Genomic DNA, 144179 nt, shown 5'->3' with positions numbered 1-144179 from the left:
GTTGTACTCAATGGCCCTTGCATCCAGTCCCAGCCCTTATGGGATGATCATATGGTACTGCTGGGGCAGACTTTGGATTTTGCACAGTGCTGCAAGAAACAGGCAATGCTGTCTGCAAAAATGGAAAACAAAAAACCAAAATGCCAACTTCGGACACTCCCCCTTCCCCAGCTCCTCCTCAAACTATAACTCAGTGGGGGTTGTGATGGGTTGCACCTGGACTTTTGGGGGATGGATATGGATGGCAACATAAAGGCTGTCTGAAACAGGGACCTAGATGTCTCGCTGGTATGCAAATATGACTATAGGTCAATCATCTTGTCCTATAAATAGTGGACAGACCAGTTGACCTGTTGAGGTCTCCTGCACGGCAGGGGGCTGCATGCTGGGATCTCCCCTTGAGCAGGGACGCCTCTCAAGGTTACTCCTCAAGGTTAAGAGATTCTTTGCTGCAGCAGATCATCAGTAAGAGGTTAATAGCATGCTCAAATTTTAAATATTAGCTAAGTGATATAAAGGATTGATTGCGCATATGCAATCCTTTAGACATAAACCGTTGACCAAGTCTGGGACTAGGTTTGGATCTGGCCACACCCAGGCTCCTCTCTGAGAAGGAGTTTAGAAAGCCAGGGGGTCCTTTCTGAACCTCGCCTCAATGGGACGGTCTCCCTCACAGTTGTCTGCCTTGTCCTCTATGCAGTGAATGACCCAGTGTGCCTCGCCATCGAATTTTGTTAAAACACTCTCGCATTTACTGTCAAACTTTGTTACATCCCTGTTGTATATCAATAAATATTTCACTGCTTCTCTCTTACAAGTGAAGTGAATCACTCAATCCTTGACACAGAAGAATATGCGTGTGGGGACAACAAGGAAAAGACCGGGAAAGAATTTGAAAAAAAAAAACAAAAAACAACAACAACAAAGAACGAACTGGGTGATGGGAACCTTAAACCGGATTCTGAGATCAGTGTCACACAGAGAGGGAAGGTGTTGGTGGGAGAGCTCCCCTTCCCCGTGGTTGTGGGGCATCTGCAGCTACCTGTAACATCACTATGGGTGCAGGCTGATGCTATTTATATTTCCTTGTCCTTCGGTTGATGACCTTATAGAACATTTCAGAGAGCTCTGGCTAACTGACAGACTGGAGAAGTCAGGAATGTGCTGGGATTTTTCTGACTTACCGTTTGGGCCAGCAGCAGCTCAATAAATAAGACGGGCACAGAAGTAAAAGTGGCATTCGAGGAAAAAAGGGAAATATCTGGAAAAGTGGAACTAGTAACCAACTCCCCTTATGCCCTGTCAGTAAATTTTCTCTGTAACTGAGTTAAAGTTATTTTCTCGTGTTTCATTTTGTACAAAAGTAACGGTGTGTTAGTAGACATGTCTATGTCACCGCTTCAGTTAAATGAAATTTACAGTGCTCCCCGGGAGGTGGGGAAGTTTTGGGGGTATAAATCTCCTTTTTGAAGCTGCTAAAAGGCAAATTGCCGATCTGAACCAAAGCCCAGTGGCAACCTGGCTTGCAAACCAGGATGCTCACAGCTTACACAAGGCTGCAAGAAAGCACTTTGAAAGAAACAAGGTGATTGTGGCAGAGATGAGTGCACAAAGGCAGGCAGAATTGGTGGATATGCAACAGTTTTCCAAACACAATGATGGTGTTAAGTATGTCTTAACGGTGCTAGACATTATCCAAGCATGCGTGGGACGTTGGTCTAAAAGACAAAACTAGTTCTGAAATCGTTTGGGCTTTTAAAGCAATTTTTAGCAGACTGACCACGGAAAAGAATTTTTAGACCAGCCTACTAAAGACAATGTTGAAGCAGTGTAATGTTCGCTGTTTTGTTACTAATAGTGAAAGCCTCTGACATTGAGAATTTTAATAGGATGCTCAAAACCAAGATATGGAGATATTTCACAGCACACAACACTTTTCACTACACTGATGTCTTGTAAAGGTTTATAAAGAGCTATAATGAGAGCTTCCACAGAGCTGTCAAGAGCCAGGCCTGCAGATACAAACATCTCGAACACCGCAAGGGTTCAGAAAACTGCATCTGGGGGTGTGTTTAAAGTTAATCTACTTCTGATACTCTGTCCCTTGGCCAACACCAGCAGCATATGCAGGATGCTGCCCACATTGCCCGTGTGAGGTAAGATTCTCTCAAGTCACACTGCCACTGTTGGAGCCAAGGGGTGACATGGCACTGACCTGCATTCAAAAGGCATTTGCTCAATTGGCTGTTGCTGCCAGGTGGCCTGGATACTAAGTGTATCTGGTCCGACAGCCATGGCATCGCTTATGACTCTGTGTTTGCTATTGGTGATCAGATGAGTCATGCCTATGCACGTCGTTTGTTGCATTAAAAGACTATTAGTTTTGTTTCTGTTTCAGAGCCCTGCGAAGGGCCTTCACCAAAACAGTTCTGTTTCAGAGCCAAGGGCTCCAAGACAGCTCAGTGTTTGCCTGTCTCAGATCCCTGCCGGAGGCTTTCATGAGACAGCATCACAAAGCTGTAAAGATAAATGATTTCCTGTCTCAGAGCCCTGCTAAGGGCCTTCGCTGAAGCAGTTCAACATTTGTCCGTTTCAGAATTCCGCAAAGGACTTTCACTGAGACAGTTTAGCAAAGTTGAAAAGATGAAACGATTTACTGAAGCAACAAGTATACCAGATTTGGAATTGCCATTGATAAATGCACTATCTGCAATAGCGCTAATATACTAGAATAATGCTAGCAAAATAAATGAACAAATGAATAAATGAGTAAATTAATAAATTAATAATGCTATCCTGGGAGTTCTTCACCAAGAGGTGAAGGCACAATGCTTACCAAGAAGGTGTCCCTCTCTTGGTAGAGGAATCAATATCCCGATACCCTCTGTATTGCCCCTCATATCCTAACCTTATCTGATCCCCTCCCTGGGGTGACATCTTAGCATGATTTGGCTGGAAAGTCAGGTGCTATAGTCTACGTGCTAAGTTTAGCATGTTCTTCTTTTTGCTCATTATCATACTTAGGGGTGTCAACTTCAACATTCATTTCACGGATAACTAAGCAAAAGGTCTCACTTGGCACCATGGCCTTCAAGATTCTGTGCTGAAGCTGTTTCTCTGCTTATTCCTTCACTCCTGCAACTTCGAGCCAAAACAGGGCTGCCCTTCTGCCACCAGACTCCCTCCTATGCTGCTTTTCACGATGACCTGTGGCTCTCCCCCAACGGGGTTCGCACAGGAAATAAGCAGTCATCAGGGTTGTTAACCTCTTATCTACCAAATTCCCACAGTCATTGCATGCCTTTCTTAGTGCCTCAATACAGCTTTGTTTTATAAAGGATTCTCAGACTCCGTTACTGTTCAGTCCACAGAGCCCATAGCAATTTCTTCTTGAGGGGTGGGCCCATGTCAACCCCATGAAGTACAACAGCTCGGGTTGGGGCAATCCCTAATATCAGTCCAGACTAAGGGATGAATGGATTGAGAGCAGTGCTGCAGAGAAGGACTTGGGGATACTGGTGGAAGAAAAATTGCATACGGGCTGGCAATGTGCGCCCAGAAAGCCAATCGTATCAGCGGCTGCCTAAAAAGAAGCACGGCCAGCAGGTCGAGGGAGCGGATTCTAGTCTGCTCTCATGAGACCCCACCTGTAGCACTACATCCAATACAAGAAAGATATGGACCTGTTAGAGCAGATCCAGAGGAGGGCCATGAAAAGGATCGGAGGATTGAAACACCTCTCTTGTGAAGAAAGGCTGAGAGAGCTGGGGCTGTTTCGGCTGGAGAAGAGAAGGCTCTGGGGAGACATTACTGCAGCTTTTCAATACTTAGAGGAGCTTATAAGACAGACAGAGAAAGACTTTTTACCAGGGCCTGTAGTGACAGGACAAGAGGCAATGGTTTTAAACCAAAAGAGGGTAGATTTAGATTGCTCATAAGAAGAAATGAGGGCAGTGAGACACTGGAACAGACTGTCCGGAGATATGGATGTCCCAAACCTGGAAGTCTTCAAGGGTGGGCTGGATGGGGCTTTAAGCAACCTAATTAGGGAAAGATTTGTAGAAAGCCAGTTACACTATTCACAACGAATTCTGGGCTCTTACAGGGCAACATTCATGGGTATCCTATCTCGGCTTGAGTTACTGTAGGCTGCCATTCTTGCTAGTGGCAAAGAATAGTGTTTCAGAAGGGTGGTCAGACTTGAGACGGACTGCACTCCATCTATAAATGCAGCTTTTGGCATGACTACTCAAATTCACTCATGTCTGTTAACTGTGAAATTTAAGCAAGGCGACAATACAGTTTAAGACAAACACGTCCTGGGCATGTGAAAGGGGAAGGTGGCCGGAGCCTTTGGGAATAAAAGTATCCAAATGGAAGGTGGAGTGCATGATGTCACTGCCTTTATGGTGGTACCTGTCATGTAGATGACTTGCACGTCTCCTTAGCACAGGAGGACCCTGGAAACTATAGGCCAGTCAGCCTCACCTCCATCCCTGGAAAGGTTGTGGAACAGCTCATTCTGGATGTCATCTCTAAGGATGTAGAGGAAAAGAAGGTTATCGGGAGCGGTCAACCAACATGGATTCACCAAGGGAAAAACATGCTTGAGCAATACGATAGCTTTCTATGATGGAATGACTGGCCGGGTGGATGAAGGGAGAGGAGTGGACATTGTCTACCTTGACTTCTGCAAGGCTTTTGACACCATCTCCCACAACATCCTCATAGGTAAGCTTAGGAAGTGTGGGTTAGATGAGTGGACAGTGAGGTGGAGTGAGAACTGGCTGAATGGCAGAGCACAGAAGGTTGTGATCAGCGGTGCAGAGTCCAGTTGTAGGCCTGTAGCCAGCGGTGTTCCCCAGGGGTCAGTACTGGGTCCAGTCTTGTTCAACATAGTCATCAATGACCTGGATGAAGGGATAGAATGTGCTCTCAGCAAGTTTGCTGATGACACAAAACTGGGAGGGGTGGCTGACACACCAGAAGGCTGTGTTGCCATTCAGTGAGACCTAGACAAACTAGAAGGTTGGGCGGTGAGGAACCTGATGAAATTCAACAAGGGCAAGTGTAGGGCCCTGCACCTCCGGAGGAATAGCCCCACACACCAGTACAGGTTGGGGGCTGACCTGCTGGAAAGCAGCTCTGCAGAGAGACACCTGGGAGTCCTGGTGGACAACAAGTTGACCATGAGGCAGTAATGTGCCCTTGTGGCCAAGAAGGCCAATGTTCTCCTGGAGTACTGTGTCCAGTTCTGAGCTCCCCAGTTCAAGGACAGGGAAACACTGGAGAGAGTCCAGTGAAGGCTACGAAGATGATCAAGGGAATGGAGCACCTCTCTTATGAGGAAAGGCTGAGAGACCTGGGTCTGTTTAGCTTGGAGGAGACTGAGAGACTTCATCAATGCTTATCAATATCTAAAGGGTGGTTGTGAAGAGGATGGGGCCACACTCTTCTCAGTGGTGCTCAGCAATAGGACAAGGGGCAACGGGCACAAACTGGAACACAAGAAATTCCACCTCAGCGTGAGGAAGAACTTCTTTACTTTGAGGGTGCCAGAGCACTGGAACAGGCTGCCCTTCTCCGGAGCGGAGTTTCCTTCTCTGGAGAGATTCAAAATCTGCCTGGATGCGTTCCTGTCCAACCTGCTCTAGGTGAACTCGTTTTGGCAGGGGGGTTGGATGAGATGATCTCCGAAGGTCCCTTCCAAACCCCTACCATTCTGTGATTTGGTCAGAGGTGAGCCATGTCACTCCAAAACCTAGAGCAATGGGACTGTTAGCTCTTTTTCAATCAGGCTCCCCACATCTGTTCAAAAAGCAGTATTTGGTTAATGTTCCTCTTCACATACATCACACTGTACTCATACATGTCATCATACACTTTCCTGTTTTTCTCCTTCAATCATACACTTGTCAGGCACATGTAATTGGCTAATTACTTTCTCCGTGAGTTAAGACACGTTCAAACCTCATTTCACCATCAGCAGCTGATGATGCAACTCATCACGCAGCCTAAGGCCTGTACAATACAGATGTCCTGTAAAGTCATCCTTTACACTTAGTGAAAAGAAACAGAAATTTCTAAGGCGTGGCTTCACCATGTCTGAAACAGGTTACCCAAATCATGTTCTAGCAGTTCTTATTCTTATTCCTCTTTGCTAAGAACTCTAGACAAGTATATGAGATACAGGCAGCTGGGGAGAAGTTCAGTTGCTTGAACATAAGGACCATTTTAGACACTTTGCAGTGTGGCAGTCATCTGCATGGGACTGGGAGGCAAAATACACGATCTGTGGGAGACCTTCATTGTAACGAAACAGAGCCACAGGCCAGGTGGGCTATCACAGGGTCTCACCGGCTTTGTTTCGTGCAATGGTGTTTCTTATCTTGAAGCAAGTCCTGAGGGGACTGAGGGGACTTTTATATATACTGACTGACTTCATATATATACTTTTATATATACTGATTTTTATATACTGAGGGGAATTTTATATTCCTGAGGGGAATATAAAAACCGTATGAACAGCAAATATATTCTTTCTTTTCTAGTGAAAAAGTTTTCTCTAGGATCACCAGGTTTTCTGTTAAAGAACACATCTATTTGTAAACTTCACCATTCCCAAAAAACGTAACTGGGTCATTCTTAGAGAACCCAACCCAGCAAAATATCAAGCGCCTAGCATACCATATAAATTCATAGGAAGCTTCCAAAACCAGTGATGGCATCACTAGGCCAGAGAGCCTGGCTGCAGAGAGCCCTGCTCAAAAAAATGTAGCATTTATTCCGTCTGGTCTTTTCTTCTCTCAGGGAGCTAACTTCTGTTGTGTTTCTTCATTTGATTATGATCTGATCCACCTGCGGAGAGAAGTAGAAAGAACGGTTTAATGGACCCCAAATATTGACTACTGCCTGACACCTGAGAGGACTGCACAACTAGAAACACATACCATTCCTACTTCACAGCATCATGCTCCTGAGCCTGCCAGACCCCAGTCTTGCTGTCATCCCCATTCCCCAGCTGCTGCTCTCACAGCCTAGAAGTATCACGTGGGGGATCAAAAAGCCTGGTCTGGTCTAAGGTTTTTTACTTCCATGAAGGCCCTTGACCAAGGGGCCTTCTTGTTCAGAGCACACAAATCCATTCAGCACACACTTAACTAAAAGTAATTCAGACCTAACTGTGTTTTGGTTAGAAGAAATAAGTGAGGTGCCCATCTTAGCTGCCTCCTCAGCTACAGAGCACAGTGTGGGACCTGTGGTCTTCAGAAAAGCACCTCACTAGACCAAGGAAATGGTCCAGCTCTCTACAGACCGTGGTCTCTGCAGGGTCTCCTTCAGCATGAGGGCCTTCTTTAGAAAACACTCCTTCCACTGAAAGGAGACAGAATCCACCAAAACCTGCAGCGTAAGGATCTCCAAGGCTTTAAGAGATGGAGTCCTAGCTCCTTGGAGGCTGTGAAGGAATAGCCATATAATTCTAACCCCAGATCTTATACCAGGAGAAAGCAAAGCAGTAATTCTAACCAGTTCAACTCCTCTGACATCGGCAACCTTGAGGAAAGGACTGATATCTGACTGGTAATTTTAGAAACGGGATATGATTCTCCAGAGAGGGCAGTAACAAGGCCTGAAGCAGATAGCTGGACAAAAGTAATGACAGAGATCAGAAAAGTTCATTAGGAATCAAGTGAGAATTCATCTTCTTCATAAGGTACAACTGGCACTTGGCCAGACTGTAGGACTCAAGGCTAGGAAAGAAGATGTTTGTAGGGGCATCCTTTTCACGGACTATTCTTGGCTCTCCAAGGAGGGCAGGCAGGGACCCAGTGCTGCAAACAAACCTTGCTTGCGGCCTCCTCTGAAAGAAGCAGCAACACAGTCTCAGTGACACACCCCATTGAGAATCACCCACAGGGCAGCTGGAAAAATGCCCCACGGGCCCCTGTGTCCTCACCGCAGTGTCTGCAGCTGCCAGTCAGGACGTTTCAGCTTCTCACACAGCAGCTGCACTCCAGAGTCTTCCAGCCTGTTAAAACTAAGGTCCAGGTCTCTCATGCTCAGATTGGTGCTGAGCGCCATGGCCAGGTACCCACAGCAGGCACTGGTGAGTAGGCAGCTCCTCAGCCTGCAGAAAATACATCAAAAAGAGGTGTGAGGCTCACCATAGCCATGATGACCAATGCACTCTCTCACAAGGCCCCTGACTGTAAGCCTACCCTATTCCACACCCCACCTGCACTGACAACTTGCCAACCACTTTGTCAGTGAGGAACCAGCACTGGAGCCACTACCCATTCTCAGTCCAGCCTGCAGTCAACCCTCAGCCAGCCCCTTCTCAGAGATGCACAGTGGAAGGATGAGAGTCAATGGGAACAAGCTGGGTAACACAGGAAACTCAGATTAGATTTCAGAAGAAGTTTCTTAGCCAGGAGTGTGTTCATCAAGGGTCCAGAGAGGCTCCAACCTAAATCATGTTACAATTCTGGGTATGGGCAATTCCCTGGTGGTTGACAGCCCTTCTAGCTGGGGAAACAAGTCTGTGCAGCCACTGCTACAGTCCTTCGAACCCTCCCTGCATTCATGATATCAACCCAAGGATGCACTCCTTCAGCAGAAAACATGGTAGCAGGAACTACACTTTTGCCAATCTAATCTTTATTGCGGAATCTGCTCATTCCTAGCAACATTTCAAATCTCTAGACAAAGACCTCCACTAGCTTCTGCCCTGCATCCTTCCACTGCCCAGCTACTCTCCTGGAGCAGGAGGGAGAGCTGACAAGACTGTTAATTGCCCAGTTCACCCATCTGTGTGTGTTTCAGGATCCACTTCCTCCTGCATCGCCTCCACATGTCTTTACATAATCCCTTCAAATTTCCACAGTATCGCTCCTGAATCCCCCTATAAAAGCAGCTTCCCAAAGGGGACATTTAGATAGCAATCTGGAGCTTGCAGACTAAACACAAGGCCAACACACAGGTAACTGGAGGCCTGTGTGAGAAAATCAAAACCCTAAAAAGAGAGCTGAGTAACCCAGCTTATACCGACTCACAAGCATGGCCGTAGTGAGCTAATGCAGACACTACATGCAGGGAGTCCAGGACTGATTCTCCAGCTCAGTTCGAAGGGACCAGTCCCAAAAGAGATCCTTACCTTTCAGCTGGTCACACAGAAGCCTCTGCAGTACTGCCAGATACCAAGACACCCCAAAAGGGTGCCACAGATTCACACGCACTGGAAGGAGGAGTCAGGCCTGACAGCAGAGACCTTTCAGGGATGCTCGGCCCTCTTCCACTGCTCGCTCACTTGAGCCTGTGCGCCCATGAGTCTGCAGAGACCAGGGCCAGAGCAGGAGCAGAGAGTACCTCTTTCGTACACTCTACTTCTTCTCCTGGAATGGCAGGCAGGGAGCATGGCATGAGCAGGGACGCAGTGCTGAAAATACCTGGGTTTTAGCACCTTCACATCTTTGCAGGAAGCAGCCACAAACCCCCAGTCCCATTGAGTGTAGCCCATGGTGCAGCCAAAGAAAAGCCCCGAGGAGCCCATGTCCCTCACCGCAGCGTCTGCAGCTGGCAGGAAGGATGTTTCAGCCCCTCACACAGCAGCTGCAGTCCAAGGTCTCCCAGCTCATTTCCACCAAGGTCCAGCTCCCTCAGGCTCTGGCTGGCGCCGAGCACTGCGGCCAGGTCCCCACAGACGGTGCTGGTGAGCTGACAGTGCCACAACCTGCAGAGGACAAAAATGGAGAAGATCCACCGAGTCGTCACAGCTACCAGCACAAATGCTCTTGCTCACCAGCCCATCACCAAGGCGGTGACCAACAGCTATGGCTACGAACCCTGCCCACACTCCACACCACGCGCCCGCCCATGGCCACTGAAGGGCCAGCACTGAAGGGCCACTGACTGCTGTCAGCCCAGCCCATGGCCACCCCCAGCCCATCCCCTCTCAGGAGGCTCCAGGCCCCTCGGCCCCATCACTCTTCCCCAGTCATGCCAGACCCACCCCGGGGAGGGCTCACCATGGCCCTCTCCACCCACTATCCCAGCCAGCCATGGCACCATGTTGCCCACCCAGTCCCACCCCCTCAGCACTGGGCAATGGCAGCAGCTGACACTGACAGGTCAGGGCCACCACTTGTTCCTTGGGAGTAGCTGGAAGCCTCGTTCCCTGATGGTGAGCCAAAGGGAAAGCACTCAAAAAAGATCCAGAGTGTGAAGGTCACACCCTCCACATCAGCACCTCTGCCCTGTGCATCTCGCCTCGTGGCTCAGCACTATTTACAAAGGTGAATAGAGCCTTTCAGTCCACCGACCTTCTTGATGAATTCCCACCAGTTCCTGTCCCTGACCCTCTTTCCCACTGCCCGGGTACCTCCAAAGGCCAGAGACAACAAGCGGGAATTTCTGTGAACTCTCTTTTCTCTGCAGACACAGTCACATCAGTGTGCACACGAGGCTCCCACTGCCCCATGAGGGTGCGCACAGCTGGATTGCACTGTCTGCCTGGAGGGTCCCAGTGCCGTGGGGCAGACCCCATACGACTCACACACCCACCTGGGGCTCACAGTGATGAGACAGCATCTAGGCAAGAAGCCTGACATGGGGAATGGTAGCTCAGATGGCCATGTGAGTAAAAGGGAAAGACTGGGATGGCAGCTGAGTGACCCAGGACACGTGTCGACACGTGGGCTGTGGGCACAGTGTGCAAAGGCAGACACTGTGCACCTGGGAGGTCAGGACTGACTCTCCAGCGCAGTCCCCCCCGAAAGGTCAAAAGGATAGCCCTGCCTTCCCACTGGTTACCCACAAGCCTCTCTACTGCAGTACAAGAGGGAAGCATGCCCAGAGAAGCATGCGTTCCCCTGTGGTACTACAGAGACCAGGGCTGGGGCAGAAGGCCCCTAGGCAAGACATCTGTCACAGCTATTACCGCTGTCCTGGCAGGGCACCACGGGGCGAGCAGGGACCTCACCGGTAGCCCGTTGCCATCCCTGCCCTGCCTCAGCCACAAGCTACACTGAGTGTTACCCATGGGGCAGCTGGGAAAAGCCCCATGTCCCTCACCGCAGCGTCTGCAGCTGGCAGGAAGGATGTTTCAGCCCCTCACACAGCAGCTGCAGTCCAAGGTCTCCCAGCTCATTTCCACCAAGGTCCAGCTCCCTCAGGCTCTGGCTGGCGCCGAGCACTGCGGCCAGGTCCCCACAGACGGTGCTGGTGAGCTGACAGTGCCACAACCTGCAGAGGACAAAAATGGAGAAGATCCACCGAGTCGTCACCGCTACCAGCACAAATGCTCTTGCTCACCAGCCCATCATTCTCTAAGCAATCCTGCTTCAGCAGGGGAGTTGGACTAGATGATCTATATGGTCCCTTCCAACTCTAAAAAAAAATTCAGTGAAATTCAGTGAAATCACCAAGGCGGTGACCAACAGCTATGGCTACGAACCCTGCCCACACTGACAACACGTCTGCCCCGTGCTCCTGACACCTGATCACAGGCCGCCTTGTCCATTTAGGCCCTTCGATTTTTGCTCAAGACCTTACAGGTACTGCTCGTAGCTTTTCAGAACAGGTCTTCTTGGTTAGGCTTTGGGATCTTACACATGTTTTTTTCCCCCACGAGCAAGAAAACCTTCCCTTGATAGGTCTGGGATAATTGCTGGAGGGGGTTTAGAAAATAGTTATATTCACATTTTAAGACATCGCATTTTTAAAACAAAAAGAGGTACAGAGTTGAAGAAAATTCCAGTGTGGAGTGCAGCTGATATGCAAGCAATGTATTCCACCGTAGCTCCCTAGGCTGCACAACCTCCAGTCTCCAAGAGTCAGCAGATTCTAAGGTGGAAAAACCTGGCATGGAGAGTGGGGCGGTGCGAAGATACCGTAGTCAAACTCTGTGCATCAGTGCAGGGAATGGGAACGTACGGTACTATGAACACTGATAAGCTGCACAGTTGTTACCCTGAGCCAACAGTTTCTTATTTTTTTGTAAAAACCCTGTCCCTAGGTTGAACTTTGCTCATTATAATGTTATTATAACACCAAAGCATACCTCCAACCTAAAAGCCACCTGCCTCCTAGGTGCGACCACCCCTCACTGAGTCTGCGCTCTGAATTCTTGTTAGCCTATACCTTTAAACAAAAAGCGAGGAAATTTTACACCACTCATAACAAATGTATGTATGGCTAAAGTCACTCAAGCTCCACCTGAAAGGTAAAAAATAATATAAAGATGGCTTGAGGATGAAGGGATGTTAGGGAAGATATCATCGCAGAGAAGGCAGGACGACACCATCACGGACTATCGCTGACTTCTGGAACCAGTCGACAGGCTTAAGCATCTCTTCCCCCCCATAGGGACGCCTCTTGGGTGAGATCCGTACACTCAGCCATACCGAGTGCTTCCCCAGGAAACGTAGAAATCTCTGTATAGAGATCTCTGTATGCTGCTAAATTACTCAAGTTATTTTATGCTGCTATATTACTTGCACGTGCTTTGCAGACAGTGTATTATCACCGGCAATCTAAAAGAACCTGCAATTCTGTTGCTCCAATGAACTGCACTATTCATTAATCTGGCCATGAGACTTCTCATCGAACGTGACCAAACTCCTTAAATTTGGCCGTGGCAGTTCACTGAACGCGACTAGACTGAAGGTGCATGTCCTGGTTTGAGGTAAAACAGAACTAATTTTCTGTTCAGTAATTTTTCCTTTTTAGCTGGGCCTCTTCTAACTAACTAAACTCTGAAATTAACAGCATATTGTTCAGAAACTGCTTGCTCTCATAGTGATAAGACCTGATAATACTAAGGAATGGTGTGCAGAGAGGCCCTTGCCTAGGCTTATTGCTATAACAACCAAGGTCAGGTAAATTTGTTATTTGCCCCATTGGAGGGTCGGAAGCGGAAAAGCGTAGAGGGATCACACCTGTGGGGAGGAGCGGACAGGACAGGTGACCCAGAACTGACCAACAGGGTATTCCATCCCATCTGCATCATGCTCAGTATAAAAGCTGAGGGATCAAAGGGTCATCTCTCTTCCTTCAATAGCCAACATCTGAGGAGGACCCTGTCTGTTCGTCTGCCTTTGATCCCAATCCGAGCAATCCTGACTCCAGCTCCTGTCCATCACCGAGTCCAGCCTGGGACTTTCTCCTGTGCCTGCTGGAGACGTGATCATCACCCTGGGAGCTTGATACGGTTTTGTATATACTGTATACTTTTCCCCCTTTTTTCCCCCCCTTTTTTTATTATTTATTATTTCATTATTTATTAATATTTTCATTAAAGTAGTTTAGTTTTTTCTAAACTCATAAATCTCTTCCTCTCCTCTCTTTTCCTTTCCTCTCCCCTTTTCCTTAGGGAGGGAGGGGCCATCTGTCATTCTGATTGGTTAATCTGGTCAAAACCACGACAGTGCATCACACTATTGTGTATCCGTAATCGTGATAGTTGAGTACACTGAACGCAACCAAACCTGTAGTGTTGAACTGGGCATCACTCAGAATCTAAGCCGAGCTGCCCTCAGCCCCTCTGACATCCGAGGACAAGCTGGAACACAAGGGGGTTTATTTTCTGCCAAATTCTTTTACCCCTTAACGCAAAAGTAGGGCCTTTCCCAACGCAATGCTCTGATCTAGGGAAAAGCAGGACTTCCCAGCTCAATTTACAGCCAGCTGCCCCCCATGTGTTTATAGAGTGGATAGGGAAATAACCCTCCATGTGGCTTAACAATGAAGCCATGAAATACAGCTTTCTTATTTCAACACCAAAACAAAACATTATGCAAATTACCTGAAAATTCAGAGAAATGTTGGTGAATGGGGCTGTGAGGTATACAATTTCAGGGAGGAACGCAGGAGAAAGCACAGCCCCAGCTAGGAGAAAGACAGAGCGCCCACTTCTGGTGCACTCTGTGGCATAAGGACACCCATGAGTAGTCACAGATGAGGGGCAAGTACAAGAGAGTTAGGAAAGGGAACTAGAGCTTTAGAGAGGGAAAAGCTAGAGAAGAAGTAAGGTAAGTTCTTGCTTAACTAAGTCTGAAAAGTAGAAGGGAGAGCAAATACCCTGAGCACCGAGGGAACACCGATAGCAGTTGGAAGAGACATCCTCAGTAATAATATCGCCTGGAAAGACAATGTGACCACGAAACATGGCATAATTCCACACAATAGGACAGGCAAGGCCGTAAGTACTTAGAAAGCAGATTAGCTTGGCAAAAGATGACCTAGGGTCTGGTTAACCACCCTTCTGCAAATGTGAAGAGCAATAGGCATTCTGGAAAACAGTTCTGTGGAGACCTTCAGACAATTCTTCAGACCCGCCCTGCATTCACAATTTAAACCCAAGAAAGCAGGATTTTGACAGAAAAATAGCATCAGTAACTACTATTCAGTCAATGTAATCTTTGCTACTCATTCCTGGAAGCATTTCAAAGTCTTCAAGCAAAGGCTGATGTAAAGATCTCTGCCTGTCTCTGCCCTGCATTGTTTTGCTGCCCAGCTGCTCTCCACATGCACAGGTGGGAGAGCAGGTGAGATCATTTTAATAGCCCAGTACAACCGCACATGTTTCACCATCCATTTCCTCCCGCATGGCTCCACAGATTCTTGCACAACCCTCCCAGCTCCCACAGTATTGCTCCTATGCTCTGGTGTAACAGGGGGGACGGCAAGCTTAGTACCACTTTCATCTGTACAATGACCTTGGAAAAGCAGAAACCACTCCCTCCCCTTCACAAATTCTGCCCAGCTTCTCCCTCTGATGAGTGCCATGTCCAGTATCAAAATTCCTTGGTTAGCCACCCAGGGCTTAAGAGACGAAAAAGGCTGACCAGAGCTGGATGCCAGGAGGACTCTGATGGTAAAGGGACTGACTGTATTACATAAGAAAAAGATGTAATGTAAAGATGGCTTAAAAAACACGCGCAACCAGAACTTGACTGACAGTGACCTTACCTATAAAAGTGAGTTTGCTCCTAGAATAAACCAGACACTGACTGAAAGCAGCAAAGTTGCAACAAAATCATGCAAACTCAGCTAATAATGATGCATTAAGCATGCTTGCAAAGGGAGGTCACGTGTACAAATACTCAAAACGAATCGCAACACATGATGGCCAAAGCCAACAGGTTACATAGAATGTAAAAATGAATATGTAAATAGTCTCAAGATTGCATATAAGGAATCAAGAGTCATAACTTGGTGTCCTTCTCATGCTACCCGCAAAGAGGTACCTTGATTGCTGGCAATAAAAAGGGATTCTAGCTAGTGCACATTTCTGTGGCCTTCTTTCTGCTACCCACACACTAAATAGAAGAAAAATACAACAAAATCCATTTCAGTAACAGTGCAAAGGGACCTGAGTGACCCAGGACACGTGTCGACACGTGGGCTGTGGGCACAGTGTGCAAAGGCAGACACTGTGCACCTGGGAGGTCAGGACTGACTCTCCAGCGCAGTCCCCCCCGAAAGGTCAAAAGGATAGCCCTGCCTTCCCACTGGTTACCCACAAGCCTCTCTACTGCAGTACAAGAGGGAAGCATGCCCAGAGAAGCATGCGTTCCCCTGTGGTACTACAGAGACCAGGGCTGGGGCAGAAGGCCCCTAGGCAAGACATCTGTCACAGCTATTACCGCTGTCCTGGCAGGGCACCACGGGGCGAGCAGGGACCTCACCGGTAGCCCGTTGCCATCCCTGCCCTGCCTCAGCCACAAGCTACACTGAGTGTTACCCATGGGGCAGCTGGGAAAAGCCCCATGTCCCTCACCGCAGCGTCTGCAGCTGGCAGGAAGGATGTTTCAGCCCCTCACACAGCAGCTGCAGTCCAAGGTCTCCCAGCTCATTTTCACCAAGGTCCAGCTCCCTCAGGCTCTGGCTGGCGCCGAGCACTGCGGCCAGGTCCCCACAGACGGTGCTGGTGAGCTGACAGTGCCACAACCTGCAGAGGACAAAAATGGAGAAGATCCACCGAGTCGTCACCGCTACCAGCACAAATGCTCTTGCTCACCAGCCCATCACCAAGGCGGTGACCAACAGCTATGGCTACGAACCCTGCCCACACTCCACACCACGCGCCCGCCCATGGCCACTGAAGGGCCAGCACTGAAGGGCCACTGACTGCTGTCAGCCCAGCCCATGGCCACCCCCAGCCCATCCCCTCTCAGGAGGCTCCAGGCCCCTCGGCCCCATCACTCTTCCCCAGTCATGCCAAACCCACCCCGGGGAGGGCTCACCATGGCCCTCTCCACCCACTATCCCAGCCAGCCATGGCACCATGTTGCCCACCCAGTCGCACCCCCTCAGCACTGGGCCAACGGCAGCAGCAGTGATGATGGAAGGATCCTCTGGCCCTCCAACCATTATCTTCTACTACTTTTCCTTGTGGGCACCAATTGTACAGAGAGGGCTGAACTACAAAGCGTCAAACATGATGCTGGGCGCAGCACTCAGGGCTTTGGGGGCCCAGGTGATCTTCTCCTTGATCCTTTAGTGTGGGGGAAGGATCAAGGAGCTGTGGAGGAATCCCATGGGTTGCACAACTGGTGTTGACAACACCGTTTTGGTTTTTATGATCACGGGGTCATCTTTGAGAACTGGTAATTGCTTTAATATAGATGGGATCCAGCTGCCTAAGTGGGAAAAGACACTCTTGCCAACAGGCTGCCCAAGGAGAGGTTTAAACTGGCATAATCAGGAATGGAGAGGACCATCAAAAACCAAGTGAGGAAGTTCTGGACAATTCTGGCAGGTAAAGTGTTCGGAATGAAGTAAACTCAGAGACCCTCTAATCAAGAACACATGGCTGAGGGCTTCCCACTCCAAGTGTATCCACATACATAAGGAACTGCCTACAAGACAGAACTATGGGGAAAGCTCTCACATCCTTTCTTGGAAATCAGCTTGTCTGTGCCCATCTCCAAAGTGCACATACACTAATGCATGACCACAGGGAACGAAAAAGATAAATTAGATGTGTGCATACAGTAGCAGGTCTATGATCTCAGTTGGAGTCAGTGAGACATGCTGGAATTCCTCACGTGACTGGACTGCTGCAATAGATGGATACAGGCTCTTTACGAACACAAAGCCTAGAAGGTGACAACGGGACCTATGCTTTATGTGAGAACCACAGAGATTCATGGAGTTTTGCCTGGAGATGGACAATGAGCCAGCTATAAGCTTATGGTTAAGGATTAAAAGGCAGACCAAGAGGGGTGAGACTGTGGTGGATGACCATCCGATCAGGAATTGGAAGCCCCTGGTCCTCATGAGGAACTTGAACAAACCTGGTATCTGCTAGAAGGAAACAAACAGCAGGAAACAAACAACATGAGAGGTTTCTGGAGAGCACTGACAACTTTCTGATACAAGTGACAGCATGGCTGACAAGGGGAGGCACTCTACTGGACTTCGTGCTTACAAACAAGGAAGAACTGATCAGGGATGTAAAGACTGGGGACAGCCTTGGCTGTAGCGACCGTGAGATGATAACCTTGACCTTCAAGTCAGAAACCTGAAAGGACTGGTTAAAAAAATAAAAAAATTAAAAAATTACAAAAAAACCCCCAAACCCCAAAAAGCAACATCATAACCTGAGACTTCAGGAGAGATGACTTTGGCCTGTTCGGAGATCTGCAAGGAAGAATTTTATGTCTTGGAATAGAACAGGATCCAGGAGATCTGCCTGATATTGAAGGATGACCTCCTTCAAGCTCAAGAATGTTCCATCCCAACAAGCAGGAAAGCAAACAAAGGTGGCAGGAGGCTTGCATTGATGAATGAGCTCTGTCAAAACTCAGTCATAAAAAGGAGGTGGAAGCAGGGACAAGAGACTTGGGAAGAATATAGAGACACTGTCCAAGTGTGCCAGGATGGAATTAGGAAAGCCAAAGGCAACCTGGAGTTGAATCTGGTAAGGGACATGAAGGATAACAAGAAAAGTTTCTACAGGTACATCAGCAGCAAAAGGAAGACTAGGGAAAATGTGGACCTACTGCTAAATGGCTAAATGGGAACAGGGACCTGGTCACAAAGAAGACAAGTACTGAATGCCTTCTTCACCTTGGTCTTCACTGATAAGACTGGTCTTCAGCAATCCCAGCTCCTTCAGACCAATGGAAAAGTCCAGGGCAAGGGCAGGCTCATCCTCTGTTGAAAGGATCACGTTACAGAATACTTAAACAAACTGGACATGAACAAGTCCATGGGGCCTGATGGGATGCATCCATGAGCACTGAGGGAGCTAGTCGTTGCAAGGCTTCTCTCTCAACTATCTTTGAAAGGTCAAGGTTATCAAGCTTTCTTCCTGTGCACAGGAAGAAAGCAAATGTCACTGTGAACTTCCAGAAACCCAAGAAGAAGGATCAAGGGAACTACAGGCTGGTCAGCCCCACCTCCACCCTGGGAAGGTGATGAAGAAAATCTTGGAAACCATTTCCAAACACACAAAGGACAAAAAGCTGACTGAGAGTAGTCAGCACAAATTTACGAAGGTCAAATCATGTCTGACCAACCTGTCAATGACGAAATGATTGGATGGATGGAGGGATGGATGGGGGGAGAGTAGTGGATGTTGTTTATCTCAGCTGGCTTTTGACATTGCCTCCCCTAACATCTTCATAGAAAAAATGATGAGTAGTATCTAGAAAAGCAGAGACCAAGGACTGAGAAGTGCTTGAACATCCGTGCTTGAAGAATTTTGATCAGTCACACAAAGTCCACCTGGAGGCCAGTAACTAGTGGTGTACCTTCAGGGTCGATCCTAGACAAATGCTGTTTAACATCTCCATTAACGTTCTGGACAATGGGACTGAACGCACTCTCAGTGAGATTCCACATGATACAAACTCAAAGGAGTGGTTGATAGACCAGGTGAGTGATCTGTGATTCAGAGACCTAGACAGGCTGGAGAAGTGAGTAAAGAGGAACCTCAAAGGCCAACAAGGGAAATCCAAAGTCCTTCATGTGAAGATGAATAACTCCATACATCAGCACAGATGGGGTCTCACTTGCTGGAAAACAGCCTGGCTGAAAAGGACCTGGGGGTCTTGGCGGACACCGAGCTGAACATACGCCAGAAATGTGCCCTTGTGGCAAAGGTGGACAAGATCATCCTCAGTAGCATTAGGAAGAGTGTTACAAGATGTTCAGAGGAGGCAAGTATTCACCCTTTACTCAGCACTGGTAAGGCAACATCTGGAGTGCTGTGTTCACTTCTGGGCTTCCTAGTGCAAGAAAGACAAGGACATATTGGAGAAAATTCAGAGAAAGACCACAGGCATGATTAGTGAATTGAAGGATCTGTCATACAAGGGGAAGCCACGTGAGCTGAGATTGTTTAGCCAGGAGAAGAGAAGGCTTAAGGGGATCTCATCACAGTAAAGAATAAAGTGCCAGACTGTTCTCGGTGATTTCCAGTGAACAGAGAATGGGCAATGGGCACAAACTGAAACACAGTAAATTCAATTTAAATATAAGAAAAAAACCCCTTTCTAGCGGTAAGGGTGGTGGAACCCCCTGGGTTTCTTTTTTGTCCACAGAGGTTGTGGAGTCTCCCTCTTTGGAGATACTGAAAACCTGATGAGGCACTGCCTGAAGAACCTGCCCTAGCAACCCCGCTTTGAGCAGAAAGACTAGACTACAACATGTTCAGAAATCCATTCCCAATTCAGCTACTCTGTCATTCTATGGAACAGAGGCAGAGACGGCTCTAGAAGGGAGGCTGAGTGAACCACCTTATGCGCAAATAGCAGCCAGTGAAGCAACCCTAAGGAGCCCCATGTCCCTCACCGCAGCATCTGCAGCTGGCAGGAAGGATGTTTCAGCCCTTCACACAGCAGCCGCACTCCAGGGTCTCCCAGCTCATTTTCTCCCAGATCCAGCTCCCTCAGGCTCTGGTTGATGCTCAGTGTTGTGGCCAGGTCCCCACAGCAGGCACTGGCAAGTTCGCACCGCACCACTCTGCAGGGGAGACACATTGATAAGTGCAGTGGAGCTCATCACAACCTTACTGGCAGATGCTGCTGCCCTCCAGTGCCTAACCAGGCAGATGACTGTAAGCCATGGCCAACAAACCCTTCCCACACTTGCCACATGTCCACCACTCGGCCAGTGAAGGACCAGGGCTGCAGCCACTGCCCAATCCAAGGACAGGCCAATGGCCTCCCCTCAGCCCACCCCGTCCCAGGAGGTACCGAAGAGCCCCTTGGCCACACAGCTCTGCCCCAGCCATGCAGGAGCCATCCTTGGGAAGGGATCCACACAGACATACAACCCGTCATTTGCTGCCTACAAAGATGCTGGAGGACATCCTCAAGAAGATCTGTGTCCCTCACCGCAGCATCTGCAGCTGGCAGGAAGGATGTTTCAGCCCCTCACACAGCAGCCGCAATCCAGGATCTTCCAGCTCATTTCCCTGTATGTCCAGCTCCCTCAGGCTCTGGCTGGTGCCGAGCACTGCAGCCAGGTCCCCACAGCAGGCACTGTCAAGTTGACACCACCGCAACCTGCAGAGGACACACATGTAGAAAAGAGCTGCAGGGCTCATCACTGCCAGGGTGACAGATGTAATGCCTGCCAGCCCCTTACCATGCCAACAACCATAAGCCATTGCCACAAATCCTACACTACGCTTCCCCAGCAGCAGGGTGCTGAGAAGACATGCACCAGGCAGGGACCCCAGTGACCAGGGTGCCTGAAAGAGCTGTGTGAGGAGCACCGTGGAGGGCACAGCCACCAGCTCCACCTGCACAGTGCTGCTTTCTCAGGATGAACAGGGACCCAACACCGCAGACTCACCTGGCTTACAGCCTCCCCTCATTCTTGCAAGAAGCAGCCTCCCAGCACCAGCCTCATTGAGCACTGCCCTGGGCAGCTGGGGAAAAAAACCAAGGAGCCTCCTGTCCCTCACCACAGTTTCTGCAGCTGGCAGGAAGGATGTTTCAGCTCCTCACACAGCAGCTGCAATCCAGGGTCTCGCAGGTCATCAATAAGGTCCAGCTCCCTCAGGCTCTGGTTCGTGCTGAGCACCACAGCCAAATCCCCATAGCAGGTGCTACTCAGTTTGCAACTCAGCAACCTGCAATGGAGACACACGGAGATGAGCCAAGAGGCTTGTTGCTGCTTTAGTAACAGACAGACCCACTCACCAAGCTCATACGAGCAATGGGCAGAAACACTGCCCCACACCGTCTAGGATACAAGCACCCATCATCATCCCTCTCTTCAGCTAAGGGGACCAAAAGATCTCAGAAACCTCAGAGGGTGACCTCCTCTGCCTCTCTCCGCAGCCCAGCAGAAAAGCCTGCAGAACTGCATCGTTACCCTTTCTCATGGCATAGAGAGGAACAGCTTCACCTAAAGGGGTGGGAAGTCATATTTACAAGCCAGGACACAGCAAACAGCAGGAAAGCCAACAGTGTCTTTGAGACGGTCCCTCACAACCAGGAACAGTCCCAGAGGGCACATATGGCTAAAAACCATTGGAACTGAATGGAGAGCATGTCAGACAGGACTACGAGGGCTGAGCATCGCTTGGCAGATGAAAACGGAGAGGAACCGAGACAGAGGCCCGGCAGCAGGAGGTCACCCTGGAACTGCACTCACTGCCAGCACTGAACTGCCACAATAGGCCTGCCCTGCATCCCTTCACCTGGCAGAGGCCTTGGCAAAGAGATTGAAGCAACATTACAACAAAGCCTCCAATGAGCTAAGCAGGGCTTGGCAATACCTGCCAATGTTATATCTTTCTGGATGTGTAGGTGCGTTGCAGAGAACTGCAGTATGTCTGCCTGTGTGCCCCCCACCCCTAGTGGAGGTTCGCACTGGCTGCAGTGGGGTCTAGAGAAAAGAGAACCAAAACAGAAGAGGGAAAGATTGCCCTCTCTGTTAAGTGAGACCTTTCTTCTGAGCTGGCTTTTGAAACTCCCCACACCAAAAGGTCACAAGAAACTATTCTTTCAGCAGCGACTCTGACAGAGAGGTGTATCAGGACATGAGGGCTTGAGTGCTTAAAGAGTTCTTAATTCCTGCTGAAGGTGCTGCTGTGTGTTTGGAGCCGGGACACTGAAACAAGGGGTCACATTTTGCCCTAAAGAGGACTTGGCAAGAACTGGAAGGAAATAGCAATAGCTAGGGCATTTTCTTAGGATATATACACAACACGTTCTCATCAGGATCATGCTTTTGAAGTAGACCCTTACAGAGTGCACCCAGTTATTGTGTGCTGGTCACACTGTGGAGAGGTCTCTTCTCAGTAGGTTTCTTTGAGATGACCTGAAGTTGCGCTCCAGAAGCAAAACTACTATGCAATAGGTGTCAGACGCTTACGCTCGAGGGAACCAAACCACAGGTGAGCCAAAGGGAAAGCACTCAAAAAAGATCCAGAGTGTGAAGGTCACACCCTCCACATCAGCACCTCTGCCCTGTGCATCTCGCCTCGTGGCTCAGCACTATTTACAAAGGTGAATAGAGCCTTTCAGTCCACCGACCTTCTTGATGAATTCCCACCAGTTCCTGTCCCTGACCCTCTTTCCCACTGCCCGGGTACCTCCAAAGGCCAGAGACAACAAGCGGGAATTTCTGTGAACTCTCTTTTCTCTGCAGACACAGTCACATCAGTGTGCACACGAGGCTCCCACTGCCCCATGAGGGTGCGCACAGCTGGATTGCACTGTCTGCCTGGAGGGTCCCAGTGCCGTGGGGCAGACCCCATACGACTCACACACCCACCTGGGGCTCACAGTGATGAGACAGCATCTAGGCAAGAAGCCTGACATGGGGAATGGTAGCTCAGATGGCCATGTGAGTAAAAGGGAAAGACTGGGATGGCAGCTGAGTGACCCAGGACACGTGTCGACACGTGGGCTGTGGGCACAGTGTGCAAAGGCAGACACTGTGCACCTGGGAGGTCAGGACTGACTCTCCAGCGCAGTCCCCCCCGAAAGGTCAAAAGGATAGCCCTGCCTTCCCACTGGTTACCCACAAGCCTCTCTACTGCAGTACAAGAGGGAAGCATGCCCAGAGAAGCATGCGTTCCCCTGTGGTACTACAGAGACCAGGGCTGGGGCAGAAGGCCCCTAGGCAAGACATCTGTCACAGCTATTACCGCTGTCCTGGCAGGGCACCACGGGGCGAGCAGGGACCTCACCGGTAGCCCGTTGCCATCCCTGCCCTGCCTCAGCCACAAGCTACACTGAGTGTTACCCATGGGGCAGCTGGGAAAAGCCCCATGTCCCTCACCGCAGCGTCTGCAGCTGGCAGGAAGGATGTTTCAGCCCCTCACACAGCAGCTGCAGTCCAAGGTCTCCCAGCAAATTTCCTTCCAGGTTCAGCTCCCTCAGGCTCTGGCTGGCGCCGAGCACTGCGGCCAGGTCCCCACAGACGGTGCTGGTGAGCTGACATCTCACCAATCTGAAAAAGATCCAGAGTTGTCACAGCCACCAGGCCATGGCCACACACCCCACCGATGCTCACCCCCCAACTAATCTCCTCCCAGGAGGTACCCCTCCACCCCACAGCTGTGTCCCAGCCAGTGGTCAGCTGCCAGGCCCTGCCTGAGCAGCCTCATTCCTGCCTCCCCCAGCAGTGGGGCCCAGTAGATGCACACCAGGCAGGGAGCCCTGTGACAGGGATTCCTGGAATAGCTGGGCGAGGAGCATAGCAAGGGCACAGCCACCAGCTCCGCCTGCACAGTGCTCTTCTCAGGGCTAGAGCCAGGAGCAGCTCCCACCTCCTCTGCCCTCTTCCTGATGGGACCTCTCCTTCAATATATCAGAACAAAGCCACCTTTAAAACACAACAGGCTCAGCTCATTGCAAACTGAAGTGGGAAGTGCTGCCTTCCCATAGAGCCACGAAAAGTTAAAGGAGAGCTTAGAGTGGAAAAGGCTCTGGGAAAACCCATGAGAAGCCCCATGTCCCTCACCGCAGCGTCTGCAGCTGGCAGGAAGGATGTTTCAGCCCCTCACACAGCAGCTGCAGTCCAAGGTCTCCCAGCTCATTTTCACCAAGGTCCAGCTCCCTCAGGCTCTGGCTGGTGCCGAGCACTGCGGCCAGGTCCCCACAGATGGAGCTGGTTAGTTGGCAGCACCATAACCTGCAGGGGAGACACAGGGAGAAGAGCTGTGGAGTCATCACAGCTACCAGGCCCTCACCAGGCCAAAGACCACAATCCCCACGACTAATGATGGGCCAGCACCATAGCCACTGCCTGCTCTCCTCAGTCAATTCCCTCCTGGGAGGCACCCAATGGCTCCTCAGCCCCACCACTCTGCTTTGGCCGCAGGGACCTAGCCCAGGGTCCTGCTGATGGAACAGGGATGGGGACGCACCCCATCCCAGCTGGCCGTGCCTGCAGGCAGCCACGGGGCTGCCCTGGCATCAGGCCTGGCTCCCCGCAGGCTGCTGGGCATCCAGCAGCCCCAATCCCACGCTCATTCTGCAGGACACACCAGCTCTCTCCTGCAGAGGCCAGCTCTGCCCGCAGGCCTGGGCAGGGGGAAGCTGCCAGGCCTTGCCCCAGCCACCACAGAATCACAGAATCTTCATGGCTGGAAGGGACCTTTGAGATCATCGAGACCAACCACAAAAAAAAAACCCACCACAAAACCAAAACCAAAACCAAACACCCACAATCAGACACAAACCAACAGTCTCGGCCACTAGAGCATGCCCTGAAGTGCCACGTCTACACGTTTCTTAAATACCTCCAGGGATGGCGACTCCACCACCTCCCGGGGCAGGCTGTTCCAGGGCCTGACCACTCTCTCAGTAAAGTAATTCTTCCTAATATCTAATCTAAACCTCCCCTGCCGCAACTTCAGACCATTTCCTCTGCTCCTGTCATTATTCCCTTGGGAGAAGAGCCCAACACCCACCTCTCTACACCCTCCTTTCAGGGAGTTGTAGAGGGCAATGAGGTCTCCCCTCAGCCTCCTCTTCTCCAAACTACACATGCCCAGTTGCCTCAGCCTCTCCTCGTATGACTTGTTCTCTCGACCCCTCACCAGCTTGGTGGCTCTCCTCTGGACAGGCTCCAGCAGCTCAATGTCCTTGTTGTAGTGAGGGGCCCAGAACTGAACACAGCACTCAAGCTGAGGGCTCACCAGTACCACAACCCTGTCTTTGGACTGTGCTCCTGGGGAGGAAGGGAAACCCACGAGAATCTGTCGGACTCACCAGAGCCTGATCTTGGGCCTAGGTTTTACTGAGTGCCCCTTCACAGATGTACAATTTGCGCTCTGCTATCCCCTTCTCTGGGGTGGGAAACCGCCTGGATCTCTCTAATACGGTTTCATCCTGTCTCTAATGAAATAACAACGAGCACAGGAAGAGCAAGTCTCCTCCTTGCTTCCTAAACACCTTGACTCCTGATCTGAAATCAAGGTCTATTTCTCCACCCCCTCCCCATCCTTAGCTGAAGTTCCCAGATGGACAGTGCCAGGTTCCAGCGGAGCCATGGAAAACCCCCCCTTCCCTAAATGCCTCATTGCAGGGCCCTTGGATATTACTCTATGGTATGAGGGTGATGAGCACGAGCTCTATGAGGCTGTGAAAGGACTCCACCTCTCCAACACCTGGTCACAGGCAATAGGCTTAACAGCCTCAAACGGAGGGATTTCTTCATCAGCAGGACTCAGGTAAACAGTGTGAGCTGCCAATTTGAGAGAAGGGTTGCCATTTTTGTCTGTTTGTCTCTAAGGAACAGAATCGTTTTCTCACTTGACTGTTCTTAATTTGCTCCTTGGATTTCCTAAAGCCTGACAGAGCAGGGACGCAGGTGGTGAAGTGGACCGGGGTGCATTCCTAGAAAAGTCAGAGAACACATCACCTGCATTAGAGGATGCAAGCTGAATTCATTACTAATTCACAAACATCAAGATAGCATGTTAGAGAGCATAACATTCCACTCAAAGCGCAATTGTTAAGTACTTCCAATTTACTGCAAAAAAAACCCCAAACCCACCAAAACCCAGATGTGTCTCATACTGTGCAATTCTAGGTCAGATTTACATAAAAATCTCAGTAATCACAAATTCTGTATGTTACATGTCTAGTTTTGCTGTCTGTGTACACAGATTGTTAGCTGTGGTCAAGTTTCTTAAGAAGCATTCCCAGGGAAGACGGGCTGGTGCTATTCACTCTCATCTGCAAACCTTTAAGGAGCAACGCACTGGACTGCCTCAACAGAGGTCTTCAAAACCGCCTCGGCTCTAATCAGATCAAATGACTCTGTTTCCTGAATTCCAGAGGAGATTCTTTGAGAACTCGGGGACTGAAGAAGAGAAACTGCCCCAGCTGTGAAAGCAAGAGAGAGCTAACAACATCCCCAAGCAGGAGAACGTTCACAGCCTCCGCTTCTGCTGCTAACTCCTTCTTATAAGCTTTGTTCCTTCTCTGCACATTAACCGATACTGTTTGGAAAAGGGTGACTGTAGTCCCCACTGAGCACTGAACTCCTAAAGACAGGAGCCAAGGGACCAAGTCCAGCTGGGCCCACTGGGTAATGCCAGCTGTACTATAAGCAGGAGCCCAGTGCCCCAGTATAAGAGAAAGAACCCACCTTGAGGCTGTAACTGCACAGATCTGGAAAGCAGTCAGACTCACAACTAGCCCAGGGTCCAGACAGACATCCTTTCTGGGGGTACCTCTGAGGAGTGGGCCCATGCGAACCTCATGAAGTTCAATGAGACCAAGTGCAAGATCCTGCTCCTGGGTGAGAGCAATCCCCAATATCAGTCCAGACTAAGGGATGAATGGATTGAGAGCAGTGCTGCAGAGAAGGACTTGGGGATACTGGTGGAAGAAAAATTGCATACGGGCTGGCAATGTGCGCCCAGAAAGCCAATTGTATCAGCGGCTGCCTAAAAAGAAGCACGGCCAGCAGGTCGAGGGAGCGGATTCTAGTCTGCTCTCATGAGACCCCACCTGTAGCACTACATCCAGTACAAGAAAGATATGGACCTGTTAGAGCAGATCCAGAGGAGGGCCATGAAAAGGATCGGAGGATTGAAACACCTCTCTTGTGAAGAAAGGCTGAGAGAGCTGGGGCTGTTTAGCCTGGAGAGACATTACTGCAGCTTTTCAATACTTAGAGGAGCTTATAAGACAGACAGAGAAAGACTTTTTACCAGGGCCTGTAGTGACAGGACAAGAGGCAACGGTTTTAAACTGAAAGAGGGTAGATTTAGATTGGTCATAAGAAATTTTTTTATGAGGGCAGTGAGACACTGGAACAGAGATGTTGTGGATGTCCCATCATTGGAGGTGTTCAAAGGCAGGCTGGATGGGGCTTTGAGCAACCTGATGCAGTGAAAAACGTCCCTGTCCTCAGCAGAGAGGATGGACTAGATGAGCTTTAAAAGGTCTCTTCCATCCCAAACTATTCTATGATTCTAACTGTTGGGCAGCCAGGGTCTTGATCAGCGTAATTTGGAGCTGGATAACAAACTTGCTCTTTCCACTCTACTTGTGCCAGACTTCTGCTGCCAGGAGCTTCTTCACATGTTTTCCTTAGTTGTGGTGAGGGAACGCCAGGAACTCTTTTCCTAGCATTGATGGGGAAACACCCAGAGGGCACCACCACCATCCCTTTCAAAATCCTTACCTGTCACACTACTGACAGTGGAAAAACAGATACAGAAAAGAGGCCCATGCACCACCCAAGTCACGGGTACAGGCTTGCTTTGCAAGATAAATGCAGGCTTCAGCCACCACAGCAGGCGTCCAGATGCCACTGGGGGGTCCTACAGCACAGATCAACTCTGGCACAGTCGCATTACCCATCAGAGCTTCTAGCGAGAAGACAGCACCCCTAGGGAGAAGTGGAGAGCATGTAATCACGGGATGCAGAAGGCCATATCTTGGGTTCTTGCATCCAAAGGGCAGGGAGTGATCTGGATACCGCTATACAGTGTCTTCTTGAGCCTGGGGATCTCTCCAGCACAGTCTGATTTTGCATGGCCTCTCACTTGAGCTTAGCTCTCACAGTGGGAGGAAGGGGTTTATGACAGGCAGAGGCAAGATAGGGGATAGGGCCTTTCTTTAAAAAGGCTGAGCATGGAAATAGAAAGCAAAGCTATGGGCTCTGCACCTCTTCCCCTGAGCCATGAGGTCCTGTGCAGTGCTGTCTCTCATAATAGTGCAGTGCACAGTACGTCCCTGTTCAGAATGAGGGTATGTGAGAAGCCCACAAGACAAGCAGGGCTCATCAATCTGGTTAAGACTGACTTAAAAACCTCATTGACAGGAGTCAATGCTGTAGCTCTGAGCAGGCAGCCTTTATGTCAAACAGTCTCAGGGTAAAAAGCCTTGGAAAGCTTATGAGGTCATCCTTTGCACAGAGCTTTCGTGCTGAATTCTGTTATTTATGCGAGCACTTCAGTTGCACAGAAGTTTACTTCTGAAGAAAAACTCCCCTCTGAGGCACTCTCTTCCAGTGGAGCAGTCCCAATGCCAGGCGGCAAATTACACCAGCTTCTCCCATCCAAGAGACACTTTTCACTGAAAGAAACCTTGAAAAGCAGCAAAAAACATCCACTGAAGACATGTAAGTTCGTGCACATACTATCAATTTGATGTCTAGCAGCTGGAACCTGGACGAAAGGATTGAAAACACCCTTGGAAGGCAGCCAGCATAGCTGAAAAGGCGTATCTGCAAGAGACTGCTTGCTGTTGGGCTTGCACTGCGATTTGCACTGCAAACTCAGCGCAAGATAGCCTGAGCCGAGTTTAGAAGGAAATGCCTTCAAAGACTTCAAAGGGCAGCTTTAGGACAGATCATTTGTTTCAGAAATGCATTAGCTTTAGCTATGCTTTGCAATACAAGACTTACTAGTTAGAATACGAGATCACTGAAGCACCCTGTTCCAGTGGAACACTCACAATGCCACACCTAAAGCTGCAGCAGCTTTTCCAGTTTAACAGATGCTTACCACTCTACTTCAAAAGAAATCTGCAACAGTAAATCGTCTTCACTGAATGCAATCTCGCACAATCAATCAAACTGATCCTCAAAGAACAGAGTGAGTGATAGGACCACACCTTTGTGGTGGAAGAGAACATCCTTGGGCGCTACCACAGATCTGCTGCAAAAGCAGATTTCAGCCAGAAGCAGGTGGTGGTGGAGAGACAGTGGGTCTCTGAAAGACCACAAATCATAGAATCACTACATGGTTGAGGCTGGAAGGGACTTCTGGAGGTCACCTGCTCCAAGCCCCCTGCTCAGGCCACCTTAAGCAGGTTGCCCAGGACCATGACCAGTAGCTTTTGAATATCACCAAGGATGGAGACTCCACAACCTCCCTGGGCAACCACGGGGCAGGCCAGTGCTCAGTCACACTCACAGTAAAAAAGGGTTTCCTGATGTTCAGAGAGAACTCCTGTGTGCCCATTGCCTCTGGTCCTGCCTCTGAGCACCACTGAAAAGAACCTAGCTTTGTCCTCTTTGCACCCTCCCTTCAGGTATTTATGTACATTGATGAGATTCCCCCTAAGTCTCCTCTTCTCCAGGCTGCACAGTCTCAGCTCTCTCAGCCTTTCCTCGTATGCAAGACGTTGAAAAACCAAAGTTGAAAAACTTCTCAGCACTTGTCTTCAGTATTGACACTGGGGTTGTGCAAGCCTAGGAAGGTGCGAGGCTTTCTCTATAACTGGCCTCAATACTAACTGTCCTTTAAAAAACAAAAAAAAACCCCAACCCTATTACTTGAAATAGCATACATCAAATAACTGTACTGCTCCTTCCTCTAACACAAGACATTACCTGCCTCTTTTCAGCTCTGTCTCAGTCCAAGTTCCATCTTTGGACAATTCTAAGCAAAGGTGTAATTTTCAAAGTTTCTCCCCCGACACCAGCACCGCTCCTCCTGGGCTGACAGCTCCACCGTCATACTCCTCTCTCCTTTCAAAGGATAGAGGATTGTGCTTTGACAGTCATCCAGTATCACAAGAAAAGCCTCTCCACAATGAGAAGGTTGCACCCCACAGATGAGAAGGGCATAAAGGAAAACTACACTTTTACAGTGATGTATTACCCAAGTCCTAACAAGCCCTCCACAGCATGAGCCAACTGGACAGGCAAATGAAAATTCCTTTGAAAAACTTTTCTGCAGAGGAGAATGGGTCCCTATAAAAGTAGTATGGGGGAGAGAGATGCTTGTATTTCCTGTGTAAAAACATCACTCCAGGCTGATATTTGCCTTCACCTAGAAGCAAAGGCTTTCAAGAGAAAAAGGACATCTGGATTCACTGCTCTCTTCCTCCTTTATGCAACTACTCACACAGCAGGTCCTGCCTCCTTACATGTTCTCCACAATAGGCTTAGTGAATCAGTAAAAAAATATGTAACATGGATAGGGAATGGAGGCAGGGGAATTTTGTTAGTATGAGAGCAGGAAGATTCTTTTCACCATAGCATTAGCTTCACAGAGGTTTTCACAATGGAAAACTTCCAACCACTTTTAGTTTTTAAAACGGGAGAAGACCAATATATGTAACCAAGAAACTCCACTCCTGTGGTGGCCAGCAACACTTACTGATGTGACCAATATGGAGGTCCTGGAACAAACTCGTTTTCACGGTCTTCCAGTGCAACTGAGCACCATTCAAGATGAAAGGAGTCCAGTCCAGTCCACCGTTTCACACAAAACGAAAGGACCATTTGATCATACTGGCTCAGGAGGCAGTCTTTCAGAACTATCCCAGTGAAATGTTCCAATGCATTGCTCACAAATGTTTCCTCTTGAATCTCAAACAAACAGTGAAATACATTCAGGTTGTGAATCACTCCACCAGAACATGAAGTTGTTCCTTGGCCTATTTGAATCCACTTCAGTAAGTCTTCCTTAACTCTAGGTGAGATTTTACACCCAGTTCTTTCTACCAGGTACTCGCCTGTTTCCTCATTTAACAAGCCAAACAGGAATCGTACCACTAATACCCAGTTTGTATCATACTCACTGTACTTTTCTAACACTTCCTTTATGTCCTTCCCCAGTATCCCTGTTTCTTTATCGTCCTCCAGTGCATAGAACAATGCTGCAAAAAACTCTTGAAAGCTCAGGTGAAGGAAGCTGTAGACACTCACACACTTCATACGGTTTCTTAGAACACTCTCATTGAGAAAAAGGGAGAGGAGGATTGGGTGATTTAAGCCATACACCTCAATCTCCTTTTCATGAAACAGGATCTTCCGCTTCCAGATTCCATCAGCAGCCATGCAGCAAAGTCTGCTCAGGAACTTCTTCATATCCTGCTTCAGATGGTCGCTCCCACACTTGATTAAGCTGGAAAGGTACAGCATGTACAGCTCTGTGGTTGTCCTAGAGGTCTGGGCAAGATCTTTCCCTTCATTAAGTTCTTGTTCAAGGACAGTGCAGATGGTCCAACACATGATGGGAACAAGGCACATGGCAAAGAGAGTGTCATTCCTTTTGACGAAGGTAATAGCTTTTATTGCTTTCTCTTCATCCCTGAAGAACTTGTGGAAATATTCATCCTTCTCAGCATCTGAAAAGCCAATTATTTCTGCATAACGCTCCTCCTTTAAACACAGTCCCAGCCTTTGAAGAGCTGTTGGTCTTGTAGTGATGAGCAAGGAGGACTGAGAGAGGAGAGTTTTCTGAAATAAACTGCTCAGAATGATTTCCACTGGCTTCCTTTCCCCACAGTCAGAACAGAGTTTATTTTTTGGCTGATCACAGGGAAACCTCAGTTCATCAAAGCCATCAATGATGAACAGGAGTTTTTCAGGACTAGCCAGGATTGCTTCAGGGGGTGCCTTTCCACAAGGACAGCAAGCTGAGATGAGATCCAGCAGACTCAGCATATCTGCCTCCTGGGAAAGGTTGATTTCTCTACAGCTTATGTAGAAAGCATAGTCAAATTGTGCATAAATGGCTCCTCTTGCCCAGTCTAGCATGATCTTTCTTGCCGTCACTGTCTTTCCAATCCCTGCGCCACCCACTAGCACAACGATCTGTGGCGTTTGACCTCTTTCATCAGGCTGAAAAAGTGTTTCTACAGTAACTGTAAAGGCAGTATCTTCCCTTTCAACTTCTGCATGTCTTTCTCTTAGACCCAGGACTTCATGTTCTTGTTCACCTCTCCCCAGAGGGTTCATAACCACCACCAGCTTTGTATATCTACTGCTTAGAGTCACATTCTCACCCAGACAAGCATCCATCTCTTTAAATGTATGGAACTCTCTTGCTACATGGTCCCTGTATTTCTGCCTGTAATCTAAAACAGTAAGAAAGAAACATAAGTGTCTAATAACTGTAGATTTCCCATTAGCTCCTTATCATTAAACACACTACCACTACACTGCGCTTGTTTTACATGACTTCCAAAGACCTTAACAACGGCTCATGCTAAACACCCATCTGAACAGGCATCTTAAGGAAGGTGTGCGGGGGGACACGACCCACTCCTCTTTACACATCTCCATTAGGGAGCATGGGACCCATTGGGGAAGAATGCCTTCATGGGAAAAACGGCTGAGGATTTAGTTGGAATAGAGCTGCTAAGCATACTCCTCTTTCTATAAAGCATTGTGGCATCTCTACTAAAGAAGGCTTCCAGTTTCATTTCTCTAATGGAGGATGAAAGGTTAACAGTGGTCTGGCCAATCTCCACTGCAATAAATAGGTAATAATGGAAGTTGCTTAGCTATCACCCATCAAATCACCTCTCCTCTCAGGCTCTGCAAGGGAAGGATAATCTGAAGTGTCCTCTGCATTCCTAATGTGGACAGATGATTGCACGCTGTTGCCTCCTGGCTGAGACAGCAGCACAGAGCGCAATGGTTTCTGCTGAAGTGGCACTTACGTTCAGCTGACGTTCCAGAACCCAGAGCTGAAACAGAAATTGAGTATGTGTATTAGCATTGTCATGCAGCAGCATCCTATGGGCAATACTCAGGGGCAGCAGACTCCTCCAGGGCCCAGTTCTTGCCTAAGCTTGCCTAAAATCCCAGAGGACACTGCAGTCAGTGATTTGCTCCTGACACTGGCACATCAGCACTGTGAATGCTCCTCACTCCCTGAAAATCCAGGCAGACCCCAGAGTTCTTCTTTCAACCTGCCAGTATTTCTCTCCAAGAAACATCAAGCCTGACCTCTGCTCCATGTTGCCTTTCCTGGAGGTCTCAGCTGAGACCTGCTCCAAGAGTTTGTTAGTTCCATGAGCCACTCTCCACTTTTGCTGGCTCAGCGTGAAGCCCCCCACGCTGGCTCATTCAACAGGGCTTTGTAAAAGGTGCCTACGCAGGTGCACCTGTGTGCTGGACACACAGTGGGTACCCAAACTGCTCTGCGATCGAAGGTCTGGGAACGTGTCTGGCCTCCAAGTCTCACACAGCGTGCAAGGCTGGCAGACGCAACAGAATCAAAAGCAAGGCCAGTAGAAGAGACACTCTGCAGTCATTTATGGAAAGGGGCAGGAAAAAACATTAAACTAAAATTCTTCCCTCTTCCGTTGCTTATGTCCTCCCTCCATGTCTTGGGCTGGGATTAGCCCCTAGACCTTCATTCTCCCTACTTGAGTTCTCTAGCTAAAACCAAGAGCACCAAATTCTGGTCTTTCAAAGAAAAACAAAAGCCTGAAAACATATTGCGTTGTCTTTCTACCTCACTCAGAACACAAAAGCCAGGGAACTGCTATTTCTCTCTTCCACAAGACTGGACTACTGAGACAGAGAGAGTTTAAGCAGCGCATGTTATCACAAGCCATTCACCTGAGACACCCCATGAGGAGCTCCCACAGGCGTCAGAGCCCTGGGCCTTAGGCCATAAAAGGTTATAAAGACCCAAAACCAGGAAGTCTGTTCCCTGTCTGCCTTGAAACTTTATCAGGATTCACACCTGTGCTGGGCACAACAGTCTGGGATCCCCTACAGCCTCTCTTTCCTCTCTATTCACATTCCCGGGGACAAAGGAATAATCTCTCGGCTCCTGCAGACTCCTGCAGCACAGGGCCCCAAGCAGGTACAACCAGAGCCTCCTCAGACACAACCAAAGGGAAAGCACATGGGTTCACGCCCTAACACCTACCGTCCATGCCATATCCCAGAACCTGTCTGACAGACAGGGGCGACGGCAGCAGACACCCACTGCAGTACGTTCACATCAGGAGGGAACTCCTCTCCTACTGAGGGACCCCAGCTCCCACATGGGGCCACGCTTCCTGCCTGGAGCAGGACAAGAGCCTGGGCTGTGGGCCGCAACCCATCCCATCTGATCAAGAGGTTCCCCTGCTCTTGAGGACAAACACTGTGGGTCAGGCATGGGGGACCCCAGGTGGAAAGAGAAGAATCAGAACAGCAGTCCCTGAAAGGGACATATAGAGCAGCATCAGGAAGAAGTCCCTGCAATTCTTCTCCCTAGGAAGGAACGCACTGAATTTCTCCTCCCGCTTCCCCGGGACTTGAAAATTGTTCTCTCTCTCAACTGCTTTTTCCAGGGACCAGTCACAGAGAAAGAAAAAAAAGTATGCATAACCTCGAGTTTCCTCACCTTGCTGACTCTTCTGTTTCAGTTGAGCTGCAGTGTCTCTTTGGTTGATCCCTTCCAGCACACAGATGGCTACCTCCACAGCACTGTCCGGTCCGTAGTGCTCACACATGCAGTCAGCAAGCCTGACTGCATCACTGCTTTCCTCAAGTAAACCTCTGGACAGATTGGGTGTGCCTTCATAATCAATATGAGATAATTTAAGCTTGAACTTCTTGAACACGTCCAACACAAGATCATCCAGTGCTTCCAAAAGGATGTTCCAGGAATTCATCTCTCCTGCCATCACTCTATGCTAAAAATTCCCTGGAAAAAAGCAGATACTTAAAGCTAAATTCTCTCCCTGAGACCACAGTGCTTCTCTCAGCCTCTCCCTGCAACTCCTGCCTCAGGTATAGGGCTAGGGCTGACAAACGAAGCCAGGCTATTGCAGTATCCCCATACGCACCCCACAGAAACAAAGACAGCAGCCAGGGCACCTGAGGGATGCCTGGGCTCCCTGCTGCACTAGTCATGGCAACAGGGCTGGGGCTGCACCCTCTTTATTTCTGGAGGCAGTGGCTAGCGTGGGTGGAGAGTGGCTATCTCTGCAGCAGTAAGACCTTCAGGAGATCATGCACCCACTCACACCAGCAGAGCCACCACAGCTCTCACTGCATCCATGGTGTTTGCCTGCTTGCAGCTCTGCATCTCACAGGAAAAAGAGTGGCATCCAGGGAATGCAAAGCCCATTCCTGCAGGTACAACGCAGAAGCCTTTCATCAGGAACTTGTAATGAAGGAACCTGACTAAACTGCACAAAAAGTGTTTGGTTTTTTTTTCCTTTAAAGACCAATTTTACATCTCATCTACCTATGAAGCCAATGAGAAGCCCCACATAGTCTTGTCCCAGGAACCTGCTATCTGCTGAGTGAAAGAGGCTTTCCAACGCATCGCCTCACTATAAGGCTCACATCCTTCGTTTTCTACAGGCTGCAAATATTTGGGTTTCTGCTCTTCAGCTCAGGCCTCTACTGCTACCCTTGCAGGCCTGTGTGTTGTGTAAGGAGCCCACAGGGGAAAACGAAGAGCCAGAGGCTCAGCAAGGCGCAGGGAGGGTGACAGCAGCCGTCCCCCTTGCAAGGGTCAGTTAACAGCCCCAGGGGACCACCTCTGACCCCCTCCCGAACCCACACGCACTTCCCTCGGGACCACGAGGAAGGGACGGAAGCTGCTTGCGCAGATGTGCCCCGGCACCGGGGCCGGCTTCCGCCCTAGTGCGGCTGCTCTACAGCCCCGTGCCTTCCCGGGCACCCCTCCAGCCAGCTGGGCAGCGCAGCGCCCCCCGGCCCGGCTCTGCCGCTCGCCTCCCTCCTCCACGAAAAGGCTGCCTCCTCCCCGCGGCGGCTGCCGGGGCTGCTGCCGGGGCACCCGGCCGCTGCTAAGGGCCGGGAAGACCGGCCGCAGGTGAAGCCCCGTTCTGCTCCCCCGCGTCCCGGTAGCCCCCCAGCCCCGCTTCCTCGAGCCCCGGAACACCACGCAGCCCCGCTCCGCCACCCCCGGGACCGCACCAGCCCCGCTCCCCGGGTCACATCCCCAGCCCGGCCCGCTACCGGCCCCCCGCCACCAGCTCTCGCTTCCCGCGGCGGCCCCGAGGGGCGGGGAGCTACGGCGGGCGGCTGGGGCCAGTCCCCGCGGAATCCGCGCCAGTGCCGCCGCCCGGGGCTGAGGCGCCGCCGCGGGTTTTGACTCCCTTCTGCGCTAACTGGCTCGTACGAGTGGAGAGTTACACTCCAGGGAATGGCGTGCAGGGGAAAAACGTGCCTCAGCACTATCAGCTGCAGTCTGTGGCACTGAGCTCTCCTGGAATCTTGTTCCAAAATGAGGCCTGGAGTCTTGCTGTGATGGAGGCACAGAAGGTGCACTCTACTGTCCTGGGCATCCTGTTGTGACCTGGACTCTCGGCACCCACCAGTAATGAAAAAAAGGAAAAGGCGCAAACCACTACCAGAATCAGCAGTTAATGTTACCTGTTATCATCATCACTCTCTTCCCCAAGGATCTCTCCCTCTGCAGAAGACTTAGCTCTTCTAGGTACTGCCTTAACCTCAAACCTGGACATGGGAGGAATGGGTTCCTTCGCTAGAGGCGTCTGTAAAGAGCCAGCTCCACAACCTAGGCCACTGATGGAACCACTGAGCAGTGCTGGCTTCAGAAGGAGCACACCCCACTAGACAGAGGCTTTGTAATTTTACCTCAATCCTCCTGTACCATGTTTATCTGAGATGACACTTCAGAGATTTTTTGTCTCGCTCAAGACGTGGAAGTACCACAGACAGGGGAGCTGCATCCATCTGGTCTTTCATCCGCCCTCTAAGAGATGCTTTTCAAGTTATATACAAAACAATGGAAATACTAAGATTTTATTAAATGTTTTGGCAATCTCCACCATAAGAATGTGATTGAGGTGAAACCCTATGAAAGATGCCTAAATTCTTCTGTATATAAAACTAGTCCCATCTAACTTGAATAATGGTAAAATGGAAAACAAAATCAGCAAATGAGCATGCATAAACCCAAAGCAAGCAAAACCAAGTATGAAATTAACTGGAAAATGTCAATTTGATACCAAGGATGAGCTAAGAAGGACGTGACCTCATCAGACAAGGACTGCAGAAGCTAATAGACTCACTTTGGAAACTGGTGGACACAGCCAGAATGGGCTGGAAGGATTTCTTTTTCCAATATGACCAATTTTCTCTGTGACAGAGACAGAAACTCTTGCTTTAGCCCCTTGCTAAAACAAGCTGCACAGTATATAATCTGTTAGGGCTAGTAACATTGCCAGCCTGTTTGCAGGTACGAGAATTAACAGACTCAGTCAGGAGACTTTACTAATGAAGAAATCAATGGAGGCAAAGACAAGGGAAGGCACATTATAAGCCTGGCTTTCTGGCTGCCGATTTCAGTGGAGTTGTTTTGCTTTGACTATCCCTGAGTGGAGAGCAAATTGTTCAGAGCTGGTTTCATCCCTAAATTCTTTTCTAGGAGTCGAATGGCCACACCTGCAGTGTGGAGGAACTCAGTGACCCTCCATTCGCTTTCCTTCAGGCAAACTACACTGACACCATGCGGGCAGCAAAAAGGGTCTGCTCTCAGCAATGCCTTTGTGTTTCTGCACGTCAGCTTCATGGCCAGAGCATGGGACGAACATTATCACCCCTGCCATTACTTTGGTCCTTTTCCTCTTTATGGCAATGCCCTTCAAGGACTATTCCTTGCCTAGTGGGAGCGTTACTATATATATTGCCAGCACCCCTGAGCAGTAGCAAATAACGATACAGAAAACTTGCACTGCTGCAGATCATATCTAATGGCTTGGCAGGTCACGGCAGGCCAGCAGGGCTCAGTTTGATAATCCTTAAAAGGGATTTAAAAGCAACTCTAAGTAGCACTGGAAGAACAATGAACTTACAGTGAGCTGTACTTGTACGACATATCTAGATTTGTTCAGATTTTGTAGAAAATTTTTGGAAAATTTCATTGTCATTTTTTTCTCTCAAAGAGCAAGAATGCCAAGATCCTTTAAAATAAAGTCATTCTCTATTCGTGATGATGCAAGAGAAATAGCACAGTAGCACACACTAGCACAGAAAGAACACAGCTCTTCACTATTTGCTGACAATACGGAATGTCCAACTGTATGTTCTCATAGTCCACTGCCACTTTCTTTATCTCACCTGGAAAAAAGGAGGAGCAATGTAACTCACACCACAACTGAGCAGACTCAAATGAGGTGCCAGAAATTTCCGAGTAATATGTTGCTGCAGAGCTCTCTCATCTAACCACGTGGTACAGCTTCTTAGAGGGGCTTATCTAGACCACTCCTAGAGTATGTTGGATGCACACCTGCCAACTGCTGTGCCACATGCACAGCCACAATTTCTTCAGTCGTGAAATAGGAAGAATCTGAGCCATCTGTGGTGACTAATACACAGGGCAGCTGGACAAGGTGGGGAGAACAGGGGCAGGCTCCATGAGAAGATTGGAGCGTGCCAAGCCATGGAACTGAGCCCACATTCGGTGCACTCTTGGTTTGAGGAGATTTAGCCATGCCACAGAGGTAAGGAAGGCACTAAGCCACGTCACAGAGATAAGGAAGAAGCAAAGCACAAGTACTGCACAAGAACTCTTTAGAGTATTCTGGACACTCCTCGTGACCCTCAAACTTGAGGAACAGCTGTCCTGCCCCAAAGGGATGCTTGATAGATGTTCCCATCAAGAAGAAGGCATCATTGGAAAGTTGAGAACCACCTCAAACAAATCATCGTGTTGGATAGAGGTACTGCTTCTTCTCTTGTCAGTGAATGACAGTGACAATGCTTTTAGACCACAAGCAACAGGTCTTGTTATCCCAGCCTATGGTTGTGCTTTGGCCTTCTGCACTATGCACCTGGGTTCTTTTCTTCTCAAAGGTGACAGAGGCCAAAGCTGAGAAATACAGAATCACACAAGGTTTAGGAACAGTTTTATGGCCTTATTTGGACATGGCAACGTTTTCTCATCCAAAACTTTGGTTAAGTATCGCACTTGCACAGAGGTAGGACAAGAGGTAACAGATGTAAGTTGGACTGTGGATAATTCCAATCAGATATGTGGAAACCTGTTTTTCACTATAAGTGGTCAGATAATGGATCCAGAGGTCCTCTCAGACCTGAATTATCCAATTATTTTATGAGTTCTCTCAGCCTGTCCTTTTACATGAGGTTCCTGATAGCACAATTCACTAGCCAATTGAAGTCTGTTTGAAGAGCAACCCCGCCCTCTGCTGTGTCAGCAGATCCGTCCGCACCTCTCCCCAATTCAGTGAGCATGCACTCCATTCTTCATCCAGATTGCTAATGAAGATTTTAAATAACATTGGTCCCAGTACTGATCACTGAAAGGAAGTGGCTAGTCAATGTCTGCCAGATGGATTTTAGACGTATCTGTTTCCTTTGCTTGGACATTGGTTTGATGTGCCTCAGCTGGTAACCCTAGAATTCCTTCATAGTCGGTAGAAAGAAACAGGCATTTCATGGCCAAAATGGATCTCATCCCAAAGCCCATGGAGTAGGTCAGAAAAATCACATCCCAGCAGCAGTTATTTCTCTTCATGTAACTGAAGGCAACCCTACGGAGCCCTGGGAGCAGTGGTAAAGGACTCTGGAGCGCAGGCAGTTCTTTCATTGGTCTTCTTGGTCAAAGGGAAGGGGGCCAGTTGAATCTGTTGAGTCAGGAAAGGTTACAGGACTGGTGCCACAACCAGGGGTTCTGGGCTACTTAGACCATAGTTCCCGCTTTGAGAAACAAGATCTGATGCTGATGGGGTCCATCTGTCAGAGCAGGGGAAGAGCATCTGCAGTCTAAGCCTTGCCAAGCTTGTGAAGATGGTATTAAACTAAAGTTGCCAGGGGAGGGGAACCCTGTGCTATGCTGGACCTTGTTCTCACAAACAAGGAGGGGCTGGTGGGGAATATGAAGCTCAAGGGCAGCCTTGGCTACAGTGACCATGAGATGGTGCAGTTCAAGATCCTTAGGGCAGCGAGGAAGGTGCACAGCAAGGTCGCTACCCTGGATTTTGGGAGAGCAGACTTTGGCCTCTTCAGGGATCTGCTTAGCAGAGTACCATGGGATAAAGCCCTGGAAGTAAGAGGGGCCCATGAAAGCTGGTTAAGGTTCAAGGATCGCCTCCTCCAAGCTCAGGAGCGATGCATACCAACAAAGAGGAAGTCAGGCAAAACCACCAGGAGGGCTGCATGCATGAACAAGGCCCTCCTGGACAACCTCAGACAGAAAAAGGAAGCCTAGAGAGAGTGGCAGCAAGGACAGGTAGCCTGGGAGGAATACAGAGAAATTGTCCGAGCAGTTGTGGATCAGGTTAAGAAAGCTAAAGCCCAGATAGAGTTAAGTCTGGCCAGGGATGTCAAGGACAACAAGAAAACAGAAAACTTCTACGTATATGTCAATGATAAAAGGAAGACCAGGGAAAACGTGGGACCTGTGAACAAGGTCCAGTGTAGCACCTCTCCTCATTGGCTTCTCCATCACTTGGAGAAGGAAGGCATCATCAAGGCACTCCAGGAACCTCCTAGATAGCTTATTCCCTGCTGTATTGTCCCTCCAACAGATACTGAGGTGGGTGAAGTCTCCCATGAGGACCAGGGCTTGTGAACATGAGGCTCGGGGCTTGTGAACATGAGGCTGCCTGTGTTTGCCTATGTGTGTTTGAGTCTGCCTCTGTCTATAGAGGGCCTCATCTGCTCAGACTGCCTGGTTGGGTGACCTGGAGCAGCCTCCCACTGTAACATCGCCTGTCCCTGCCCTCCCTTTAATCCTGACCCGTAAGCTCTTGGTTGGTTCCTCACGCATCCCCAGGTGGAGTTCCATGCACTCCAGCTGGTCATTGACATAGAGGGCGACACCCCCTCCCCATCTCCCCTGCGTGCTCTTCCTGAAGAGCCTGTATCCTTCCATTCCAACACTCCAGTCATAGGAGCCATCCCACCATGTCTCTGTGATGCCAATAAGATCATAACCCTGCAAGCGTGCTTACGTCTCTAACTCCGTGTTTGTTCCCCATGCTACATGCGTTTGCATAGAGACATTTAAGTTGGGCTCCTGATGAAGCTGACTTAAGGGCTGGAGTGGCTGGAATTCCTTTGTGCTTTACTCCAGGTGCTCTCCTGCTGACCTGTGATCCTTCTCCAGGCTCTGGGCATCTGTTGCTGGCACTGGCAATGAGGTAGGAGTGGGATGGATTGAGGTTTCCCTCAGTCAAACATTTTTTCAACAGGATGCCAAGTCATGGGATACAGAGATATGGGGCATGACACAATGATTCTCACCTCTACGGGGACATTCAGTCATTAGCAGTGGAAGCCTTGTGTTGTGAGAGCTTTTAAAGGATAATGTAAAATTGGAAATGGTATCGTTCAGAAGAATGCAGGACAAATGACGGTGGAGGATCATATCTGGGGTGGAGAAAGTTGTTAGCCTCGGCCTTGTAAAGCCAGGATATAGCCAAACCCTGCATAATGACCAAACTGCATTTGTGGCAGCTGCAGTGCATGACAGCCTGGCCCCAGGGGTATGTCTAGCATTATGCTCCAAGGACGTGAAGCTGACACCATGGAATGAGCTGAAAACCCAGAGAGGAGAAGCAAGAGCAGTCAGGATAAAAATAATCAATGTTAAACAAGATGGAAAGCTGGAGTGACTTAGAGATTATAAAAGGAAAAGTGGCAAGTGAAGAGTTTGAGGTAAAAGAGAACTAATTTTCTGTTCAGTAATCTTACTTTTCAGCTAAACTTCTTCTAACTAACTGAACTCTCTAAAATTAAGAGCATATTTTTCAGACAGTATCTGCTTCCAGAGTGATAAGACCTATGTTTATAGTTTATGCCAAGGAATGCTTATACTTATTTCTAAAGCAACCAAGCTCAGCTCACTTTGTTACATGCCCCATCGGAGGGTGAGAAGCAGAGAAGCGTAGAGGGGTCGCACCTGCAGGGAGGAGCGGAAGGGACAGGTGACCCAAACCTGACCAACATGGTTGTCGTGCTTTAGCCTCAGACAGCAACGACGATAGCACTGAGAGAGGAATATACAAACATGGTTATGATACCACCGCTCACTGACCAGACCCGGGACACTCCAGCCCTCTCCCAAGATATGACTTCCTGCTCCCGCTACAGGCTGGGCATGGCTCACCTGGGATGGAATACCTGTGTCTCTGTGAGATCTTAGGGAGGGTTAACCCCATGCCTGCCAGAGCCAGGACAATGGTATTTCATCCCATCTGCCCCATGCTCAGTTTAAAAGCTGAGGGAGCAAAGGGTCAGCCTCTTTCTTCAATGGCCAGCGTCCGTGGAGGACTCTGTCTGTTCATCTGCCTTTGATCCCAATCCATGTGTTCCTGATTCCAGATCCAGAATCCAGTTCCTGTCCATCGCCAGGTCCAGTCTGGGACTTTCCCAGTGCTGCCAGTGATGTGATCATCATCCTGAGAGCTTGATACTGGTTTTGTATATAATGTATATATTTCATTATTTTCTTTTTATTATGTTATTAATATTTTCATTTAAGTAGTTTAGTTTCCTTTTAAACTCCTCTCTTTCTCTTCCTGCTCTCCCTTCAAGGGAGAGGCGGGGGAGAGCATCCACCGTTCGTTTAACTGGCCAGTCCAGCTCAAACCACGACAGATTTACTGGCACCCAATGTGGGGCATGACCGGGGCCCTGACAGATTGCCTGAATAGGTAGAATTCCAGCCTGCTCAGAAATTAAAACAGACAGCTCACATCATGCCGTTTTAAAGCAAAATGTTATATCATTTCTTTAGAGAGGTTTGTTTAAAGTTAATTGGTGCAACACTGCTTAACCTGCCAAATATGTTGCATGGTTTAGTTGCTCTTTGTGTTTGTATGCGGTGGTTTAAATGTGCTATTCTGCTGTGGTTTGGAATTGATGCCGTGAAAGGCCGAAAACAGGACTTAGTAGTTGGGATGACTATTAAGCAGGTATTCTTTATTGCAGCGTTGGACGCACAGGGGATCGCTCCTCCAAATGTGCGTGCCAGGCAGAGTTAGTTTCACAACGTATATACACTATACATACATATTTATGCGATTTCCAAGAATTAATTAACATATTAATTATATTTCCAAGAACTCATTGTTATCGTGACTGGTTTGGTCATTGGTGACTCATTGGTCTTGGGGCCCACTGTTCTCAGAGATAAGTTCTTCCTGCAAGGTTACATTGTCCTATAGCATCCTGTTCTCAGGGACAATTTCCTCTTACAAAGTTACATTTGTGCTGACCGATACAATGGCTACATGCATACATGCCTAAAAAACAAAACACTCACAGTATTTGCTAACTCATGTTTATGCTAAGAGTGGCTTAGTTATGTCAAGCAAACCTTCAAGCCACACTCAGCCCTATTCCTTAATTCAGGATACAGATCTATAGTATGATAAATTGGATAATGGTTTTACCTGCATATCTCGGGCATCATGTAATGGATTCTATTACTAATTACGCTTTTGATTTTACCTGAGGAAAGTTTACTTCACCCTTTAATGTTTATGCCAAATTGACACCATCAGAGCTAGGGGATGGAAACCTTTTGGATTTCGAAATGAATGTTACTTCCTTGAAATCATTATTTTATTGTCAATATTCCTGTATGTGTTGCAGGGGTGGTTTCTTATTAAAATCGGTGCAGGAGTTGGTATTATATGACATACACTGCTGCTACTCAAATCCCACAAGCCGCTTTGCTACTGTACCAGCACAAGCCATTCCATCGCCTATGCTGGCATGAGCTACTCCAGCTTTGACAATGAACACAGCAGGAACAGGCAGGGTTTCTCCTCCAAGTGGCACTGCCATTGACCACACAGTGGCAAGACCAACCCTGAAGGCTTTGACACACTCCCCACAGCTGTACAGCTGTTCACCAGCATGCACACAGTGTTGCGTAGCCAGATCTGTGACAGGTCAAAAGCCCTTCCCTCACTGTAGACACCAGTGCAGCCTCTGCTTCTTGTGCACCAGGTGATGTTTACCCAGCATGGAAGCACCAGTAAGGCATATGCCATGTGACCTGTAGCCACATGATTATTCCCCATCGACCATCTGCACAGCTGAGCATCCTGCCTCAGTCCACACATGTGTGCAGCCACTTGCCTGCATGGACTGTGCTGGCAATGGAGCTACGGTCAGAGAAATTGTAGAAGCTCCCGCATGTACACAGCTGCTCACCACTGTGAATATGCTCAAGGAAAACCAGGTGGGTTGGCTACTTGAACTGCTTGCTGCAGTCCGGACGTGTAGCCATTCTCCCGTCCGCTCTATAGCCTCCCTCTCTGTTTCTTCACCACCAGCCTCACTGCTCCTCAGCTCTGCTCAAGCGACCAACAACAGCAGGGGCAGGAGAGGAGAAACATCCAGATAGCTATGGCTGGTGAAGCTGGAACGAGACAGGGTTACTGGGGCAAAACACGCAATGCTGGCCAGCGAGGCCTTTCTCCCAGTCTTTTCAGCAGGTCTTCATTGCTCCCAGGACAAACCCAGGGATGCAGCAGCCCACTCACGAGCTTTTGGCAGTCCCATGCCTTTTTACAAATACATACAGACACTGCGCACACAGACTCCCAAAGTGCACGTACACAAACACACAACAAACAAACCAATCCTGTGCCCATACACTCTGCCCAAATAATGCAGGTTCACGCAAACAAATGCAATACACAGATGTAATGCGCACAAGACAAACACACACAACTCAGTTCATTCACACGCATGGTGTACACTCCCATAATGCATGCAGAGGATACAAATACATAAACACAGTGTCACCACACACAGTGCACACACACAGAGTACATGAGTGCACTCACAATGCACATCATCAGCAGTGCACCCACCCCTCTAATGTGTGCACACACAGGTGATACATGCACACTCGATGCATAAAAGTAAACAGTGCATACATGTGCTTGTAGGCAATACACACCCCCCACATAAGTGTAATGTATAGGATCAAGAATCATAGAATGGTTAGAGTTGGAAGGGACCTAAGAGATCATCTAGTTCCAACCACCCTGCTGTGGGCTGGGATACCTCCCACTAGACCAGGTTGCTCAAAGCCCCATCCAGACTGGTCCTGAACACTTCCAGGGACAGGACATCCACAGCTTCTCTGGTCAACCTGTTTCAGTGGCTCATCACCCTCACAGTAAAGAATTTCTTCCTAAGATCTAATATTAATCTCCCCTCTTTCAGTTTAAAATCATTGCCCCTTGTCCTATCACTACACTCCCTGATAAAGAGTCCCTCCCCAGCTTTCCTGTAGGCCCCCTTTAAGTCCTGGAAGGCTGCTATAAGGTCTCCCTGGAGCCTTCTCTTCTCCAGGCAGAACAACCCAAACTCTCTCAGCCTGTCCTCACAGCAGAGGTGCTCCAGCCCTCTGATCATCTTTGTGGCCCTCCTCTGGACTCACTCCAACATGTTCATGTCCTTTGAATGTGTTGTGGGCCCCAGAGCTGGATGCAGTACTTCAGGTGGTGTCTCACAAGAGCAGAGTAGAAGAATCATCTCCCTTGATCTGCTGTCCATGCTTTTTTTGATGCAACAAGGGTACAGTTGGCTTTCTGGACCATTTTATGTTGACCACGAATCTTTGAGTGTGACGGTCCAGCCAGCTCCTTATGCACCGAGTGGTCCATCAAATCCATGTCTCTCCAATTTAGAGACTAGGATGTCATGTGGGACAGTGCCAAATGCTTTGCTTCAGTCCAGGTAGATGACATCTGTTGCTCCCCCTTATCCAACAACGCTGTAATGCCATTGTAGAAGGCCATAAAATTTGTCAGGTACGATTTCCCCTTAGTGAAGCCATGTTGCCCATCACCAATCACCTCCTTATTTCCATGTGCCTTAGCAGAGTTTCCAGGAGGATCTGCTCCATGATCTTGCCAGGCACAGAGGTGAGACTGACTGGCCTGTAGTTCCCCAGGTCTTCCTTTTTTCCCCTTTTTAAAAACGGGGGTTATGTTTCCCCTTTTCCAGTTAGCGGGAAATTCACCAGACTGCTATGACTTATCAAACATGATGGATAGTGGCCTGGCAACTTCATTCACTGGTTCCCTTAAGATCTGTGGATGAATCCCATCTGTTCCCATGGACTTGTGCATCTTCAGGTTCCTTATGTGGTCTTGAACCTGGTCTTCTCCTACAGTGGGTGGTTCCTCATTCTCTCAGTGCCTGCCCTTGCCCTCTGTGACTTGGGCGGTTTGGCTAGGGCACTTGCCAGTGAAGGCGAAAAAGTCAGTGATTACCTCAGCCTTGTCCATATCCCAGGTGACCAGGTCTCCCACTTCCCTCCGGAGAGGGCCTGCATTTTCTCTAGTCTTCCTTTTTTTCTCAGTCTCTGGCTGCTCCTCCCAGGGCTTTGTAATCTTTCTTAGTCTTCAGGCTGCTCCAATCTGCATCACTGGTGCCCACGTGGAAGAGCAGCAGTGGATAATAGCCTGAGGACTGCACAAGGTTTGGTAATTGCTTGGTGACATCCCTGATACGGCAAGCACCACACATCCCTAGAGAGTGCACCAGGCTGGAAAATGGGTGCCTCTGTACCTCTCAGAAGAGAGTTGCCTACAAGCATCACTCATTGCCTTTTCTTAGTTGCACTGGTTGTTATATGTGGAGCAGATTGGGTAGTCTTAGTCAGCTCCAGCACCTCTCCTGATACAGTAGGTTTTGCTTCTTCACTCTGCAAAGCAGTTAAGTGGTTCTGCAAGGGCACTTCAGTTTTTGGAGGAAGTCTTTTCCTCCTGCTACTCTTTGCAGTTACAAGCTTCTATTCTGTGTAACTGGCCTCCCTTCCTTCTGTGTGTGCCAGCATGGAAGTTTTTAATGCAGTTACATTAGCCTCTGTGCTGGTATCACTTCTGCTGAAGAGTCCCTCTGAGTATTTGCCTAACTGAGCTCTGTGCACCCTCAGAGCTTTAAAAGATGTGAGTTCTGTTTACCATCCTTTTAATGCAGCACATTTTTCTTGTTTAGCTGATTATGGCTCTTATCCCACCAACCTTTCATCTCACTTCATCCCACCAGCCATCCTGGGCAGTAGCATTCATTGTAAACTTTTTTATAGTTTTAAAAAAGCTAGAAAATTCTGTGGTCATGCTGCTTTTGTCTTTCCTTCTAAAATTGCGAACCAGAACTCTTAAGACAGGTCTGGAGCCCTGCTGCAGCTGCGTAACTGCATGAATCTGGGTTCAGCACAAAGGATCAAAAGTTTGGTGCCGGCTTGTCTGTCTTCTTACTTTTAAATAAAATTATCCTAATTTATACAAGGTAATCAAGCAGGAGCATATTTTTTTATCTCAAATTAAATCTGAGAAAAATGATGCCTTTGTGGTCAGATTAGGTTTTTTTGTCTTTTATAAATATGTATGTATGCGTATGAACCTTAGGGATCCCTTCCAACTTGAGATACTCTATGATTCTAGGTATGTATGCATGCATGTATGTGTGTATATCATTATATGTGTGCGTGTTTGTATATTTATCTATTTCTCCTCTACTCTGAAAGCTTCAATTGGTACCTTGTCTTGCACTTGCAATGTTTCCCAGGAACCGACCTTTCAATTAATCTAACATTCATGTGCCATAAGCTGCTTCAGGGCCTGCCTTTGCAATCCAGTGAGCCTGGAGTAGCGTTTCAAAGAACTTTGAGACTTCAGCTGACCTCAAGCGAAGTTCACAGGCAGGATTTAATTTTGGAAAAGCCCCTGAGCAATGCATTCAGGCTTGCTTTGTCACTTGCATGCTGCTGACTGTGAGAGTCTAACCTCCAGCAATCCCAACACAACAATCCTTGGCTGACTGATGTCCTGTGGCTTCTGAGGAGGGTGTGAGATTGTGTCAGTAGTTGCCTTTTAGGTGACCCCTGCAGATGCAGAAGTTGACACCACTGACAGCAGGTGGGAGCTTAGTTTCATCCAGGATGACCCCCCCCACCCGCTATGATGAAGGGAGATTTGACATACCATGTCTCCAGAAAGTCGGCATCAGAGGATTGGCCCTGTAAAGGCAGCAGAGACAAAGGGACAGGTTTTGTCCATAGATGCCCCCTTAGCAGAGTTCAGAGGCAAGAACTGATCAAAGAGTAAACCTGAGAAGCCCACAGAGAGAAGCACTAAACTCCAGTGATCATGAAGCTATGGTCTCAGCAAGGAGCTAATCATGGATCAGGGGTCCCTGGGCAGCAGCTGAGACTGGGATGACCTAAGACAGCTTCTTAGTACAGCTGATAGCTTTGGATCTCAAACATCCAAAATGCAATCTGGTGGATGATAAGTGAACCATTAGGACACCCGAGAGGAAAGACTTGGCCTCATGTGCTCTCAGCAGATATCAGAGACAGGATTTGGTATTGACCTCAGATTTGAAAAAGATACGAGGAACAGACCTAAGGGGACCCTGAGCATGGGATGAAGTAAGATTTGCCTTAGTTAACTGCTGAGGAGGCTTCAGAATGGTGCTTCCCACCTGGTGAACCCTACACTGCACTGTTGGGCTATTCTATGCCTTTTTATATGTCAAATACTATAGTAACTGCCACATATGTTTTTTCTTCACTCCTATGGAACTATGAAGATCAGGTCTGCTGCTGACTCATTTCAACATCTGTTCAATAGTACATCATAGATGTATTTTATGTGAGTTTTCACTTTCATTCTTCAAAAATGCTAATAAGGACACATGTTGCAGTGAATACTTGCTTTTGCTGATTCACTTCCACCACACCTACATCTTCTGGGTTTCTGGTGAGTTTTTATCTTCCTATCAGCCTGATGGAATTGGAAATAATTCTACACATGTAAAAAAGCATACCTGTCTAATGATAATTTTTCCCTACAGAACATTTGCATATGCCAAGGATTTTACCTCATAGTGAGCTCTTCAGTGCATGCCTATATAATTCATGGATATCATTACTATATCAAATATCTCTTCCCATTATTCTGTATTTGAGTATTTTCCGTAGCTGGATGAGGTTTTTACAGACACCAGAAAATGAAGAAAGCATTCAAGTCATTTTTTTGGCATGGACTGAGAGCTGCAGAATATGCCACAGTGCTGTTTAAAAGACATATGTGCTTGGCTGTCTTTGTCTGAAGTTGCCTTGCCTCCTGGGAACTTTTTTTTTTGGTTAGCTGTAACAGCAATTTTTGTAATGGCGTGACTATGCCTGATTTGTTTTAGTTCTGCTGAGGCTTACAGTATAGACATATTTTTATGCAGCTGCCACTAACAAGTAGTCACTCTCTGTAGAATTAAATATTGATAACTCCACTACCATGATGCTGGAGATATAGATAGATGTAGAGATATAGGTTCTTTTTCTGAATAAGTAGGATACAGAATAGATACGTAAATTATATTCTATGTGCAGAATATATAGAATAAAGGGTGATAGAGAGCATGTGCCTGTACTCTGCTCTAACTCCTGGTGTAGGAATACATGCCTAGAGGCATACATGCAATACATGCATAGAGGAGTATATGTATGGGATCAGAAAATGGGAAGGGGGGAACAGCAGATGCTTCTGGGCTCTAAACAATTCAGCAATAATCAGTTAAAGAAATGCAGACCTCCAAGTGCAGCAAAACCATTTCTACCAGTAAACAAAGTGAACACAGGAAAATAACTAACATTTTTAAATGTGCCATATAAGGTAAATTTTAATTTAGTGTGAAGTTGCAAACCACTGAAGAAAGAAGATGGTGTAAAGCACATTTGAGAATATATGACAAAATCTCTAAGTGGTCCCTAAGTGAGGAGGAAGAAACCGCCACCAGAACTGGCACTGCTGGCCACAGGTCAAGAGGGGCAGGTAATTTTCTGTAATAATTAGATCAGTGGGATTATTATTTTTTTTTGCTATATGCACAGAGTCAGTGCTGTAGAATAACATTTGCTGCAAGAAGCAGCTTCTCCAAGGTCTGTGAGGCTGATTACCCAGGACTGATATGGATGTGATCATGAGTGTGTCTGAGAGTGTTTTCTTCCTAATTGCAACACTTTTCTTCCCTCTGATTTAATCAGCTACTCTCAATATAAACTGCACTGAGCTGTGGTTTGTACCTGTTCAGCTATTCTATTGAATAATACTCTAATGTCATTTTGAAATAAATAAAGAATATTCTTAAAGTTTTTTGAGCAGTGAAATCCCTGAAGCACCATTACAGACCTTCTGAATAATGTCAGTATTCTGCATTTTTCTTAAATGTCCCCAGCTGAAAGAGTTACAAACTGTGGCTTGTTCTGAAAACTGAACTTACTTTCCAGAAGATTTTCCAGGGAGGATGTTCCAGATGCTGAGACCAACAGGTGCTTTTCTACAGCATGAGACACCACCATCTGGGAAGGTAAACAGAGTCTGCCTCTTGCCATCCTTCAATAAACCATACAATGGTTAAAAAATGAGACCAGCACTAACTTCCAAGCTCATGTATAGTGGATAAGCCTCATGTATACTGGTTCCTACACTTAATTGATATAGTGTGGAACTGAATTAAATCAGTGCAATTTTCATCAACGATATAGACAGTGGGATCAAGTGCACCCTCAGCAAGTTTGCGGATTACACCAAGCTGAGTGGTGCAGTCGGCATGCCAGAGGGAAAGGACGTTATCCAGAGGGACCTGAACAAGCTAGAGAGGTCGGCTGGTGCAAACCTCATGAGGTTCAACAGGTCAAGTGCAAGGTCCTGCACTTGGGTCGGGACAATCCTCATTATCAATACAGGCTGGGGGAGGATGTGATAGAGAGCAGCCCTGAAGAAAAGGAGTTGGGGGTACTGGTGGATGAAAAGCTGGACATGAACCGGCAATGCACATTCGCAGTCCAGAGGGCCAATTGCATCCTAGGTTGCATCAAAAGAAGCGTGGCCAGCAGATCAAGAGAGGCGATTCTCCCTCTCTACTCTGCTCACATGAGACCCGACCTGCAGTACTGCATCCAGCTCTGGAGCCTTTGGCACATGAAGGACATCGACCTGTTGGAGTGGGTCCAGAGGAGGGTCATGAGGATGATCAGAGGGCTGGAGCACCTCTCCTACAACGACAGGCTGAGAGAGTTGGGGTTGTTCAGCCTGGAGAAGAGAAGGTTCCGGGGAGACCTTATAGCAGCCTTCCAGTACCTGAAGGGGGTCTACAAGAAAGCTGGGGAGGGACTGTTTGCAAGGGCATGTAGCGATATGATGAGAGGTAATGGTTTCAAACTAGAGCAGGGTAGGTGTAAATTAGACATCAGGAAGAAGTTCTTTATAATAAGGGTGGTGAGACACTAGAACAAGTTGCCCAGAGAGGTGGTAGAGGCTCCATCCCTGGAGACATTCAAGGTCAGGCTTGATGAGGCTCTGAGCAATTTGATCTAGTTAAAGATGTCCCTGCTTGTGCAGGGGGCTGGACTAGATGACCTCTAAAGGTCCCTTCCAACCATTCTATGATTCATTCTATGATTCTAAACAACCCCTAGATACAGCATTGAAAGCACAGTGTGACACATGTCCAGTCCAGTAGCAAAGACCACCTCCCGATCTTCTAGCCAAGATAGAAATGGTTTATAAAATATTTGGAAGACAAAGGAAGAGGAGGTTAAGATCATCTTTTTTTCATAGAGTTTGGGAAAGGGGAGAGGTGCAGAGCACTGAAATCTTGAAGGAACTGAGACTTGGTTATACCATGGAAAAACACTATACTGCCAATATACAGGTTTTCTGTAGGTGCTGGTAGGTTATGAGAGAGACCAGAATTTGAAAACCATGAAAAAATTTTAAAGTCTCCTGATAGTAGAAAAAAAGTACAGTCTGATTGGTTATGACAAATTATGCAGAGTGAGAAATTATTTCTTTCCTTGAATCCATAAGAGGGAGTCTGTGAGCAAAAAATCCATCAGGGATATCAGGATTTATAACCAGCCAAAGCCTGTGCAGGGAACCACGACAGTGACTGAGACAATTCCAGGGCAAGGATGCTGTCTGGTCACATCAGAGTGTGAGAAACGTATTGTCTTGCAGCAGTGTGCAGATTTCTGCAGGTAGGATACAAAACTCCTTGTGCTCATTTGAAACTAGGCAGGGGAATGAAGACTAAAGTAAAATGATTATTTTCAAGGAAAGTAAAAGATAAATGATATGCAACTGTTATAAATTGGATAATTGTAGGGTAATTTTGGGGTGCAGAGTCTTGGTAGGGAACTCACTAATTATATCAGTAACACCTTATCAAGCTGAGATTGCCTAGGTAAGCAGATCAGAACCGCATAATTTGGATATGAATGTCATAGAACTAGGACCAATAAGCAAATGGTGGATTGTTTCTTTGGAAGGAGTTTTAGAAGAGAAAGGGAGATAGAATAGCTACAAAAATGTGGATTCAGAAGTAGAAAAAAGAAAAGGAAAAGAAAAGGGAGAATAACATATGAAATCAGGTAAGAGAAAAGATTAGACCTTCCAATAGCAAGAGTGCAGATGCCTATGGAAGGTAATGAAGCTGACTGCAGATCCAAGACCACCAGAAAACTGGAGGGAAACCTATTGATCAACCTGATAGAGTCTCCCTCACAAAAAAGGAGGGTAGGTTGACTATGTGTACATCTGTATTACTAAGGTGAACCCCAACTTCCCTTGTAATTTTTTATCAGGATGCTTGCCTTTCAGAGTATGTAGGAGAAACCATACCTGTATACTGTGGCACACCACAGCTGTGGATGTGTGAGAACACCAAATAAATAATTGCATGGAGTGAGGAGTGATTTTGACCCTGAGGAGGCAGTGTGTTAGTCTTGAACTAGATGTTCTGTTGACACTATGTTTCCGATCCATAGGTTTCTGGTTCTTGCATTGTGATCACAGGACTTTCCAAAGAGCAGTTTTTTAGTCTGAAATTGTTAAGATTTTTTTTTTTTTTTTTTACATTGAGAATGGAAATACTGTATGTATCTTCTGCCCCAGGACAAAACATCGTGCTGACTGCTTTTACAAGCAAGAATTTCTGTGCTTTCCAAGGCTTGCAAATATTAATTTATATATTACATATTGTATTACATATTGTATGTATTACAAATATAGGATGGGCTAATGATGCAAGTCAACACCAGGTCTATGAATAGTGGGGACCATTCACAGATGGTTATGACATAGGTATAAACACAGGAATTCTAGCAAATGCCAAAAGTATCTTTAAGCAGAAACTGTACTGTCAGTATGCTCAGTGATCTCAAAGCTACCAAAAGAGAATACAAGGAAAATCAATACAATAAGAATAGAAGGAAAAAGAAACAATGGCTGAGGGGGAAAAAAAAAGGTAAAATTCATCTAACTGAAGATAATGCAGTCACAGCAAATGCCCTACAATTTCACATGGTTGAGACAAATGGGGAACACAGGACTCACTACAGCCTACATGTTCTTTTACCAGGAGCATAAGAAGCACAGAACTAAAGCACTTCACCTGGATACTGCTAGTATTAAAAAATTATTCGACTTTGAGTGCTAGAGACACATACCCTCTCAAAGTATGTGAAAATTCATATGCCTTGCCATTTCTACTCAAAGGGAGAATTGTTTTCTTAGATGTTAGGCAGCAACTGTTGGAATGGGTCCAGCAGAGGGCCATGAAGATGATCAGAGGGATGGAGCACCTCCCCTATGAAGACAGGCTGAGAGAGCTGGGGTTGTTCAGCCTGGAGAAGAGAAGGCTCCGGGGAGACCTCATAGAAGCCTTCCAATATCTGAAGGGAGCCTACAGGAGAGCCGGAGAGGGACTCTTTGTCGGGAAGTGTAGTGACAGGACAAGGGGTAATGGTTTTAAACTGGAAGAGGGGAGATTTAGATTAGATATTAGGAGGAAATTCTTTCCTGTGAGGGTGGTGAGGCACTGGAACAGGTTGCCCAGAGAGTTGTGGATGCCCCATCCCTGGAAGTGTTTAAGGCCAGGCTGGATGGGGCTTTGAGCAACCTACTCTAGTGGGAGGTATCCCTGCCCATGGCAGGGGGGTTGGAACTAGATGATCTTTAAGGTCCCTTCCAACTCTAACCATTCTATGATTCTATGATTCTATGAACTGGTTAAAATAAAGAGCTATGCTATGGACGAGAATATGCCTGTGCTTAAGGAGTTCGCAACCCCCAGAAATGATAGCTGTAAAGTTAGAATCATCTTTTGGGGATGGATCTGGGTTTCTTCTTCCTGCCCCTAATCATTTCTTTAACACATTATAAAGTGTGTTAAACTTTTGTTTCCTCCAAGAAACAAACAAAACCACAACCAAAACCTTGAAGAACACACCCACCCACCCAGTGCTATGTCCAGCACTTCTGAACAATGTGAAATGTAAGTAATGTAAATGTATGTAAGTGCATGTTCATGCTCTCAGACATCCTTCTGGGTTGAGTAGTTCTGTGAATTAAGCCCTAGATCTCCATCCAATTTCGGGTTTGGACACACACTATTCAGCTCTGGTGTCATGTGGGACAGTTCCTGGAGCTCAGCTCTGGACAAAAGGGTTAGGAATGTAGAAGCTTTCAGAGCTAGCTGAGGGAGAGTGAGGCCCTCACTTTTGTTCAAGTTTCCCTGTAGATGACTTACCCTTTTTATGGGATCTACCCTCTGAAGCAATTTATAATTTTTCTTATTTCTCCGGTGTTTCCAATGGTGCTCTGTAGGTGGCAGTGCAGAATAAACTTCTCTGGTACTTCAACCGAGAGATTTGTGTGTTAGGAAAAATTTGGGTGCTTTGGTTATTGCAGTCACTGTATGTCTGTATTTTTCTGGATGACTCAAGCAGTCTTCTTTTACAATTGTTCGTTACTATCAATAGACATATTAGCACTTTATCTTTACGATCTTACACATTGTTGGTGATCTAGTTCTTTCAATTAACTTTTTCCTGTTCTTGCTCTTACATTATTTGTACCATTGCTCTGGTTCATTTGGGAACAAAGCAAACAAATCACTTTGAACTACTACAAATCCTCTCTCTTTAGTGTGTGCTTCTTTTTGATATTTAACCTTCACAGAAAAATGTTTCCAGAACCCTGAATAAATTGAACGAATAACACATGCTGTTGCATAAAAGGAACAAAGCAGCTTACTTATTGATAGGGAAATGCACATCTGTTTATTTAAAGCTGATGTTTTGAAAGTAAGTGATGATAGATGGGGCATTAGTGGTGATGGAAAATCAGATTTCCACTTTGGTTCTGCATGTGGCTTGGCATGACTTCTCAGCTCATTTGATTCACGTTTTTACACTCTCCTGTGGAAATTGATGGAAATTTCAGGACACCATGACCATTTTGCACTGGAAAATAAGTACTTTTTCATATCTGTCATTAACTATGAAATCTTTTTAGCTAGAAGTGCACACACAATATTTCAAGCATTGGCACATTTTATAATTATGTAGTTTGTGGTTCTTTGGCAGGCAACTTCAACTTTCACAGGCAGGAATATGCATCTTGATTCCCAATGTTGTCAGCTTCTAGAGCAAGTTAGGTTTACAAACTATGTCTAAAAGTCCCCTCCTACTCCCTCTTGAATAACCTTCTATACTTTTTCACTCATTGAAAGCTAACACTGTCCTGGTACCTGCAGACCTAACCATTAAGTCTTTGTTCCTTATTACAACATTCCAATATCAATGTCTTTCTATCATTTGTAGACTTACATTCTCTCATTTGAGATGAAAATTAGTTTAGATTACTAGTTACACAGGACGAACAGGAGTACTGAATCTGTTTGTCAAAACTTACAATTTTAAGACTGTGATGCAATTTTTTGAAACAGCAAAACAGGAATGATTTATTGTAAACCATTATTTTCCCTATAACCAAAAGGGCAACCCATAACTGTGATTGTCAGGCTAACAGATAATGTCTCTCTGCAGGCAATGTAAAAGTTAGAACACCTATCTAAAGGTCCTGAAATTGCTGGGAAGAAGGCACATCTGCTTTGCAGATACCAGGGGTGGAAATTCTGTGGCACCTGAAAGCACAGTACGTCAGCCTGGTCTGTGTTTCAGCGTTGACCTGCCTACAGCAGCTCTGTGTGATGCACTGGCTCCCAAGTCAACTAGCTCAAAGACCTTTTCCTGACACATATATATATCATTCATATTGCTGAACAGTGATTACTTCAAGTGGCTACTTCGTCATGGTACCTTTTTCTTGTTTACGACTACCTATTATTATCATGGAGTTTATAAAAAAAATATTTAATGTGTAAAGGTAATTGAAGGCCAACGACAAGAAATTGAGACAGTCCTATGAATAACTGCAACTGAAGACAGAAAGATAGGTGTTTCTTTGTACAGTTGAATTGATACTGTACTAAGAGCTTTTACATGACTGTCCAGCCTCTTCGACTAGATAGGTCAGGCATGCAAATCACACCGTAGATGCTATATTTACTTTTAAAGTATCTCTGTCACATGGCTATACATAGCCATTCCCATTCAGGGCAAGCAGCCTCAACAAATGCAATGCTCTATGAATTTGCCAAAGGAGTTTATCTAAACCAGTAATACAAAAATTCACAAAAATACAAAAGAATGTTTTATCTGTACCTGGAGTCTTCAAAGCCATAGTAAGTGATTCTATTTTCTCTATCTTTTAAACAGAAAATACTTGTATTATGTGTTTTATCTGAAATTAGGATTAAAAGCCTTTTATCTGTTTTCTTATAATAGCAACATAATTAAAAGTTTAGTGTTATATTTTAGCCTATGCTTTGCCTCAAGGCAGTATTTGTACTAAAATTCTAGTATGTTTTTGACAACATAGAGTAATTTTGAATAAAAGGAATCCAGATTTGGTTAGACCATGCAATGATGAGGAAAACAGACAAACAAACAATATTACCCTGTTCATTAAATAATAATATTGAGCCATTGACTGGAAAATAAGCTTCCCAATGCTTCAAGCCTTTGGCATGCTGGATTTTCTACATATCAAAACACTGCTTTTTTAGATATGAATAATGTGAAAAATAATGAATGCATATTATGATTACAGTTACTCTCATGGTCTTTTGTTTCCCACAGAGATGGGTATTCTTGCTCTACTTGCTCTACCATTGCTTCTCTTAGGGGTCAGTGGAATTATTTATATTTACCAGTCAGTCAGGTGGCTATTGGCCAAGTCAGCTGTGCAAAACAAGGTGGTGGTAATCACAGATGCCATCTCTGGACTGGGCAAAGGTGAGTCGTCTCATTTCTTCTTAGTGTCAGAGAAAAGAAACAGCCAGAGAACCAACCTCTAAGTGATAAAATGTGCATCCATTACCCTGCATATATTCATAACTGCCTGGATGGAGCAGAAGTTAAGAAATACATTTTTAAACAAACCCTATGACTTTTATATGTACATTTTTAGTCTCAGCCACAGGAACTGCTGGAAAAAAATTTAGGAACTGCAGAGCTTTGTATTTATTTAATTCAATAGAATAAGAGCTTTTGTAAGCACATTAAGAGTACTATTTTTAGCATGTTGCTACTATGAGATCTTATTACATAGGTTGTCACTGCAGGGTAGCAGCAAATCAGAATAAACAGGTGTCACCTTGCTCTTTACATGTTCCTTTTCAGCCCTTAAAGACTTCAACATTTCCTGCTCCCTGTAAATTACAGTTCTCACCCCTCTGTCCTGTTCATATCTCTGCCCCCTCTATCACCCATGTGACTCCTCTTCCCTTAATACCCTCCTCCCAGTGCCTCCAACTGGGTTTCCTGGCTATGTGTAATGGTGGGTTCAGTGGATGGAAGGAAAGAGTATGTGATAACTTACATGTTTATATAAGCTGATTGTCTGGGTGGCCAGTCACTTAGTGTATACTTCTTGGCTTGTATTTCCTGCTGGATTAATGGTACTGGGTCATATATTGGTTATGCACAATTGTGCTCTTGGCATCACTTGAGGGGCGATAGATGCAAGTGCCTCATAAGGCAAATGGAGCTTGAGGTTACATTTTGGCATTTTCAATGAAGACTTACTGTATGTTGGAAACCTTGCACGGCCAAGCAGAAAATAGATGGACAAAAGGAATGCTCTTGCAGATTTATTCCTTAGCAGAACAGAGCAGAGGCCTGCAACAGAAGTACACACTATTCTGGAAAGGAGTGCTCTTTATCAGAGCCTGTTAGGACAAGGTATGAAATAATTCTGACCTCCACATGCCAACTGGTCTTTCCCTGAGACACATTAGTTTCAGTTGAAGATATATTAGCATGCGTTTTCTCTAATTGGTTGTATTTCAGTATTTTTGTTTGGAGAGGCGTGATTTAGAGTTCTCCAGCTGAGACTGGGTGTTGCATAGAATCATAGGATGCCTGGAGATTTCTAGGCAAAAGTCCTGCTTCAAGCAGGAGCATCACCAGTGCTAGATCTGGTTGGGCATGGCTTCAAGCCAAATCTTGGAAACCACCAAGGATCAAGAACATGTATTGAACACTTCTTAACATTTCTTCAGGTATCTTGCTCCAGCACCGCATGACCCTGGGGAAGATTTTCCGAAGTTCAGTTTCCTTATTAACCTTTCTTCATGTTTTTTGCTTGTTTGTTTGTTTGTGACTACCTTCTGCCTGTCTCCTGAGGCTACAAAAGCAGTTGCATCCCGTGTCATCCCCCCACACACACCCTTTTTCACACAGATGAAAAAGGAACTAACTCAAAGCAATTTTATTTTATCGTCTTAAACATATCTACCGCCAGTATCCCATAGGCTGATACCGAGAAGTTATTTGCAGGCTTGAATGATTCCAAATAATGCAGAATTTACTGTGCAGTCCACTCATGCATGTGTGATGGCCATTCACTTTAAAATACCAGCTGTCTGGCCAGCTGCTGCATATTTGAACTCTTAGGCAGCAGCCAAATTCCTTTCCCACATGCCAGAATTTCCAGACTAAAGACGACATTCATCCAAGTTGAAAATGAGAAACAAACCCCATGATGATTGAAGATGTTTGCATTGATTTATGTTGTTTATTTAAGCCTGATTCCTGTTTCTTCTCAGTGCTGTAACTCAGAAAAGTCCAAGATAGTTGTAGAGGAGAACATTATTGGTTTCCCTTTTTCCTTTTTACCACTGTTCACAAATTACTCCTTTATTGCTGTTCACACATTTTGTTCACAAGGTTGCCCCAACTCTTATATTTATAGGAAAAATATTGGTGTAGTTGTCCTAGTACTGGCAAATAAACTTTAAATCAAAAAATCTTTCTATGCTAGAAAAAAAGAAAATGAAAGACATTCATAAAATTACTGTTGTAAATAATGAAAAAGATTACATAAATAAAACTCTCCAGCTGCACAGGTGTACAAAAATAGAAGAGTGGATCCTGAAGTGCTTTCATACAGATATTGAGTCTAACATGGGCATTTAAGAGATCTAAAATGGGCATCCTAGCATAACTAGATTTGCCTGTGGGTATTGAAATCTGAAGAAAATGCTTTTTGGAGGACAGACGGGGTTGTAGCACTAGGGTTGTACTGTTGCCCATTCAACAAAGGCCATAGGAGCTAGGACAAATTAAACAGGCTGGAAAGGCATAAGGCTAATTGTAAAACCATATTACTGTTCTTCCCATGCTGAATATGTAACTGTCATACAGATTTGATTTATGGATTAAATATGAGGGGTCCAAGGCTGAGAGCCTTTTGGAAGACCTAATCGGGAAAAAAAACAAAAACAAAAACAAAAACAAACAAAAAAAAACCCGAGAGGAAGAATAACTCTTGATTTCCAGTCCTATGAGCACACATAACCTACTGCCAACTAATTGTCTGGCTGCACAACGGACACATCATCAGGCTTCAGGCAATGTAACTGAACAAGAAATTGTTCAAGCTGGTCCCTGATGCCTCTGCTGACTACCAGGAAGGTCTAATACACAGGAGATAAAGGTCTTGGGATTGCATAGAGAGGGAAAGGTCTGTAAAAGAAAGTCCTCTCATTGGTGCTCCATCTGTGGGCCAGGGGGTGGTAAGTTTCTCTATATTGCTCTTTCTCAAAGTTGTAGACAACTTTCATATTGCCAAGAGTTTCATGAAGGTAGCATACAGACCCAGTTTTACTATTTACTGGGGTTGGTTGGGGCATTATACCATTACATTACATTTTGATTTATTACTCATATATATTTTATTGCCATTTAGTGCTTTCTTTTTTTCTCATATATATTTATTCTTTCAAAATTAATGAATTTTAAAGCATAAATTCAATATCATTATTAAAACCAGCATCCAATTTTAAACAAAATAAAGAAAATTTATTATTATTTCTTTTAACGCATTTCTCTCCTAGAATGTTCTCGGGTGTTTCACACAGGAGGAGCAAGGCTTGTGTTGTGCGGCAGGACATGGGAAAAGTTGGAAGCCTTGTATGATGCTTTAATTAGTGTGGCAGACCCCAGTATGGTAAGTATTTCCTCTCTCTGCTTTGAAAATTCAGAACATGAGGTAAACACCTTGTTCAGGTACACAAAGTGCATTTAAACCCAGTATAACATGAAACATGATTCACTTTTACTGGTGATTTTGATCACCCAGGTAACACACCCAACAATCCAGAGAGAGAAAGACAGACACCTCTGAAGGTCTTCAGATTATGATGCCAAAAGTATAGGTCAGAAATCCTGCTCTCTTGAGCTAATTCAAGGCAATTGCTGTAAAGAAACTGAATGGTCCTGCATTTTGAACAAGCCACCTAACTAGAAATTCTAGGCAGAGGAATTTGCCTGTTAATTTGGATGAAAGGGATCCAAAGTGCTTCATTTAATCACAGGAACTATCACCCATTTTTCACATAATTAGAGTCATCAAAGAGTAGGAGATGAGTGTAAAGACTGAATTAATTTTGAGTTTCTCCACTACTTTGGGAGAAAGCCCAGCTAGAAGGGTATGGGAACATATGAATAAGAACTCTCTTTCCTCTTTACCACTGACTGGATCACCATGCAACACCATGCAAATAGACATGCAAGGCTGACACTTCTTTGGAAGGTGTTTCTTTGATGCTTATGGGAAAGTTTTTTTCCTTCTGTGACCAACAGACAGCTGGCTTATTTTATTTCAGGGCACAGGTGTTTCTGAAGGCATCTCTCAAATTCTACAGCCATTGTTCCCCAGACCAACAAATATTTGCATTTGACCCTTTTTTTTTTTTTTTTTTTTCAGTGAGCTTGTCCTAGTTTGAGGTGGAGCAGAGCCAACTTTCTGTTCAGTGAGAGAGTCTCAGATCACTTGGTTGCTTACCCTGTGGAGGGTTTGCACCTGTGGGGAGAAGTGGACAGATCAGGTGACCCAAACTGACCAATAGGGTATTCCATCCCATCTGCTATGCTCAGTGTAAAAGGAATCAAAGGGGGACAGGTTGGCTCCTCTCCTTCAGCTCTTTTCCAATGGCTCTCTTTCTCCAATGGCTGATGTTTGAGCACAACCCTGTCAGTTCATCTACCTTCAACCCCCATCAGTGAGTTCTGGAATCCAGTTCCCATTCATTACAGAGTCTAGTCTGGCACTTTCCCAGTGCCTGCTGGTGACACGTCCCTGGGAGCTTGATGCTGTTTTGTATAAATTTTTATATATATATTTCATTATTTCCTTTTTATTTTATTATTAATATTTTATTAAAGTTCAGTTTTTCCTAAACTCATAAATATCTTTATCTATCTTCTTCCTCTCCTTGTAGTGAGAGGTCGGGGAGAGCATCTGTTGTCTTGTCATTGGCCAGCCCAGCCCAAACCGCGACAGAGCTTCATTCATCTGCATGAATAACCATAAAAGTACTGTGTTCTTGTTAGTCTGCGTGCACTAAACTAGGAAACAAATATTAAGTGACTAAGGCCTCTGCATTACATTGTTGTAATAGTATAGTAAGAGAAGATACTCAAAGTTCATTCCTCTGTCCCATAGCTGATAAAATCTATATCTTTGCAGAAATCATACAAATGTAAGCACTATTTGGATAACATATAGCTGAACATATTCCTACCTTCCAATTGCCCCCCAACCAATATAGATGGAAATTATCTATCTACACTATATCCTATCTACATTAAAACCATAGACTCTGTGGTCAGTGAAGTTCTCCAGTCACCCCCTGTGTCTATTATCTGTCTCTACTGATTGCAAGAGAGACAAAACTCGATAGGGTAGAGCTAGTCCAGCTTACCTTTCCTATGGCTCAGCTGAATTTCACAATATATGAATACACGTTGCTGAACTACCTTCTTTCTAGAGTGGGTTAAAAGAACAGATCAAAGTTTTTGTGAGAATGATAAAAGCATTTTCTTCAAATATCAAGGTACATTTATAAGACAAGTAAATAGAAATACATTTTTATATACCAAGTATCCTTGAAATAAGTCTTTTTTTTATTAGACATATGCACCAAAGCTCATACTTCTGGATATCTCAGACATAAACTGCATTCAAGATGTAGCTAAGGAAATCCTGAATTGCTATGGATGTGTGGATATACTGATCAACAATGCAAGTATGAAAGTGAAAGGAGCAGTCCAGAGCATTTCTTTGGAACTTGATAAAAAGATAATGGATGCCAACTATTTTGGACCTATCACTTTAACCAAAGGTATTTTAATTTTTTTTCCTGTTTTGGTGTTGACACTTACAGCTTGAGATCCAAGTTATTGGCATTACACTCTTTCATTTGCACTTATTTTTGCCTTCACTGTAATCAAAAGCAATTCTGTGAAAGTCAGTGGACTGAATTTGAGGTGAAGATGATCAAAATCAGAGTGCTGAGGTTTGGAAATAGATTGGTCAAGAAATATATAAACAGGTATTTGAAAGAGACATTTTTTTAAACGTCTACTTATTGTATTTTGCATATGGTGACTCCTTTATTTATGTGCCTTTGTTACATAGACAATTGTTTTCAAAACCCTTGCAAGGATACAGGCAGACTGACAATGAAACGTGATGATACTGCACCCAAATCTACATGTAGAATCCAAGTGAAGCCTAGCAGACATTCAATTTCCAGCTACTGGGGTTTTGTGATACTTTTGATTGCAGTATTGAGACAACCTTCATTGTGCTACCTACACTTCAGCTGTCACTTCTTTTCACTATATACGTTGAACTCTTTTACTTATGTGGCTCATTCTTTTCTTATTTTTCAGCCATTCTTCCCAACATGATCTCAAGAAGAACTGGCCAAATTGTTCTAATTAATAGTATCCAAGGAAAAATAGGAATGCCGTTTCGTGCAGCTTGTAAGTTACACAGAGCAAAAATGTACATTCTAATGCATAAGTTGTGATTATTCCATGACACTAATAAGAGGTTATTAAAAATGCTAATTTGCATTCTAATTCAGTAAACTATTAGCACAGTATTTGGCTGAAAAACTTTCAAAGAAGTGGAACTCAAGAAGAAATAATTAAAATACTATCTTTGAAGTATAACTACTGCCTAAGGTACTTGAGGACAAGAGGACATAAAATGTGATAGCAAGGTTTTCTTATGATTCATAGATTCATAGATTCATAGATTGGTCCAGGCCGGAAGGGACCTCCAAAGGTCATCTAGTCCGACCTCCCCGCAGTCAGCAGGGACACCCCCAACTAGACCAGGTTGCCCAGGGCCTCATCGAGCTTCACCTTGAATATCTCAAGGGAAGGGGCCTCAACCACCTCCCTGGGCAACCTGTTCCAGTGTTCCACCACCCTCATGGTAAAGAATTTTCTCCTAATATCCAATCTAAATCTCCCCTTCTCCAACTTAAAACCATTGCCCCTCATCCTGTCGCTGCAGGCCTTTGTAAACAGACCCTCCCCAGCCTTCCTGTAGGCCCCCCTCAGGTACTGGAAGGCCGCTATGAGGTCTCCCCGGAGCCTCCTTTTCTCCAAGCTGAACAACCCCAGCTCCCTCAGTCTGTCCTCATAGGAGAGGTGCTCCAGCCCCCTGATCATTTTGGTGGCCCTCCTCTGGACCCGCTCCATCAGGTCCATGTCCTTCCTATATTGAGGGCTCCAGACCTGCACACAGTACTCCAGGTGAGGTCTCACCAGAGCAGAGTAAAGTGGCAGAATCACCTCTCTGGATCTGCTGGCAACACTTCTTTTGATGCAGCCCAGGATGTGATTGGCCTTTTGGGCTGCGAGAGCACATTGCCTGCTCATGTCCAGCTTCTCGTCCATCAGCACCCCCAAGTCCCTTTCCTCAGGGCTGCTTTCTAATACCTCATCCCCCAGTCTGTATTTATACTGAGGATTGTTTCTTCCCAGGTGCAGAATCCTGCACTTGCTTTTGTTGAACCTCATGAGGTTCATCTGGGCCCACCTCTCCAGCCTGTCCAGGTCCCTCTGAATGACATCCCGTCCCTCTGGTGTATCGACAACACCACACAGCTTGGTGTCATCTGCAAACTTGCTGATGGTGCTCTCAATCCCTCTGTCTATGTCTTTGATAAAAATGTTAAACAGTACTGGTCCCAGGACGGACCCTTGAGGGACACCACTAATCACTGCTCTCCATCTGGACTTAAAGCCATTGAGTACCACCCTCTGGGTGCGACCGTTCAGCCAATTCCTTATCCACCGAACCGTCCACCCATCAAATCCGTATCCCTCCAATTTGGCAAGCAGGATGTTGTGAGGAACTGTGTCAAAGGCCTTACAGAAGTCCAGATAGATTACATCCATAGGTCGCCCCTTGTCTACTGACCTAGTCACTTCATCATAGAAGGCCACTAGGTTAGTCAGGCAGGACTTGCCCCTAGTAAAGCCATGTTGGCTGTCCTGAATCATCCCCCTGTCCTCCATGTGCCCAAGCATGGCGTCCAGAAGGATCTGCTCCATGATCTTCCCAGGCACAGAGGTGAGGCTGACAGGTCGGTAGTTCCCAGGGTCCTCCTTTCTTCCCTTTTTAAAAATGGGTGTGATGTTTCCTTTCTTCCAGTCTGCAGGGACTTCACCTGACTGCCATGACTTTTCAAATATCATGGAAAGTGGTTTTGCAACTTCATCAGCCAGTTCCTTCAGGACTCTGGGATGGATTTCATCAGGTCCCATGGACTTGTATATCTTTAGATTCCTTAGGTGATCACGTACCATGCCTTCAGTTATATTGGGATGGACTTTGTCACCTGGATCCTCAACTTGTGGGCCATCAATACAAGAGCTAGGAGGAGAGGGGTTGCCAGTGAAGACTGAGGCAAAAAAATTATTGAGAACTTCCGCCTTCTCTTCCTCCGTTGATACAAGTTCCCCATTGCTGCTCTTTAGGGGGGGTACATTTTCTTTAACCTTCCTTTTCTGGTTAATGTACCTGTAGAAGCCTTTCTTGTTTTTCTTTATGTCCCTTGCCAAGTCCAATTCTAGCTGTGCCTTGGCCTCCCTGACCTCATCCCTACACAGCCGGGCAACATCCCTATACTCTTCCCAGGTTGCCTGTCCCTTCTTCCATTTCCTGTGTAGCCCCATCTTACCCCTTAGTTTGACCAGCAGGTCCCGGCTCAACCATGGTGGTTTCTTGCCTTCCTTACCCGATTTCCTACATGTTGGGATTGAGATCTTTTGTGCTCTATGGAGAGCATCCTTAAAGATCTGCCAGCTTTGTTCTGCTCCCTTGTCCCTAAGGGCAGTTTCCCATGGGGTCCTATTTACTAACTCCTTGAAGAGTTGGAAGTTCGCTTTCTTAAAATTTAGCGTCCTGACGGTGTTCCTCTTGGGCTTCAAACTTCTTAAGAGAGTGAACTGCACTAGAGCATGATCACTGCAGCCCAGACTGCCTTCAACTTTGATATCCCTGATGGCCTCACTTGCATTTGTGACCAACAAGTCCAACAATACATCTCCTCGAGTAGGGCTGGTGATTTCTTGTCTCAAGAAGTTGTCGTCTAGGCACTCTAGAAGCTTCCTGGAGTGCCTGCAGCCAGCGGTGTTGCTTTTCCAACAGATGTCAGGGTGGTTAAAGTCACCCAGCAGGATGAGAGCCTGTGATCATGATGCCTCTTCCAGCTGGAGTAAGAAGGCATCATCGACAGGCTCTGCCTGGTCAGGGGGCCTGTAGTAGACTCCTACCACAAGGTTCCCTTTGTTGTCCCGATCTCTAATTCCTACCCACAAGCTTTCTACCTGCTCATGGCTATTCTTTAGCAACAACTCTTCACACTCTAGCCATTTCTTCACATAGAGGGCAACACCTCCACCCCTTCTTCCTCTCCTGTCCCTTCTGAATAGTTTGTAGCCATCAATGGCCACACTCCAGTCGTAGGACTCGTCCCACCAAGTTTCCGTAATTGCTACTATGTCGTAGCTTTCCTGTAGCAGGATGGCTTCCAACTCTTCCTGTTTGTTTCCCATGCTGCGTGCATTGGTGTAGAGACACTTTAGTCGGTCTGCTGGCTGTGTCTCCTTCTTAGAGGGGCACTCCACTGATCCCCCAACATGTTTTGTGCCAAATACACTTCTGTCCCCTATTGTCTCAGGGGATCTCGGTCCCTCTCTGCAAGACCATGCCTTTGTTACAGTATTTACAGCATCTCCCACTTCAAGTGAGATGGCAGGCTGAAGGCTCTCCTTAGGCTTATTTCTGCTGGACTTGTGTTTAACCCCTTCCCCCTTCGAGCCTAGTTTAAAGCCCTTTCAACAAGCCCTGCCAACTCACATGCCAGTATCTTTTTCCCCCTCTGAGACAGATGTATTCCATCCGTTGCTAGGAGACCTGGTGCCGTATAAAGTTCCCCAAGATTAAAAAACCCAACATTTTGTTGGTGGCACCAGTTTCTGAGCCACTTGTTAATCATGCATATTTTTTTATTCCTCTCGGTATTCCTACCTGCGACTAAGGGTACTGACGAGAAAATTATCTGTGCCCCTGATCCCTCAACCAGTTTCCCCAGTGTCTTAAAGTCCTTTTTGATTGTTTTTGAATTTCCAGTGTTGACTTCATCGCTACCCACCTGAATAACTACTAACGGATAGTAGTCAGAGGGCTGTACCAGACTTGGCAGCCTTCTGGTAACGTCTCTGACCCGGGCCCCAGGGAGGCAGCAGACTTCCCTGTGGGAAGGATCCGGCCGACATATGGGACCCTCTGTTCCCTTCAGAAGGGAGTCACCAATAACAATAACCTTCCTCTTTTTTTGTAGTGTAGAGGTTCTGATGCGAGGGGGAGACTGATTTGCTTTAGGTGACTCCCCAGATGGTGCTGCTTCTACCTTCTCATTTGCCTCACCCTCAACCTCCAGTGTCCCATACTTGTTGTGCAGGGGTAAATGGAGAGAAGAGGGGGGCTGTGAGGGTTTTCCCTTGCCTCTTCTAACAGGCACTTGTATCCATTCCTCCTTCTTCCTTGGGTCACCTCCCTCTGCTACAGGGGTCTGCAGTGCCTGATACCACACATCTAGTTCTTGTTCGCATTCCCTTATGGCTCTTAGTCTATTGACTTCTTCCCTTAGTTCAGCCACCATGTTAAGCAGGTCGCTGATCTGCTCACACCTAACACAGATGGTGTCTCTGCCACCCTCTGTTGCAAAGTTCCAGCACTCACTGCAGCCAGTTGCCTGGGTGCCTGCATGTTTGTGTAGGGCCTCAGTTTGGGTACCCACAGGTTTTTTAATAGCCTTTGGCCGAGTTCCAACCATGATTCAAAAAATCTCTTCTGCCAAGTGACTACTTTTTTTTTTTTTTTTTCTGTGTGTCGCGCGCCGCCTGCCAGACCAGCTGCTGCCGCCGCCTCGCCAACCATGATCTTGGGAGACACTCAGGAAACAGCAAACTTGTAGTTCTAATATCTGTACCGTACATATTAGTAGAAAGCATAATGAAGAGTGAAGTAGCATATAAATATAACATACTGGTAGATACTAGCAGTTGCTTTGTAAAGGGATACTCGTGCACTTAATGAATTTATGTGTGGGAGTTTAAAAGGAGATGTAATAATTGTATTCTGCTTAGCTTTCCAGAAAATTTTCAAGAAGGTCTTTCATCCAAAGCTCCTAATGAAACTTAGCTGTTCTGAACTATAACGAAAGGTCTTTGCATTAATAAAATGCAAAGTTAGTCAACAGAAAATATTGGATAGATGTAAATAGACATTTTAAATTATGACAGGAGGTCAGAGTGCATGAAAAGCTCTGAATTAAAAGGTCTGCGAGACCTCAGGATTGTAACTTATAGATCCATGAAAGCAAAATACAGGGACAGAAACTGTAAGGAAAGCAGTAGGGGGGGGGGCGGGGGGGAAAGCTGTCTTTATGTCTTTGTATAAATCTATGCAGTGCCCATGTCTCAAACACTGTGTGCAATTCTCGCCCCCCTCCCCCATCTCAAAAGAAGTATAAGAACTACAAAAAAGGTTCAGAATAGGAATGACACATTGATTTGACATCTGGAATGGTTTCCATCTAGGAAACAGCCAATTGTGTCAAGATACATTGTGTATGTATAGATCATGAGTAGCAGAAGCCCTAACATAGATAGTTTCCAATGCCTTTACTGATATCTATGTTGCACGAAATGAAGCTGCTAGAAGAAGGAATTTCAAAACAAATGAATGGAGAAGCTTCTTTCCATTCCTGGAGCCCACCTGCCTCTTTTAGATTACATTATGCACAGGTTGATTTTCACTGCAAACCGAGTCAAATAGAAGGTGGACGAGTGCTTTGCAGGTCTGCTGCACCTAAAACATAGTTCTGGTTTTTGGTCAAGTTTCACATACCGTCATCCTTCTTTAATACCATTCCAAATAAAAAACAAAACAAAACAAAACACTAAGAGCAGTTAAAAAAAAATCTTAACATTCAGTTACTTTAAAATTAACTTTAATATTAAAAGCATCTTGGATTGCTGTTGCAGGGTAAAAGCCTAGTTAGTTTACAAACCACTAGTACTCCTACATTCCAGAAATGGGCATGTATTTCACTGCATTTTACTGATGTGTCTCAAACTGCAGCAACAGATGGCATGGAGACTCATGTCAGGGACAGCCGTCCACCCACCAAAGACATTTTTAAACCGTACAGATAATAAATTTATTATTCCTTAACCCAGGACTTAATATTTCTGATTGGGAAATCTAGACACATGCTCTTTCACATGTATAGGGAGACTGCATACCTCATACATAATTGTCCCATGCAAATAAATTTATTTTGTTTGGTTTAAATAAATCATATGATAATTTCACTGGGTGAAATAATTCACTGTTCTTTTGCCTGTTCCATACTCAGTTTTCTAAACATTCATGTTTTATGGAACTCCATCATACATCTATATCCATGCATTCATACATCCAAACATGCATACATGGAGTTTTTTCTTTCTTTCAGATGCTGCTTCTAAGCATGCTGCTGTAGGCTTTTTTGATTGTCTTAGAGCTGAGATGGAAGAATTTGATATTTCTGTCAGCACTGTGAATCCAACTTTCATCTGTTCATACCATCACCAACCGGCACCTGGCAACTGGGAGGCATCCATTTGGAAATGTAAGGTTTGATGCATCAAGAGAGACAGTAGATGAGGCACATATAGCAGTATAGAGGCATTTCCCAGTGAGAAGAAAGGAGCATAGAAAAAAGAATGGAAATGACAGAAAGGATGAACAGGTTAGGGGAGCAAAAGATAGATTGGAGAGGTCAGATGAGCCTGGTGAAAAGGGAAGAAACATGGAAAAAGACACCATTATGTGAGAAAATAAATACATCAGGGAATGGGGAATGGAGGTAGAGCAGAACATGAAAGGTCCCAAGGGAGAGTTCCACTGCACTCAAGTTGCTCCTTCTCTTAGAGACTGTGAGGATTTTACTTCAAAACTGTAAAAAGATCTTAGGGACATACTGATTAGGAGAAGGGAAAAGGTAAGGGATTAAAAGTGTGTAGGAACTTAACTAATTTGACTGATGCAGTAGCTGTATACCCTTTCACCATCCTTCCCTCAGATATGTCTGGCTGTCTATCTGGCTGTCTCTGTGTAGCTCTCACTCCTCTCTGTTTGATTTACAGTCTTTTTCAGAAAGGTATCATATGGTGTGCACCCAGTGGAGGTGGCAGAGGAAGTCTTGCGCATAGTGAGCAGTAAGAAGCAGGAGGTGCTTATGGCCAACCCTATCCCCAGAGCAGCAGTTTACATTCGCACCTTCTTCCCGGAGCTGTTTTTTGCCATTGTTGCCTCGGGGATTAGGGAAAAGCTGAAGACAGAAGAGGAAAATTGATTTTGTATAGTTCTTTTCCTGCTTTTGACCTGAAAAAAAGTTTATGTTTCAAATGTCAATGATTTCTACTTCTCACTATGGGAAGAATAAAGCAGGAGGCTTTATTAAACATGAAGAGCCAGTGTCTCACTTAGTGTTTTGTTACCTTTGACATACATTTGTCTGTAGGACTTCGACTCTTCTGGATTTAGTGAATATGAAAAGATGTCAATGTTTGCATTACAACAGTATGGAAAAAAACTCCACTAGGAACTCTATCACTGTTACATGAGAATGATTCCCAATCTAAATAGGTAGATCAAAGTTTGGGGACTTGCAGCAATTTATCAGAATAGTCTGACAATTCTAGGACTGATGGGAACTTACAGGAATAAAGGGATGGGGAAGTAGGGAGATGTGGGAAACAGAGGAGTAAAAATGGGGTTAGAGCCTGGATCACAGTGTTCCTCAGATTTGCTTTTTGGAAGTACTTGCAGGATATCATAGAATGGTTAGAGTTGGAAGGGACCTTAAAGATCATCTGGTTCCAACCAGGGCAGGGACAACTCCCACTAGACCAGGTTGCCCAAAGTCCCATCCAGCCTGGCCTTGAACCCCTCCAGGGATGGGGCAACCACAGCTTCTCTGGGCAACCTGGGCCAGTGTCTCACCACCCTCATAGTGAAAAAATTCTTCCTGATATCTAATCTAAATTTACCCTCTTCCAGTTTGAAGCCATTGCCCCTTGTCCTATTACTACGTGCCCTTGTAAAAAGTTCCTCTCCATCTTTCCTGTAGGCACCCTTCAGATACTGAAATGCCACTATAAGGTCTCTCTGGAGCCCTCTCCAGGCTGAACAACCTAAACTGTCTCAGTCTGTCCTCATAGGAGAGGTGCTCCAGCCCTTTGATCATCTTTGTGGCCTCCTTTGGACCTGCTCCAACACATCCATGCCCTTCTTATGTTGGGACGAGGATATGTTGGGATATGTCTGGATTCACAGTCAGGCATACAGATGCTTCCTGTGTTTTTCACTTATTTTCTTCTTTTGTATGTCTTATGCAAATTCCTGGGTTTGAGATGTTTTTCTGACTGGTACTAACCATTGAGTTCCCTTGTCCACTCTGTTACATGTGATAATTAATTAACATGTTCAACATGACCTTGGCCATTACTCATGTCAATTGTATAAATTCCACATATTCCCAAAATTCTCTCACTTCTGGCCATTCTAGCCTTTTCTTCCCTACCACATTTTCCCAGTTCATGCTGAGGGCTTACCCCCTTTTTATCTCCTCCTGTGAGTTGAACCAGAATATAAATAAAGCTAATGCAAGGGTGTCCTGAGTCTTCAGTTTTACATCTAAGAGTTTAAATTCTGCCTCCCAAACTGGCCTTTCTTGTGACATTAGCACTCAGAGAGATCATGACCACCTGCTTTTTGCAGACACCGTCAAAATGCCTTGTTTGCAGAATACTTACAAAGGACATACCTACTCAGAAAGCAGGCAACCAAACTGCTCTTGCTGCTACAAGAAATCCCACTGCTTATACAACTTTCAACACCAGCTGCACTTATCTACCTCTTTCTATCAGTAAGAATCATGGAAAGAATTCTCAGTGCAAGGAAATACATGGCTATCATCTTGCATGGGCATTAACTTTTTCTTGTATCTCCAATTCAATTGCTCTGGCTTCAAGAGCCATATGTGTATCTACTTTGCTCAGGGAAGTAGTTCACAACTAGTGAGAAGTAGTCAGTTCCTGCAGTACATGCTGGAGCTCCATCTATTTTCTGTTGTAGCACTGGGCTTTTATTGCTGTTTGAATGGCTATACTTTAACTGTGAAGCCAAGCATCCACTTTGTCCAAAATTTTCTTGCTCCTTACCAGAACTCTACTCCCTCAAACAAATGGACTTTTGATGTGGTTTCAGTTATACTTGCATCTGTACCTCAGCAACAGCCAAGTCCTTTGCAGTTCCACAAAAACAAGATATGGAATAACTGGGTGATTTCATTAGAAAAGAGTCAGAGAATCATAGGACATCACAGCTAAATGTGAATCAACATTGTCTTGCTTTGTTGTAAAAACAAATGGATTGCACATTAAAATAAGCTGAATAATCCTTGTGCTCCATTTTGCAGTTTGTAGATATCAGCAGAAATTCTTCACTGATTTTGAATATATTACTTTTTAATTGTAGAACAGTTCAAGAAACCACAGTGAAAAGCAGTGAGAGTGACAAAGGTAGAGTAACACCTGTGATCTCTTAAGAAGTTTTTAAAGAACAGATGTATTTTAATCTAGAAATAGAAAAAAAGATAAATCTAAACAATTTTCAAGTATCTAAAATGTACTGCCAAGAGGACAGAACTAAACTGCTCTCCATTTCTGCTGTAGTAGGACAATGTGCTAAAATTACTGCAAAGGAGATTTACAGGGAAAGAATTTTCTGCTAAGAATAGTTAAGCACAAAGGATAAATTGCCACAGGAATTTTAGAATGCCTGTCTTCGGAAGCTTTAAAGAAGAGATTAATGAAACATCTGTAAAAAAGCAATGTAGCTTTAGTTTATCCTGCCCAGAAGAAAAGAAGGATTAGGTGACCTTTTAAATGGGTCACACTTTCTATAATTCTGTGGATTTTTCTCATATTGAGAATAAGATTTCTCTGCTGGTATTTCTGAAGTAATATCTTTTCCTCCAGGGAAAACTATTACTTAATCTGAAGCTTTCTATTTCATTTGTCCATCTTTGCCTCACTGTCTAAATACTTGTAGATATATGTTGCATGTAAAAAATATTATGATAATAAAAAGAAATATTATGAGATGAGTTCATTAAGAGATGTTTTCTGTGAGCCATATTTTAATCTGTATAGATTCCTTACTAATAGTAACTTTTATATGTGAGGACAAAACTAGGCCTGCAGATTTAGTTGTAGAAGTCATAGGAAAAAGATACTCAACTACAGCTCCTTTAATTTTTTTAAGCTTCTCACATGCCTAAAGGGCACATAAATTTCTTTTAATGTGAGCTGCAGTTGCACTCTTTTAAATTTACATTTTTTGTGCTGAAATCAACTATTTCTTGCTGTTGGCCAAGAAAATTTGCATTGCTGGATGAAAGGGCCCTTGAAGTAAGGAAGAATTTAAAAGAATACTAAGACTGGGAAGTCATAGAATCATAGAGTCATCTAGGCTGGAAGGGACCTTTAAGATCATCTAGTCCAACCATCAACCTAACTCTGATAAAAAAACAAAAGAAAACCATACAACCCTTCCACCCCCCATTACTAAACTATGTCTCTAAACACTATGTCAACCCATCTTTTGAAAACTTCCAGGGATGATGCCTCAACCCCTTCCCTGGGCAGCCTGTTCCAATGCTTAATAACCCTTTCAGTTTAAAAATTTTTCCTAATATCCAATCTGAACCTCCCCTGGCACAACTTGAGGCCATTTCCTCTTGTCCTATCGCATGTGACTTGGGAGAAGAGACCGATCCCTGCTTCTCTAAACCTCCTTTCAGGTAGTTGTAGAGAGCGAGAAGGTCTCCCCTCAGCCTCATTTTCTCTAGGCTAAACAATCCCAGCTCACTCAGTCTTTCCTGGACTTACTCTCCAGACCCCTCACCAGCTTCGTTGCCCTTCTCTGGACCTGCTCCAGCACCTCAATGTCTTTTTTGTAGTGCCAAGTACAGGGGGAAAATCATCTCCTGAGTGCTACTTACAACACTGTTCCTGATACAGGCCAAGATGCTGTTGGCCTTCTTGGCCACCTGGGCACACTGCTGGCTCATGTTCAGCCAACAGTCAACCAACACCCGCAGGTCTTTTTCTGCCAGGCAGCTCTCCAGCCACTCTGCCCCAAGCCTGTAGCGCTGCATGGGGTTGTTGTGACCCAAGTGCAAGACCTGGCACTTGGCCTTGTTGAACCTCATTCCATTGGCCTTGACCCATCTATCCAGCCTGTCCAGATCCCTCTGCAAAGCCTTTCTTAGAAAGTCTTAGAAGTGAGGAGATTCTTGTCTAATTTTAGATATCTTTCCTAGATATAGCCTACCCAAAGCTAACCTTCCAGATCCTCTCCTTAAGCAGTGGAAAGAAACAAGAGCCTGTAACCTATGATTTACCTAACACAGCTTAGGACAACATGAATTGCATCCTAGAAGAGCCTATTTCTCTCATTAACTTTCACTGGACTCTAGGCTACCAGCACAACCTTAGATCTGTGTATGTGTGCCACAGGCATCTAAAGTTTACTGAGATGTCACTTTCATCACGATTGATTAGGTCAAATGAACTGGAATAAAAATGCCACAGTATTTGATGAGCTGCCTTTTTTTTTTTTTTTCCTTTTTTTTTTCCCCCCTGCTTTCAAATAATGTGGTTCCAGGACTTAACCCAGAATTAAGTTTGTAGACTCCCAGTGGGAGTCAAAAATTAAAATAAGGGCCAGAATGTGAAATCATGGGTTGCAAATAGGGATAAGAAGTCTTGCATTTCATCAGAAGAATCAGTTTACCAGATATCCAGCAGAAGACATACACCTTCTTGAATGGCTAGCGGATGAGAAAACCAGACCATCTGAGATTTAGGAATTGATCAGAATGGGAGTCCTATTGCACAATTATTTAAAAGCTCTTGTCTGCATACAGCACTTTGTATAAGTGCAGACAAGTGTGAGAAACGATCCTGAGGAAAGAGCATATGGCAGAGACTACCAGTCTGTGTTTATAAACTGCAGGCTAAGAAAAATAATTGAATCACTTAAATTAGATCTTTTCAAGATCTTATAGGCACTGACCAAGTATGCTCCTGGATGAGGAGGAAATTCATCAGCGACACCCAGGAACAACATGAGATGGGTAAAAATCTATTGTAAAGAGACCACAGTTATTATAAAGGAAGAAAAGCAGAAAGTCAGATGGAATCAGAAATAATTCCTTTGTCAGTGAAGATGTTAGAAACACTTCTATCACAAAGAAATATGTGAAACAAGTGGAAATAATCAAGATTTTGTGTTCTGGTCAAGGGATAGAGACTTCTACTAGAGTGGATACCAAACTCTCTAGTAACTGCTTTTTTTATCTGCAGAACTGAAGGTAGCAGTTTCAGAACACTGGGTATGCTATAATGAATAAAGACAGACTTTTCTAAAGATGAAAGGGAAATTCTTATTGCTGTCTCCAGCTACCTAGAGAAGATGGAGCCGGACTCTTCCCAGGCATGCACAGTGGAAGAAAAAAAGGTAATGGGCATAAATCAGAACACATGAAATTCTGATTGGATATTAAGAACTATTTTTTCCCACAGTTACAGTAATCAAGTGTTGGGACAGGTTGCCAGTGAGGTGAGGAAATCTCACTTCTTGAATATATTCAAAACTCAACTGCTTAAGACTCTAAAAAACATCATCTACTTGGTCTGGCTTCGAGAGGGGAGGTTAGACAAAAACCTCCAGAGAAACCTTCTAACTTAAATTATTCTCTAATTCTATGTGAGTCTATAGGTATAGGTGAGTCTTGCAGTTGGTCTCCAGCCAAGATAATTTAGATATTCCCCCAGCTGGAGAGTGTAATTTGTCAGTTTTCCCACTGGATGGGAAAATGCAGATAAATTCCAAATGCTGAAAATGCTGAAAATTAATGAAACTGCAGACAAGTTAGGCAGACTAAAACATATAATTAAACAAACTCTGCTGAAAATACCAGAAGATTATTTTGTGTATGAATACCTGACTGACATCTCTTAGTGAGTCCCACAGTGCTCTATGCAGTAAGGTGTCAGCTGGCAGGACACAGTCTACCCCAGTTACTATTCACAAATGCCACTTTACATTGTTTCTTTATTTGTCTGTTTGTAAGGTGTTCATGAGTGTTTAGAAGTTAGGGATACGTTAAATGCTAAATTAATAAGGAGAATACTATAGCAATTGCTCTTTCTAAAGCTCATGTGAATGAAGTGATGGTGCACAATGACCATAAATTAATCAATTATGAAGCTAGTGGACTGCATATAACATTTTATCTTCACAGGATATGAAGAAATTATGATGCTAATTTTGAATTGTAGACAGTCATATGTGAGCAGTTGATTGTAGGAAAATATAGGATGATGAAAAGGAATTCCTGCTATTAGGCAGAGGGGAAAAACTTGAACTAAAGTTTCATTTAGTATTTGAAGTATACAGAAAGAAGGTATACAGCAGTAATAAAGGGAACAAAAAAAAAAAAAAGGTTCCAAATATTTCAGAATAGGAGATTCAATTTTGGGGAAGCAGCAGGGAAAGGATTGTAGGACAGGTCAAGTGGGAAGGTACCTCAGGAGGTCTTTGGTCCACCCTCCTATCATTTATGAGGTAAGACTAGGTTGTTCAGGTCTTTACCTAGTCAGGTCTTGAAAATGTCCAAGTAGGAAGACTGCGCAGCCTCTTCTGGGCAGCCTGTTTCACTGCTTGACAGTCCTCATGATGACAAAGTTTCTTGTAATATCCAGTACAAGTCTCTCTTATCTGAACCTGTACCCAGTCCCTCTTATTTTTCTGCCATGCACAAGTGTGAAAAGCCTGGCTCCATGCAATAAATAACCTTCCTGTAGGATCTGGAAGACTGCTAGATGTAGATATTGAAGGGCTTCAGGTCCCTCTGAAGTCTCCTCTGCAGGCAGAAAAAGCCTCAGCCTCTTCTCACATCACGTGCTCCAGCCCCTTCACCGTCTTAGTGGCCATCTGCTGAACTTAGCCCACTTTGTTCCTGTGTTTTCTGTGTTGTGGAGCCCCAAACTGGATACAGTATGTGTCATCTAATGCATGCTAAACAGCAAGGAATAATCACTTCCCTGGATCTACTGGGTATGTTCCTCTTAATACAGCTCAAGATATTGTTGGCTGTCTTTCAGTCAGGCACATTTTCAGCTTGCTGTGGTCTGAGTTCAAGAAGATCGCCAAGTCCTTCTCCACAGAGTTAATATTCAGCAATCACAGCAGCCCAATTGTGCAACCACATCTGTTATTCCAATGATATTGCAGATCGCCAACTGCAATTGGAGATCTAGTTCCTCCCACTTGTTTCCCAGGCTGTTTGCATTTCTGTACATACACTTTAGGTGGGTTTTTCTTGACCCTGTTTTATCATTCCTGAGGTGTCATTTTTTCATTTCACCTTTCACCTTTTGCTTTCCATCACTGTTTACTTCTACCTCATGACAAAAATCTCCCTCCTCCATTATTCCTAGTTTAAAGTATTTCTCAACAGGTTGGACAGCCTGATTACAAAGATGCTTTTGTGCAGCTTTGCCAAGTAGACCCTGTTTCTTCTCATGACTTCCTCATCCTCTGAGAGACTGACAATTGTTAGAGCCGTGTGACCAGGATAGGCTGTGCACAATCAAGTGTTGACCCACAGGATCCATGCCCTACTCCTAAGCCTTGTCCTTGCAGGATCAATGAGAACACCATCTGGACCCTCATGTCCTACACCTTCACCCCCCAGTGTCATATAGTCACTCTTGACATCCTCAGGGTCTCACAGATAGTATCACTGGTGTCCACATGGATAATCAGAATGGAATCATAGTCTGAGGGCTGGACAGGCTTTAGCAGTCTCCCTGAAACACCTCAGATCTAAGCCCACAACAAAAGCAAACATCCCTGTATAGCATGTCAGGTGACCAGTGAACTCCAGCCCCTGAAGGACATAGTCTCCCACTACTGTCACTTGCCATGCTCCCCTGATTGATGCATGCTTCAGGCTCAGCTGGCTCTGAATGCTCCCCAGACAGAGCTTTCTGCCTCTTGCCTGTTGCCAGAGATGAAAACTATTCCACAGTTGCAGATCTGCCAGTGGGGAAAGAGTTCTCCTCCTCTTGCCAGAAGTCTCAACATCCAGTGTTCCTGGTCCTAGAAGTCTCCAGTGAGCGCACTCTCTGGCTGCTCTTTCTTCTGTGCATTATAGGGGTTCAGGCTATCATCTTTGCAGTGCCTCTGTGAAGATCTTGTCAATCTCTTTTTCATCATCCCTTGTGCCTTCTCACCTTCTACCACAGCTCCTTAACTACAGTAGAGTTTCTCAGTCACAGCACACCTTCTACAGGTGTCTTCTCCTGCTCCAGCTTGAGCAAGTGGCCCCAGGCAATCCCTGTAGACCCAGATCCAGACAGCCGTATCCTTCCTTGGGAGCCCAGCATGGGCCAAGACCTCTGCTGTGCCTGTGACGGTTGCTCCAGTTGGTGGTAGGGCCAATGCTCGCTAACATGTCACCACTCTCACACACTGTGGTCAGCAGAGTTTCTGCTGTTTTGGAGAGCAATGCTCTGGGCCCTAGACTTGCAGTTCAGCAGTCATACAGGTCTCTGTCTAGCACTAGTAGCACGAATGCTTGAAATGCCCTGATTGGGAGTCAGCTTTTCCCACCTGGAACCTGGATCTGAGGAGCCTTGAACTTGCTCCCAGGAGAACTAGAAGCAGAGCCCAGAACTGTTGCACAAACTGCAAGCACCAACAGTCAGCAACAGTCCAAGTAGTGTCTGAGGCCCCTGCCTGCATTCTGCCCACAAACTGCCTGTCCTGAGCTCACGGCACTCCCAAGGACCAGTTACATAGTAGATCGAGGCTGGGGACAGGTGCCTGCCACCCCTTGGTGGGCTTTTGACCACCCACCACCTCACTTCTGATGAGACTGTCTTATATGTTGCTTTGTTATCTCACCTTATTGTCTCTCAATTTTCCTCTCTTGCCACTATTGGCCCATGGTTTCCTTCTGAGCTAATTGTTTTTAATTGTGCTCCACCATACCACTAGCCATAAACTGACCTACTATGGATCCTGATGGTTTAACAAGTTCAGCCTATATTCATGTTAGGATTGTTTTGCCTGAAAAAAAATTTATAGCGATTTTTCTAAAGCCCACAGCTTCTCGGTATACTGTGTAAGGCCTCTGCCACCCACTGTTCACAAGTACATTTCCTAGTGGGCTCATTAGCAGGAGGATTCATACAACAATGAAGAAAAACTGGTGTCCAACAGAGTAGGCACACATTTCTCAGTTCCATGGGGAAGCTCCACATTGAACATCAGAGTGGAGCAGCTGCGTACTCCTGATATATGAAGATAATTTTCTACTTTCCCATCTTTAACATGATTGTAGATTATTCTTCATGTATAATAATCATGAATCAAAGTTGGATTCTTTATGACACTTGTCAGAATGATACCTACAGAATTTCATAGGTGAGTAGTGTGCTGTCTACAACCTTGTATCTTGAGATTTCTGTTTGCCTTGTAGCCATTTTAAATGAGCAGTATTTACACTGAAAGCATCTTCCCTCTATTAGCCTTTCTTTCACAGAAAATCCTACCACTAATCGTATGGTTAAACTCTTGAATCATAAGCTGTAATACACACATTTTCCCACAGATATTGTACCTTTACTAGAAAATGAATCATTCAAGCCATGCACCACATGTGGGCTGCCTTATTTGCTGCTCTGCTTTTTTGGGGTTTTGGTTTTGGTTTGGGGATGGGATTTTTTACAGTCTTTTCAATAAAGAATTAGGGTGGAAATCCATAATACTCTGAAATTCTAACTCACATACTTCATATTAGCATTACAGACTGCTTAAAAATCAGAGCAGTGGAGGACCTGTGTGACTGTCTTTTTCTGAACTGAGACACCCGAATCTACTTTTCCAATACTAAGACTTCCTTAAAACATCCATGGAAATATCATTTCTTTATTAAGAAAATTAACCAATGCTACACAAATATACATTTTTATTAATTAATACTGTTCCATTCTGTTCTAGTATTATGATTTACAGGATGTGTTGAGATACAGTTCAAATTTACAGAACTGAAATAGTTGCCAGGTGACGCAAGCCTTTTATTGGGTGTGCAGGGTCCTCTGTACAGTTGTGAAAAGAGTTCATGTACACATTGCAAGCTTTCTCTGGAGCTGTATGATCAGGAAACTTGTATTTAATCTTTAAGTTCCTTTCCAGCATTTTTCTTTTGTGCTTGAATTCCAAAATAGTTTTTGTATATTTGTTAATAGCGGTGACAGCTGCAGCCATACAGCACGCGAAGGAAGCCCATGCGAGGCTATAAACAAAAAGGTTATCAGAAATTAGCAGAACATTTTCATATCCACATCCTTCAATTTTATTTTTGAAAATACTGCATACATGTGATTGTATTGGTGTATATTAGGGAGAGAGGAGCATGGTGGGGGAGGAATAGGTTCTTGGTTAATGACTATCCACATACCTGACTTAAGTAGTTGACCTCTACATATTGGTTGTAATATTCACATTTAGCATTCCTGTTTAATATCAGAAAGAGGAACTATGACAAATGACGATGCATAAAAAACTTAAAAGGTGCCGTTATTGAGATTACAAATCTCACAGGTGACACTGAGAAAAATGTGTGCCAGTTATCCAAAAGGGTTAAAAATAAAAGAGGAGGCACAATTAAATAGCTGACTAAAGCGGGCTTAACACCGAAATGCATTCCTGAGAAAATACAGGTCGTGACTAAACAGGGAGAAAAGAATACGAACTCTGAAAGGCTGAAAGTATAACCATAAGAAGATGGAACTAAAAAATGATGATGAGGTACAATTTGCTAAAAATATGTGAAACTACTTGAGTGGGAATGCATGCTGGAGGTGTATAAGTAGCACATAAAAATATGGCCACAATGTAATGAATTGGAGTTCACAATGGGGGAAGTTACTCATCAGAGCTTTTCTTAACGTGACAAGGTCATGATTATCTTACAAAAAATGTACTTTGGTGGAGAAATCAGTTTAAGAAACTCCTGCTTATCTCTCCTCTCCCTCAGAGCTGTTTGTTCCCACATCCTTGTTGTAGTTCAACAAACTCATTTAGGTTTTTAAATAGCTCCTCTTTTTTTTTTTTTTTCTTCATTATTTTTAGCGAGTTTTGGTTTCCAGGGTGATCAGACAACCAGATGTATTGAAAGAATTTGAGGGTGGTGGAGTATGGCACGTATATGTGAAGGGTCCTAGAAGCAGCAAGAAGAGGAGCAGCTTAAACTATCTTTGCTCCTAAAGTCAGTCAAACTACACCCTGACTAACTCTGAAATGTGGGGAGCCACAGAGGAGCTTTTATAACAAAGAGATAGCAAGAATAGGGAAAAATGAAAAGGAGACAGATTTACCTCCCCATGTGAATGGAGCAAGAATGGGACAGCAGGCCTACCTATGGTGGTATGTAACCCATGGATTAAGCCAACCATGGTAGAGAAGGAGTAATAGGTCTGCAGTAGTCCTGATTCACATAGAAGGCAATTTTGGCTGAATAACTGAAGCACAGTAGCATTAGTAGATGAATTGCTAGAACTGATATTATGAAGCACAGCTTTTGTTGAAGGTTCTCTTCCTAATCCATCTGTTGAACCCTTTGAAGGACTCAATGACATAAGAGAAACCAATTTAAAGAAAGTTTCTATAAAAGCCTCTTAGCAAGAACTGAAAGAAATTAATTTCTTATGAGCAGATTCTCTTGTAGACCAATACCATGTTAAAAGAGAAAAAAAACAAAGGACGGAAATAAATTACTTTCTTCAACAATAAGAGGATATCAGTGTGATTCTTCAAAGTTTTTGATGGAAATTTTGCTTTTCCATACAAAATTTGGAAAAAATGGGGAGTTTCCCACCTCACTAGAGAGAACTGATGAAGTTCAGCCCCTACCCTCTGTTATTCAGCCCCTACCCTCTGGCATCAAAACTAAAAACAGATATTAAGCTTTAGCAGCTACAGACAACCAGGATCAAAGTCCGCCAGGTGGACCTGCACTGGCAGCACACAATAGGCATAGAAAAAAACCAAGGATGAGTGCTAGTAGAGGGTGACTCCCTGTTAAAGGGCACTAAGGCACCCATCTACTGCCCTGACAGGGAGTCATGTGAGGTATGCTGCCTCCTGGGAGCTAAGGTTCAAGATGTTGCTGACATGGTGCCACAACTTGCCAAGGACATGGTCTGTTACCCACTGTTACTCTTTCAGGTGGGCATGAATGAGACTGCAAGCCAGAACCTGGTCACAATTAAGGAGGGCTATAAAGCCCTGGGAGTACAAGTGAAAAAAATTGGTGCCCAAGTCATCTTCTCCATTTTACCAGCCAGAGAAAAGGGAGCAGCCAGCAAAGGGCTGATAATGCATACCAACTCCTGGCTATGTGGCTGGTGCTATTGTGAGGGTTTTGGTTTTTATGACAATGGGACATTTTTTGATGATTATGGCCTGTTAGAGAGGGAGGGGATCCACCTGTCTAGAAGGGGCAAGGGAATATTTGGCACCAGGCTGGCCAACTTGTTGAAGCAGGCTTTAAACTGAAGGACTTGAGGGGTGGGGTCCAGGGTTGCAATGCTCAAGCGAACTGGGAAATAAGCCAGGCTAACCACAGCAGTGACAAACGTTCTTTAGCTGACTCCCAAGACAAGATCCAGAAGGCTGACCACCTCAAGGGTGTGGATGGCTGCGGTAGATCCTCTTGCTGCCTCCAGGGAAACCCTCACTCTCAGCTGCCTCTCCGAAATGCCTGTACCCCAATGCACACAGCATGGAGAATAAACAGGAAGAAGTAGAGATCTGTATGCAATCACAGGGCCATGATATCACTGCAGTTACAGAGACATGGTGGGATAGCTCACATGATTGGAATGCTGTCATGGATGGCTACATCCTTTTTAGGAAAGACAGGCCAGTGGGGCATGGTAGCAGAGATGCTCTCTATGTGACACAGTAACTGGAATGTAGCAAGCTCTGCCCAGGGGAGGATGAAGAACGTGTTGAGAGCTTATGGGTAAGAATTAAGGAGCAGGCTAATATGGGAGATACTTTTGTGGGTGTTTACCTCAGACCACCAGATCAGGAAGAGGAAGTCAATGAGGCCTTCTACAGAGAGCTGGAAATAGCCTCACAGTCACAAGGCCCTGGTTCTCATGGTGGACTTCAACTACCCTGATATTTGCTGGAAAGACAACACAGCCAGGCATGCACAGACATGGAGATTTCTGCAGAGCATTGATGATAACTTCTTGACACAGGCGGTGGATGAACCAATGAGGAGGGGTGCTCTGCTGGACCTTGTACTAACAAACAAAGAAGGTCTTGTTGGGGATGTGAAGGTTATAGAATCATAGAATGGTTAGAGTTGGAAGGGACCTTAAAGACCATCGAGTTTCAACCACCCTGCAATGGGTAGGGACACCTCCCACTAGACCAGGTTGCTCAAAGCCATCAAACCTGGTCTTGAACAGTTCCAATGATGGGGCATCCACAACTTCTCTGGGCAACCTGTTCGGGTGCCTCACTACCCTCGCAGCAAAGAATTTATTCCTAATATCTGATAGATATCTCTCTTTCAGTTTAAAACCATTCCTCCTTGTCCTATGGATCTACTCCCTGGTAAAGAGTTCCCTCCCCAGCTTTCATGGAGTCTCTTTAGGGACTGGAATGGACCTCTAAGTTCTCCCCAGAGCCTTCTCTTCTCCAGGCTGAACAACCACAACTCTCTCAGCCTATCTTCATAGGAGAGGTGCTCCAGCCCTCTGATCGTCTTCGTGGCCCTCCTCTGGACTCGTTCTGACAGGTCCATGTCCTTCATGTGCTGAGGACTCCAGAGCTGGACACAGTACTCCAGGTGGCACCTCATGAGAGTGGAGTAGAGGGCTGGAATCACCTCCCTTGACCTGCTGACCATGCTTCTTTTGATGCAGCGAAGGATTCTTTTGATGCAGCTTACAGGTTGCCTGCGACTGCATTGCCAGCTCATGTCCAGCTTTTCATCCACCAGTACCCCAACTCTGTCTTCTCAGGGCTGCTCTGAATACATTCTCTGCCCAAACTGTATTTGTGCTTAGGATTGCCATATCCCAGGTGCAGAACCTTGCACTTGGCCTTGTTAAAGTTCATGAGGTTTGCATGGGCCCACCTCTCAAGCCTGTCCAAGTCCCTCTGGATGGCATCCCTTCCCTCCAGCGTGTCAACCATGCCACACAACTTGGCGTCATCAGCAAACTTGCTGAGGGTGCACTCAATTCCACTGTCCATGTCTCTGACAAAGATGTTAAACAGTATTGGTCCCAGTACTGACCCCTGAGGAACACCACTAGTCACTGGGCGCCACTTGTACATCGAGCCATTAACCACAACCCTTTGAGTGTGGCCGTCCAGCCAGTTCTCCATCCACTGAGTGGTCCATCCATCAAAACCAGGCCTTTCCAATTTTGAGACCAGGATGTCATGTGAGACAGTGTAAAACGCTTTGCATAAGTCCAGGTAGATTACACCTATTGCTTTCCTCTTATCTACCAATGCTGTAACGCCATCATAGAAGGTCATCAAATTTGTCAAGCATGACTTGCCCTTGGTGAAGCCATGTTGGCTGTCACCAATCACCTCTTTATTTTGCATGTGCCTTACCAGAGATTCCAGGAAGATCTGCTCCATGATCTTGCCAGGTATGAAGGTGAGACTGACTGGCCTGTAGTTGCCCAGGTCTTCCTTTGTTCCCTTTTTGAAAATGGGGGTTATGTTTCCCCCTTTCAGTCAATGGGAACTTCACCAGACTGCAATGGCTTTTCAAGTATAATGGAAAGCAGCTTAGCAATTTCATCCACCAGCTCCCTCAGGACCCATGGATGGATTTCATCAGGTCCCATGGACTTATGCACCTTCAGGTTCCTTAGATGGTCTTAAACTTGGTCTTCTACAGTGGGTGATTATTCATTCTCATAGCCCCTGTTTTTGCCTTCTGCAACTTGGGTGGTATTGTTAGAACCCTTGCCAGTGAAGACCGAGGCGAAAAAGTCGTCATTTAGTACCTCAGTGTTCTCCATATCCTGGGTGACCAGGTCTCCCGTTTCCTTCCGGAGAGGGCCCACGTCTTCCCCAGTCTTGCCTTTATCTCTGACATACTCATAGAAGTTTTTCTTGTTGTCCTTGATGTCCCTCGACAAATTTAATTCTATCTAGGTTTTAGCTTGCTTAATCTGGTTACTGGTTGGGGGTAGCCTTGGCTGCAGTGACCATGAGATGGTGAAGTTCACAATCCTGCGTGGAAGAAGCAGGGGAAAAAGTAGAATTAAACCCCCAAACTTCAGGAGAATTTTGGCCTCTTCAAACACATACTTCAAGGAATCCCATGGGCTAAGGCTCTAGAAGGAAGGGGGGTGCAAGAGAGCTGGCTAATATTTAAGCACCACTTCCTCCAAGCTCAAGATCGGTGCATCCCTAGGAACAAGAAATCAGGCAAAGGATGCAGGAAACCTGCATGGATGAACAGGAAACTTCTGGAAAAACTCAGATGGAAGAAGGGAGTTTATAAAATGTGGAAAAAAGGACTGGCCACTTGGGAGACGTATAGGAGCACTGTCAGAGTATGCAGGGATACAATGAGGAAGCCTAAGGCCCACTTGGAATCAAACCTGGCAAGAGATATCAAAGACAATAAGAAGGGCTTCTTCAAGTACATCAGCAGTAAAAGGAAGACAAGGAAAAATGTGGACCCACTGCTGAATGAGGTGGGTGCCCTAGTCACGGAGGATGCAGAGAAGGCAGAATTACTGAATGCCTTCTTTGCTTCAGTCTTCACTGCTAAGGCTGGCCCTCAAGAACTCCAGACCCTAGAGGTAGGAGAGAGAGCCTGGAGTAGGGAAGACTGTCCCTCAATTGTGGAGGATCAGGTTAGAGATCAAGAAAACTTGACACCCACAGATCCATGGGCTCTGATGGGATGTACCCGCAAGTGCTGAGGGAACTGGCAGATGTTATTGCGAAACCTCTCCACCATCTTTGAAAAGTCATGGAGAACAGGAGAGGTGCCTCAGGACTGGAGGAAAGCCAATGTCACTCCAGTCTTCAAAAAGGGCAAGAAGGAGGATCCAGGAAACTACAGGCTGGTCAGCCTCACCTCCATTCCTGGAAAGGTTATGGAACAGATCATCCTGGATGACATCTCTAAGCATGTAGAAGAAAAAAAGGTCATTGGGAGTGGTCAGCATGGATTCATCAAGGGAAAATCATGCTTGACCGATGTGATAGCCTTCTACAATAGAATGGCTGGCTGGGTGGATGAGAGAAGAGCAGTGGATCTTGTCTGTCTTGACTACAGCAAGGCTTTTGACACTGTCTCCCATAACATCCTTACAGTTAAGCTTAGGAAGTGTGGGTTGGATGGGTGGACAGTGAGGTGGAGTGAGAACTGGCTGAGTGGCAGAGCACAGAAGGTTGTGATCAGCGGTGCAGAGTCCAGTTGGAGGCCTGTAGCCAGTGGTGTCAGTACTGGCTCAGGTCTTAGTCAACATATTCATCAATGACTTGGACGAGGGGACAGAGTGTACCCTCAGCAAGTTTGCTGATGGCACAAAACTGAGAGGGATGGCTGACACACCAGAAGGCTGTGCTGGCATTCAGTGAGACCTAGACAGGCTAGAAGGTTGGGCGGTGAAGGAACCTGATGAAATTCAATAAGGGCAAGTGTAGGGTCCTGCACCTCAGGAGGAATAACCCTCCTGAGTTGAGGCACCTTCCAGAAAAGAGATCAGAGTCCCAAACCAGGGAAACCAAATTAATATTTCAAGAATAAAAGCATGAATGAATGGAAGCAGTGAGAGTCATAGAAGCTAAAAGTGTCTAAGTCTGAAAAGAGGAAAGAAGGCACTATTTGAGGATCCTGTACAGCTCCTATGATACCAGTTGAGGGTATCCATAGCCCTTGGACAGTGGCAACTAAGTAGCAACTTGGACATTGTCCTGGGTGTTGTCTGGATACTTGGTATTGGACCTTCTCAGACCAGTTCTTCCTGACAGAAGGGGGACCATCCTTTCCACTTTGAGCAAATGGGTGACATACAGGTGCTGAGCCACTTCATCTGCTGGACAAACAGGATAGGATACATCATTTGTCATGATCTGGCTAATCTCCAACTTGGGAGTACTGAGCAGGCCCATCGTTCAGTGCTCTAAAAGCACTAGAGAAACATCTCCATTTATATATATACAGCAATAGCTTCAAAAAAACTGCTGCTGCCTGGGAAACAGACTCCTGGAAAGATGCAGAGCAATGTACAGTGGCTTTCAAATGAGATCTGAGTTATTAGGAAGCTGAAAAGTAACAGCACAAAAGACAAAAGAAACCCCTATTTCACCACAAAATTCCCGAGTGAGACTGCATCATAAAAACTGCATGCAGCTATAAGCTCTTGTTTGATACTGGTACAATACAAGTAGAAAGAGCAACAAGAATGAGCGACAATGAGCTGTGATCTTGGCTGCCAGAGCATGTATGAAGGAAACAATCAGGCTGAGCTCTGCCCTCCTGACTCAAAATACTGACTTTTGATTTAACCTAATGCAGCTATCCCTATTCTTTTTCTCATTCACAGTTAGGGAAATAGCAGTTTCCAGCACCTGAACATTCAAATGCTTGCTATTGATCAGATTTGATGGATTTTTAAAGACAGTGCTATAGCAAAAATCATCTAAACAGTGTTCTTTCTTAATAAATTCACTAGATCTCCTCAGAGGATATGTTGCAATTATTTACAGGGCCAAAATAATGTGCTTTTAACAAAGCCTGTTTTCAAAAATTTTAACTATCTTGTCTGAAATTTCAGATCCAACAACATGAAGCATATATCTGATTAGGAAAAATTCAGCCTAAATGGCTAAAGCTGGCAGAGTTTTAAACAACTTAAGCAAGGCCATTATCTTTGGAGACGAGGGTACTAAATCTGGGTCTGATGTGTATGGAGAAGAACCTCTGCTTTGTGCAGAGCAGTTGGAGGTCTCTGTACTGTCTAAAGGATGGCAAATGAAAATCCCACAAGCTTACACATTCTATGCAGTAATCTAAATCAAATGAATTTGGAGAAAAACAGCTGGTTACTAAAAAAATGGTTAGTAGAAATAAGTAGAAATAAAATAATTATTTCTGGTTACTAGAAATAAGTAGAAATAAGGTAGACCCATTCCCTATACATTAGGTATACATTCGTTGAACATAGGATGAAGTGACTGAAATGTAATGGAAGAACCGAATATAAACCAATATGTACCAATAGGACCAGCCATAATCCCATGTGTGAGGTCTCCAGTCTTCAGGACCAAGATTTACAGTCATTTGAAATACAGTTGTGTACATCATGTGAGCAACCATGCCCAGAAGACCTAAAAATATAATATCAAAAGAACATTAGAAAATGCAAATTGAGGACATTCTTTGTCAAATTTTTGCAGTTGTCCCTTGAGCTCCTGAAGAATACCATGTGAAGTATATGAATTATATAAATCACTCGAAAATACCAGACTTTATAATCTAAGTGTATTTATGTGTCATGTATATGGCAATACAATCACTAAAACAGTTCCTTGACACTTACTCTGTATACTAGGGGAATCTAAGGGAGCAATGGAACATGCAGCCCATAGAATTTAAAAGGAAACAAGTTAGTTGGCTCTCATCCTCTGCAAACTTCTTAGTAATTCAACAAAGTATCGCTCGGTTGCATTGCACAGGACACGTTTCCCACTGTTTTCAAAGGCATGTCCTTTCCCAATGCCTTAAATGCAGCAAGATTTATCAATGTTATATAGATGAATGAAAAAGTGAACAAACACACTAAAAAGCACTGAAATCCAGATTATGAAAGGGGATTATATTTAATAATTTAATTTTCAAAAGTGTTACTAGGCTGCTGCCTAATCCTAAGGGGACCTGTTTTCCCTTAGCATTTTGTCTTCCAGTAGTGAACTTCCCTGTGAACATCTATTTTTTTGTTTCCAGCTTCATTTACAAATCCATGAATACCTTTGCAGTATCAACCGATATTCCACTGTCTAAAACACATCAGCTTTTCAGAGCAGATGTTCTCCCACCAAACTTACAAGACCCAATTTGTTAGGTGTTCCTAAAGTAGGTCTGTTTCATGAATTCTTACAAAACTAGATAGCTAGCACACAGTATCTCTCAGTCTAGGACACATCCTCCGGCATAACGAGTCAGGGCTAAAAATGACCTGGCTTCAGTAATCAGTGCGAAATGGTCTTCCCTGAAATACTGATATTGCCTGAAACACCATCAAGGGGCTGTTAGGAGAGCTCTTGTAAGTAACGCAGAGCCAAGAGCTTCATGCTGTGAAACACAACCATGAACCTGATATCCCATTCCTCAATAAACTGTTGGGAGAAAATTGACTGCCGATGTGGCTATTAGAGAATGGAGGCCAATTGTCCATATCTCACCAGACAGATGGTATGTTGTAGCCATTTTTGAGTTACATGAGTGTCTGTCCTCAGTCCTCCAGTCTGAGTGCCTAGAAATGCGTATAACTGTAATGTGAACATGAGCTCCTGTTCTGGAGCTCTCCTCTTAGCTCTCGTACAAGGATTAAATTCTGAGTCAGGCTCAACATTTCAGCAGTGAGCGACAGCAGGGCAGTTTGGTACCTGAGGAATGGTGAAAATTTAACTAATATAGATATAAATGGCAAGCACAGTCATATATGGGTGCCTGCCAATATTCATTTTCATCAAAGCCCACTGACAACAACAGTATATAGGTATCAGTAATTTGTATTTCATAGCAGTGCAGTTAACTAGCAATGCACATGTATTTAAGAGAAAACAGTCACAAATTAGAATAATAAGTTCTGTAGAGTCAAAAGCTGTATGTGGGACATTAAAAACCTACCCAAGTATGGTCAGAAAATTTCACACTGTGACTTCACCATGTTCTGCGTAAGTTAGAACATACATTTTAGGTTTTTATTCAGTCTAAGCTAAAGACTGAGGGAACTGAGAAATCAAACACTAGCTTTAATATGGGTTTTTTTCAGTGGTTAAATACTGTAACAGTTTTTTTTAATTGTGTGCTTTCAATATAGCTAGAATTATGCAGTTACTGTTTCCAGCAGCTGAATTTTAATTTGCATTTGTCTGCTAGAATCGAGAGCATGTTTGTACAAGAAAGTGCGTCCTCATTACAGATTAGGGCAACCAGATTTAGTTTATATCTATAAAGGACTTAGACATAAGTTTAACAGCTAAGACAGATGCTCTTCAACTTGTTAATATTTCAAGAAATTTTACTAATAGAAGTAAACGTAATGTCCAGGAAAAGCTTGCTGCCTGGTGTGTAAGCCTCCATAATACTGCACATGCTGAAGCAAAAAAGAATATTAATAAAAGTGAATATTTATGATTACTGGGAGAGGGGAAAGTTGCTAAGAGTGGGCAAAACTGTCTAAAGAGTTGAATAAAATTTGATACTCTTTCTTTGGAAATAGACGTGACAGTGAATCACGAGGTACAGGAGAAATGGGGCTTTTTTTTTAAGCAATTAGTAGAACTGGTGATAATAGAGATTTTTAACTAGTTGGACACCTTTTAGGAAAGTCATTCAAAAGAAAAGAGATATTCCGGCAGGTTCTCAGAGTTCACAGGCAACAAAATTTGTGGACTGTGCTCTGGGCTACAGGGAGCTGAGATAGCAACCTTCAAATGTGTGAAAGTTAACTGAGGAAGGAATCATGTGCCAATGAATTAAATGTGTGATTATGTTTAAGAGGAAAAAGTGTAATAAAAAGTCTTTAATTCATGAAGAAAGGCACAACAATCACAAATGCATGAACACTAAATCAAGAAACATTAGGATTAGGATCAAAGCCCAAAATTTTGAAAGAGAAAGATAATCTTGAGATTAATTCTTTGCCATCTGCCAGGTGTTTGCTTCCAATTAGGTGCTATTCTAAAAGATACAGTTTCACCAAGTATAAATCACTTTGAACTTGAAACAATCCTGACCATATGAAGCGCAGTGGCCTGTGTTCCACAAGAAATTATAGTCAGTGGCTGGTATGATTGCTTCTGGCTCCAAAATGAATAACTCTATGAAACTCTATGAAACATTGCTCATGCTCATGCTGGTTTTACTGCAACATTCCTCAGTAATAATTCTGTAATATAGACAGAATCACAGAGTACTTCAGGTTGCAAGACACCTTCAGAAGTCTCTGGTCCAACCTCCTCCTGCTCAACACAGTCAGCACTGAATTCAGGCCAGATTCCTTAGATTGGACTATGGACCCCCTGAAGTTTCTTCCAAATTGAATTTGCCTAGGATCCTGTGATTAAATATCACTGGATTAAGAATTAATATGCAGAAAATTAAAGACAATTTTAATGACGATTCTCTACTAACAATTATTACAATTTATTCCCTCTTGAAAGTGTCATTTTAATTTCTCTATTGCTAATTTTAGTCTTAACACATTGGAAATTAAAAAAACCCAACAAACAAGTTATTTGGAAGAGTATGTTACTTTTTTAACTTTGGCAACCAACCTGACAATTAAATTAAAAATTATAAAATGAAAATAATTAAGTTTAAAATAATAAAAACTATAAATAAGATATAAAAATAATTCTATTAAGACTTAATTAATTGAAAATAATATTTTCCATAAAACTTTGCTTTATCTTGTATTGTTAGTGTCTCTACAGGTATTGTAATAATTTTGAAACTTGGACAATGCTATTCATTTTCAGGTGGAAGTCTATCACTATTGCATTTTCTGGATGTAATAAACTGAGATCCTTAACTGTACCTGCTAATACGGTGACTACTGCAGAAAAGGCGTTGATCTTTAGTCCGTCAATGACAGTACTGTAGTAGCACATTTCTACTGACATAAGAATGGCTCCACTCAGAAGCAAAATGATGTACAGAAGCTCTGCTACAATAGACAGCCATAAAACCCCTGGAAAACCAAATCAATAGCACTGATATTATAAGCAATCATTTAGTATTTTCATCATTTCTTGCTTCTTCATTTATATTGTTTACACAATATTAAACAAAGGCTGTGAGGATGCTATTATAACACCTATAGGAAGAATTCAAGGTCAATGGACACCCTAAATTATAATTCTCTCTACTGATTTTGCCATTTAGTAGAGCGCTTGCACATTCCTGCTGTACACTTAAGAAGCTTACAATACAAGGTGGGGCACTATGGTTTTATACTCAGTAGCTATTCTAAAATTACCATGAACCAAAGTTAATATAAAAAGAAGAATTACTATCGAATTATCTAGTTGTTGACACCACAGTTGCTGAGTCCAGAGAGAACTGTACTAAACAGCAGACCATGCTATCCAGCTAGCAAACGGGAAGGCCGCCCACCCAACCACGTAGCCTGAGGGTTTAGTCATTAAATAAAATTTTCCCCATGGGTTTAATTTTCCACCAAACAGGATCTTAATTTTTTGGACAGAGAAACCTTCGTGAGCCCAGCCACTCTCCATGTTTCATCGAGATTAATTTCTCTGATTGTCTGCTAATTCATCTCTTTCTTGATATCTGTTAATTACATCTTACACAAGAAGTTAATATTCCCATTAAAGTTTCTCAGCCTGCTGTTGTAGTATTAGCATGCTAACGTCCCATAGACAGGAGCAGGAGGTCTTGTGTCCAGATTATAGCAAGAACTGGCCACCAACCCTCTCAAACCTTATTAAAAAGAAGTCTGTCCTGAGACACCTGGTTGCAGACTTAAACAGTGAATTCATGTGAAAGTATGTACTAACATTCACAACTTAGAAATAGGAACATTGCTAAGACATGTAATTTATTACGAAACATTATATATGGCAGTAAACAATGCTTGCGTGGTAAGTAACCCCTATTGCAGGCTTTTACAGTGTCTGTGGGACTTCTTTCATTCAAAGGCCATTTAGACATTAAATTCTTGGGCCAGGCTATATGTGAGGGTTTCTGGGCAAGGTTTATTTCTCCAGCAAATCTTTGTCTCTCTAAAAAAATCTGATTTTGTTCAAGACCTCCAGAGTATTAGCTGCTCCAGCTATGAGATCTTGCATTTTAACATTTTTGATAAGTAAGCCATCATTACATATGCACTGAATGACAATAATCCCTGTGTATGATTCAGAAGGGGTAAGCTTGATGCATCCTGAGTTTTGTGCACATAGGAGTCATGCGCACGTGCAGAATATGAACTCGCTCGCTCTTCTGTGCAGGGCAGGAGTCTATTTCCACACAGGATTTCACTACTCAGGGACAGCTTCTCAGTGTGGTTATCAGTTACCTAGGTGCTGTCTTAGGTGTCTTGATCTGACCTGCAGGTGCCTGTGGCATTTGCTGATGCTGTTCACAGAGTTAGTTTCAGCAGTATGCCCGCCAGTGGTTTCATGTGTGAGGAGCTCTCAGGGCATGGCCCATAATCCACTCGTGCTTTCTGAGGTCTGTGTCTGTGTGACTAAGAACCACATCTCATTTTTTTCTCACAAAATCTTGAGTTGTTTGTGCACAGTGACAAGCTGCAATAAAGAGACTAAGATACTGAGTCTTTCTTCTTGGTTTCAAAAGACATAGATTCATATTTTAAGTCATGTGGACTTCATTTTGAAGTTGAAAAACTAAATAAAGGCCCAAAAATTATGTGGGATTAAAGCAAACTTTCTTGATATTGAAATACAGAATATTCACGTTGGTGAACATGATCAGGAAAGTTTTATTTATACTAAAAAATATGCATATCTACCTCGATCAGCAGCTGGAGTCAAACTGATGAAGCTTCTACATTTCTCACCTAAAAAAAAATATTTCAAAATAAAATTTGTCATTATTTTGTATTCTGTAATGATCTAAAGAAATAGATTAATAGAAAGCAGGAAATGCAAAATCTATCATAAAAGCACAAACCGAGATGATCAGGAGAAACTATTTCTGATGTATGTTTGTACACACGGAGTCCTGGGTACATCAACCTACTTAGTGAGAGAATCCTTCCAGACTTTTTCAAGGCAGAAACAGAGTCTGGGATACTTACAGAAAGACTATGAATTGATGTCCAGAAAGTTGTAGCTGTGAAAGCCGGAATGGGAAAATTATCAGTTCCTTTGAAAGACTGGCAGCCTGTATACCATCTTGCCTGTGAAGGAAGACTTGCTCTCCTTACAGTACAAGGCTGCTGCTCACACAAATTTCCTCTAAGCTTGATTCCAATTTCTTTCTGTAAGCTTTGATTTTCCAACCCATGTGACCTCCTGACCTCCACACAGATGCTGTGAACAAAGCGCTTGGAATTAATTCTGCTCTGCTCTGGGTTTTTCAGCTGCTAACTGCACTCAGTTGGACAAGCAGATGCACAAATCAAACAACGCTGGTATCCATAGCAATCAGCACCTGAAAGATGTCTTTTGGAGATACCGATCTTCAACATTTAACCATTAAAATTGGCATAACTTACGAGACCGTCTGGTAAAACTGGACTTTCAGGACAGGTGACTGCAAAAATATTTGCATTTTATAGCACAGATGACAGCTAATTTGATTTCTCTGAAGTTTTGTTCTAGTTGTCATTTGTAAACTGATCAGGACAATAAGAGGAAAAACTTAGTGTTGATCTGGACTTACAATAGATGCCTATTTCTTGAATCAGAAAGCAATTCCCTTGTACAAAGATCCAAAATTAACTAGAAGCTTTCTTTAATGGCAAACTAATTTCATTTAGTCATGAATTTCATTCAGTCATGACTAGTAAGTCTCCAAATTATATTTTAGCAGGGCGAAAATAATCTTCTTCTGCATTGATTTATGAAAGGTGAGATTGTAGTAAGAAAGTAGAAATATCTGTGCTTAAGAAGAAATCCATGAAATAACTTAGATCTCACAGATTTTATTGTTCGGGTGATTTTTAAAACACACAAAAGAATTACATTGTGCTTTTTATGTTGCCATAGGGGACCATAAGCAATCATTTAAGGCAAATATGTTCATTTTTGCCTAAGGGACTAAAAACAACAGAAAAATAAGGCACTTTCCTGTTAAAGTAAATTAACTGGTTGCTCCGGTTAGGAGAATAAAATAAAAATCTTCATCTATACTACAACCTGTCTCTCTAAAGTTCTTTGCAGAATTTATTAGGAATTTTTTTAGGAATGGAGTAGGAAGTACCCTCTAAGATTCTCCTTCCCAGTGAATAGCGGCTTTTTACAGATCCTTTCTCCTTTAAAATGCATACACAATATTGCAGCAAAGAGGAAGGTGACATCAAATAAGTAGGAAGAACTCTGATTAATTCCTTAAGTAAATTTACATGGTTTTACTCACCTTCTTCATTTACAATTTCTTCACAGGAATACCAAATCCCAGCATGAAACTTTCGTTCAACGAACTTGTCATCTCCTGTCTCCCAAATATACTGCACAGCATTGCTGTTGTTGGCATCAGGGCTATTAAAGCGGATGCAGTGATCCCCTTTGCTCTGTCCTGTACAGAAAGGTTTGGCAACTTTTCTTGTCCCTTCACACCAGTAACTGCTACTGAATGCTGTAATAGAGAAGACTAATGACAGAAAACTGAGAGAAAATGCTGCTGAGGATCTCTGCCGTCTGTCTGCAGCTGGGACTGAATCTGACATCCTCCAGGACTACACTGTCAATTATTCCAGAAACAACCTTTTACAAAGCTGTATATACATCTGCCTGGTGAAACACCTGCCTATATTTACCATCCCGTTCTTCATTCTTCTCAGAAAATTGAACCAGCTTAGTAGTTAAGACAGAAAGCAGAGATATGGGCATGACCAGCAATCATGTGGCCAGAGAGATTAAGGAGAAATATAGGACAGTGTTGTTTGGCAGTAATGTCTTGTGAAAGAAATATGAGGTGGTGGGACAATAAATTATACACCATGAATCACAGGAATAAAGATACATGGAACACAGAAGCATTGGAAATACCTCAGTATGTGATAAGAAAAGTTTTACTTATGCAAATAAAATATGCATATTTACTTTGATCAGCAGGTAGAGTCAGGCTCATGGAACTTCTCCATTTCTCAGCTAAGAAATAAATAAATTCTTGCTGTTATAGTCATGAACCTTAGTATAAAGAAATTCTTAAGGAGATAAAACCAGTTACTAAATTAGAACATTTCACAGGATTACAGCACTTCCCAAGACCACTGGGAAGATGATTGCATGTGTTCAAAGTTCCACCAGTGAGAAATGAAAGTCATAAGTTACATGAGTTTGCTATTGATGGTCTTCTGGGTATTGCCCAGTCTGCCTCCATGAACCCATAATGGAAATCTTGCCCACGTTAGGTGAAACAGCAGAGAAAAAGCTAAATTATCCTCATTTTGTCTATCTATTTGTTGTCTCTGTGAAATAGTATTTTTTTTCCTTCATCTAAGAAACATTTCCAGCTTGACATGCTATATACATTGCTTTTTCTACCTGTTTTATAATGCAAATAAGTGATGCAAAGAAGCAGAAGAAGCAGGAGAGTTAGCAAATGATTGTTTCATTTTACAAATGTGAGGTCAAAAAACATGCCCTAAGGGAGCATGATACTGCAGGACAGACACTGAAGTCACATATGTATCTTTTAATGAAAATAATTCTGATTTTTAAGACAAATCTCTACCCAGAAGATGTCAGGGTTGGAGAAGCATGGGGCTAGGCAAGTCCCAGCATAAAACTCAAAGAAACAGGATAAATGCCTGCTTTATACTGTTATGAATATCTCAGCTTGAAAAGATGGCCAGCAGCAGAATAAAGGATCAAGCAGGTATCTGGACTAAAAAGGCAGAGCAAATCTCACAACCCAGAAAACCAGACTGTAGATTGAGCGAGGTATTTTTGTTTTTCCTACAGCTTTGTGTTACTGTATTTTCACAAGGATGTAGCGCTCGTGAACTCCACTTGAAGCCTCTGTGCATTGACACTGCTTCTGGACAGTATTATCAACTGCCCAGCAGGTCTGAGAAAAGGATCAGCGTGAGGGAAGAAGGGAGAGAAGTCCTTTTTGGATTAAACACTTACCTATGTTCCTATTCCCAGGAGTAGTGTGCATATGGCTGTATTCAAATGTCTTTTGAGACCTGTGAAAGCACTGACTCAAGGTAGTTGAGTTCACCTGGGAGTAACACTGACATCTCTTCAATATGTACAAACTCTACAGCTTTATGCCCATTATAAAGTTTAATCAACATAAATGTCATAGCACGGCTGTCTTCTTCGACTAAATAAACCTTGTACTAGACTATAAGTCAGTCTCTGGAAATTTCAGAAAAAGCTCTATCAATTGATATTTTCTGTTGACAATCATAGTCTGAGCTTTTTTCATTGAGCCACCTTCTTGCTTATGCCCTATCAATGATGGTATCACAAATTTTTAAATCAATTTGCCATGTAAGAATGCTCTATATAACAGGAGAAATGTATTGCATGAGCATTTATTGGTTAGATCTGTCATACTGTGAAAAAAGAAAAAAATAAAACAGGAGCAAATAGATTATCTGGACCTTCCTTCAAACAAAGTGTCATATTCAGTGCTTTTTGCTGGAGTAAAGTTGAGAGTGAATGAGGGTAGGCAGCTGTGGCTAGTGTTCAGCTAGCCTGACTTACATTGTTCTAATAGTAAAAACTCTGAACAATAACTCAGAAATTCAAACTTCAGCTCTGCATTCTGTCTTTACCACCTAGTGCCACAATTTATTAGTGCAATTACAATACGGGGATACTTTAACGTGGGTGTCCTGCACTGACCTAGTCTTGAGTAGCGCTAACTCTAGAAGGGGACCACAGAGCTTGTTCAAGCAAAAGTTTCAGATGATTTTTAAAAGTGAGTAGGTAAAAACTAACAGCTTGTAGAAGCCAAAAACTGAAAACAGAGCCTCAGCTGCTGGGTGCTAGCTATCAGTGGAAAAGATGAGAGGGCTTGCATGCAACTGAGCGGTAGTGAGGATGTGCTGCAGGAGACCCTGTGGATCGGCTCATGTAGGGTCTAGGCAGACCTCAGGGTATATTGAGCAATAGGACATTTCATATGGTGATATCAAAACAGCTCCAATGCCAGAGCACTATTCAGGTGTCCTGGTTTTAATCTGCTACGGAGCTGATCTTACTCACATGGCAATTAGAAAATGTGCTTTTATCCCTCATAGCGATACACAGACAAGCAATTGCTACAGAGGCTTTGAAGTGCTTCTCTCTCCAGAGTTGCCCTTAGGTGTGACAGGGAGGAATCTGTATAGTGACACATCCACCCAGGAGGCACAGTAGTGACCTTACTGCCAGGCCTCTAGAGTGGGATGAATGCATTTCCACACTGAAATACTTATCCCCAGAGCACTTCCATACCCCATGTCCATGTACTCTTTTTTGCCACATCCAGACTTTCGGTAAAGATGAGCCATGGGTGTACATCATGCCCTTCTACCTCTTTGATTCCTTCAGAAGAAAGTTTTGGTATGTGTGTAGAGAGGGAGTCAGGTCACAGTCCTGGCCAGGTTGATGGGGTGTGCTGCAGGGTGTATCTGCCACACAGTTTGGGTTTAATCTATGTCTGGCATTGAAAACTACTACTGATGGGCTACTGATGGCTCCACAGTCCTATTGTTGCACCTCTGGCTGTTCTCCAGCTTAACTGCTCAAGATGCCTGTGAGTTCTGGGAATGGCACAAGTCATCCTCCGGTACAAATAGCCACAAGTTTAATTTCTTTTGGAAGTGGAGGAGGCAACATCTTCTTGACTCTCCATACCACCAACTCAAAGCATGACAATCATAAGCTAGACCCTAAAATTATTATATTATAAATAGTTTTATTCTGTGAACCTGTATAACACATAGATTTATTAAAGTTTTCAGGCTTTTATCTGCAACTAGAAAAGTTACAAACAATTTTTTGAAAATTAAAGCTGAAATTTGTTGGCAGTCTCTTCAGCCTCATAGCTGAAGCCGTGAAAAAACACTGAATGTCACAAGAATTGTAATAAATTTTTACCTGCTGGTAACATCATTTTTTGTACATGTATTTTCTCCACAATCCTGCACTGTCTGTGCATAATTGACAAACATGATCAGAAAGGATAAAATCAGCTATTACTGAACTGCTTCCTAACAGCCAGCTAGATTCAGCAAGCTTCCTACACAAAGTTTTTCTGTGTTCTAGGGCATTTTTTTAATGGTTTCATGAGGTGTGTATAAATATATATATGTATTTATGGAGCTGGACTGCATTCTTGCAAAATCACTGGCAAAAGTCCCATGGAGTTTCAAGGGAATGGGATCAGCACTTTAATGTTTTAATAGTTTTCTGACTTCTTATTGGCTAAGGGACAAGCTACAGTAAGCAGACTTTCTGTGAAGTTTAGAGTAAATTCTCTCTGCCTTTAATCAGAAAAAACCAAAACGTAGCTGGAGTCTAGCAAGCCTGGACACTTTAGTAGACTTCCCCACTTATTTGTAAGAAGATTCATGAAACAGTTGCACTCATAAAAGAAGATATTTTTACCTTTTTTTTTTTTTTTCACAGGAGAGGGTGATATAATTGATCTATAGTAGAGTGAAATAGCAGCATACTTGGGACAAATTTATTAGAATGGGCACAGTGACACTTTTTGTTCTCTGTTCCAGCATGGGACTCTGGTCCAGAATATCTCCTGCACCTGTCAGCTCTGTCATGATACTGTTTCTAGTGAAACAGGTAAGCTAATTCAATAATTAATAATGGACAGTATAAAAGTGGATTCCTATCACATAATATTTTAGCGGTCACAAACAGCATGTTTGTTTCAAAAATAGTTGATATAATAATTTATGTTTATTAAAAACTAGTCATGGAAAATGTTCACTGAGAAGCTATAGAGTTTTGTATTAGAACTCACTCTAGCTATGTCACTTAATGTGAATAAATTGTCAGTGAATAAATTGTGTTTACATCCATTTATACAGTCTCTTTTCATACCAATATTATTCAGTATTGAATTATATTTATTTTTCAATTTTCCTACCAGATATCAATACCATTGTGAATCATGTTTATTTTCTACTGGTTTTCCCCTGTTCTAAAATCAGCTTTGCTTTGTTTCCAGCACTCTTTTAGACTTTGACTTGCATGAGGGGTAAGCACCGAATCTCACATTTGTGAAATCTGGTGTTACTGGTTTCATTCTGCACCTCAGATTCTTATAGAAGCCTAGTAAATCTGTATGCGATTTCTACTTCTATTTCTTGTAGAGATTTATGAAACTATTCACTTTGATTTTTCTAAATCTAGAAAGAAATCTGAAATCTTGCTTCTTTGTCTATATTTTTGTCTATCTTTGTCTATATTGTCTTATAATTTGGAAGAGTTTTAGGTATTCAATATCTAAATATCTTAGTGTAATTCACTTCAAGGAAATTTTCACTTATGTTTCTATATCATCATTATTATTTATTAATAACAAACTTGATTTTGATAAATTAAAAATACTAAGATGTAGTAAATTTCAATTCATATGGATAAAATTAATATAGATTTGGGGTACATTTCTGTGAAAAAAAAGTGTACGTGAGTATGTGTAATTGACAGGCTTACTTTAAACTGAAAGTAATAAGGTATTTCTATCCATTTGTCCTCCATTTAGCTGGGTTACTAAGGAAGTGGGTTTGCATGTGTACGTGCTGTAGGGACCGTAATTGTGTTACTAGCTTTTTTATAAAGAAAAAGTTACCAGGAGACACATATTCTGATTTGGTTTTTTTTTAATAGAAAATATTCCTAGTGCTTTTGTATAATTCAAATCTAGAACTTCTCTTGCATAAATCAATATAGAAATAAAAGAAGTCAGGTTTGTGAGACATCTTAAATCTGTAGGACATCTTAACCAAAGCACTGGTTCCATCAATGCTAACAGAAAATCTCCCATTACTTCCATGACATCAAAACTTTACAAGACTAAATCACAGTGAATTACTTTGTCATAGTGATTTCTCTAACTAGTTTAAAGAAATGTGTTGTATTTATTTAAGTTTTATTTAATAAGAAAAATGTAAAGAGAAAACAATCATAAATCACTATATCCATATTTTATAGCAAACACCTGTACAAAAAATATCAATCAGAATAAACCAGGATTGTGACTGAAAGAATAAGTAAATATTTAAGTTCTTATTTCTAGTTTATACCTAAATTGAATTTTTCTTCTGTCTATAATAACATAGTCTGAATAAAGAGAAACAATTCATTTCACCATTAGCTTAGAATAAAAAATAAAAAGGGTGAAATCCTGATTATATTGTGGTCAGTTATGAAAAAAAAATTTAAACGGGTCTGTTTGCAACCTTAGAGATTTATTATTATAATCCACTTCCTAAGCAAGAGCTTCAGGCCGTGTTTTCTGCTGCATCCAACATATTTTTAAAAGCGGTGTCATCCTGGTGCACTTTGGGGGCTCTGAGCAAACCAAATGAATTGAGAAATCCTTCCAGGGAAGTTTGATTAAGTTTCAGTACGGGCGAACTTTGGTGCAAGCCGGGTTCCAGGCTTGCAGACTGAGGTCGTTCGTTCGCTACGAGTGAAACCTCATGTAGCCTGAAGTGAAGAAATGTCCAGTGCAGGGCAAAAGGTGGTGGACTTTCTGAGCTTCTGTCTTGCATATTGGGGTTTAATTTCTTCTGAGTCAGAAGTCTTGTTTAAATGCTACTGGCTGAATGTCAACTGGAACATAAACCTGAGATCAAATGCAGTGCTCAGCTGCATGTTGCCACTGTTTGAGATCATGGTAAATTTACCTGAAAGCTTGTACTTCCACTAGTGAGCAAGCATTGTATCTAAATTTTGATAGCACTGAGTAGCCCAAAACTTAGATCATAATAAAACCTCACTGCAATCTGTAATCTCAGACCCATGTCAGGTGCAAACAGCAACTTGACGGTTCTTTTCTGAATGCACCCACAAGAGTGGGCCTTCTCCCACATGTGACAAAAGGAGGAAAAGCCCCTGTGATCTCAGCAGTGACTGCTGTGCTTTTCACATTGATCCAGACTGCAGACCCTCCTCTTTCTGAGAGAACCTGCACCTCTCTCTGAAGAATAATAAGCAATATTGGTGTAAGATACAGAGGAAACCTGTCTCATTGATTTTTTCGTTGAATACTTTTCACTTAGTTAAACAGACATACAACATCAAGGTGTCCCACTTCCTTAATTTCCCCATCCTTCTTAAGGCTAGTGCTGTGCTCCCAGCCCACACAGTTTGCCTTCTCACTGGACAGTGAAAAGCTCTCTAGTGCACTCAATGCAGAAGAGCAATGACAGGATGCTCACTGCAGAAAACACTGAAGTCTTCTGTGTGGGGCACCTGCATCAGTCCCTTTCAAGCCAAGAAGTGAAAGAAAGTTCATTTTCCTCGTTGCAAGGCACTGCGAGCATTCTTCAGCCTTTTTCTACACATATGTCCTTATAGATTTTCTCCAGAGAGAGTAGAGACCACTGCAGATGGAACAGTCATATATGAACAGCAAGCTTGCTTTTTTTAGCTTCTTTTGGTAGTCCCTGTGTAAATAGGCGATGATCAATTCACAAGTTGCTGCCATTCAAGTCATCATGGTTTGCTGTTGAATATCTATTTATCATTTCATTGATAAGATAAATCTATGGGGATTTCTTAGTCTTTTAGTTTAATGATTAAGGCCACTCCAGCACTTTTCTTACAGCTTGCAAATTTATCACTCTCTCTCTTGAGGTATGACCATCAGAGTTAGTCATACTATGAAGGCAGAGTTGCACCAGGGACAAACACTACACATTAATACTACCTTTTACCCCTTTTCAACATCTACCCTTGTATGTACAACTCCAGAAATGTCAATAATCTCCTGTACTGCAACATCATCTAGATGTGGCTCACAGCACTTTATTTCTACAACTAAATATCAGTTCTCAGAAAGTCCTGGCATATATCCTCTAGCTGTGGCTTCTAGGAGTAAAATGTTGCATTAGGTCTTTCATGGAGGGCAAGAGACCAGCATGGCTGAGTCAAGACCTGCTGGTCAAACTAAAGGGCAAGACGGAAATGCACAGACAGTGGAAGCAGGGACAGGAATCCTGGGAAGAGTATAGGGACTCTGCCCAGTTGGGTGGGGTTGGAGTCAGGAAGGCCAAGGTACAGTTGGAGCTGAACTTGGAAAAGGATGCAAAGAGTAGTAAGAAGGGCTTCTACAGGTATGTCACCCAGAAAAGGAAGGTCAAGGAAAGCGTACCTCCCAAAATGAACAAGACTGGCAAACTGGTAACAATGGACGATGAAAAGACCGAGGCACACAGTCTCCACTGGCAACCTCTCTTCCCATGCCTCTCAAGTGGATGGACCACAGGGCAGGGACTCGGGGAGCAAAGTCCCTTCCACTGTAAGAGAAGATCAGGTTGGTGACCACCTGAGGAATCTGAATATACAGAAGCCTATGGGACCTGACACGATGCATCCCAAAGTCCTGAGGGAATTGGCTGCTGCAGTTGCCAAAACTCTCTCTATGATATTTGAAAAGTCATGGCAGTCAGGGGAAACATTGCACCCATTTTTAAAAATGTCGAAAGGAGGGCCCTGGGAACTACTGACCTGTCAGCATCACCTCTGTGCCTGGGAAGCTCATGGAACAGATCCTACTAGGAACTATGCTAAGGCACATGGAGGACAGGGAGGTGATTCAAGACAGCCAGCATGGCTTCACCAAGGGTAAGTCCATCTGACCAACCTATTGCCCTTCTATAATGGAATGACTACATCAGCGGACAACGGAAGAGCTATGGATGTCATCTGTCTAGACTTCTGTAAGGCCTTTGACATCGTCCCTCACAACATCCTTCTCTTTAAATTGGAGAGATACGAATTTGATGGGTGGACTGTTTGGTGGATGAGGAATTGGTTGAATGGCTGCATCCAGAGGGTCAATGGCTCAGTGTCCAGGTGGAGATTGGTGACTAGTACCTCGGGGTGGTGTACCACCTGGTACACCTGGTGGTGTACCTCGGGGGTCCGTATTGGGACCAGTATTATTTAGCATAGAATCATAGAATGGTTAGAGTTGGAAGGGATCTTAGAGATCATTGAGTTCCAACCCCCCTGCCATGGGCAGGGACACCTCCCACTAGACCAAGTTGCTCAAAGCCCCATCCAACCTGGCCTTGAACACTTCCAGGAATGGGGCATCCACAACTTCTCTGGGCAACCTGTCTCAGCACCCTACAACATCTACATGAATGACATAGGCAGCAGGATCGAGGGCACCCTCAGCAAGTTTGAAGACAACACAAAGCTGAGTGGTGTGGTTGGCACGCCTGAAGGACAGGATGCCATCCAGAGGGACCTGGACAAGCTTGAGAAGTGGGCCCATGTGAATCTCATGACGTTCAACAAAGCCAAGTGCAGGGTCCTGCACCTGGGTTGGGGAAGCCCTCAGTACTAATACAGGCTGGTAGATGAAAGGATGGAGAGCAGCCCTGAGAAGAAGGACTTGGGGGTACTGGTGGATGAAAAGCTGGACATGAGCTGGCAATGTAGTCACAGGCAACCTGTAAGCTGCATCAAAAGAATCCTTGGCTGCATCAAAAGAAACATGGTCAGCAGGTCAAGGGAGGTCATTCTGCCCCTCTACTCTCATGAGACGTCTCATGAGACATCCCTCTGCAGTGCTGCATCCAGCTCTGGGGTCCCCAACATCAAAGGACATGGACCTGTTGGAGTGGGGCCAGAGGAGGCCACAGAGATGATGCAAGGGCTGGAGCCCCTCTGCTGTGAGATCAGGCTGAGAGAATTGGGGGTTTTCAGCCTGGAGAAGAGAAGGCTCCAGGGAGACCTTAGAGCCACTTCCAGTCCCTAAAGGGGCTCCAGGAAAGCTGGGACAGGGCTCTTTATGAGGGATTGTAGTGATAGGACAATGGGTAATGGTTTAAAACTGAAAGAGGGGCGATTTAGATTAGATATTAGGAAAAAAATGTTTACCGTGAGGGTGGTGAGACACTGGGACAGGTTGCCCAGGTAGCCAAGAAGGCCAATGGCATCCTGGCCTGTATCAGGAATAGCATGGTCAGCAGGAGTAGGGAAGTGATCGTGCCTCTGTACTCGGCACTGGTGAGGCTTCACCTCGAGTGCTGTGTTCAGGTCTGGGGCTCTTTCTACAAGAAGGACATTGAGCTGCTGGAGGGTGTCCAGAGGAGAGCCACCAAGCTGGTGAGGGGTCGAGAGAACAAGTCATACGAGGAGACGCTGAGGCAACTGGGCATGTTTAGTTTGGAGAAGAGGAGGCTGAGGGGAGACCTCATTGCCCTCTACAACTCCCTGAAAGGAGGGTGTAGAGAGGTGGGTGTTGGCCTCTTCTCCCAAGGGAATAATGACAGGACCAGAGGAAATGGTCTGAAGTTGGGGCAGGGGAGGTTTAGATTAGATATTAGGAAGAATGACTTTACTGAGAGAGTGGTCAGGCCCTGGAACAGCCTGCCCAGGGAGGTGGTGGAGTCGCCATCCCTGGAGTTATTTAAGAAATGTGTAGATGTGGCACTTCAGGGCATGCTCTAGTGGCCGAGATTGTTGGTTTGTGTCTGTTTGTGGGTGGGTGTGGTGTGTGGTTGTGGGTGTTTGTTTTGTGTGGGTTTTTGTTTTTGTTTTGGTTTTGGTGTTTGGTTTTAGGTTTTTCTGTTGTTGTTTTTGTTTGTTTGTTTTTCTTTTGTGGTTGGACTTGATGATCTCAAAGGTCCCTTCCAACCAAGAAGATTCTGTGATTCTATGTTACGTGCCCCACCCCTGTAAACGTTGAAGGTCAGGTTGGACGGGGCTCTGAACAACATGATCCAGTTGAAGATGTCCCTGCTCACTGGAGGGAGGTTGAGCTAGGTGAGGTTTACAGGCCCCTTCCAACCCAAACTGTTCTATGATTCTGTCTAAATGGCCCTTATTCACAGGTTGTTGTCTGCTCCCCTGTTAATTTCCAAACATTTCCACATTTTTTTGATTAATAATTTATTTTATATGTTCTTTTAACTACAATTCAAATTAACTTTTGAAGTCAGCTGACAGCTCAACTTTTTTTTGTCAGGTGCAGCTCTGGTTATATATAGACTTGATTTGGGTTTTTTCATCAGACATTTTTTCATCAGACATTTTTTCATCAGACATTTTTTTCTTATGACAGAAAATCAAGCATCGCACAGATATTTACACCAGTAGTGACCCAGTATTGGCTATCTGACTTTGCCTACAACTTTGCAGAAACAGGCAATTACATAAGGAAACGATGTGAAGCTGCCATTTATGCTTAAACTGCTCGTCACTCTTGTTGAGTGGGCTTCTTTGTGACTCTGTAACAGCCTCGTCTCCAGGAATGGAACCAAACAAACAGCCAGGTAGCCGCTGTGAGGCATTACTTGTATTTCCTTGGCTGTTTAATGCATTTGTTTATTAGAAACTGAAGTGTTATCCCTTAAATCAAGCAGTCTTTTCTACAAATGCGTCATCTCCATCTCTTTGCCTCTTCAAATGAGGTTCACTGACACAGGAGTGTCTGAAGAATCTCCCCTGGCTCCCAGAATTTTGAAGCTTACATGAGGAAAATGTCAAGATGATTTTTATTTTGGAAACATGCATTCCTTTCTCATGGCTGCTGTAAATATTCTCTCCTTATCTTCCAAGCCCATCAGAGGAAGAATAATTATAGTCTTTCTGCTCCCTGGAATTTAAAGTAGGGTGTCTGGAAATTAGCTGAGAGACTAAAAGCAGAGTATTGGGCAGGCAACATTTTATACAGCAAAAACATGCATGAAAGAATGGTCTCATATAACAATAGTTGCTACTGTTCTTGTTTTGAAAGTAAATAAATTTGATTTTCTATATTTTTCCAATAATGAAAAAGATACAGGTGAAGTTCACAGCCATACATTGTCCTGGTTATTTCTCTCTTGACACAACACCAAGCCCAGACAAGTTCAGGGCAACCACACATGTGTGAAAGGTGGTTTCCAAAAGGGTGTAGTCCAGACAAAAGGAAATTTATTTTCCCTGGAGAGCTGAAAAGCATCCTTTGATATAAGGATTGTTACTTTTTAGAAAATTTATATTTAGTCTACTCTCCAAAATTTGGTCGTTACAATTGGTAACATTTTCAACCAGTAGTGAATTTTTCATTTTGGTGACTTACAGTGACAATGTTTTTTGACTACTTGTCCACCTTCCAAAGCCCTGGTTTCAGGACACCAGCTGGCATATTACACAGAGACTGCTTAGGCTGATGTTCTTTTCCCTGGATAAATAATGATCAAGTCATCACACTGATATTGAACTGCTTTGCTCCTAATTGGGCATTTCTTCAACAGCCCAAATCCAACATGTCACCAAGTAATTTTGCATTTAACTCTTATTTTTAGCCATTCCTTTCCTAAACAGTAATTATCAACTATGGCCGTCTTAAAGGCCTCTGCAGCCAGAGTGTTGTGTGATAAAGATGTGTCAAAAAGACGGATATTTACAGAGAGCAAGTTAATATATTAGAGTCCCTTCAGGGCAATTGCAACCCTTACACTGATAAGGTGTATCCTAAAAACATCAGTCACTATATATAAAATCATTAATAAAATCTGTCTATAGTTGGTAATTATTTTTTTTTTAACAGCAAAGCAGATTTTATATAGGAGTAATTTTATCAGTGGAGACAAATTTAATTCTCTCCCTTGTGCTAGAAACTGTTGATCTACATGCCTGATCTCACCCTTTGATCTACTTCTCTTTCCTTTCTGCTTATCTGCTTCCTAGTGTCAAGGGAGTGACTCAAGGTCAGCATGTCCAAGCAGAGCTCCTAAGCCCCTTCTCTCATTCCCTTTTCAAACACCACTGACAACTCCCTCAACCTCTGTGTTTTTTAACTTGTATTTCTGCAGACACCATGCCATCCATGTCTTATAAATGCAACAATCCTCTCCCATAAAACCTGCCAGGATCTGTCCATCAGAGCAAGCACTTAGACGCTGACACACTTTTTTGCTTCATTTGTGTTTTCGGCCTATCTTCACATGAAGTGATAAATTCGGTAGGACCCTGTGGACTGAGGGTGGATTGTTCTTGCTTTTAGGAGCAGCTAGACATGTTTGTGGACAGAAGCTTCCAGAACACAGCACAGGGTGAACAGGCAAAGAGAAAGGGTCAGAGCAAGGAGTTGGGAGCCCGCAGCATAGTAGCAGCCAAGAGGAGCAGGCAGCTTTTGTAATTACATCATGGTTGATTTCCAGACACTAGAGGGGACTCTGCAGAATCCGCTCTCTTCAGGGCTACACTAATAAATGGGGACATTGCTCTTGAAATGCTTTTATTTCTATTCTTTCTAAATAGGTCACACCAATGCAATTGTTCCAGATCATATTCTCTCCAGAAATCAAGCTTTTCGGATTTTAAAGAAAGTCTTGATCTTCTCTGGGGTTGTCACTATAACAGAAAGGCCTAGGCAAAACCAGCTTTGAAAATACCTTTAAAAAAAAAAGAAAATAAATGTACCTACAAAAGCTCAGGACATAAAAATCCATTTGTGTGAGATGTTTATATGTAGAAAATTTTGGCATGGATAAAAATAATGCTCCATTTCATTATGTGAGAAATCTTGAGGGCAAAAACTCTTCTCCCATATGCATACAAGAGGACAGCATAACTGTATCCTTTCCAGGCAAAAAGGGCAACATAGTTGGTGCAGAAGGGCAAGTAAAACCAAGATTTACAATTGTGATTTCTCAAAAAAAAAAAAAGAGGAAAAGAAAGATGTCTATGGCATGGTTGCAGTTGTTGGAGAAAGAAGTGGTCTTTGAAGTGCTGGGCAGGAGTACAGAATGTGCTGGAGAAAAGGTGTTAGTAGCTAAATAGTATTGCTTATTCATTACCCTTTTACTCAATTTTTTACTGTACTATTCAACCAGGTGTGCTTGATTATCTTTACAAATATTCTAAAAATATCAATCAGTCATCAAAATTATCAATCAGATTCCTAAATCAATCTAGCAGAAACTTAAATACATGAGAAATATTAACTAACCTTGGCATAAATTGACTGTAAAAGCCTGGAATGACTGTAAAATTTGTGAATATAAGCATCCATTTTCTACAGTGGAGGAATGAAATTACAATGGTTTTGGTGCACCTTCACAGGTCCTAGCAATTAAATATCTGTATGGATTTTTTAAAAGGGACTTTACACAAGTTGAATAGATTTCTGTGGTAATACAGCACCACGGCAATACAGTTCTTGCTCAGGCAAAGACAGCAACTGAAGAAATTTCACTAATAGTTTCCTGGAGAAGGAAGGGGTCTGTCTTTATCTCCCTGCTTACCTACTATTCCTCCATTCTCTCCTCTCTTCTCCTATTAATTTCTTCTAATAGAATGAAACCTGCCACTAAAAGACCGTGTAGTTCTAACCAATTTTCCTTGTGTTCAGTATTTTCACTCACAGGCCAAAGGATCTCTGCTGAAAAAAACCACTACTAGATGGAACAAATATAAACAAGAATGCTTGAAAATGCTTCAGGAATCAACTGTTGATACCGGTAAGGAAACAAACAGCGCAATTAGTCAATGTGTTAAGTAGCATTGATGAATGTACAAATATTCTTTTACCTGCTTTGCAAAAGTGTTTGCCTGTTTATACGTTCTAAGTGTAGAACAAGCATCTGTAACGAGACATGTAAACATGCAATCATGAAGTTAATGGCTCTCTTTGTCCTGAAACATGTTAGGTTCCTATATATAAAACTAGATCATATACAAAAGTGAAGCATTGAACAGCTGGTGCTGAGCTACCACTATCGTGCAGCACTGAGTGCCTGGTCAAGAGGTAGCTGCTACCCATTATTAGTAAGAATCATGTCCTTTGTATGAAGGATACCAGTTTTCACTTTCTTTTTCAGCCTGAATGAAATCAAACACAAATTCCTGGAAATTAGGCTAACTTCAGGAGAACAGATCATCCAGGGAAAAGAAGATGTTTCCCATTTCTGTACTTTAGAAACTGAGCCATGGCAGTCAAGAGCCCAAAACACAAGGCAGGACAGAGTCTGGTTTCTGCTTAGTCAGGGCAGCTGGGGAGCTGCTCTCTTCTCACAGGACTGCTTATGCATTTTGTGATACAGTCATTAGGTTAATAAGCTAAGACACAGAGACCAGGTTGCCCTCTGTTCACCTGGCACTTATAACCATTAGCTTTAATTACCTGATTTATTCTCCATGGCTGTTGGATTCTTGGCTGAAGAAAGCATAGCTTCAGAGGACACTGTCTTCTCCTGATAAGTGGCAGAGGGAGGAACTGAGTCCACACCTCCTACCTCTCATTGAGTGCTCTAAATTTTATGATGTTTGGCAAAAAGGGAGCTTATAATCTGTGATTGTTTCATTCTTAAAAGTATAAACTCTGCTCAGCTAGAGGTCTGTCTTCAGGAAAGGATGACACGGGCTTGGTTTGAGTAGCTGGGGAAGTTCAAGAAGTAGCTGGGAGAGAGGTGACTGCAGTCACCAAGGAAGGATTAAGAGTGAAACTGTGCTCTATATTTTGTACTCACTGGCTATAGGTAGGTCTCTGCTCCTATGTGCAAGTGATACACTCATGGGGAGAGCAGTGGTTGTTGTTTTCCTGGACTTCAGCAAAGCATTTGACACTGCTTCCCACAGCTGCCCTTCTGGACAAGCTGGCAAGGTACAGACTGGATGGAGAGTTGCAAGATGGGTAGCAAGCTGACTAACAGGCCACACTCAAACAGTGATGAAAAGTGGTTTTGACTCAGGCTGGCAGCCTGTCACAAGTGGAGTCCCCCAGGGATCAATACTGGGCCCCATGCTGTTCGACATCTTTGTAAATGATCTTGGCACAATGGCATCGAAAGCACCCTCAAGAAGCTTGCTGATGAGGCCAAACTGGGTGGTGAGGTGGACACATCAGAAGGCAGAGCCATCTTACAGAGACACCTGGACAGGCTGGAAGAGTGGGCTTAGCAAGAACTGTATGAAGTGTAACAAAGACATAACCAAAGAGCTCAGTACAGGCTGTGATCTGTGTGGCTGGGGAGCAGCCTTGCTGAAAGGTGCCCGGGTGCCCTGGTGGACAACAAGCTGAGCGTATGTCAGCAATTGCACTGCAGCCTCAGCAAGAGTCAGTCAGTCAGATCCTGGGCTATGTCCAGGACATAGCTGAAGCATTCAATTGTCTAGTTTTTCATTGTCCACTTCATCATACTAGATTTTTATGTGATGATAAAATAATACTTGTAGCTAAATGCCAACAATCTAATTATGTGTTTTCCTTCTATGTTGTGTAAATCTTTATCTGATTTGAAGGTTTCAAAGTTAATGACCAGAAATCAGAAAAGTACTAATGAACCTGCGCGTTAGAAATGTTAAGCAGACTTTCTCAGAAAGAAAGGGGTATTTGTGACAGAGGGGTCATCAGAACAGTGTATATGGCCAGTATGATAACAAAGCTGAGTTACTCTTACCTGCAATAAATCCCACCTTCTAGGAAGTCTGATTATCCCTAGATGTGTAGTTTCTAGTAGTAGGACACAACTTAGAGAGTATGATCTCACTCCCAGAGTTTTGCTTTTTGTTGTCCTTTGACATTTTGGAAATGCTTTTCCCCTTCCCTTCCCTTCCCTTCCCTTCCCTTCCCTTCCCTTCCCTTCCCTTCCCTTCCCTTCCCTTCCCTTCCCTTCCCTTCCCTTCCCTTCCCTTCCCTTCCTTTCCCTTCCCTTCCCTTCCCTTCCCTTCCCTTCCCTTCCCTTCCCTTCCCTTCCCTTCCCTTCCCTTCCCTTCCCTTCCCTTCCCTTCCCTTCCCTTCCCTTCCCTTCCCTTCCCTTCCCTTCCCTTCCCTTCCCTTCCCTTCCCTTCCCTGCAAAGGAAGCAAAGGACAGATCAGACCATCCAGTACACCTCCAGGATAGTTTACAAATGAAGCTGACAAAAAAGTGAAACAGTAACAAGAAGCTAGAGATCAATGATCTGTGGTGAAAACCTGGTGTGTACAAACCCTTAGCACAATGCAAAAGAAGATTGTATTATGGTGGGAAGGCAGAGAATGGTGGCTTTTGGTGGCAATGAGAACTAAGTCAGAGGACCCAGGAGGCCAAAAGCAGTGAAACGTGGCAAGATATTAGAGGGCAATAGCATGTAGCAGGTGATACAGAGAACTACAGGGACTCAGAACTGCAGTTTTCATGAAAGGGAGAAAAAACTATTTTTCTCCTGGCCACCTACCCAATCTACACTTGAACAAACATTGATCAGATATTGGGGAGAGGAACAATAAAAATCCATCTGTAAATGTTAACAACTTCATGGGTCATAAGGCAGATGGAGCCAGAGATGTTCAGTCTCAAAGGTACAAGGGAATTACTAAGAATGCACATACTGTGCTCTGTGTTTTAGCAGAAGCACCCCAGAAAGACACCGGGGAGGTAGCACACAGCTATCCTTGGTGCTTCTTGTACTCTTCTTCCCACACAAGTTACTCAAGTATTGCTAAGTGTTACGGAAAACAAAGCAGGATATACTCTCTTGGCTTTGGATGGGCAAAAGCACTGAAGTTAAGAGAGGAGAGCTCCAGCTTATCCTAGAAGATACACGGAAACTAACCAAGAGACTAGTGCAGCCATTAATGCTTTTTATTTTATCTTATCTTACTGTAACCTGATTGCACCATTTCAATTCTGCATTATCGAATCTTAACCTTAAGTCCTGTGAGTGATGTCATACCTGTGAAACTTAAAACTTAATTAGTCTGAGATATTACCATTTCCCTAATCTCTATTGTCCAAGATTAAGAGGAGTTAATATCTGAGAAGCTGTCAGTGATCTGAGCTGAGAACCAGTGTCACAGAGATCATGAAAGGTGGGATATCTTCCCTTTACCAGCAAAAAATCTGTGGCATGTACCAAAACCAGTGAGTGAGAGCACAGCTACAACCTGTCTGTTACATGTGAGAAACACCGGCTCACACTTAAAATTTTAAAGAGGACGAAGTCACTGGAGCAAAGGTTTATTGTACGAAGCAGCACTGAATCGGGTGCATCTCAAAGTAGAGGCACACACATCTTTAGTTTTTTAGATATTTTATACCTTTCTTTCCCGGCCGCCTGAATACCTGTCTCTCTTCTCATTGGCTGAGAAGTTGGAGCTCACATTCTTCCCGACCGCCTAAAGACACAAACCTTTAATTAACAATACATTGTTTCACAGTTTCTGCTAATATCTACTGTCTAATGTTAGTAGTTCTGCTAATATCTACTGTCTAATGTTAGTAGTTACAAACATCCTGGTGGTCATCTTCTTGATCTAGTGTCCATATCCTTCTTTTCTTCAGTCACCCCCCAGGTGGCCTTTATCCACTTATCACCTTCCACCGTCCTTTGTTCGCTTATCAGTCTACCATCAATTCGGTTCTCTTTACCTAAATGGCTTCTTGTAAACCAGAGTCTCTGGGCCATTCCAGGGTACTTGTAAGGATTAGTTAGATGCTATAACCGAGCACACAAATAGAAATATACCAAGTAGCTGAAGCAAAATTCAGCTCATTTCTCACATACATTTGGACAACAGAGGCCTCAGGACAATTTTGAACAAAACACTTATCATAATAACACATGTAAAACCTGCTGTTATTGTGTAGATCTAAGGAAGAAGGGTAGCAGCCACAGCGAACGCACAAGGTTTATCTGCTATATCTTGTAAATATGCTGGAGTAACTTGCAGGTTACCTGAACAGTATACAGTGATTTTCATGATTGTCCATTGTCTGAACAACTTTTGTAAAACTTCTATTTGCTTCTCTCCCCAGGAATACATTGTAATGGGACATTTGATCAATTTGTTTGCTGGCCTCACTCACCCCCAGGAAATGTCTCTGTTCCTTGCCCTTCGTATTTGCCGTGGTTGGAAAATGGTAATGTGGAAGTGGTAACTTCTCTTTGAGTTTATATTGCGAATCCAGCTAAAGGACAGATGGAGCTGGTCTCTCTTGTCCGGTGTTCTTTAAAGTGTCTGAGGGTTTTCTTGTCTCACCTCTTTTCAGCTCTTTTCTGAATTGAGGAACAAAATTATCGATGTTTAATTATTTACTCTTTTACTCCATCTGTGCTTGTTACAGCTCCATATTGTCTGCTATAAAGGATCATTTCCAAGATCACGTAACTGTACTGCCAGGCCTTTATTGGCAGTAACAGATTTGGGTTTCAGCTTCTGAAGTTCAACTTCTAGTGTCCCCACTGACCCCAGACATGAAGCTATGTCCCAGAAAACTGGAATAGCCAATCAAAACAGCAGCCCAAGCAGTCAGCCCTCCAGTAGGACATACGGCACCATGAGCAAGTGGTGTGGTGAAAAAACAAGCTTTCCAAGAAGACTCTTCCTGGAGGGATTGGAGCAGGGAGGCTCTCAGGAAGGGAAAAAGAATGATATCTGCAGGAGCAAAACTGTCTGAAAGCAAACAACATTCCCTTTCTCCTAAAGAAATGAAAGGGCATTCATATCACTTCAGCCTGACATTTCTGAAGCCTGCTACACAACCTTTCTTAGCTACATGTGGCATTCTTAGTTGCATTTCTAATAGTACTTGGAAGGACCAATTGTGTCCAAGTCCTTTAGTTTACAGGAGAATACTATGGGCTGCTTATCCTAGCTTTCTCTAGCCCACCTCACACATGGTTTGCTCTGTAGCATCATCATTTGTCCTTTTTTGTGCTGCTAAACATAGAAACCCAGCTGCTATCCAGCCTCACAAATAACTGCTTCTGCCAACCATTTAGAACAAATTCAGCTCTTCATCATAAACATAAAAGCATCTTCCTTCCCTCCATGTAATGAAAACTACTTTTTCCTATTTTTCTGTCTATATTTCTACAGAAGCAAGATGTAAGACATTGCACCAGGTTATGAAACTTCTAATTGTATTAACAGTAGGGAACACAGTGGGGCTGCTGTGTTACAGCATCATCTGGCATTCTCATCCATGTCACAGCACCTTAAGAGAAGAGGCAGTAGAGACAGCCCAGCTGTCTGTTTCTCGTACAGATTTTGCGGAACTGGGGTTAGGGTTGCTTGTGGTCCCCATTACCATGGCTTGTCCCATTTCCAAGACATAACTGTCTCTGGGACACTGATGGACTTGGACCAGAAATTCTTGGAAGCTTGGGGTAAATTTATTGTGGTTCAAGCCTGAGCACTGAAAAGTTAGGGTAGTCTAGAAATTAGATTTCTGATCCCATTTAACAGACACCTTCAGGTTTTTTTTCGGTGTCCAGTCTCCACACAGAGTTCTTGCTCTGTCACAGCAAACTGTGCTCCCAAAGCAGTTGTTTCAGTTCCAGATATCCTGAGCAAAATGAGATAACTCTGTTGCTGCAACCCTTAAACACTTTCTAATTCAAATATGAATGAAAAAGCTTAGATCTGATTAGAAATAAATGAAAGGCAGCTGCTGAGGACAACATAAAACAAACATCAACCAGGGTCCCCATATCATTCTTCTGATGTTGTAAGCAAATTCTTAATCAGTATAAACTAGGACAATGCAGTCAAAGCCAAGAAAGTTTCACTGGTTCTCAGCACCTGCTGATCAGACCCCAAAGCGCATAAATAGAACACCAGAGTTTCAGAGAAACATCATTCCCTAATCAAAATATGCTCTTCCTCCTACAATTTTGACTACACAGCCTGGGCAATGAGCTACCCATACATGATGGAATTTAGGAGCTTAATGAGGAAAAACTAATAAAGTGAGAGGTGGCTTTTCTTTTGGACGTAGTAACAATGTGTTTTTTGTAAATAGCAGGTACATTCTGGAATTTTATTTCTGCTGGATGGCATTCCTACTTTGTCCTATGTAAATATGAAAAATACATTGTCAAAGACAAAAGTGGGTTTTATTCCTTTTTTTTGAGTTGGGGTGGGGTAGTGTCTATTGCTGTTGTATAAGAGGGAAATCTTTAAAACATGTATGAAAACCAAAAATCTTTATTTTGACCTTTCAAACTAAACCTCTGTTTACTTTCAGGAAGTGAAGGATATGTATACAGAGTCTGCTTGGATGAGGGGACTTGGCAAACAAAGGAAAACTCCACAGACATTTGGAGAGATAGTTCAGAATGTTCTGAGAAAAATCATTTCAAAAAAAAAGTAAGTATGCTTTATATTGTGGTTTAATACTTTAATCTTCTTGATCCCTTCTTGAGTAACCGATAAAACATTTCCACTGAATACCTGCAAAAGATGTTCAGATTTCATTTAGATTACCAAATGGAAACAGAGGAAAGATTAAGGAGGGAGATTCCTGCTTTAGATGCCACAAGTTATTTTCTGTTCAGAGTCCAGTGTTCGTGTGTTGAATTTCTCCTAATAAAATTAAAAAAGACTGCAACTTGACAAGCAAATAACCTAAGTTCAAAGCATCCTTGAGTACTGTGTCCAGTTTTGGGCCCCTCACTACAGGAAAGACATTGAGGTGCTGGAGCGTGTCCAGGAAAGGGCAAAGAAGCTGGTGAGGAGTTTGTGGTGGAGCACAAGTCTTATGAGGAGAGGCTGAGGGAGCTGGGGGTGTTCAGCCTGGGGAAAAGGAGGCTGAGGGGAGACCTTCTCGCTCTCTACAACTCCCTGAAAGGAGGGTGTAGCCAGGGGGGGTCGGTCCCTTCTCCCAAGGAACAGGTCATAGGAAAAGAGGAAATGGCCTCAAGTTGCACCAGGGGAGGTTCAGATTGGATATTAGGTAAAAGTTTTACACTGAAAGGGTTATTAAACCTTGGAACAGGCTGCCCAGGGAAGGGGTTGAGTCACCATCACTGACAGTATTTAAAAGACAGGTAGACATAGTGTTTGGAGATATGGTTTAGTGATGGTCTTTGTCAGTGTTAGGTTGATGGTTGGACTAGATGATCTGAAAGGTCCCTCCCAGCCAAGACGATCCTATGATTCTATTAGTCTATGATCCCATCATCTGCCCCAAATCGCTGTAGTCTGCCAAGGCCAGACAACTTCATTCCCTGCTTCCAGAGCTTTTTAGCACTTAATGAACCGTTAACTGGTGCTTTCAAATTCAAAACTGGTGCTTTCTGGTGCTTTCAAATGCAAAGCTGATGCTTTCAATTCAAAACTGGTGCTAGTTACAGGTTGAAGAATTCATTACAATGCAAATGCCATCCTTCCCAGTCATGCAGCAGCCTGAGCGCTGGGCTTTGTCAGCAGGGGCGAATGGCTTCCCTGAGCTGAACAAAGAGTAAACCAGATACTATGACCTCGACAGCGCTCAGCTCTTCTTACTGAGGGTAAAATGAAAACAATTGATCATCTCCGGTTTGTGAAGCTGGGAATCACACTCTTGCTCTGCAGCTGCAGAGAAGTCTGCCTCCTGTTCTCTGCTCGATGGCCACCCGCTCCCACCCCGGGCAGGGTGAGGGGCAGGGAAAGGACTGTCCAAGCCGTAACAGGGACCTGATCCTGCTGCACCACTGAGCAAGGACTTGCAACAAATGCAGCAGAGTTTCAGATAATAGTAAAGTATGCAGCTTATCTGGTTTCAGCCTCTTGTAACTTCTTTTGCCATGGAGTTCAGTTTAGCTGATAACAAAATTAAGTCTCCTAGGTAAGCACTGCTTACTGTTGATTATTTTTTCCTTTTTAGTGCTTTATTGGGTGAGCACTGTTACTGTTTATTACTTTCTTGAGTAACATTACTTTATTGATCACTTTATTCAACACTATTAGTTCAAGATCCCCATGTACTACTAAGTTTTTACTGAACTCTTTATATAGTAAGTACATGAACTTCCAAACTTACAGTTTATTTATACAAGTGTGATAAATATTCTTAAGTACTGAGAGTTTTTCATAGTTTGTAGACCATTCTGGATTGCAAAGTTGTGGGTGGGAGACACATTAATTCATCTTGTGTGGTAGCATGTGTGGTAGCAGACAATTTCTCTGAAAGCTTTAGCAACTTTATCACCACTAAATATGGTTTTGTACCTGTTTGTCGTATTTAGTGGAAAACCCCAAGACGCTAGAAATAACCCAGAGCTTGTATCTGCACACACTGGAGAAATCAACTTGATTTCATCTGCTTTGGAGTTGCAAAATTGTCACAGCCGGGTTGATAACTCATGCATTTTATTAGGTTCATGCCTGTTTGAATGTTTTCATGGAGCAGAGTGACTAATGGCTGTGCTATGGGAATATCCTGCACACACACTGTTCTCCCTGGGCACTTTCACCCTCTCCAAGAGAGCTTCTACCAGCAGGCAAAGCTCACCCGTGCTATCCAGATAGTACTCATTAGTGTAAATTGATTAGGGACAACTACTGGCACTGAGTAGTAAGAATTCACAAAGAAAACAGCAAAATCACTGAGAAGACAAAGGTTCCAAGAAAATCTTTGCAGGCCAAATATGGATTATGAAAGTCATATATCCTGTGTCTCTCTCCCCTCTGCAGAGAAGCTTTTCTTGAGCTAGAAAAGCAATATGAAGATATGAGAGGTAGACATAAGCAGATAAATGGAAAAACTTAGCAAGAAGAAATGTTAAATGAAGCAAAGCGAAAAGAAAGTGAGAGTCTCTCTTCCTCCTCTGAGTTCTTAGTCATCATTCAAAGACATTCTAAGACAGCTCTAAATTTTTTTTTTTTTTCTTTGAACTCATGGCAGAAGTCAGTTGATTTCAATGACTAGACAGAGCTGACTCTCAAAATTGTACAGACACAACCGGTCTGTAGCTGCGTCCCCAGGCCACACAGAGTAATTACACTTGTGTGTACAGGTTGAGTTAGTTGATCTCTGCAGTTATTAAACGACCAGGATCCATTTGATGCATGTAATCATGGCAATGATTAGTTGTAAATCAGGCTGTGAATGGTGTTCGCGTAGGAGCAATCCGGAATGAGACTGGGAGTCCCTTCGAATTTAAAACGAAACTAAGGCTGTCTGCAAGTGTCTCTGTCATGCAGTGATTTAATGAGGCAGTATAGGGACCAGAAACCTCCACTGGCTACCTTGGAAAGCAAAGAAGTTGGACTCAAAAGTTTCTGAGCTGTGTTCATGTTCTGCCTTCCTGCCTGCATGTATAACACATTTTTCTTCTTTGCTCCTAGGAAGAAGAACATAAATTACTTACCACATTACAGTTGTTGTACACTATAGGATATTATTTTTCTCTCATCTCACTTGTATTAGCTCTCCTTATACTTTCTTTCCTCAGGTTAGTACAAATTTACATGTGTTTTAAAAGTACAGAACCTAGTATGCACACTTATTTTCAGGTAATTTAACTTATTGCTCAGCTTCTGATGTAAATAACTTGTATTTTCCTAATAAGAATTATAAAAGCAATTCCTAAGCAAAATCAATTGATGGCAACAATTTTAATACAACAGTATTTTTTTTATTTCTGCAAATTAAATATATTCCAGAGGATTCATACATTATTTTTTCTCCCACAGAAAACTTCACTGCACAAGAAACTACATCCATATGAATTTATTTGCATCTTTTATCCTGCGTGCCACAGCAGTTCTTATAAAAGACACTGTATACTACAATATTTACTCCAAAAGACCAAACGACGAAACTGGATGGATATTGTACCTCGGTCCTGAGGTAATTTGTTAGTTCATTGCTAACAATAAATGTGAGCTGCTAGTGGCAGTAAGAGTTACCGTTTTGGAAGTTTGCCATATGACAACAAGTTTTGAGGAGTTTGTTAGTTGAGCTTTGAATGCTGAAATTTTGCTGATAAAACTTGGGGTAATCAAGAAAAAAATCTGATAAATTGTAATAGATTGGTTATATATGATGCCTTGTATTAAAAAGTTGAATTAATCAATAGTTATATTTAGAAACATCCCATTAAGCAAAACAACATGCACCTGTAGTTTTTAGGAAAAAATCTATGCATTTATTTGGCACTTTTATGACACTATATTTGTTCACTCTTGGTATGCATAGCACAATGCAATGCACACAAATCTTGCTATTGAGACAATATTATCAAACTGTATTTGCTGGGAAAAAACACTAAAAGAGAAAAAAATATAGTTTAAAGGCTTTTCTGTGTTAATATATGCTAATTTTCTTACACTTGTTTAGATAATGGAATGACTACATCTCTCATTTGCAACCACTGTAGATATACTATACATGTATGATGCTGTATGAATATAGTTTGCCCATATCAACAAGCAAAATTACCTGCAAGATGTTAATGGTGACTGTTATATAAATAGCTCATCAGTAAAAATTCTGATATGCAGATCACAACAAAGAACATATATCCCAGACCACACTGTCATTGTCTTTTCCTACTTGGCACTTCCACTCAAACTCTCTGACAATGTAGAAGCCTTTAAATTATTTCACTCCCCTCACGCCTCTCCCAAGCAGCAAGGAGAGTCTTGTGAGATATGCGACCAAACCACAGTTATATCACAACCATGTGCTAGTTTTAAAACGCTTGCTAAAGAAACAAGAGAAAAACAGGATTTTTCAGAGCTTTTATATATTAACAATGATTCCTGGTCTCTCATTTCTACAGATTGTAACCATTTGCAGGACTGCCCAGTTTTTCTTGCATTACTTTGTTGGGGCAAATTATTTTTGGCTATTAGTAGAAGGAATTTATCTGCATACGTTATTGATAACTGTTGTACTCTCTGAAAGACGACTGCTACAGACATATATTGTGATAGGATGGGGTAAGTACATAACAATTTCCAGGTTCTTGTTTCTGCGGTGTTTTATTGAGTCAGTGGTGGATACTTTGTAGTTAAGAAAAAAAAAAAAAAATCTGAACACTTTGTTTGTTTGTTTTTTGTGGGTTTTTTTTGTATTTTTTTTTTGTGTTTGTTTTAAAGTTAACAATTGTCAGTAAGGTATGTCAGCAGTGATACCATTCAGTGCAGTTCAGGTTGATCTGCAGATACAGGAAATGGGTACATTGTTTCATAAGAAAACAGTAGCCTAGTGGACAGAACAAGAAGAAATTTGACTGTATTTGGCTGTATTTTCTATCATCACTATTACAGTACAATCAGCAACTTCATTTTCTTCCTTTATTATAGAGCTTCTACATAGCAAAGATGTCTAAATATTAACAATTTTCTTTTATATGGTCACCTCCCTAGCTCACCTTAAAGTTCTGAAGTGTACTTTAAGTTAGAGGACAATCTGAAACACTGCATGATTCAGACCTTATATTTCAGGCATTTTTCATGGAATAGAATCATAGAATCATAGAATCACAGAATGGTTAGAGTTGGAAGGGACCTTAAAGATCATTGAGTTTCAACCCCCCCTGCCATGGGCAGGGACACCTCCACTAGACCAGGTTGCTCAAGCCCCATCCAGCCTGGCCTTAAACACTTCCAGGGATGGGGCATCCACAACTTCTCTGGGCAACCTGTTCCAGTGCCTCACTACCCTCACAGTAAAGAATTTCTTCCCAATATCTAATCTAAATCTCCCCTCTTCCAGTTTAAAACCATTACCCCTTGTCCTGTCACTACACTTCCTGACAAAGAGTCCCTCTCTGGCTCTCCTGTAGGCTCCCTTCAGATATTGGAAGGCTTCTATGAGGTCTCCCCAGAGCCTTCTCTTCTCCAGGCTGAACAACCCCAGCTCTCTCAGCCTGTCTTCATAGGGGAGGTGCTCCATCCCTCTGATCATCTTCGTGGCCCTCTGCTGGACCCGTTCCAACAGGTCCCTGTCCTTCCTGTGTTGAGGACTCCATGAATAAAGACAATGTAAAGTTAGTTACAAGCATTTGGACAACTTTGTGTAAATTATGTTGTGTAATCTGACAATTACATTTGTTGCTTACTCAAAGACCATAATTCTGTATCTTGCCTGGACAAAGGGGAAAATCAAGGTTTCCCAATTCCCAATGATCATCTAAAATCTACCTGTACAACTCTCAGGCATTTGAAGGTTTTAAATGAAGATTAAAAATGTACTCTTAGACAATATGTAGGTTTGTTGCAAGAGTTATTGATTCAAATCCAGTGGCCCGAGCTAAGGAGGAGGATAGTATGGATGGCCATAAGAATTTCTGACTTCTGAAGAGTTCACTATCACTATGTCTATTGAACTATATTGTCAAATGTAAAATTGTGTATCCAGGACCGTGGGACTATAGTGTATAGCCCAAGGGGAAAAAAAAAAAAAAAAAAGGAAAAGTTATTTTTAGTAGGATTTTATTGTGGTAGATGATTATATAGTTGTGAATAAATTATTCCATATTTGCCGTACTGTACTGCTTGCTAATATTATCTACTGAAGATAAACAAGTATGATTTTAAAGAGGAGTTTAAACTCAAACATAAATAGCTTAAGCAAATGGCAGCTAAGATTGAAATTATAATCATTACAGTTGGAATGCTACAATATTTACACATTTAAATGAAATTTTTGATTATTGTTATCGAGGCTGGAATAAACAGTTTGACAGTAATTCATGTCATTCAGTTTTAGTTGTCTAAAAGTTATACTATGCTCTCTCTGTAACAATTGCAGGGAATGAAGGCAGTTCACTAATTCTCTTTGACATCTATCTTACCTCTTGAATTTTGAAATGGGAATTGGATAGCATCTAAAAAAATAGCCTACCGGAGAAATTCCTAGAATTAACTGAATTTCAGACAAGGCCATTTTTCATGCTTTTCTAATATGACTGTATTAATCTATAAACAAAGGACCATTGTTGTAGAAAAATGCTAACCATGAAAGCAAGATCCAAACCAGGACTTCAGCATCTAAAATACCACACAGGGGGGAACCTGAGCAAAAAAGTTTCAAAGGCATGATATAAAAACCTGTTGAAGTATACAACATAACTTAATTTAGGACAAAACTATCTGGTCTGAGAGAATAAAGATCCACTAAATAAGCCGGAAACCTTAACAGTCTTTTATGAAAATGGCTTGCGTTTACTACTACTGATGAGATTAAAAGACACGTGATTTTTGTCGCTTAAGGCATTTGAACCAGATTTTGAGTATGCATGAGCCCGTATTGTATGCATTGTTCCAAAGTACGGTTCAGCAGATTGCTTCACTTTGTGCATTGTGTAATCTTGTTATCAGAGATCAATAAAAAAGTACTCAGACCCAGTAATTTTGGCAGTGGTACATTTAATTTTGGAGAATTAAATCAGTTAGTTACAAGTGAATGTAAAACTCATAGTTGACATTGTGCCATTTTTTTCCTTTTGTTAACAATAAGAACACCTATGCTCTTTTCTTTTTGTTTTACAGTTTTAAATCTGAAATAAGATTTTATTTAGCTTCCTGTAACAGCAGAATTCTAGCAGGCTGTTCAACACCTCAAACATCTTAGCTCTTTAAAGACCAGATAAAAACTAGGATATTTCCAGAAGTTAAGAAATTCAGGTTGTTTTAGTCTAGCCTTGTGAGAAACTGAGGAGTTCTGAGGCCTTGATGATAAATGTAGAGCCTTCGTGATTAACTTGACAACAATTTAATAAGGTAGAAAGAGGTGAGAGTACATAACAAGGAGGTGTTTGCAATGGGAACACACGTTTTTAGAAATGTCAGTCCATGCATATAAAGCAAGTACCATAATCTCAGGAAAGTTTCATTTCCATGTTTAAAACAAAAATGTTGATCTATTGTTTATATCAAAATTATGTCATTGTAAAGCATAATCTGACATTTTGACATCAGATCAGAACGGAGTTTCAGAAAAAATCATTGCTTTTACTTGAGGAAGTATGTACAATGAGGAAGGGTATGTTTAATTGCATACTTGGAAAAATGTTATTTTTTTCACATCTGAAACAGAAGCTTTGATCTTCATTCTCATTAACTTTATCAAGTTAACAGAGTAAACAATTTGATGGATATCAGTGTTTAATAACTATGATGAAGAGATGAGGAAAGCCTAAACAAACTAGTCATCAATCATTTGGAACACAGTACCTCAAAGTCAATATTAGATACTCAGATGCAGTTCTTCCAGGTTCCAAGGTAGATGTGAAATTCCACATATAAAATCTTTTTTCACCAAATCCACTCACACATTTAAGATGAGAAGAACATGTACATATATGCCAGTATATTACAGCTCAGATTTGGTGACCTAAATCTAGCTACATACTGCAACATCTCTATGGAGGATGATGTTTTGTCAGGACAAACACTAACCAGAAACTGTTTCAAATTCAAATATTGCATTTGGGTACTTGGAGAGAAATTTGCTGGTTAGAATTGTCTCAGGTCTTGTCGCAAAACAAGTCTAGTTTCTCAAGGTAAAGGCTCCTGATAAAAAAGGAGATAAAATACTCTCCTATATCCTTTTCTGCACAGTCAATGGTGAGTTGCAAGTATCCCAGACCAACTTCCTTATGTTTACAGGGAAATCAAGTAGTTAAGATTAAGAAAGTGAAAACTTTCCTGGTTATTTAACTATGAAGTCAAGCTCCATATGATTAAAACAATTCTATATTTTTTCATCCTGAGGCCATCTCCCAACCTCTGTCGCTCCTCTGCTCCCCCTGTGTTTGAGTTCTCTGAGTCGTGCTTTCATATCAGACTTCCTGTGGGTTCTCAGAATCAGGTAGTGCTCAAATCTTTAGTTTAGTCTACATAATGGAGAAGGGGATTCATTTTGTCTAAGGTTAAATTTAGGTAACTAGTATTGAGACCCTCTCTAGAACCAAAGGAAGAAGACAAGTAACTTTGAAGAGTGAATTATTGCAATATTTAAGAGAAGTGGGATATTACATTAATCCTTTCATACATCTCTAGATATAGTCACTTTGGAACTTGTCCTATTTCCTACAGCATTCTTTTCTCCGGCCTTACCTGTATTCATCCACTATGGTAATGTGAAGATTATTTTTCAAGCTTACAGTTTTGAACACGCTATCCCATTTTTGATGGCACTCCTTTTCCACTTTTGCTTCTTCCTCATCAGATATTAACCACTTTCCTTCATTTTCACACTCATTTCCATCTTCCTCATCTATTAAAAGTTTCTGTCAAAGCATAACACCACACTTAATTGTGCATTTCCTAGCCTCTGGGCTTTCTCCTCTGCTGCACCTTGCACTTAAGAGGGTCCTTCTCACCATTCATGCCTTGATTTCTCTGTTCCCTCTCACATTCCTCTTTAAAGATCCTTTGTGCTATATTAATATCGCTGTATTAGCATATAGGCTGCTGACACAGCAAGACCACTGTCTTTCACACCAGTTAGTGTTGTCTCATTGCTTCCTCACTCTTCCCACCTCTCTAAATTGATTTGTTGCTTTGATCATGAGCTCATTGGAACAGGAACTAATAATTTTATTCCTTTATCAAACTGCAACAGGACAAGTCTATTAAGAAATTTGCTCACTACTGTAAGAGTATAAGTAATAAAGATCATCTCCCTGTCAGTCCCACTCCATTTCTCTCATACCTGTATCATGTTCATTGATTTCCTAAAGACTTTTTTCCCACTAATTAGCTTAATTTCTTATTTATATTTACTGGAATTACTATTAAGAGGGGACATCTAGAACCTGTTTTAGACACATGTAGTACTGCTGCTGCTGAGCCAGCAGGGGCGAAGCCTGCTTACATCTGCTGAAACACACTTCCTCAGCTACTGTCCAAGAACTGCACTTGATAACATCACCTCATCCTCACAGCTATCATCTTTCCCTGTAAGACAGCCTCATATTCCCCAGAACATGTACCTCCTGCCCCAAGTGGTCCATACTCCGATTGGTCTCTCAGATCCACTGGTTGTACCAATGTCATCCTCCACAAAAGTGAGACCCTTTCTATCTCTTTCTTCATTTTACCCACTCAGAGGTCCATTATCTCTGAAAGTATTTTGCTTCTGGCCCTTTCCCTGTATTGCCGCATTCCAGCTCTCACCATGACTTTAGCTAGTGTCCCAGAATCTTGAATAGATCCTGTTCTGACCCCAGTGACCCACATCTTTTCTTTCTGTCACATGTACCAGGAAATCTGTGTGTTATTGGGCTGAGAATCCAGTCAAACACCTGCCTTCTGTAGCTCCCATGCCTTGTGCTTGTGATTGAAGCTTGTGCCTGCACATTTGTAGACTCACTGGAATGGTGTAATAATCCTTTATTTCAGGGTTTTTTTTCTGTCTGCTATGATCTCCAGGAGGAGGGGCAACAATAGGGGAATGGGGACCATAGAATCATAGAATGGTTAGAGTTGGAAGGGACCTTAAAGATCATCAAGTTCCAACCCCCCTGCCATGGGCAGGGACACCTCCACTAGAGCAGGTTGCTCAAAGCCCCGTCCAACCTGGCCTTAAACACCTCAAGGGATGGGGCATTCACAACTTCTCTGGGCAACCTGTTCCAGTGCCTCACTACCCTCACAGTAAAGAATTTCTTTCTGGTATCTAATCTAAATCTCCCCTCTTCCAATTTAAAACCATTACCCCTTGTCCTGTCACTACACTTCCTGACAAATAGCCCCTCTCTGGCTCTCCTGTAGGCTCCCTTCAGATATTGGAAGGCTTCTATGAGGTCTCCCCAGAGCCTTCTCTTCTCCAGGCTGAACAACCCCAGCTCTCTCAGCCTGTCTTCGTAGCAGAGGTGCTCCATCCCTCTGATCATCTTCGTGGCCCTCTGCTGGACCCATTCCAACAGGTCCCTGTCCTTCCTGTGTTGAGGACTCCAAAGCTGGACACAGTACTCCAGGTGGGGTCTCACAAGTAGAGGGGTAGAATCACCTCCCGCGACCTGCTGGCCACACTTCTCTTGATGCAGCCCAGGATGCGGTTGGCTTTCTGGGCTGCCAGTGCACACTGCCGGCTCATGTTGAGCTTCTCACCCACGAGCACTCCCAAGTCCTTCTCCTCAAGGCTGCTCTCAATCCATTCTCTGCCCAACATGTATTTGTGCCTGGGATTGCCACGTCCCAGGTGCAGGACCCTGCACTTGGCTTGGTTGAACTTCATGCAATTTGCATGAGCTAGGAAAGGCAAGCCAGGAAAGCAAGCCTTTGTCAGCTGTTTTAATTAACTAGACAGAGTTCTGTGCCTTCACTGAAAATTCTTTAAGGTTCAACAAATAAAAATGTTGACAACTGGTGCCTTAGGTAGTTTGTGAGGCCTTAAGTGCCAATTATTTTGAATTCTCAGGGTCAGGAATTTAGATTTGGACAGATCAGCAGTGTATGGGTATGTATATATATATATATATATCAATCTGAAAATTCAACTATACAATGAAATTTCATTTTGTTTTTGAACTAAAAAGGGGGAAAGATGGAATCAGGTTGATTTTTGTACAATTCTAAACAGAAGACTGAAAAGCATATGTCTTTGTACCACGCACTACTGTAACATATCTGTGTTTTTTATGAACCATTCTGCAAGCTTGGCTGTCATTGACTCCATTTTTTTCCAGTTGTTCCTATCCTGTTTGTGGGCCCTTGGGGAATAAGCAGATCAAAGCTGGAGAACACCGGGTAGGTTACTAAATAAAATGTGCTATAGAATACTGGCTTCCTGTTTGTGTATTTTTTCTGGAAGCCCTTGACAGTAATTGACATAAGTATTGACTATGAGATTATGTTAAGATTATACAGCATTTATTAATACATGTTACATTTTCTAGGTTCATTTTAGCACTTTTGCATTAAACTGTTTCTAGGAATTCTCAGATTTACTTATGCATAAATCAAGAAGTAGAATGAACATTCACTGTTTCTGAAATAAAAGCTATTGCATCCAGTGTTTATCCATTTATATGAAGCAAATTGTCAGCACAAACATCTTCATGGAGAGGAAAAGGAGACCAGTGCTTTTCTCAGAGACCATCTACACTTTAGGTTTAATTAGTATTCACTACTATTTTGAAAAAAAAAAAAATTCTTATGGAGGATAATGGCAAAACTGATATTCACTAAAAGCTGATATTAAATGAATGTGTTCAGTATTCAGTGAATGAATCACTAAGAGTAACCTGCACTAGTAAGCATCAGTTTTCCAGTCTTCTGGTTTTCAATTATAGTCTCATATAATTAGATGATATATAGACTGTAAATGACAAGTCAAGAACCTACAGGCTGATTTAAGGCTAATTAACAAGAAGGAATATGTGCATAGGACAAATTAGAAGGTTAGAGCAGGAGGAAAGGAGACATTTTCAAGGAAATAGTATGCATACTTTTTAGCAGGTCAACAACCATGATTACAATTCATAGTTTAGCCATTTCTAGTTTCCAGTTTCAGACAGATAAATTTGAGTAGGGTGAGTTCAATTATGAAAGTTTGGTGCCATGTACAGTTGTTGTGTGGATCCAAAGACTGAGTTTGCCAGATATTTCTGAGGTTTTCAGTCTAGGGAAACATCTCTCAACATTCTGGAGATTACATACAATTACAGCTGTTGTGAGACTCTCAGTTTTATTGCATTTCTCCTGAGTGCCACCTTTCAGTAGAACTTTGTCACCTTCTTTTTAAAATATATGCATTATGTAAGCTTCCTATTTTTTTCTATGAAAATAATGTAATTAAATTACTCTTTAGGTGCTGGGGAACAAATGACCACATGGGAATCTGGTGGATCATCCGAGGACCAATGCTATTTTCCATAGCAGTAAGAATTATTTCATCTATGCATAATATCAAGCACAAGTGCTATTGTCTTTCGTGACTCTTTCTCCAAGTATAACCCAGTTCTTGGATTAGAAAAGATGAGACAGAAAAAATTGAAAATGAAGTATTTTACTGTGGATGGATGGGCATAGCTTCCTTTCTGCCTATCTAGAAACAACAAAGATTTCAGTGTCAACCTCTCAAAACACTGCTGTTTGTTTATCTGTGCATTGAATTCTGCACAGCTCCATCTATACCAAAGATGGAGCCTTTTGCATCTCATATTTTTTACTACTTCTATTTTTAACCTCATTTTCTCAATGAGCAAGTTACTTAGGAGAGTGCTATCATGTAGCGACCATCACTAGAAAACTCCAAATTCTCTATAGAGGAAGATCTTTTGATAACAAGGATGCAGAGAAGTAGCAACAGAAGCACTGATGGATGGGGAGAAAGCATTCACCTAATGAAAAAAAAAATGAATCATAGCATGACAAGACTGAATTATGATTTTTTTTATTAAATAAGCACCAAAAAAAGAAAGTGTACACCTGAAATGCAGTGATAATGAAGAGATGGAAATAACATGATCAAAACAACTCATGAGGACATGGTTATGAACACAGAATTTTGATAGGTGGGACTATGATGTGTGTCTAGAATACCTTATATTCCCACACAGTCAGCAAGGCATAAAAGGATTAGAGGAATAAGTGATTTGGTTAGCTAGACAGATAGCAAATGTTGTAGAGAAGAGATGTACTTTGCTCATGCAAATGTGTATAGGGAGTAAAAGATGGATTGCTCAAAGTTTAATATTGAGGAATTGATGCATTCAATGCATCAGTTGGAAAGGAAGGCATTGGTTTCTGTCACACTGGAGAAAAGATGTGTAAATCAAAACTTTAGAGACGAAACAGTGGACTTTGTTTTGCTGCTGCTGAGTTGGAGACAACTGTGTGAAAGAGAAAGTGGGCATAGTTGGAACTGAGCTGTGAAACAGAGGAACACACTCGGTAGCCATCAAAACCAGTAAATAATTAGAAGGACAGTGGAAAATCTCTATAAAAAAAAAAAAAAAATGGTTTGGAGAGAAGAGCCAGAAAAGAAAGCAAAAAGACCTGAGAGGTAAGGGGAGGCAGTAGCCAAAAAAGAGCATTAAGAAAGTCTGAAACTGTCCCAAAACTAAAGGAAAGGTAAAGATGGACCAAGTCCATACCTGAGGGGATCTGAACCAATTTCTTCCTGTTCCTTCCAGTTCTGAAAGAAGACTCAATAATTGGTTTATTTTTTCAGGGTTGAGCAGAAAAAATGTAGCTAGTGGAACACGACCAGCAGAAACATATAATAGCATTCATATTACATCAAAGAGATGAAGTGTTACTAAGTGGCCTTAGTAAAAACATTGTCAGCAGGTCAAGGGAGGTGAGTCTTCCCTTCTGCTCAGCACTGATGAGGCCACACCAGTGCTGTGTCCAGTTCTGGGCTCACCAGTACAAGAGACATACTGGAAAGAGACCAACAAAGGGCCACAAGGATGACTAAGGGACTGGAGCATCTCTCCCATAAGGAAGGCTGAGAGAGCTGGGAGCGTTCAGCCCGGAGAAGAGAAGGCTTGGGGTATCTCATCAATGTATATGAATACCTGAAGGAAAGGTGCAACAAGGATGAAGCCAGACTCTTTTCAGTGATGCTCAGAGGCAAGACCAGAGGCAATGGGCACAAACTGAAACAAGGGTTTCCTCTGAATATCAGGAAATGCTTTTTAACTGTAAGGGTGACCAAGCAGTGGCACAGGTTGCCTGGAGAGGTTATGGAGTATCCATCCTTGGAGATATTCAAAAGCCATCTGGACATGTTCCTGGGAAATGTGCTCAAGGTGGTCCAGCTTAAGCAGGAGGGTTGGACAAGGTGGCCTCCAGATGTCTTTGCCAACCTTAACTATTCTGTGATTTTGTGATTTTTGTTCCATGTTCTAGTGAAAATTCTGCCTTTTCTATGACACATGGAGAGTAAAAATATTACAATCTTATGGCAGTCATTTTCAATGAAGTTTTAGTGTTTTCTGTGAAAAGAAATTCATAATGGAAAATCATTTTTAGAATAAACCAAATTTTCCAGACAAAAGTCACTTTGGATGGAAAATGCTTTCTAGGTCTACTTTTGAAGAATCTTACAGTGTTGACTATGATGAATTCTTTGTAAAAAGAAAACATTAGAGTGAAAGAAGAAGTCAAATTCTAAAAGTTAGGAAAGATCAGAAGTATAGTTATCCATGTAAAGGTAACTCACCCCCTCTTGTACTCGTGCACATCTTATCTCTCCCCTAATTTGTTGAAAGAGCCCACAACACGAACTAATGCTGCAGAATAAAACAGGAGAACAGTCTGTAAGACATGCTCTTCAGTAACAGAGATGTGTGAATGACAAGAAGGTGCTTCATCAGGAAGAAGGAAGATCCTGAGCTTAAGGTAGTTCAATGCTGCCTCAGAAAATTGCTTTCCAACTCTGTCTCTGTTCCCCAAGTTCATACACAATGCTAGGCAAAATATCACAACTTCACAACTGTCTACTAAGTTCTGGTTTTCGGTTTTTAAATGTCTGGGCAGCCAATGGGGCAAAGGTTGGGCACTTCCAGCTGCAGTCAAAGTAACAAGTATGATACTCTTAGTAACGTGATGTTAATGCTAATTGCTCTGCAAAACCAAACCAAAGCACCTTTAACTGGTCAGATCTTCCACTTTGGACCTCCATTTATTTCATCTAGTTATGCTTTTGTTGTCTTTTTTTTTTTTTTTTTTTTTTAAGGGAATAACATCCACTTATCACCCTGTGATGTTTTAAAGTTACATCTGTGCATATTTGAGGAGAACAGCATGAAAAGTGGTCAATTCTTTATATAGAACAAGAACTAGGGCTCCAGCAGTAATACCTAAACATCAAAAGAAGACAAGAAAAGTAGTCCTGAATAATTGTCCATCCCCCAAATGAGGAAGTTCTGTGTTAAAATTAAAATGTAATTTTGTACTGGAAGATCATGTATCATAACGTGTACGTAAATCAAACCGAATACGGCAATGCTAAGTTTCTCAACTTTTCAGCCTTAGTAACTTTTTTGCATGGGGCTTTTGTTTTTTGAAAGTGATATAGTTAATGATTCATAGGCATTTGCAGGCCTCATTTGAAAATAAATATTTGCAGATTGGTCTTGGCCAAGTCATCAGTTTAATTAACAAAGGAGTGCATTACTCATAAAAGAATGCCCAGGGCTTCCTTGGCTGGCTGTTTAGAGCCTCTTTATCTGAAGAATTGCAATCACTGCTGTTTTTTACCACATCTTGATTACCTGGCATGGTTCGGTGTATGACTTAAAGGTATATAAACTCTGTTAACTGCCTCATTTGGAGAGTTGATACCAGTGGAATCTATCAGTCCTGCTCTGTGCTCTGTGCTGCAGCTGTGGAAATAACTTGCTTCTGCTCTGACGTGATCACAAGTGCATTCCGGTTATTTGCTGACAGGTTTTACAAGTGTTTGATATCACTTTTATCTTTCTTTAATAGCTATATGAGTAGTGTCATAGCATTTATTGTAAGTAATTCATATGTATTTTCTTTCAAGGTTAACTTTGGCATCTTCTTAAAAATTCTCAGAATGCTGATTTCCAAACTAAAAGCTCAGCAAATGAGCTTTCATGACTACAAATACAGGTATGTAACAAATAACAAAGAACTCCTAGCCCTTTTTTTTCTCACATCATCAGAAGGTTGCCAGTTTGCCCTTGTAGATCAGACATTTACCTACCACCACCAGGTGTAACAGATATTCAGAGTATGATATAGGAAAGCCACGGGATCCACAAACATTTTCTTACCTGAGAAGTAAAGGCAGGTCAGCACCTGTGTGCTGTGTTATGGACATTTTCTCAAGGACTTGTGTGCCCTCACTGTACACCTGTGGCCTCTACTGCTCCGTCACATTTTATTCCTTGAGTGTGACAAAAGGTCCTCAAAAGAAAAGGAGATGTAAAAGATTTGTGGGACATTCCAAAATGACATCAGCATTTCTGATCTAGCTTTTTTCACAGATGGAGACACTGTTGACTCAGGTATGTCCCTGGTCTTCTTGAAAACCCAAATGAGAACATTATCCTTAGCCTATACTCTTGCACTCCCTGGTTTGGGCTCTCTTGGCCAGAGTCTTAATGGTACATTATGTCTTATGTAAAGTCCTGGAGTTCACCTTTTCACAAACATTTTCTCACTTTGTGAGAACAGCAGGGGCAGGCGGCTCTGCAAGGAGATAAGTGTGTACTGAAAACTGCCCTTAAATCAATGGAAACCTGAGGATTTGTGAACTGGTTTCCACACCCCAGTTCTTTCCAGTTCTTAGTGTCTTTAATCAAAGCATTGTGAATCCCTGCCTGCTACTACAGTCCTGTCTTACTAAGATGAATTATTTTATTGTCTATCAGGACTGGGTGGGGGTGGGGTGGGGGCGGGGAGCAGAATGGAAATTCCACTACTAGCTTCCTATTAAATTCCAGTATTAGATCCCCAACAAGAAGCGTATTTCCATTTTACTTCAACATGCAAGGTCCAAAAGATCTCAGCTATATTCTCCATATTGCTACAGGAAGATTGATGATGATAGTCACAGACAGCAGTGCCTGTATTTAACATTGTCTGATGTTTTTCATTGTATTCTTTTTTTCTACTGCTTACAACTGTGCTAAACTTTGAAAGATTCAAGCCATTCCTCACATTGCAAGTCTTCCTCAGAACTCACTTTCTTTTGAGATCTCTTCTTTTATCTATGCAAACATGTTCCCAGACTTGTTAAAGAAGATTCTCTTTCATAATGATTATACTGGGTGCATTTTTTAAAAAGTAGGTGACTTCTCACAGTACCACAGAAACTTTCTATGCAGCTCCATAGAGTTTTAAACAGTGATAGGAAAGTCTAAGAGTCTAAGAAACCTGTTAACAGATCATTCATATTTAGCTATGTAAATATTTTTCAGTTACTTAGCAGCATGTTTGATGATAGTGACCTACCTGTTCGATTTCTTGTCGCTAATTTTTCACCTTAAACCCAAAGCCAAGATTGTCTCCTGTACAGATCTTTCTGGTAGTATGCTCCAAAATTGAAATCTGGGATTTTGTCCTCAAAATCACAAGATTACTAATACCATTACAGACTCAGAATATTGAGGGAATATTTCTGGAATAATTTCTTTGTAGCTGAATTTCTTGATTTTGTGCCAAGGATGTTGAAAAAATACTATAATTAAACATTTTCTTTTTAAGATTGGCAAGATCTACACTTGTGCTAATTCCATTGTTGGGGATCCATGAATTTGCATTTACCTTCATCACTGATGAGCAGGTGGAAGGACTTTCAAGACATATAAGACTTTTCATTCAGATGACAATGAGCTCATTTCATGTAAGTACTGTTTTGCAAGTACTGTTTTTAGGGGTCATAGATCCACATATATATGTTGCTTACCTATACATGCCACAGATATACAGTATTCTTATTTAACATTATGCTCCAACCTATAATGTCTCTAAATACGCTATTATAGTGAAAAGATAAAAAATTCACGAACTGTATATTCAAAATATGGTAGTCCCAAAGACCAAAAAAGGACCCTGACATCTTCAGAAAAAGTGTGTCCTGTGTTCTGTGGTAATGGGTAACAGCTCATCACAGACCCCTGTTCTGAAAACAGGATTGAAGTTTTTCACATAAGTTAATTCCTAAAAAGCACTGGATAGCTTTTTTTACCAAGATTTTCAGGTGATCTGTTGACTTTGCAGTCACACTGAGGAGAGAGCTGGTTCTGGACTCATATTTTTCAGTGTACATGTCCAGCATATTTCAAACTCACTACAAAGACCTTGTTGTTGTGCCACTGTACAAACAAAAAACAAACAAGACTCTGTACCAGGAGATACAAGGATCAGCTTCACTTTAGCTTGGGTAGTTGGGGCAGTCAGTTCATGGCTGACATATCACTGACACAGTGGGCCCTATGGGGCAGTCCTTACCTTTTAGGACCTTTTCCAAAAGGAGTTCAATGTACACTACATGGCATTTGGGGCGCTTTGATGAAAGGAGTTGCAGATCTGAATACTGTGAGAACAACGAGCAGAGTTAAAACATAGACTGTGAGGAGAAGCATGTGAAGGATAAGCTTACATGCTTCATGCACTTACACGCTTCAGGCACCTACATACTTAAGGCCTCCATAGTTTTCATATAGGCATCAAAGATGTCAGCTGAGATGCCCTTTTGAGGACTTCAGTTTGGGGCTTCTCTTTCATGGGTTTAAGTATAAATTGAACAAAGCACTTATTGCATCAGAAGTGAAACATAGAAATCCATGAATTCAGTGAACAGGCACCAGTTAAAAAGTCCACTTTTGCAGACTAGACCCCTGATTAGTGCACACATCTGCAAAATGGAGACAACATAGGCCTCAGCAAGGAGATGGTTCAATCTGTTCCACGAAAGTGCTCAATAAGGCTTATGCAGCACCATTTCTTCCTGCCCAAACAAAGCTGTGTAAGAGAGCAACCAAAGAAGCAAAATGAACTGAGACAAAGGAGGATGAAAGAGAATCTGAATCTGTGGGTTAGTGATTAGAGTAGCTGGCTGGGAAAGGGATGCTTTGAGGCCTCGGCACCTGACCCTGAGTGTTGATACCATTTACATTAACTAACTATAAATTTGAAAAAAAAAGAGAAAATTAAAGTAAGAGAGAAGCAAGGAGTAAAACATCTTAGCACTTGCCTTACTGATACTATACTTCCGCTCAGCCTCATGAGACATGGCAGTAGTCGACATCAACCTTCCTTATTTCAAGAGAAGGTGCAGATGTACCTCTGCCCAGAGAGGGTGGTGGCTAGGTGACTACTTTAGGTCTTGGCTGTGCCTGTGGTGAGGCACTAGGTATTTCTTGTACTTCCAGGCTATTGAGCAAAATATGGGCTATATCACAACAGTCATCTTCTCCTTCTTTGAAGAAAAATGCATTGACCCACTGACATAGCTGGATCCTTAATACAGATGTCTAAGTCCATTCAAGGAAGAACTGAAGGAGTTGCTTTGTCATTTTTTTCTTCGCTGCTGTGTATCTCAGCTTCCATTTACTGGGCTATTGGGAGTCCTAGTCTAGGTGCCCAGTGCCCCATCCTCCACCCCATTCAGTGTATACAGGAGCTTAGCGTTTAACTGGCACTTGAGAAAAATTGCACTTACGTCGGCCTGAGTTTTAACCTTGCGTCACAGCATTTAACTCCCTACTGAATATAGTTTCCTAACTCTTAAATGTTTTTATTGGCCATGTTCCTACCAGTTGAAGGAATTTTAGTATTTTCTCCCAGCAATACAAAGATCATCTCTACATTTTCATCCCATGGTTCCCGAGATTTACATCTGGCAAGGTCAACACATGTAAACCTGTGTCTCATATATACTCTTGTATCTCTATAGGAAGCTGTTTTTCCTCCTGGTAATCATTTCTGCTTGATGAACAGGAGACCTCTCCCCATTTTGCTTACATATAACTATAAAAGGAGACTACATGAAGTTCAAGTCCTTATGGGATGCCATTCATAAATTCTAACTAAGATTTTAAGAGAGTCTCTTTTTAATGGAGTTGCCATATATCCAGTTCTCTCAGAAGGCACACAAGGTAAATCATGTAGCAACTTAACTTTCCTGAGCAGAGAAAGAAGTTTCTTGCTATTTTCTGAAAGAACTAGGCAGTTCAGGAACTGCCAACAGTTCTTCAGGTTAAAGAATATCCAACAAAAAAAATCATAAGTATGAGAATGTCTGACCTCATTCAAAATTTGGGCTCCATTTCCCTAAAGGATGTGCCCATTCACCATATCTGCAAAGTGACCCTATGGCCTCCTGTATGCACACTCACAAAAAGTACTGTACTCATGAACAAATTTCTAGACTAAGAGAAAACGTCAGAGCACTCATGTGGGTGGAACAGATAGATGGGGTAGTGTCTGCAGGTGGAGAAGAAGTTTCTCACCTATACAGTCAGCAGAGTCTTAGAGAAGGTTATGCACTTGTCTCCTCTTCAATCACCCTACCTTAGTTGTGTGTAAGTAGGCAGAAAGTCAAGGTAATGAAGGAATGAGAGTGTAGCTCCAGCAGTATCTTGGCTGACAGCAGTTTCCAGATCTCTTTTCTTTAATGAGGTACTCAGCAATACCTCTGGCTACAAGCCTTTACTACTCACTAACTCACTACTTTGACATACTTCTGCCCTCTTCTGCAGTCTGAGACATGAAGTCATCAAAACATTAGTGCATTTTCCCCACAATTTATGGTGATCCTTGTTTTTAACCTGTATGTATGCATCACTGCTTTGACACTGTTATTGAGGCTCTAATGAAAAATTTCCACTACAGCCTGACGGGAAAAATGTCCAGGCAGGCAGAAGGGAGTTCATGCAGAGCTAACACCCTAAGGGGGCCTGCTAACATGGTGTTGAAGTACATCGTCCTCAGTTAAACATATCCTTACTTGGAGAAGTTGCAGTGACTAGATGTTATTTTAAGAAATACAGAATCATTTTAAGTGAAATTTTTATTTACTGGCTTGTACAAAGAAATCTGATATGGAAGATAGTTTACTCATGCCTGCTAGAAAACACAAACTTCATTCCTTTTAGAGGAATATGCACATGCTCGGCTACATGGCACAATTTGCAAGCAAAACTTCTTTTCAAAATACCCAAAGATCTTAGCCAATGTTTATTGCAGATTCTCTTTTTTAGCTACAGCATTATTTGTGAAGGGATTAGCAAAAAAAGCACATAAACTGTACACAATTACATTTGTTTAGTCTGTAAATCTTCTCAGTAGTTTTAAAAAGCAGTTAAACTGTTTTGTTAAAGAAAAACAATTACCTCTGGGATCTCATCTGGAGGTTTTAACTCAAACATTTTCAAGAAGCACAAAATTAAATTCTAAATATGAGTTCTGCTGTAGATATGAGGATGCATTGCTTTAGAAAGCAGAGCAATCTAAACATCTTCACTCAATGGCACATGCAAATTATTAGCCACACAAAAAAATGCTGGTTTGTGGGGGATAAACCCGAGTTTTTAATGAATAATTTATCATGTTGCCATTGTCAGTAGAATTGAACAACAATTGTGAGGCTTACATGTGCATCTATCATTTCCTATTGGATATTATGCTAATGAACATTTATTCTGAATTTCTGATTCTTCTTTTTCCCTCACACTGTAATAATTTTAAAAATGTATGCCTTAGAAGTCATGGCATATGGGAAAGATTTCTAAGTATGAAGTTCCAAGTACTAAGAAAAAAAAAAAGGATATCATAGAATCATAGAACCATAGAATGGTTAGAGTTGGAAGGGACCTTAAATCTTTAAGGTCTCATGTAGTTCGAACCCCCTAGGCAGGGACACCTCCCACTAGAGCAGGTTGCTCAAAGCCCCATCCAGCCTGGCCTTGAACACCTCCAGGGATGGGGCATCCACAGCTTCTCTGGGCAACCTGTTCCAGTGCCTCACCACACTCACAGCAAAGAATATCTTCCTAGTATCTAATCTCCCTCCCCAGCTTTCATGGAGTCCTTTTAGGGACTGGAAGGCGGCTATGAGGTCTCCCCAGAGCCTTCTCTTCTCCAGGCTGAACAACCCCAGCTCTCTCAGCCTGTCTTCGTAGCAGAGGTGCTCCATCCCTCTGATCATCTTCGTGGCCCTCTGCTGGACCCGTTCCAACAGGTCCCTATCCTTCCTGTGTTGAGGACTCCAAAGCTGGACACAGTACTCCAGGTGGGGTCTCACAAGACCAGAGTGGGGCAGAATGACCTCCCTTGACCTGCTGACCATGCTTCTTTTGATGCAGCCAAGGATGCAGTTGGCTTTCTGGGCTGCCAGTGCACATTGTCAGCTCATGTTGAGCTTCTTATTCATGAACACTCCCAAGTTCTTCTCCTCAAGGCTGCTCTCCAGCCATTCTCCGCCCAACCTGTATTTGTGCCTGGGATTGCCACGTCCCAGGTGCAGGACCCTGCACTTGTCCTGGTTGAACTTCATGCGGTTTGCACAAGCCCACCTCTCAAGCCTGTCCACGTCCCTCTGGATGGCATCCCTTCCCTCCAGCATGTCAACCATGCCACACAGCTTGGCGTCATCGGCAAACTTGCTGAGGGTGCACTCAATTCCACTGTCCATGTCTCTGACAAAGATGTTAAACAGTATTGGTCCCAGTACTGACTCCTGAGGAACACCACTAGTCACTGGGTGCCACTTGTACATCGAGCCATTGACCACAACCCTTCGAGTGTGGCCGTCCAGCCAGTTCCCCATCCACCGAGTGGTCCATTCATCAAAACCAGGCCTTTCCAATTTTGAGACCAGGATGTCATGTGAGACAGTGTAAAACGCTTTGCATAAGTCCAGGTAGATGACATCTGTTGCTCTCCCCCTATCTACCAAGGCTGTGTCAATACTGTAAAAGGCCACCAAATTTGTCAAGCATGACTTGCCCTTGGTGAAGCCATGTTGGCTGTCACCGATCACCTCTTTATTTTCCATGTGCAATATGGATATGAAGAAGCATTAAAGAAATCAGGATATAAAATGAATATCAAAAAAGAATAATCAACTGAATTTTCCACTTTCTGGTATGATTTTACAGTGCTTCTGCCTGTCACTGCATGTTCTGGTCTTGCAGCAGCAGTGAACTAAATTCATGTAGGGATTTACAAACATATTCAGCACAGAGGTGCCACTAGTATTCATAAAGTCCTCTCCTAAACTGGTGAGTTGCTAATTTCTGGCAGGTGTATCATCAGGCTTAGCAATCATGGGATTTAACAGCCCCATGTACTTTAGAACTTATTTCTGCTCATGGTACCTGTGAGGACAAATTTATAGCTCATACTGAGAACACAAAAAACCCTACCCAGTAGAGACATTTTCATGGACTTTCTCCCTCAAAAAGAGATCTCCAGGTGCAGAAGCAGTTCTGCATAAAAAGCTGCTTTTTAAGCTACAAAATTTGTATTTATCCATCAGAACATCTCTACATGGTTTATGACCCTTCTATAACTACTATTCTAAATTTCATTGCCATAGTAAAATATCATCTATTATAAACTCGACCACAATATTTTATGATTTTTTTGCATATTTCTTTGGAATAATTCAGATTCAGAGGATATTTAAAAGTTACATTAATAAATGACACATCAAAATTAGCTATATCTTGCTACTGTAATCCAGGTGAAGCATGAAATACAGTAGGAGTAAAATATGTGGAAAAAGCAACTATGATTGCTATTTCTCCTGCTCCAGTTTCCACTGGTGTGGCAGATAAACTGTTCTTTTTCACACTTACTGCACATATGCTTAAGGAAATAATGGCTCCAAGCCTTTCAGGATTGCTAGAAAATTAACAGTAGGCACAACAGGCTATGCATGTGAATTTCTTTTTAAGCTTTTGTCTGAGAAAACCAGAAATATTTCTGGAAAAGAATGAGTGTGAAAACAATTGAATGATGTCAGCTGTATTATATATGGTTATCACACGTTTTTACTTGTGGTATGAACATTGCCTTGGTACTGATAGTCAACAGTATTTATTCTCTTCATCAGAATTTGTGTTATAGATGTGTTTAGACATAAGAGAAGAAGTGCATTTCCTGAAGCAATGGTAATAAATCTGCATATCTGTGCCAGACTGATAGTCTGGGATGCATGCATGTAAGTTGTTTTGATCTGAGATCAAATGCAGCCAGAGAGGAGGAAAATGGAAAGAGTCCTTTGAGGGTTGGTTTGAAACAGGTTTTATCTCTAGGATTTAATTAATTTTTTAAAAATATGCTTATTTAAATCAATTTCCAAGGGAAAATGGCAATTCAGAATAGCCATAACAATACAGCTGAGCCTTAAACTAGCACTAATCACTTGATATATCACTAATATTTAAAAAGCACCCAAATGAGATCCCTTTCAGTAGTCTCATTCACAAATTCAAACAAGATAATATAAGAATCCAAGCTGCATTTCTTTATTGTACTATGTTTAGAAATAACAGCAGTCACAGTATAACAGCATTAGTTTGAAAAAAAGTTTTGTGGTAACAAAATGAATGTAACATGGAAGATCAAACTAGATTCTACAGCCTCTGTTCTTCAGCATCTGCACCAAATGTGCCCTACCTTTGCTAAGAGACCATGTGAAAACAAATTAGTGGGTGCTTCAATAATAAGTAAATACAGGCAACTAGTTTCCTTTCTGAAAATTAAAAAGCATTGTTTATACTTATGGCTTTGATGCCATTGTCATCTTTAAAGCGAAACTTCAGGTTTTTCCTGTACGCTCTAACTTTTTCCTCTTACTGTCTTTCTGTTACAGGGGTTTTTTGTAGCAGTTTTATATTGCTTTGCTAATGGAGAGGTAAGAGACAATGCTGAGAAAAGTTTTTAGTTCATTAGTAAAGTCTCTTAATGACACCAAGAAGGATGAAGACACTAACTAGTTCTGCTTATTTGAGAGCATGGGTGCATTCTTTTGAACTGGTATAATTGTTTTGTGCAAAGACACAAGACCTCTCACAGGTTTGGGATTCAAATGAAAGGTATTTCCACTGAAGCCTGAGTGGCTTTAGCACTGTGGATGCACACACCCTGGAGTGTATGAAATACCAGTAGAGTTTTCCAGTCAGCCACCTAAACCCCCCTTCTTTAATCATCTGGAATCCCAGGCTTCATGTTTGACCAGGCTAAACCCTCTCTTAGTTTACCCCTAAAGTCCATGTGAAGTGACCAAATTTGGGGTGCTTTAATATCTTACAAAGCAACATGTTGAAAAAATAATTTCATGCATACACTGCTCAGGACATCCCTAAACTTGATGTGAGGGGATTCCTTGTCTGGAAGTTGTCTCCTGCTATGCTTCAAGGGACAGCTGGGGGCTCAACTTGCCCCATGCCAGGATTTGGGCAGATCAGTGATGGCTCTTATGCAAGTATATGACGGCAGAGAAAGCTAACCTCCTGCCAATGTAGGGTGAAGACTGAGTTCAAACCAGACTGCTTGGGGTTTTGTCCAGCTGAGCATTGAATCCCCCCACCAAGGACAGAGGTTCCACCACTTCTCTGGTCCTCTGTTCAGTTCTTCACTGTACTCAGGAGAAAACAGCTTTTCCATATATTCTGTTAGAACTTCCCCTATTTATTTGAATTTATGATCACTGTCTCGTGTCCCTACCAAGCACCTCTGTAGAGTGCCTGGCTCCATCATGATGCCTGCATAGGCAGTATTTAGGCCTTCAGCATGAACAAGCCCCATTCATACAGCCTCTCGTCATAGGGCAAGTGCTCCAGCCCTGATCTCTGTTGATAAGTTCAAGCTTAGTTCAAGCTTATCAGCATAGTTCCTGCACTGGGGGCCCCAAATTAGATGTAGTATTCAGAGGTAGTCTAACAGTTACTGACTTAGGAAGAGCAATCGCCTCTCTTATCTACATGCTTTGCTCCTACCCATACAACCCAGTGCCTCCATTACCATCACAGCTACATGCTGCCTTTGCCTCATCAGACTGACTTGCTACAAGTTACCTCAGAAAATGATGCTATGTAGGCTGTGGAATTAGTCTCACTTAATGTTAAATGATTTCTAAGTTGAATCTCACCGTCTGTATCTGCCTTACATTTGATCCAGGTGCACAGCTCCACTGCTTGCAATAAACAGGCATGTACCCAGTGTCAGTAGCACTTAAGAGCCTGGCACAGCCAGATGGCATGGGACACACTACACTGACAAAGGTACATTAAATTGGACACCTTCTTAAAGGCACCAGTGAAACAAATGAGAAGGACTTTATACAAAATGTATGTTAGGAACATATATTCCTAATATTTAACGAGGAAATCTGGAGCAATTTTGGAACTGTTTAAATAAAAAAGAGATCTGGCACTTGTCTGCAATATAGGAGTACTTGTCTAGCATTTGTGAAGGGTACAGAACTGCTAGCATCTCTCATCAGTCATTAAAAGTTGCTCTTTTGGACTTCTACCTCTTGGTCCAGTGGAGCACTCAGGCCAAAGGTCCTGTTGGTCAGTGAGGGCATGTCTCACTCCTCTGTGGGGGCCTGGCGTCCACCCGCCATCTGCAGCATTGGCACGGATCCTGCAGGCAGCAGGACACACAGTGCTGAGGATTTAAGGCAGGCTGCCAGATAAAAAGCTTCAACAAAACAAGCCAGATATCCAAGCACAACACTCTGGCAAAGCTGCAAGGTCCTTATTTCCACAGACCTTGGACTTTCCTCCTCCTCACTTCATCAAGCTGTAAACATGAAAGTCACTTGAGCTCTCCCACACACATGCATCAGGACCACAGTGTATTCAGGGGCTAGGAAAAACTTTCCTGAGTTAGAGTGAAGAGGGTGGACTCCTAAGATTGACTTAGCAAACAAGTCTGTTTCTATCCTACAAGGAAGTTGCCAGGTGCAAGGTGCACCCCAAGGGGTCAGGAAGCTCAGCACTTCCACAGTCCTTCTCATTTTACAACTAGCATTTGGGTTCGTGGACTGCAGGGTGGTCACAAGTCATCACCATCGACAAACTGCTTTCTTCTCCCCCCAGGTGAAGGCAGAACTACAGAAGCAGTGGTCCCGCTTCCTGCTGGCAGATCCTCTTGGCTGTAAACTCTGCTTTCTTGGGGAAAACATAAAATACCTCAGGAAATGTTCACAGAAACAAAAGAAACAACACCTCGGCAACAAACACCACTTGTGCCTGGAGGCAAGAGAGCCCTGGGGCATGCAGCTCCATCAGGTCCTAGTGAAGCAGAGGACAAATCTCAGCACAGAACCAGGCTGTGCTCTCCCATCTTGTCCACGGGCAAGCATGTCAGACAGCAGCGAAGGAGAAGTCACCACTGGAGAGACAACCGAGGAAGTCTTTGAAGAAAGTGAGATTTAGAAAGCTGTCTATTAGGACAACTCCTTCCAACAGCCACAGTATTTTGAAAGATCTCACACCTTTAGACTGTAGAGATCTCTGTGGGGTGCAATGCAAGGAGGAACCAGTTAACATCACAACTGTCCCAGTTTTTTTAGTCTGAGAAAAATGTTGATCTGGATGTTGCTAACCTGTGTGGCTGGGATAGAAGAGATTTGCTGGATCAAAAAATGGTTTGAGGTGACCAGTCTGGAACATAACTGGTGCTCAAAGAGATATACACAGGGGAGCATGATGTATTCTGGAAATGAGTAGACTCTGGACATACACGTTGTGTCCCAGCAGCTTCATCCATGCTCAACTGCCTTTCTAGTCACATGACAGAGAAGTTGTTTGTTTTCTCTTTCATAGCTGTGTTTCATAAATAGATATATATGTGTA

General features: G+C 43.4%; 4 protein-coding genes across 4 annotated transcripts; 2 read left to right on the top strand and 2 right to left on the bottom strand.

The window, feature by feature from the left end:
* Nucleotides 1–7281: 7281 nt before the first annotated feature.
* Nucleotides 7282–34805, bottom strand: NLRP12 (NLR family pyrin domain containing 12). Its single transcript, XM_074160123.1, has 14 exons — nucleotides 34523–34805; nucleotides 32838–32864; nucleotides 30545–32249; nucleotides 25731–25814; nucleotides 23935–24105; nucleotides 23251–23421; nucleotides 20921–21088; nucleotides 20346–20516; nucleotides 19801–19971; nucleotides 15779–15949; nucleotides 11071–11241; nucleotides 9560–9730; nucleotides 7958–8128; nucleotides 7282–7456 (listed from the first exon to the last, which is right to left on the bottom strand). The coding sequence occupies exons 1-14, from the start codon at nucleotides 34803–34805 to the stop codon at nucleotides 7282–7284; spliced, it is 3810 nt and encodes a 1269-aa protein (XP_074016224.1).
* A 21755-nt stretch (nucleotides 34806–56560) lies between these two features.
* On the top strand, nucleotides 56561–73097 carry DHRS7C (dehydrogenase/reductase 7C). The gene is made up of 7 exons (XM_074160136.1): nucleotides 56561–56709; nucleotides 57167–57322; nucleotides 60427–60539; nucleotides 62505–62715; nucleotides 63269–63361; nucleotides 69424–69579; nucleotides 70097–73097. The coding sequence occupies exons 2-7, from the start codon at nucleotides 57169–57171 to the stop codon at nucleotides 70303–70305; spliced, it is 936 nt and encodes a 311-aa protein (XP_074016237.1). The 5' UTR covers nucleotides 56561–56709; nucleotides 57167–57168; the 3' UTR covers nucleotides 70306–73097.
* Nucleotides 73098–80132: 7035 nt separating this feature from the next.
* Nucleotides 80133–95764, bottom strand: GSG1L2 (GSG1 like 2). The gene is made up of 5 exons (XM_074160113.1): nucleotides 95455–95764; nucleotides 93884–93931; nucleotides 91928–92080; nucleotides 88379–88490; nucleotides 80133–80388 (listed from the first exon to the last, which is right to left on the bottom strand). The coding sequence occupies exons 1-5, from the start codon at nucleotides 95762–95764 to the stop codon at nucleotides 80133–80135; spliced, it is 879 nt and encodes a 292-aa protein (XP_074016214.1).
* Nucleotides 95765–99734: 3970 nt separating this feature from the next.
* On the top strand, nucleotides 99735–143759 carry GLP2R (glucagon like peptide 2 receptor). The gene is made up of 13 exons (XM_074160112.1): nucleotides 99735–99839; nucleotides 109600–109693; nucleotides 113969–114073; nucleotides 116183–116308; nucleotides 119270–119372; nucleotides 119614–119770; nucleotides 120705–120864; nucleotides 127566–127626; nucleotides 128690–128759; nucleotides 132380–132468; nucleotides 134068–134206; nucleotides 141188–141229; nucleotides 143421–143759. Exons 1-13 carry the CDS (start codon nucleotides 99735–99737, stop codon nucleotides 143757–143759), a joined length of 1590 nt encoding a protein of 529 aa, XP_074016213.1.
* Nucleotides 143760–144179: the final 420 nt, after the last annotated feature.

The sequence above is a fragment of the Numenius arquata genome, chromosome 17 (genome assembly GCF_964106895.1).
Source record: "Numenius arquata chromosome 17, bNumArq3.hap1.1, whole genome shotgun sequence".
In the NCBI taxonomy this organism is placed as follows: Eukaryota; Metazoa; Chordata; class Aves; order Charadriiformes; family Scolopacidae; genus Numenius; species Numenius arquata.
This window is presented reverse-complemented; position numbering and strand designations above follow the sequence as displayed.

What these genes read in the sequence shown, in the direction of transcription:
- NLRP12 (XM_074160123.1), bottom strand. Translation starts at nt 34,805, where the DNA reads ATGGCAGGAGAGATGAATTCCTGGAACATCCTTTTGGAAGCACTGGAT. An exon ending in TGCCAGCTGCAGATGCTGCG is followed by an intron (nt 19,972 to 20,345) that starts GTGAGGGACACA and finishes TCTCCCCTGCAG; the next exon opens with AGTGGTGCGGTGCGAACTTG. An exon ending in TGCCAGCTGCAGACGCTGCG is followed by an intron (nt 9,731 to 11,070) that starts GTGAGGGACATG and finishes TGTCCTCTGCAG; the next exon opens with GTTGTGGCACTGTCAGCTCA.
- GLP2R (XM_074160112.1), top strand. Translation starts at nt 99,735, where the DNA reads ATGGGCACAGTGACACTTTTTGTTCTCTGTTCCAGCATGGGACTCTGG. An exon ending in TTTGCCGTGGTTGGAAAATG is followed by an intron (nt 114,074 to 116,182) that starts GTAATGTGGAAG and finishes GTTTACTTTCAG; the next exon opens with GAAGTGAAGGATATGTATAC. An exon ending in ATTGCTTTGCTAATGGAGAG is followed by an intron (nt 141,230 to 143,420) that starts GTAAGAGACAAT and finishes TTCTCCCCCCAG; the next exon opens with GTGAAGGCAGAACTACAGAA.
- DHRS7C (XM_074160136.1), top strand. Translation starts at nt 57,169, where the DNA reads ATGGGTATTCTTGCTCTACTTGCTCTACCATTGCTTCTCTTAGGGGTC. An exon ending in ACCTATCACTTTAACCAAAG is followed by an intron (nt 62,716 to 63,268) that starts GTATTTTAATTT and finishes CTTATTTTTCAG; the next exon opens with CCATTCTTCCCAACATGATC. An exon ending in GGAGGCATCCATTTGGAAAT is followed by an intron (nt 69,580 to 70,096) that starts GTAAGGTTTGAT and finishes TTTGATTTACAG; the next exon opens with TCTTTTTCAGAAAGGTATCA.
- GSG1L2 (XM_074160113.1), bottom strand. Translation starts at nt 95,764, where the DNA reads ATGTCAGATTCAGTCCCAGCTGCAGACAGACGGCAGAGATCCTCAGCA. An exon ending in AGAAATTGTAAATGAAGAAG is followed by an intron (nt 93,932 to 95,454) that starts GTGAGTAAAACC and finishes ATTTTTTTTTAG; the next exon opens with GTGAGAAATGTAGAAGCTTC. An exon ending in AGTAGTCACCGTATTAGCAG is followed by an intron (nt 88,491 to 91,927) that starts GTACAGTTAAGG and finishes TTATATTTTTAG; the next exon opens with GTCTTCTGGGCATGGTTGCT.